This window comes from Oreochromis aureus, linkage group 6 (assembly GCF_013358895.1).
Source record: "Oreochromis aureus strain Israel breed Guangdong linkage group 6, ZZ_aureus, whole genome shotgun sequence".
NCBI classification, from domain to species: domain Eukaryota; kingdom Metazoa; phylum Chordata; class Actinopteri; order Cichliformes; family Cichlidae; genus Oreochromis; species Oreochromis aureus.
The window spans coordinates 31,469,575-31,613,753 of record NC_052947.1 but is presented as its reverse complement, the minus strand read 5'-3'; the positions used below and the strand labels follow the sequence as shown (position 1 = coordinate 31,613,753).

Below are 144,179 nucleotides of genomic sequence, written 5' to 3'. Positions count from 1 at the left end.
GGCAGTGCGGGAACCAGATTGGAGCCAAGGTGAGATAAACAAACAGATCCCTGTTGGCATGTCGTCTACCTGTTAACTGTAGTCGGTTTTATGTAACGAAACACAGGTTTATCCTTGCTGCTGCTGACGTGTATCCAAGCAAGAGGTCATGCTGCTCACAGGAAATACTAAATAGGTCAGCATGGTGGGATGGAAAGTCTTGAATAAGCGTACAAAAGCATCCTTCAGGATGGGCGGTGGCAAGTCGAGACGTCCCCATTATTGTCACTTGATGCACTTTTAAATTAACGACAGCACATAAACGGGGACCACGGGGTCTTGTCGGTGTGACACAGCATGCTGGATGAAGCTTATCTGCGTGTAAGAATATATTGATTTAGGCTGACAAATCATTATTATGGAATTTAATGAATGAACTGACAGCAATCCTGTGTGTGTATCTGTATGTGTGTGGGGGCCACACTGAGAGGGGTGTGGCTCAGACAGCGAATTCACTGGAACACCGGCAGGCGTGCAGCCATGCAATTTTTTTTTCCACATATGCAATCATATTTAATTATAATAATAATAAGTAGAGCTTTAGGCTGATATTTTATTACCCATCTCTTAAACCTATCCTTTAAAGGTCTCTGTGACCTAAAGACGTAACATGGCTTGAGAAATGTATTACACAAGCTTCTGAGGTTGGATTGATGATAATAATACTAACAAGAATAATGATTTAAATTCAGAATTTTTTTTTCTAATTTTTCAATTCATTATTCCCACATACCATCAGAACAGAGCAAAAGCAGCATGCGTCACACCTTAGGAAATATTTACTTGTATATTATTGCCCTTTGATTAAATTTGTTGTCAATCATCTAAGCGATTAATCACTTGGTTGAGCTTCTGTGGTTTAACAAGTACAGCAGGATATAAATAGCGTTGAATTTAGCTGTCGGCATTTGAATGTCTCGACACTGCCACAGCACGCATTTAACTGCTCTCTGGCATGTCTGTCTCTAATCGACCTGTCTGCAGTTCTGGGAGGTGATCAGTGATGAGCACGGCATCGACCCAACAGGAACCTACCACGGAGACAGTGACCTGCAGCTGGATAGAATCAACGTCTACTACAATGAAGCTTCAGGTTGGAACTTTTGAAAGTCTGCTAATCACTATATGTGTCGACCTTTGCTTTCGAATAGTCTGTATTTGACCATTTTTAACACTTGACTTTGTATTGCAGGTGGAAAATATGTGCCTAGGGCCATCTTAGTAGATCTGGAGCCAGGCACTATGGACTCTGTCCGCTCTGGGCCTTTCGGACAGATCTTCAGGCCAGACAACTTTGTCTTTGGTATGGGATCAACCACACAGACACACACACAAACACACATATTTACATGTCTTATTGATTATACAGAAGATAATGAAAGCTGAAGTACTGGCTTTGACAGGTAACCCGTTTAAATAACAAACTTTGACATTTTGATAACTGAATATACTTCTAGACAAACAAACCCTAGCTCAGCCAATCACAATGAACTCGTTCCTTCCAGGTCAGAGTGGAGCGGGTAATAACTGGGCGAAGGGCCACTACACGGAGGGAGCCGAGCTGGTGGACTCTGTTCTGGATGTGGTGAGAAAGGAGGCTGAGAGCTGCGACTGCCTTCAGGGCTTCCAGCTCACACACTCTCTGGGTGGCGGTACTGGCTCTGGTATGGGAACTCTGCTAATCAGCAAGATCCGTGAGGAGTATCCAGATCGTATCATGAACACCTTCAGTGTGGTGCCCTCTCCTAAGGTAGAGTGATTATGCAAACCATCTTTGTTGGTGTCCATTTGTCTCCCTTTGGTTTTCCTGATCTTTGCCTTTTCTGTCTCCAGGTGTCAGACACAGTGGTGGAGCCCTACAACGCCACACTGTCTGTCCACCAGCTGGTTGAAAACACAGATGAGACTTACTGCATTGACAACGAGGCCCTGTATGACATCTGCTTCCGCACCCTCAAGCTCACCACTCCCACTTACGGAGACCTCAACCACCTGGTCTCCGCCACCATGAGTGGGGTCACGACTTGCCTCCGTTTCCCCGGTCAGCTCAATGCTGACCTCCGCAAGCTGGCTGTCAACATGGTTCCCTTCCCTCGTCTGCACTTCTTCATGCCCGGCTTTGCTCCACTCACCAGCAGGGGTAGCCAGCAGTACAGAGCCCTCTCTGTGCCCGAACTCACTCAGCAGATGTTCGATGCCAAGAACATGATGGCCGCCTGCGACCCACGCCACGGCCGCTACCTCACCGTGGCCGCTGTGTTCCGTGGGCGCATGTCCATGAAGGAGGTGGATGAGCAGATGCTGAATGTGCAGAATAAAAACAGCAGCTACTTCGTGGAGTGGATCCCCAACAACGTCAAGACAGCCGTGTGCGACATCCCACCCCGTGGCCTCAAGATGGCTGCGACCTTTATCGGCAACAGCACTGCTATCCAGGAGCTGTTCAAACGCATCTCTGAGCAGTTCACGGCCATGTTCCGCCGCAAGGCCTTCCTCCACTGGTACACCGGCGAGGGTATGGATGAGATGGAGTTCACTGAAGCGGAGAGCAACATGAACGACTTGGTGTCCGAGTACCAGCAGTACCAGGATGCTACAGCCGAGGAGGGAGAGTTTGAGGAGGAGGGAGAGGAGGAGGTGGCCTAAGGCTGAAGTCACTCATTGTTTCTCATCTGCACTCATCATGACTCCATCCAACCATCCATCCACTCATTCCGGTCCTACTCTGCTCTCTTTTTCTTTTCTTAGAGCACTGTCCCTTCCCAGTTTTCTTGTTCCTGTATTTTCTTAGTTCTTCCCTTTTCTGTCTGCCTCTTCTTTTCTCCTCATATCTCTTGACCCCCCTGACCCCCTTTGCTGCCAGAGTAGGACTCACACTTCAGACATGTAAACACAGTGCTCGTTTAGAGGTAGCTAACACACATGTGTGCTTGTGGGTTATTTGTCAAATAATTTTTATTTTTGGGGGGGTTGTTTTGCTTAGTGTTTGTTAATTATCATCGGTTAAACAATTGCATACCTGGAACACATTCACTTCATTCAAATATTATGACTTGTGTAATTTGGCATCGATTAAAATACATTTGTTGGAAAAACATCCATTTGTGTATTTACTTTTTTTCCCCTCACATTTGAAGTTCGCTCTGATACACTTTTATTAAAATAACACTTCAGTCTGGAAGAGAAAGAACTTGACTTTAACTTTCAGCCTCGATGTCACAGGAAGTAAATCAAAATGGAGACCTATAACAGATTTAGGCAGTGTGGCTTCATCACCACAAGGAGGCAGTATGACATTTGTGAGTGTGGTTCTTGTTTGAGCAGGATGTGCATATGAAATTGTTGTTTTGCTACTTCAGTATTTTGTTATGGTGTACAGTTCTAATTCCTGGTTATGTGAGCAGTATCAAGAAACACATTTAGCTTTCTATGTAGGCTATATGATTTATACCAAAGTGAAACCAGCACCTTTCAGTTCCTCAGTAAAGGCTGCCATTACGTTGGCACTCGGGGAAAAGTTTAATACAGAGTGAAACCCACTTGTGTTTATCAACAGGTTCCTGGCAACTGTTCTATTGTTAAAGTAGAGACTTGTCCATTTCAAAAACTTAGATATGCAAATCTCCCATAGGTTTTTGTTACTTCTTCAATTTTGCAGCTGCATATGTGAATATGTGGTTTTTGTTAAAAGTCAAATTTACATTTAAAATGCGTGAAGAACAAAAAACATTAAAAGATAAAGGAATTATAAGCCAAGTGTCTATAAATGGCCTGAATAGGTGGTCTTATAGCAGACGTCATTCACACACGAAAACCACACATACTGACATAGATCAGGAAGTGTTCTGTCATTCCAGTGCTGATTGAGCAGGCTGCTGTTACTGTTGCAGTCTCTGTCACTGTTACATCAGAGGTATGGTTGTCAACTAGTACACCTGCTGAAGATCTCTCTCCTCTTGGATGCCACACATGGACACAGTCGCATTTGGACAGTATGGGCTCCAGACTGAAGTAAGTAATTATGTCATTTTTGTGTGTCGACTTCCATCACCATCAGTATGCCCGTCAGTCTGTTCTTGCGGTTTCTATTACTTCCTCTCGCAACTGCACAGGAAGTTTCCTGTAGCAGTTCTGTCGCCTTCTATCTGTTGCCATATGCTTCACGGTACATTTGTTCTTGTTCACAGCAAAGAAAAAAGTTCCTCTTTCGTTCACACATATAACTAGTTTGTATTACTTGGCTGTTGATTTGTTCTCAACATTACACCTGGTTTATTTTTGTTTATGCTCAGAATCTTCGTTTTGAGAAAATTGATGCTAGACATGGTGTCAATTTGAAGCACTGTCTCAACATGTATATGACTATATTTGGTGGGTAACGGGTTTTAAGAATAAATTTGTGTCATGGCTCTAAATCTCTTTCCTATCAGACAAAACCCTGAGCGAACCTTCTACTGGTTCTTTGAAGCAACTTGCCCTGTAGCCAGAGACAAAGGTGAGGCCTCTGTGGTTTATCATCTGTTGTAGAGCAACTTAGCTACGCAGAATGATTTGTCAGCACTGGACAAGTTGATTAAAATTGCTCTTCCATTATTTTCCGTAACTGTATCAACCTACTTTTTGTCATTTTCCTGCATGACACATAGCACTGATTTGAATTTCAAGCACTTGGCTTCAAAAATAAAAGATGATGTTTTTTATTTATGTATTATAAAATCAATAAAACGTCACCCCTAGTCTTTATGAAGCTGTTTCTGCTTGCACTGAGAATTGTTCATGCTTCCTGTCATGTGATCAAAAAACCCACACAGCCTGTGTAGTCAAACATGAACTACATAGAAAGATGGTGTAGTGATCCCTCTGACTGAGCAGCTGAGCATGTGCAGAAGACCTTAAATGCTAAATAATGTTTAAAAAGCATTATATTTATACATTTGGAACCATTTGCCACTACTTTTACCTCATTATTTTCTTTATTTTCATCATAGTTATTTTCTGAACTTTTAAAAGGCTGACTACAAAATAACTTCTTTCTAAATATGCTTTAGTTGTAGAATTAGCATTAGTATTTGTCCACTCACTTATTTTAATGTTACAGATCCTGGAGTGCTGTTTCAGTTTCCAGAAGACTTCAGTGATGAGGTAGCTTCTTGTGTTTTCCTGCCCTTGTGAACAAACGTAATAATATTTATGGATATGCTTTAAAATAAAAAAATAGACTTTTTTTGTTTGTTTGTTTTTTACACACAGTGAGAACCAATGTTTTAATTTGCTCAATATGAAGCTTTACTTCTTGTTTCAGTTAGATTACTGCAACATCAGCTTACTGACATTCTCACCTACAATAGGGGAACACCTTAAAATCATACCATAAGATAACATTGTGTGTGCTTGTTAACTTACTGGTTCTCTAAACCTCGATGGCATGCCCCCCTCCCCCACTCAGGCCTGAAAACAAGCACAAAAAAGGTTCATGCCCCACAATTTTTTCGTATCTTTACAACAACAAAAGCGCTTCCAAGTTGAAATTTAAGGAATTAAGTGCTCCACTTGTGTGGCCCATGCTGTTGTTAGGTTACTTTTTGCTTTGCACCCTGACAGAGTTCATAGTATGCATCTAGATTATTTGTCCTGTTAGGTTTTCAAAATTGTTTCCCACTTTCTAGGAGTCCTATCAAACATTGCCCAGGTTCTGCTTCCCGTATGATATACAAAGGTGAGTAGAATAAACTTGATGGTTTACTTCAGGCTGTGTTTCTGTATCATTTGTGTTTCATATGTTGTCTTCTCTCTACATTTGTCTGCTCAGAGTGAGAGATGGGGTGGCTGTGCAGCACTTTACTTTTGTTCTAACTGACCTTGAGGGATGCCAACGCTTTGGCTTTTGCCGTCTCACCAACAGCACACATACCTGCCTTTGTATTCTAAGGTACACTTCAACATGTGTGAAAAATATTCTAACACCAATTCTATTTGCATTACTTTCGTTTTCAGGATACCGTTTTTGAAAATCGTTGTGGTTGTGTTATTTTTATCAATGTTATTACAGCTATCTTCCATGGTTTGAAGTGTTTTACAAACTACTCAACAACTTGGCTGACTATCTCTCAAAAGGGCAGGTAAGATTCTCATGTGTAATATTTATCTTCTCCCACTTGTCTCTTATCTGCAGATAAACTGTTAAAAGATGGACATTGCATTTATTGGTTTGTGAGATCCTATATTGAGACTAATAGCTGAGCGATTTGTCGATTTCCATTTTCCTGCACAAGGTTGGATTTGACTGAGAAACCAAGGACAGTGAACACTGTAACTTGTCAACTACAACATAGTTATACATAGCAGATATACTTGCTGTATTGTATTCAACTCTTACAGGATCTTTGAATAATTCTGTATCAAATAAAAGAATGCAGGTTTAAAGCAGTTCTACATTAGCTTCACATTTCCAAGCAAGAGGCTTTGTCCATCTGTGTCCATGCAGCATCTGTTTCAGTATGCTTAACATGACCACTTCATCTCTTCAACAGACCAGTGAAATGAAAGTGCTTTTGGCATCACTCTACAACCAGCCCCTTCCACTGGCTGCTGGTTCCGTCACCCTGCAGATGGTAAGTCTCTAATTAGCCAACGAGAACTTGGAGTCACTCAAAACTTTACTGCTGTTTCTGTCGGTGGTTAGTGTGTTGTTGTTTTTTTCTGAGGGAGAGCAGGTTTTGGTCAGCACAGAAGTGTCCCATCCTGTTGGACACTCAGAGGGACAAAAGGGGGTGAGTCCCACAGGAGTTCATGTGGTCTGGAATCACAGCCTTGTAGATACAGACTAACTCCTGCTGGAAAACTACAGTTGTCTGTGCTTGGTGGCTAAAGCTGCAGACTAAAACCTTGTGTTTAAACCAAAGCATGCACATCATGCACTAATATCTGGCATTCCTTATAGCCTTTGGAGCAATTTGTTTATGTATCCAAAAGCCATAAACATGCCATTATGTTACTGACCCCAACCACTGTTTTGTCTTATAAGAAATGCCTCTGTGTGGCCGAAAGCTGTAACAGGTTTTATTTTATGAATGTTTGTGCTTTTTTAGTTTCATTCCAAAATAAGAAATTGGTTACCTGAAAAACACATTTAGTCACCTTGTGCAATTGTTTTGCGTTAAAATGGAGAATATATTTAGAAAGTTTCAGTCCTGGTTGATGAGGAAACTTTTATGATTACAATGGAAACAGCAGGTGTTAAATTAGTAACATTTTTTAATATAGTTGTAAATGTTAGTTGAGTTAAGTCAATTTAAAGGCAGAGAGGATTAGTTTTACATAAATATATTAAATTTTTTTTTGCAGAAAAATGCTAATCTTAAAGAGCAACAAAATTTAGTTTAAATTTCATGAAGGATTTCAAGAGTTGAGATTTGAGTTGAGTCAGAGACTGTATATAAAGGATGGACAAAAACAATGTGCTGTCGCAAACCAACAAACCATTGGTTTGTTGACTTCTGTTGTGAAACCAGGCTAATCATTTTTCATCAGTGTCCCAGTTTTTCAACTACACCCTATGAGCCAAATGTCAAACCATATGCTGATTATTTTTATTTTATTTTATTTTATTTTATTTTATTTTATTTTATTTTATTTTATTTTATTTTATTTTATTTTATTACATTGGATTCCTAGGTGACTTTAGGATTTTTATTTGATTATGATACTTTGTATCAGCCTCAGATAAGTATTTGCATTTATATGCTTAATTATTCCTGTATGTGCCTGCTTTATGGGTGGTTGGGTTGGGGGTGGAGAGTTTTAAGGCTTGCTGTGTATACTTGATTATATTGCTTGTATCGTGCATCTCAGACATATACTTGTATCTTATAGCCTGTTGAATATTGTTTACTTGCCTAGGGACTGCAAGTGGAACGTAGGTCGTAGCTAAATATGGTAATGGCATGTGAGGTCAGTAAGTTTGTGCAAGGTTCCTGACAAATACGAAATGCAACTAAACCTAAAACTACTAAAGATGATGTGAAACTGGTGATTGTGGCCACAAACCTATTAGAAACATGTTCTCTGAGGTCATGCATTGAGTAAGTAACAGAATGACTTTCAAAAAGAATCCTACATAAATGATTTCATTTTGCAGCCAGATGAGCCATTGTCCGCTGTCCCCACCCTCCCCCCACTGGCTTCATTTTTAAGACCATGAAGCTACATCCATCTTTTATATACAGTCAGTGATTATTTTTTAGCTCACATAACTGTGTGTGCATGTGTAATTGATTGCTGTAGAGGGAATTTTGGAATGAAATACTAAATTATATGTCTATAACCTTTGATGTGTGCATATATGATGTGGAAGATACTAATCAGCATACTAAACCATGTTACTGAATGCAAAAACACTTCCAAAAAAATTCAGAGACATTGTTTCCTTAATATTATCTCAAGGATTATTGATAGTGTTGGTAAAGTATGAACAATGTTTTATTTCATATGTTTTGGCAGGTTCCGTACTTCATCGCTCCAGACCCCAGAAGTCTTCCTTCCATACCTGAAAATGTAAGCATGGTTAGGTTAAAAATTTAAGGCTAAATTTTAAATTCAACAAACAGCGATGTATTATGTAAACACGCTTTTCCCCACTTCAAGCTAATATTTCTATCTGTTTGTTGTTTCATACACCAGAGGAACTTGACCGAGTTGATTGTGGCAGTAGACGTGGGGAACCTGCTTCAGCTGTATGCCAGTATGCTGTTTGAGAGACGCATCCTCATCTTTGCCAGCAAACTCAGCACTGTAAATTACACAATTCTATTTTATCCATTGTTTTACTTTAAATTTATTTACATCAACTTTGTGGTATAAAAGAGAACTTCCACCCCCCCTAACCCATCCATCACATTTGGTACATGACTAACATAAATTAATTTTCACACATCAAACATAATGAAAAGTAACTAGGCCTTATCAGGTCTTAAAATGATATAATTGCCAGCTCAGATGAACAAAAACACATGCCATATCTTCCTGAGAACCGAGGAAACAAAAGTATCTTTCAGTTTAACTGTTTTTGTCCACTACAGAGGACATGATGAATAGGCCGGATTTCAAGAGGATATTAAATGCCAAAATGCAGAAGCAGTGTGTGTGAAAAACTAACTATACTCAGTGATTCGATAGATTGTTTAACCACTTTTGTCAGCAATAACTTGAAGGAATTATTTTCTGTATGACTTTGTCAGTCTCTCACATGATTGTGGGGGAGTTTTGGCCCACATTTCTATACAACATTGCTTCAGTCAATTGAAATTTGTGCTGGAGTTTGATTGGGCCATGACAACACCTTGGTTCTTTTCTTTATTTTAGCTATTCTACTGTAGATTTACTGTTGTTCTGTTCCATAACCCAATTTTGGCTAATTTTGTCCTCTCAGTGGCTGCAAAGTTCCCATGTCCTGCAGCTGCAAAAAAGCCCCAATCATTACTTTTATCACTGTGCTTGACAGTTGGTATAGTGTGTTTGTGTTTGGGTTGATATGCAGTGTTGTGGCCAAACATCTCCAGTTTTGTCTCCTCTGTCCAAAGGAGATCGTTTCAGAGGTCTTGTGGTTTGTTTAGGTGCAGTTTTCCACCCATGCCGTCATGTTCTTTTTACAGAGGCGAGGCATTCTCCTGGCAACCCTTCCAAACAAGCCATACTTGTTCAGTCTTCTTCAAATTGCTCTGCCATGAACTTAACATAACATGGTACCTGAGGCGTGTAAAGTCTGAGATGTAGTTGTTGGGATTGTAGCATGGTTTTATCATGGAGTAAATTTGCTTTAACATCAACTCACAGGAAGACTGGTATTTGTCTTAACTATTTTCCACTTGTGAATAATATTTTTCATTTCTCGTGTCTCATTGTTGAGTAATGGATGTCAAATTGTTTGGAAATGACCACATTAGTCTCCCCAAGCTGATGGGCAGTAACGGCTGCCTCACTATGATCATTGCTGATGTCTTGTGTTTTTTGGCATTGTATTAATACACACTTAAATACTCCACTCCAGCAAACTGCCAGAGCTTCTGATTTTGTTGATGATGAAGCAACATCTGCAGGCTACTTAACCCTTAATTCAACAACATACATAGTTTTTCACACAATGCTTCTACATTTAAGCTTAGTTTGTCTTAAATGAATAATGGCAGGTCATGTTGCTTGTTGATGTTCATCAGGTTATGTTTAATGTTCTGATATGTTAAAGCTTAGAATGGAGACGGGCTGTGCTTTCCCTTTATGACTCTACAACTATGTTCGGTCAGCTGCCATTAAAGACAGTAGCAATGCTAGTCTCTGCTGAATCCATGTAACTGGAAGGCAGATGTACAGCAGCTAGAACATGTTTGAATCTACAGTTTTGTAGTCATACCTTGACCACTATTTTTGGCATGTGTCAAACCACACAGGAAGATTTGTGTGCTAAAGCTTTTCTCCATTTTGTGCGTTTAGCTGACATCCTGTGTGCATGCACTCAGCGCTGTGCTATACCCCATGTACTGGCAACACATCTTCATACCTGTCCTCCCACCACACTTACTGGATTATTGCTGGTGAGATTTGTCTGTTTACGTATTTAACTGCCTATCTATCTATCAACTGTTTAATTCATATTTGTTTTTTTATGGTCACAGTGCACCCATGCCTTACCTAATAGGGGTCCACACCAGTCTATCTGAGGTAAACTGCCGACCTCATACTTCAATATAAAGCCATTGTTAAACTCCAATCCTCCAAATCTGTCAGATTTGTCCCCAGATACTGAAGCCTAATCTGTCACTGTCTGTCTGACAGAGGGTGAGGAGTCGTGGGTTGGAGGAAGTTGTTATTCTGAATGTGGATACTAACACCCTGGAAACCCCTTTTGACGACCATAAGAGGATACCTTCAGATGTGGTAATAAATAGTCTTGGTTTGTGTGATGATGCATAAGCTGCTTCTTTTGTTTCCACACTTTGTTATTTTAGGAAGGAAAGTATGATTTCACTAACTATTTTCGCCCATGCACTGCAGCCCTACACGCTACTATGATCTTCAAACTTCATAATCTTCAACTGGACCCATGTGAGAATAGCTTAGATGACTGTCTGGTAAACTTGATTTGCCTCCTACATAGTCTAACAATGAAATCAAACAATGGACTATTTCAGGGGTGTCAAACCCATTTTACGTGGTGGGCTGCATACAGCCTAATTTGATCTTAAGCAAGCTGGATCAGTGAAACTCCCCTTTCTGTCACTGTACAGAAATTACATATTTAACCGTTTTTTTCCATGATGAAGAAAAAGCTGCTGTGACAAAAAATTAAAAAAAAGAAATCTGTCGGCACGACTCCTCAGACTTAAATTGAAAGGAATAAAATCACATTAAAAGTTCTGGTAGCTTATTGCCCAGACTTTTTTGTTTTAAACTGTAATCTTAAAAACTGAAATATCTATAGTAAAATCTGAAAAGGTGAAAAACAGAAACTTTTATGTTTTTCACAAAGTTGCAGAGGTTTTATTAGAGACATAGCATTCTGCAATTTAGCATAATTTTGTAAGTTGAAATTTCTTCAGTACTGAATAGCAGAAATTAGGCTTTCATGTCAGTGGTTATTTTGGGGGGGGGGACTGAGTGGCTGAGAACACTGCTCACAATGGTGAACTGTAATAAGCAAGCGAATAAAGCAGGAAATATCACTGTCAATTTTTTTACGGGAAGATGGTCTCGAAGCACAGTGAGAGATAGATATAATTGCACACGTTTGATACCCCATCCAACTATTTTCAATTCAATTCAATTCAATTCAGTTTTATTTATATAGCGCCAAATCACAACAGAAGTCACCTCAAGGCACTTTATATCGTACAGTAGATCGCACAATAATAAATACAGAGAAAAACCCAACAATCATATGACCCCCTATGAGCAAGCACTTTGGCAACAGTGGGAAGGAAAAACTCCCTTTTAACAGGAAGAAACCTCCAGCAGAACCAGGCTCAGGGAGGGGCGGCCATCTGCTGCGACCGGTTGGGGTGAAAGAAGGAAAACAGGATAAAGACATGCTGTGGAAGAGAGACAGAGATTAATAACAGATATGATTCGATGCAGAGAGGTCTGTTAACACATAGTGAGTGAGAAAGGTGACTGGAAGGAAAAACTCAATGCATCATGGGAATCCCCGGCAGCTCTACGTCTATTGCAGCATAACTAAGGGAGGATTCAGGGTCACCTGGTCCAGCCCTAACTATATGCTTTAGCAAAAAGGAAAGTTTTAAGCCTAATCTTGAAAGTAGAGATAGTGTCTGTCTCCCGAATCCAAACTGGAAGCTGGTTCCACAGAAGAGGGGCTCACATTATGTACTGAAAGTAAGGAAGGGCAAGTTTGGACAATTCCCCAGCATATTCTCCTGATATTCAGTCCCTTTTAGTGGTAAAAATGACTATAGAATATAATGATGCTAGGCCACAGGTGTTACGATGAAAACTAGGCTCAAAACCTAAAAAAAGGAAACGAGTCCTCTTAACACATTTGTAATAGTGTTTACACGTGAAGAACATGAGACAAATAAGACCACTAATAAACATAGTTTACTAGTTATGGTTTAAATACATTTAATTCACAGTACACATTAAAGTTGGACCAATCAGTGATTTTTAGACTGCTTTAGGTACTGACAAATCACAAAGTTTTATCTCTGAGGGACATACTGGGCCCAGAAACTGTGTAAAAAGAACTAAATTTACACCATGCAAGATTGTCGAGTTCCTCGAATATTTTTTAACCCCCTGTAAAAGTCAGCCTCAGTGGTATAAACTAGCTTCAGTGCAGGTTTCCTGACACAGAAGTACACATTCAGCAGTTAAAAAGGCACAAATTCTGAGCGCATATATTTTAATAAACATATTACAGATGTAAATACAGATGCTGTATGTGTCCAGATGTCCGGATTGAAGATGTGTTTGAAGCGCCAAGCGGTGTCACCTGGATGTGGTGTCTCTCAGGCCTTCCTGAAGGCTCAGGCTCTGCTCTTTGGAGGCTACAGGGATGCACTGCAGCCTAATGAGGTCTGTCATACATGAAATACATATCCATATTTACATATGTATTTATATCAGAAAATCAATTTACGCACTTTTATTTCTACATTTACCAAGACGTTTAATTTTAAGTTTCAGTATTCTGCAGCTCTGCACATCTGTTATATCAGTATTTATTTTTAGAAGTAATTCTTCTTCTTTTGTTGTTCATGACCATCTCTATGTGTTGCTTGTTGCAGGAAGGAGAAATATGTTTCTGCGAAAACCTGTTTTTAGATCACAAATCTCCGAGTATGAAGCAGTTCCTTCAGAGTGCTGTTCATTTGCAGTGCTTCAAACAGGTAAACACTGCCCTCTGCTGTACACTTAATGCAATTGTAATAGTAGCTTAGCTGTGGTTGGACAGAGATTTAGAAAATGTTGGAGCTGATTGTATAACAGCCATTGATAGAGATGTATAATTTGATGGGTTGTGTTATGCTAAACAGATTACTATTTTTTAAAATAATAATAATCTTTTTTTTTTTTACATAATTAACAAAAAAGATTTTGAATTTGGTGTGAAGTCAGGTGCACAGGCCAATCATCTTCATGTCACTAAATGAGGGAGCTGTTTTGCCGATGCTGATCAAACAATTTCATATTTGTTGTATATTTGTTTGTTTTTTTAGTTCATTGATGCTCGTTTGGATATTCTGAATAATAAAAATGAACCAGATGATCTCTTTGAGGAGGAGATTATAAAGTGTGAATCCACAGCAGGTGTGTATCTGTATCTTTACCTGTGTGGTTGTGCATGTGTATGTCAACTTTTTTCATTGCTTGATTATCTAATTATTTCTTTTTGTAGGAAGAAGTAAATCCTATCAACAGTTAGTTGGTAATTTAAAGGTAAGTTCACTTAGTCTTCACTGGAACACTAATGCATTTGGCATCATCTTGGCAAAAATTCTTGCTTTGTACTTTTGACAGAAAGGAGGAGGTGCTCTCATCCTCAACATGAAGTCCAAAGCAAACATGAGAGTGAGTACAGTGTTGAGGTGTTTTTTTATTATTATGAACTATGACTATGTTTATGTTGCTCTGCTGTAGGTCTGTTACTAATCTGTTTATCTGCTTATCTCTTCTAGGCCAAAGTTCTTGCCAAGTCAGGTCTGAAAAACCTGCTGATACATAAGGTGAGCTCATGTTCATGTGGGCAAATGCTGATGGATAAAAATGATGCTGTGGTTTTAACAAGTTTTTGTTTTGTGTTTGATGCAGGTTAACGATGAAGAGCACACCCTTCAGAGAGGTGGATCGGTATCACACCGCCGTGCCCAATCTGACTGCCTGCAGAACCGCCTACCAATCACACAGCACTTCGGGAGGGTGAGATACAACAATTTACTCTCATGCACCAAACCCACATCTAAAAAAAAAAAAAAAAAAAAATCACTTTTTTTTTTAATCTAGATATCTACACTCACTGGCTTTATTAGGTACACCTCATTGCATTTAGGCATGTAAAAGTGATCAAGATGACCAGCTGAAGTTTAAACCGAGGATGAGAACAGAAGAGGAAGATGGTTTAAGTGGCTTTATACATGGCGTGGATTGGTGTCAGATGGGCACCCCAGTGTTTCGGAAACCACACAACCCACACAGCTTTAATGGTTTGACAAAGAGTTTTAATGGTCTGACAAAGAGAAAATATTGAAAGAGTTGCAATGCTCCAAGTGAAAATCGCTTGTTGTTGTCAGAGAAGAATGGCCAGATTGCTTCAAGCTGAGAGGAGGGTAGCCATAACTCAAATAACCACTCATTACACCCAAGGTATGCAGAAAAGCATGTCTGAAATAACAATACATTAAACCTTAAAGCAGACACAAAAATCTTGCAGCAGCACATGACCACACGGTGTTATTCCTGTCAGCTAAGAACAGGAAACTGAGGCTACAATTTACACAGACTCACCAAAATTGTGAGAGAGATGATTGGAAAGGCGTTGCCTGGTCTGATGAGTCTTCATTTCTACTGCAACATTTGGATGGTGTTACACCCCAGCCCAGGGAAAACCGACGTGCAACATAAGGAAAATAAAAATAAGGAGAAATGCCCCACACTCCCTGCTCTCAAGGAAGACGAACCAAAAAAAAACCAGCTGCCACGGATTTCACAACAGCCAGTCAGTTTATTAAGTCCCAAAAGGTAGCGGGTGTCAGGGTGAGCGTGGCCAAAACAACAAACAAAAACTCTAGAAATGAAATGCAGCTGGCTTACCTTCACAGAAAAACCCCAAAAGAAAATTACAGGTGTCTTACCTGCCTCCCTAACCAAAAACAGGAGAAGGTATAATAAAAATATAACCTTGTGACCTCATTTGCTTCTGTATTGTCTTATATTATTCTTTTCACATTTGAATATTTTTCTTGTGGAAAAATTGTATTACCAAACCTTTGCTTTGTTGTTGCCTCATGTCAGTCACGTCCCCGTCGACCTGCTCAGAAGTCTAAGACTCATAGAGACAAGGACATCATGAAAGACAGTGAAGATGCATGGGATGGGTAAGCTGTGAGGAAATATATTCACTCATGTACAGAGTGTTTTAGTATACACTGAGGCACATACAGCTTAAGTACATATTGTATTAACTGCTTAGCTGTGTTAACTGTACCAATTCAGTTCAATTTCTGCAGCGCAAATTCACAACAGTTGCCTCTAGGCACTTCATATTGTAAGGTAAAGAACCTACAGTATTAATAAGAAACCCCAAAAATCACATAGCCCCTTGCCAGCTGGCAAGAGTGGGAAAGAAAAACTCCCTTTTAACAGCGAAAAATCTCCCAGGGAGTCAGGGAGGGGCAGCATAAAAGAAACACTATGAGAGAAAAAGAGAGTGTAATAATTACTAATGATTAAATACATTAGTCCTGTTTATACAGGGGTAATAAAAACAATGAGTAAAAAAGAAACGCTCAGTGTATCATAGGATCCCAGCAGCCCAAGCTTATTGAAGCATAACTGAGGTATGGTTCAGGGCCACCTGAGCAGCCCTAACTATAAGCTTTATAAAAAGAAGGTTTTAAGCCTAATCTTAAAAGTAGATAAATAATCTGTGTGCTGTCTCCAAACCGGGAGCTGGTTCTGTAGAAGAGTTTGTCAAACAGCATTTGTAAAGAAAACTGTGTAGAACTCCAAGAATATGTTAGAAGAGCATCAGGGACTAATTATCATTTGGATAATATACTGTATCTCTACAGTGGAGAATTTTTGTTCATACCATTTTGTTTATTGCTTTCATTTCAGAGCTATGTCTGGGTCCAGGACTGAGCCTGCCTCTGAGCTCCAGAAGGATGAAGAAGAAGAAGATGATGATGATGATGGTGAGGAGGACGATGCACTGCTGTGTGATGAAGAAGAGATGGATCTTCTTGGGGAGATCTTTGATACACTGAGCTCTCGTAGCTCCCATGACCGTGGCCTGCTGTACGGCACCCGCAGCCTGGATCTGTTTGGGCCAGACAGCCATGACTTCATCACACGGGTAAGAAAATGGCTAAAAGTTTCACTAACACACACAAGTAGATGCAATTTCTGATCTGTCTGTGTTTTCCAGCGTGTGCCAACCAATCCAAGCCAAGAGAGCCTGTCTCTGTCCATCAGTGGCAGTGGCAGTTTGCACAGCTGGAATCTGGAAACAACAGAGGAGTTATCAGACCTGACAGCGGACACCGACTTGCCATGCATGGACACTAGTGTACCAGAGGAGGAAGGGTTGGAGAATATGAATATGCAGTCAGAAAACAAAACAGAAGAGCCAAAAATTGGACACAGGCAGGACGGAAAAAAACAGGAAGAAGTGACAGGAGCAATAAATGGGAACCAAGCAGAGGAAACTGATGATCAAAATAAGTTTAAGGAAGTAAAGTTAGAGGAAAATATAGAGAAACAAGATCAGGGAGAGGGTGTAAGTTTAGGGGAGGACCCGGTTAATGAAATATCTGCCAAGAGCATTGAAGGCTTAAAAGAAAACAAAGAGGATGAGCAAAATAAGACAGAGGTAAATGCAGAACCTGAGATGGAAAGAGAAACACATGAAAGTCCAAAAGCAAGAGAAGAAGAAAAAGAGAGCCAACTGGAGAAAAATGAAGAGGTAAGAGGATCTTTAAGCAAACTTATAAACCCAAATCCTCAACATCCCAACTCTGTGGAAGAAGAGGAAAATCAAGGGAAGGAGGCCGTTCCAGATACTACAGTCCCTCCTGGGCCTCAGATTCCTGCTGTTGACCCTAACCCTACATCAGTTCAAGAAAAAAAGATTGAAATAGAAGCAAGAAAACTGGAGCAAGAGGTAAAGCAGACCCCCTCTCCTCCTAAAGTGCTATCTGCTGCAGCACGCTTTCAGTCTCAAGGATCCACCCAAAACTTCCAGGTAAAGTCCAAGGTTAAGGCCTTTACCGAACCTGGGAAACCTTGCACTGTGTTCAGAAACAGGGAGAATGCACAAATGCCATGTGACTCAAATACATCAGAAACAAACAACCGCACCGAGGAAGCTGAAGAGGAAGAACGACCTCCAGTCAAAGTGTCAGAACTGAAGAAGAGATTTGAAGCTTAAACGATGCTGGTTACATTCTAGTTTTTGTTACTTAAAATCCAATTAAATGGATACATTTGGTTTCTCTCTGTATTTCCCCTGCCTCTCCGTTACTCTTAATCCCAAGCCCATTTGGTTTTACTGAAAATATAAATTATGAAATAAAAGTCAACAATGTAGTTTTATTTAAAAGCTAACCACTGTGAATTGTAGCAGATGTTACTCAAGTGAGGGTGAATGTTGCACTTGGGGATAAGTTTCAGATGAACATTTTGTGCATTAGTATTTATGGATATAACAAGCTGCACTGTATACAAACACAAAGTAATGAAAAAAAAAACAATGTTCCCATTTTTTAAGTAGTTTTGGACTTTTTAAAGGCCGTCTCTTTACAATAACAAAAACAATACTGCCACACTCTCACAAACTGGCTGTTTTCTTAGTATGTAAACACATTTTATTGCTTGTATATTTTATACTTGGTGAAATGGTTAATTACTTAGAATTAAGACAGCATGGCTGAAATAAATAAGAAGAAAAAAAGAAAAGCAAGTAAGAAAAATGCATGAAAAACGTTTTTCCTGTGGCCTGCTGGGAGACCAATTTGTTACTGAAAGAAAAAACATTTTTCTTCAAATGTATGTTTGTGCAAAAGGCATGCTATCCATCAGATTCTTTAATAAAAACTGACGCATTCTGGGTATTTACATTTTGCGACCATTTCGCTTACTGAATAACCTGAACTTGAATAAAATAAATACTTTGAAAACTGCTCCTCAGCTTCAACGCTCCAAGATGATGGGCAACAAGCAGGAATATTTGGTGTGCACATTGCAGTTTATTTACATAACACCTTGTGAAACATGCATTTTGATTTGTTATAGATTAAGTTGAGCTTTTCCTAAGTTATATGAAAGTGCATCACAGTCAATCTTTTAAATCAATATTTCTTATAAATGCAAAAAACGTGTAAAAATATACATTTTTATATATAAATACACAGAACAAGCCGCACAGAAAAAATACTAACCTGCGTACAAATACAAAGTGTTATTTAACTCATGTTCCTTGCTCAGGTGGCGGAATAAAAGGGAGTGACTTGTTTACATTGCAATGTACAAACCTCTCTCTCTTCGTGCAGTGAAACAGATGATAGAATAAATTTAGAGGTCTGATCGGTCATTTGTTGTCACTGGCTATTAGAAGCTGCAGCATGAATAGTGTTTAGTGTACTTACAAACTGCTGCTGCAAAACATGATCTCTAAGGACAGGATCACAGGAATCCATCACTTATAAGTTCATAGCCTTACAAAGTGACAAAGTATGTGAGGACTCATTATATCAGACGTTCTTCTTTGGGCAATGGTAGGGGCAAGCCAGGTTTTTCACAACCCGCTGACCTTGACTGTTTCTTCTCCACCGCACTGGGCTTGTATGTTCCCTCCATGCTTCTCTTTTTCCTAATGACGCAAAGTAGCAACAGCGTAGTCAAGCTGAGCAGGGACAGCACGGTGGAGACAAACACTGACACCATGGGTGAGATCGACACCTCCATGGCCATGCTGAGGAGAGAAATCACAAACTTTTAAAGTCATCAATACGTAATTTATAACGTCAACATGACAGAAGTTGTTACAACCTCTAAGGGTCAGTTGTTCCAACAAGTGTTTCACATTTGCACACTAGAGGGCAGTTACCTCAGTTATTCAGGCACCCTAGTGGGGATGCACAACAGTTTTTTTTTGTTTTTTTTTGTTTCTTTAACCAGAAACAAACAAAAGTGACAATGTTACGCGGCTAGACGGTATGATTAATGATCAGCTGAGAGGACAACTACATGTTGGGTATGTTGAAAAATAAGTTCAGAGTGTTCAGACAGTGTTTAAAATGAGCTCACCTCCCTGTAGAGTAGAAAGGATCATTCAGGTCTGCAGGATCTGTTCTTACATCTGCACCAAGTGACTGTGGAGCATTAAAAAATATATATATGTCATTCAGCTGTAACATTAAAGACACCTCCTTAATACTGTGTCTTCTGGGTCAGGTGTCCTGCGGTGTTTTGCACCAGGACATTGGAGAGTGCTTGATCTGTGCCAATGTTTTGGTGGATGCTATAAGTAAACATAACATTCACATAAGTGCCAGGACCCAAGGCCTTCCCTGCTGTGCCCCACGCTGCAAAGACATTATTGTTATCCACTTTACACATCAGGACTTTTACTGTTGTGGCAGATCTGTATAGATTTAAAAAGTATTTGTAAAATAGAAGAGACTGTCATGTTTGTGATCACAAGTCATTACTTGCCTGAAAAACAAATTGTAAAAGGGGATTAAACTTTTTACAAAAAAAAAATCAGAAACTGCAGCATATCCACCCAACCTGCTGAATCCCTGAATCAAATTCAAGATAGCTGGAGGGCTGAAGTCTATCCTAGCTACCATAGGGTGAGAGGCAGAGTACACCCTGGACAGGTCACTAATCTGTTGCAGGGCTAACACAAGAAGACACAAAGCCATCCACACTCACACCTATGGGCAATGTAGAATCATCAATGGACCTAACTGCATGTCTTTAGATTGTGGGAGGAAGGTGGATTGCTCTGACAGAACCCTCTTAAACATGGAATTAGAAAGAGAGAGAGATACTTGGTGTCAAATGTACTTGAATTTAAAACACTGCAGCCAGAAAACCTGTGTGACATGACAGGCACATACCTTTGAAGGAAACTTGCCTCTTTCATTCCATAACCGCTTGGAATACCAAAAGAAAGAGCTTATCACAAAGTGTTGGATGATCTCATGTTTGCGATTATATTTTCATGGCAAGAATGGCATAATTTTAAAATACTAATAAACTAATCATACTGCAATCATCGGTGAGGAAAAAAAAACACACACCAAGGCATTATTGGTTAACCAATTTAGTCTAATACAAAAATACTTGAGAGACTTGAGGTATAATTATGACATACAGACACACACTAAAATGTGTGGTTTACAAGCAAAAACCCCCAAAACTTTGTGTTACAGGAATGCCATTGTACTGACTTCCATTACATTCCTCAGGGGTGTATTATTACCACAATGCAAACAAGGACCTCGGCCACTGAAAGTTAGCAGAAAGGGAAGCAATTTAGATTTGCTTTTTCTTCCCAGAAGACTGTGCAACCAGCTTGTTAACTTAGAGTGCGATTCTATTAACAATACTGTGTTAGTAGTGGCCAATATTAACAACAGGAACTGAATTTTTATTGCACTTTCATTGTTTCCAGCTCCAAATGTGAGGAATGTTTGCTTTCTTTTGTTTTGTTACGTGATAATAAACCTATTAATCGGAGGATAAAAACAGGTCAAATTGAGCCTGACCTAATCCTTACTCCCACTTTTAAGGCATCAATGCGCATATCCAGTCTTTGGACTTTGCCTTAATGGGATCTATGCCCCTCATAGAAAAACCCTTAATCATACCAGACTGGGACACTAGGCTACAAAAAACGATTCTAAAAAAAATCTGTGGAAGATTAAGCGTTTCACACTGAAAAGGTAGTTAGTAAATGTCCCGAACTCACCATAAATGTCCATACATATAGACAGGAGATGCCGAACAACTCCTGCTCTTAAAGTTCAGTCTGCAAAGTGTGAAAAGTCTGCCCCCCCCATAAACCACTTAGACCAACAGACACTGACACACCCACCAGAGTTTAACATTGCCACCGGCTGACGTATGTCTCTGCCCAGGGCGGGATGCCACAGATCCCGAAACACCTGTTTAACCGGTGTCTTTCCGGCTCAGGTGAGCCCGCTGTTGCTGTGAACTGTGACAGGTGAAACGGCTTACAGCCAAAGGAATGAAGGAGCGCGTGCAGCCTCACGAGGAAGCTCCGACCGTTGGGGTTACAGCTGCGTTCGTAGGCCAAGGATGAAATTTGGTAATTACCTGCCGGTTAATGGGTATCCAGGTGAGACGATCAACGTTTTAGTGGCACCCTGTTCAAAGTAACACGCTCCCGGAAACCGAGAATGCTCATAGTCTGAGAGACAGGTGTCGACGTGTTCGAAGCATACTGAAAGTATTCTGCCCCACTCACCTGTCGTATTCAAATGAGCCTGGTCACATGTCCTCTCTGCACCAATCAGAAACAACTTCACACAACTGCTTTCTCTCGTTTTTCAGTTTTTGTATATATAGGCCTATATTTTTTGTTTTGTTTTGTTTTAACACAAGTCACTAAGCTTACGACAAAAGTAGGTAATATTTGGTTTATTTGCTTTGACAAATACAAATAATCACTCAGTTGATGTATAGAGGGTTGGGTTTAATAATTAAATACAAAAGTCCTTGTGTGAGTTTACAAAGCTGCTGTTTGTCTGTGCGCAATCTACCCTGTGGCCTACTTTCGTTATTACTGAACAAACGAAACTCCGATTACCAGAAGTCCTGGTGTGCATAACAAAGACACGCTATGCCAGATAAATAGCCTAAAAGTTATGATAAAGGAAAATCTTAAAACTTTACTTTCTTCAGTTTGTTCATGTTTTTAATATTAACCAATATTAAGACTTCTTTAATCTTCAACAACATATAAAAGATTAAAGCACTGACTTAGTAAAGAAATAATAAAATGGCCTGTATTTGTATAGCGCTTTTCTAGTCCCTAAGGACCCCAAAGCGCTTTACACATCCAGTCATCCACCCATTCACACACACATTCACATAATAATTTATTTTTATTTATTTATTTTTACAATGCCTACATAAAAGCTGTGCAACTTCCTTTAAAACAACAACCTTTGATTTGCCTTTTCACACATAACATCTGTTGAATAAAAGCTGAACTTCTCATCAAGTCCTCCAAAAATTGCCCCCCAAACCGTAATCCTCTATGCACTGACTAACCCTTTATTAGATGTTATGTAGGGACAGTGGGACGTGGTCTCCTTTAAAAATCAATAGCTTTGGTTTTAGATACATTTACTGTGAGGAAAGACATGTCAGTTAGCAAATCTCCCATGGATAAAAATAATATGTTACTCCACCTCCTGCAGAAGACTCACAATTATACAATTATTAGGGCCAAATATTGATATCTGATTGATCCGACTCCTGTTAGACCATAAATCAAACAAAAAGTGGTGACCACACACAGCCCTTAGTTTCATTAACCAAGACTCTCTTGTATCTGTTTAAAAAATGCAGTGAGCCAACAGACTTTTGCTAAAAACCACATTAAAATTAGGTAGGAACTTGTGTACAAGACGTACCAGATATAATAGAGCAGCAGGAGTATACTTCACTCCCCTCTTTGCCCTTCAGGCAAACTGTAAGGGGTCCAACATGTTTGTATGTAAAATGTGCTCTATTTCATTATGTTCAATTGCACATCACAACATTAGTGTAAACAGCATACTTCAGACTGGAGGATACATATAACTGGACAAGTGAAAAAGAATGGATGGATGAATAGAATTGCAAAAACTAAAAAATATTGAAAAATATGCAGATGGGCAGAATTTACACATGGATTTAGAAAATGAAAACAAAAAAAACTGCTAAATTCAGGCTGCTTTTGGTTATATATTGGTATTAGGTTACATATTGGTATTAAGTTATCTTTTCCTTTTTTGTTTGTTTTTAGCATACTTTGAACCCCGTAGTATCAACTGACCATTATATTAATGCCACCGCCTTTAAATGATAAGCATTGTGGAGGATCATTAACAATGCTCTATGCCCTTGGTTAATGTGGCACAGAGAATTAAGTTTGTTCTGAGGGTAAATGCAGGATCCCTTTGCTTTCTTCTCTTTCCCTGTCACTGAAATCCTAAAACAGAGGATCTCATTTCCATTATATTAAATATGTCAGATTGTTATTGTAAAAAAAAAAAAATCCATGAAGCCCAGCCAAATACGTCATGTAAAGTTACTCAACACGTTTTGATCAGACCACTTGTCTGATTATTTTTACATACTGGTGGATATTTGGATTCAAAAGAGGAAGAACAATAATATGAGTTTTTAGAATAAAGAAAAGACAAAAGAGTATTTATTTGATTCTGTGAACGAATTACTAAACTGCATGGTAAGACATTATTTAAACATGTAAACCTTTATTGATTTTCTAGTGTTTACTTGTTTCTTTAAAGAAGAGATAATATTTATCTGTACTAAACTGTTTCTCAACCTGCTGCTGGGAAATTATGTGTACAAGTGATTGGAAAGAGGATGTATAGTCATTTTGTGCGAGTGCAGAAGGGGGGAGGTTAGTGAATAAAAGAAGGATCCTGCACAGCCACGGTTTACTTTAGCAGCAGAAAAGGTTCGGGATAATGAGGAGGACTCTGCTGCTGCTGGCCTCTCTGGCCTTTGCTTCTCTCACTTCTGTAGCTGATGGGGCTCCATTGTAAGTAGACCTGCTGTACTTTTACACATTCCCAGTAAGCTTGAATTAATCATTTCATGCATGAATTATGACAACCTCAATCGGATTTTTTCTTAATTATTTTTATTCATCTTTAGGCTTGAAAAGATGAATAAAAATACTTGAAAGGGTTAATTCATGCAAAACAAGCCTCTTTTTTTATTCCCAATGTCATAATCTTGGATGTGTGCAGAAGGTTTAATTTAATTTCTATTTTGCATGAAGATATTATTTAAGTAATGTCAAGAGGTTGTCTTAAACTTTGCACAGTGGTGCATTACGTCAGACAAAGCGAACAGATTCCAGAAGCATGATGAAAAGATTTATCGATTCAGTTTTGGTATTTAATCAAGATCAATAGATCACTGATTGTGTTTAAACTCCAGCCCATAGCTCATCACTAATCTGAATTTACCCCCAAAATGAACCTTTTCATGGGTTAAAACATCCAATGTTTATAATAACCTCTTTACGTTGTCACTGTGGCTCCTTTTCAAGCAAGAGTAATGTTTTAGGGGTAACAGAATTGTCATTATGATAAAGAAAGATGGAAGAGCATCTACAGTTCAATTACAATCAATTCAATTTTATTTATAAAAGCACTTTGTATTCCAAGCTAGACCCTACATAAAATAAATACCGAGAAACACCCAATAATCATATGACCCTCTACGAGCAAGCACTTTGGCAACAGTGGGAAGCAAAAACTCCCAGGACGAAACATCCAGCAGAAGCAGGCTCAGGGAGGGGCGGCCATCTGCCGCGACCGGTTGGGGTCAATGAAGGAAGACAGGACAAAAGACATGCCGCGGAAGAGAGACAGAGAGTAATAACAAGTATGATTCAATGCAGAGAGGTCAATGTTTTAATTAAACATTGTGAGAGGGTATATTCTAACACACGACATGATCTTCTCATGTTAAACAGACCTTAAATAAAACACAATGGATAACAAAATATAACAATAACTTTATAATATAAAATGGTTTATGTTGTCTATGAATAACACTAATGACCAGTCAACAAACTGGCATCTGGCTGCATTGCAACATTTACATATAAAGCATTTAAAAATAAGAGCTCTTTTTAAAATAATTTTAAGGGTCCCATAGGAAAACAGCTGGTAAATACTTTTTTGTTATAGTCTTCAGTCATAAAACCTTTATATAATAAAAACATGAATAAAAATGAAAACAAATAAAAATAATTATTTCAGCAATTATTAACATGTTTTTCATAGTGTCTAAAATGAACATATAACATAATAAATAAATAATTTATTCTTTAGTCAGTAACAGCATGTGTTTATCTACACAGAGACTAATATCATTAACATCTTTCTCTTTTATCGCTGCTCTGCAGGCAAGTGATGTCTGCCCCAAACTTGTTGCGGGTGGGAACAGCAGAAAACATCTTTGTGGAGTGTCAAGACTGCACTGGAGGAGACATTAGGGTTGAAATCAATGTGATGAACCATCCAACCAAAACAAAAAGGCTGGCAACAACATCTGTCACCCTCAACGATGCAAATAACTTTCAGCAGCTTGGGAAAGTAACGGTAAGTACAAATATTTGTTTACTCTATGATAATATTATTGTTATTTCTATTTCATTAAATATTCAATTATCATTGAATATGCCATCCAAGTCTTTATAGACTTTTCATACTGGTTTCAGATCCCTGCAGGAGACTTCAGTAAAGATCCCAACGCGAAGCAGTACGTATACCTACAGGCTCAGTTCCCCGACCGCCTCCTGGAGAAAGTCGTCATGGTTTCCTTCCAGTCTGGTTACATCTTCATTCAGACTGACAAGACCCTTTATACACCAAACACCAAAGGTGAGTCTACCGCTACCTCATGACTGAGAAACACAGCACACACAAGGGTAGTTCTGTGGTGACCCACTAGAGGGCTCCACTCACACCTAAGCTTAGAGGAGGGGTTTTTGTTTGTTTGGGTGCGATATGCTCAGTTGATGTATAGAGGTGAATAAAGTTAGAATGGAAAACTAGAGCTCCTGTGTCGTGTGTTCCATGCTTCCAAAATTCTACCTTTATTTTATTTACTACAGATTCGATTTTTTTTTTTCAGGGCCATTCAATAACGTTAATGAAACATGGACTTCTGGTTACACAAATTAGAAAGCTGTTTTGTGTAGTCCATGCAGTCCCTTTGAAAAAGGTTAGAACATCTGATAATTCTTTTCAGCGAAGATTTGAAAGGAAAAAAAATCACATATTTCCCTCAGTTTGACTAAGACATATTTTAAATGAATGACTGACCTTAAATGAAATTACTAAACTGAACTTCTTTATTAAATATTCCCCCCAACATCACTGGCCGAGCAGCAAAAATAACATTTTCTCTTCCCTTCAGTTCATTTCAGGATGTTTGCACTGACACCCCAGATGGAGCCTGTAGAGAGGGATGAAGCAGCCCAAACTGATGTTTCCATTGCCATTGAGTTTGTGGTATTGTGTTTTATTCTTCATGGGCTCAGAAGTGAAATTGACATTATGCAAGGAAAACAAATATTTTATTTGCAAATAAACAAAACAACCAAAATACATCAATTTTGTCTTGAATTTTTTTATATTGTCATTTACATATTAGTTTGGAAACTAATACACTGTCCAAAACTACCACTAGCAAGGTGCACTGTTAATAGTGGTTGATTTTTTTTTTTTTCCAGACACCTGAAGGCATTGTTTTACCACTTGATCCAGTCGCTCTAAAATCAGGTATTCATTCTGGAGATTTCCAGCTTGGTGAAATTGTTAGGTGAGTATTATTATTATTATTATGGTGATTATTATTATCATTATTGTGGCATGTGGGGAGTGGCTAGTTATCTCCCATCATGCCTTTGGAATATGTGTTGCTGTTTAAGATGCTTATTGTTTTTTGTTTAAGTTTATGTGACTCTTATCTGTTCGCTTAACTGTTCTTGTTGATGCTGCAGTATAAATTCACTGACAGTTATTGTTGATGGAAAGAATTTAGTACCATGACTGAGTTCAGGCATGTAGTTATTGACCCTCTGAAGCACAATGTAGTATAGCTGAAGTGTCCAATAAAGACCTCTCCCTATCTAATTTTTGTAGAACAGCAAGTTTAACTTTTGCATGGGTGCTTTGCTATTAAGAATACTCAGCTGGCCACATTATTATTACTATTATTATTATTATTATCATTTCTGTATTTATGAAGTGTAGTATGTGCTACATTGATTTTTTTTTTTTTACTATATAATCAATCTTGCATAACTTATACACTTCCATAGTTTGGCAATTGTAGTCTAATTAGATCCTGTGTGTAGAATATAGTCTGCAGTCTGATTAATGTGTTGCCTTCAGTTTTACAAATGCTTGAACTATTTGTTTGATTAATATCTCTCTCTCTCTCTCTCTCTGTGTGTGTATGTGTGTGCGTGTATGTGTGTGTGTGTGTGTATGTGTGTGCGTGTATGTGTGTGTGTGTGTGTGTGTGTGTGTGTGTAGTACTGGACTGTGGAAAGTGGTGGCAAAATTCCAGAGCAACCCACAGCAAATCTATTCTGCAGAATTTGAGGTCAAAGAGTATGGTGAGCATCCCATTATATGAACTACATTTCTTTACTGTTTTTAAATGTGCAATATAAATAGCAATTTGAACTTGACACAGACAATATTTTAATCTTGCAGTTCTTCCCAGTTTTGAGGTGAAACTGACACCATTAACACAGTTCTTCCACGTGAACAGCAGAGATTTCACCGTCAGAATCAAAGCTACGTATGTAATTGTTTTGTGGATTTAAGTAGTATGTATGTGATCCTTTATTACAGTTTGACCTGGATTCAAACTGGTTGTTCACAAGCACATCTTTATTCCATGGTTTAAGGTATCTGTTTGGTCAAGAGGTGGAAGGAACAGCCTATGTGGTATTTGGGGTCATCAAAAAGGACCAAAGTAAGCAGAGCTTTCCAGACTCTCTTCAGAGAGTGCCGGTAAGCCCATATTTATACTTAAGATTTAACATGTCCATATGAAGTGATGCTGACATAAGAGTTGAACTACCTCCTACTATTCAGTAACTGTATGCTATAACTGTGGAGCATATTTTTACATAAACATCTTCATGTTGCTGAATTAGATTGAAAATGGTGAAGGAGAGGTGACACTGAGGAGGGAAGACATAGTAAAAGTTGAGCGGGACATCAACAGCCTTGTAGGGGGCGCCATATTTGTATCTGTCAGTGTGCTGACAGAAAGTGGTAAGAAAGAAGCCTGTCTTTTTGAGCCTGTTCAGATTTTCTTGTATGTTACTTTCAATGGTTCACCAGCTTTAGAGATTAAAAGAAATCAATTTAAAAAAACAGAACATCTGTGTCAGAAATGAGAAATTAATGTTTTTTGTTTTATTTTTGGTGAAAACAAAGTGAGTAATAGAAAAACAAATGAATTCTGACAATTTTTTGTGTGTATAATTATTTTCTTGTACCCTGTCACAGGTAGTGAAATGGTGGAGGCCGAACTGAGAGGTATCCAGATTGTTACATCACCCTATACGATCCACTTTAAAAGAACTCCAAAATATTTCAAGCCAGGAATGTCCTTCGATGTTGCGGTAAAGCACTAATTTATGTTTACATAGTTTGACATAATATTACACGTTAAAATCATAATTTTGATATGTCAGTTGTGGTATTTGAAGAAATTATAATTCCTTTACAAAGTGTTATGATTCAGTTTCTTTTTTCTGATGTCAGGTTGAAGTTTTAAATCCTGATGAAACTCCAGCACAAAACGTTCCAGTAGTGATTAATCCTGGGCCAGTCAGGGGACTCACTGCAGCTAACGGCATGGCTCGGCTTACCATCAATACAGGAGGAAATGAAGCCGAGCTGAGAATCACTGTAAGTTTTTTTAAGTTTCCAAAATGCTTTTTTTTAAAAAAACAAAAATAACAGAGTTTTCAAAAAAAGAAAACAAACAAACAAACAAAACTTTGCACAAACATCAGAATTAGAATCAAAATTATATTTATTGCCAAGTTTGTTCACAAACAAGGAATTTGTCTCAGTGTCTTGCTGCAAGAAATATCATCTGACACCAATTATTACCATCAGTACGTTTTTAAAAAAACCCAAACATTTGTTATATATCTATTCATTATATGTTCATCATCCCCCTGTAGATGGATTGTTTTGCACGTCACATTCAGTGTACATTGCATGTGCATAACCTAACTGTCACACAAACGACCCATTTTGCTACTTCTACTACTATTACTATTACTTCTACCACTACTGGTTCTACGATGACAACAACTCAAACTACTACTACTACTACTAATAATAATAATTATAATAATGACAATGTTAAAAAAAACTTTTAATAATAATAATAGGGCAGCACAGTGGCTGCCAGAATGCTATTTTGGATTGTTCTGGCCCACTTTAACACTTGCTCACACAAATACTGCCCTCAAGTAATAAAGATTATCACTTACTCATCACTTAATTTAACTTGTTGCTCATTGGCTATGTATGCTTGCCTTTAATTACAGGTCCTGACTGATCCTTGTATACTTGCACATGAAAGCACATGAATGTTTTTCTTATGCTTAGTATGGCTTATGTGTGTGTGTCTTTAATTACAGGCAATGACCGATCACAACATTCTTACACCTGATAAACAAGCAAGAGCAGAGATGACAGCAAGACCATACCAGAGCAAGACCAGGACTTTTATCCACATAGGTGAGAAAAATCCTGAAGAAGCATTGCATCAAGTAAAAGTATAAAGATTGTTACTGTAGGTAGAAGTGGAAGTACACTGTGTGAAACAGGCACTAAAAGATGTGTTCAAACTATAACATTTATTGAAACATATTTGCAGGCGTGGATGCAGCTGAGCTGAAAATAGGAGACAATCTAAAAATCAACCTCAATCTCAACCAGCAGCAAAATCTAAATAATGATATCACATATCTGGTAAGAGACTTATTTATTTGTTTTTATATAGAGAGCTATTTTTTCTGTGATGCAACAACTGGTCATAGTACATACATGTGCACTTAAGGTGTTAGGTATTAATGTGTAAATGTGTTTCCCCAGATCCAGAGCAGAGGTCAGCTAGTGAAATATGGCCGTTACAAGACAAGAGGCCAAGTACTGATTTCCCTGATACAACCAATCACCAAAGAAATGCTGCCATCGTTCCGCATCATAGTCTACTACCATACAAGTTCAAATGAAGTGGTATCAGACTCTGTTTGGGTGGATGTAAAAGACACCTGCATGGGCACTGTAAGACACTCAAGAGCTGTGAAAGAGTGAATCTTTACAGCCAAAATGCACAAATGTTACTCATTTCTACAGTAGTACTCATTTTTTAACATAAACAAATTTGCATGTCACCCTCACTTAGCTGAAACTGGAATCCTCACGACCTGCTCCAGCCTATGAGCCTCGCAAGATGTTTAGTCTGAAAGTCACAGGAAATCCAGAGGCCACAGTGGGACTGGTTGCAGTTGACAAAGGTGTCTACGTCCTAAACAACAAGCACCGCCTGACACAGAAAAAGGTCATTTCTCAATTATTTTTTACTTTTTATATTTTGTAAATTGTTTAGCTACAGTAAGCAAATTGCACATATTGGATTTCATATTAATTTACGTATTGCATACATACCAAAAACGTCACCTCTCTGGTGGGGAAAGAGGCTGAGTTAGTGCGTGAGGTTGAGAGGTGCCGGCTAGATATAGTCGGGGTCACCGCAACACATGGCCTGGGCTCTGGAACCATTCTTCTGGAGAGGGGCTGGACTCTGTCTCAGTCTGGAGTTGGCCCTGGTGAGAGGCGTCCGGCTGGGGTGGTTATCTTGGTATCCCCTCGGCTTGCTGCTGGTATGTTGGGGTTTCTCCCAGTGGATGAGATGGTTTGTTCCCTTCGCCTTCGGGTCAGGGAATGGGTCCTGACTGTCGTCCGTGCTTGTGCGCCGAACGGCAATTCAGAGTACCCAACCTTCTTGGAGTCCCTGAGTGGGGCACTGGAGGATGCTCCACCTGGAGACTCTGTTGTCCTACTGGGCGACTTTAATGCTCATGTGGGCAACAACAGTGAGACCTGGAAGGGCGTGACTGGGAGGAACGGCCTCCCGGATCTGAACCCGAGTGGTGTTTTGTTATTGGACTTCTGTGCAAACCACTGTTTGGCCATAACGAACGCCATGTTCGAACATAAGAGTGTCCATAAGTGCACGTGGCACCAGGACACTCTAGGTCACAGGTTGATGATCGATCTTGTAATCGTATCACCAGACCTGAGGCCATATGTTCTGGACACTCGGGTAAAGAGAGGGGCTGAGCTGTCAACTGATCACCACCTGCTGGTGAGTTGGATCAGGTGGCGAGGGAGGACGCTGGACAGACCCGGCGCACCCAAACGTACAGTGAGGGTGTCCTGGGAACGTCTAGCAGAGGCCCTGGTCCACGAGATCTTCAACGCACACCTCCGGCAGAGCTTCAACAGCATTCCGAGGGAGACTGGGGACATTGAGTCCGTACTGGAAAGGAGAGTCCATCTGTTAGTCGAACCTCAGATACAGGAGGAACAATGCGGTTTTCGTCCTGGTCGCGGAACACTGGATCAGCTTTTTATCCTCTCGAGGATACTCGAGGGTGCATGGGAGTTTGCCCAACCACTCTACATGTGTTTTGTGGACTTGGAGAAGGCATTCGACCGTGTCCCTCGAGGGGTCCTGTGGGAGTTGCTCCGGGAGTATGGGGTATCTGGCCCATTGCTACGGGCCATTCAGTCCTTATACGACCATTGCAAGAGCTTGGTCCGCATAGCCGGCAATAAGTCGGACTCATTCCTGGTGGGTGATGGGCTCCGCCAGGGCTGCCCTTTGTCACCGATTCTGTTCATCATTTTTATGGACAGAATTTCTAGGTGTAGCCAAGTGGCAGAAGGCTTTCACTTTGGTGGTCTCAGGATTTGCTTTTCTCAGATAATGTTGTCCGGTGGGCTTCATCAGGTGATGGCCTCCAGCTTGCCTTGGAACGGCTCGCAGCCGAGTGTGAAGTGGTGGGAATGAGAATCAGCACCTCCTAATCTGAGGCCATGGTCCTCGGTCGGAAAACGGTGGAGTGCCCACTCCGGGTCAGGGACGAGACCCTGCCCCAAGTGGAGGAGTTTAAGTATCTTGGGGTCTTGTTCACGACTGATGGGAGAAGGGAGCCGGAGATCGACAGACGGATTGGTGCTGCCGCCGCAGTGATGCAGCCGCTGTACCGGTCTCTTGTGGTGAACAAACCACTTACCAATTAACCAGTCGATCTACGCCCCTGCCCTCACCTATGGTCACGAGCTGTGGGTAGTAACCGAAAGAACGAGATTGTGAATACAAATGGCGGAAATGGGTTTCCTCCGAAGGGTGGCTAGCCTCTCCCTTAGAGATAGGGTGGAGAGTTCAGCCATCCGGGAGGGGCTCAGAGCAGAGCCGCTGCTCCTTCACATCGAAAGGAGCCAGTTGAGGTGGTTCGGGCATCTGACAAGGATGCCTCCTGGGCGCCTCCTGGGCGAAGTTTTCCGGGCATGTCCCACCGTGAGGAGGCCCTGGGGCAGACCCAGGACACGCTGGAGAGATGATATCTCTCGTCTGGCCTGCCGAACACCTTGGTGTTCCCCCGGATAAGCTAGAGGAGGTGGCTGGGGAGAGGGAGGTCTGGGCTTCGCTGCTTGGGCTTCTGCCCCCGTGACCCGGACCCGGATAAGCGGAAGAAAATGGATGGATGGATGGATGGATGGATACATACGAAAAACCTGAAACTTATTATGTTGTTACAGCATGTTAACCTGTGCCTCAGAACAACTATGCATTAGCTGGGGCATACGCCAAATGGTCCGTAGGTCCCCAGTTTTATTTGTTGCTCTGAGGGTGTGTAGAGAGGAGGACAGATTGTGAGTCTAAAATTTAAAAAAAAAAACTAAAAATATGATGGTGAATTTAACGTAATAATGTACAATGTCAACAAGACATTTTTTATTTTTTAGCCCTTTTTTTCAGATTTTTGAGCCATATTAGAGTCCTCTTATTGTAAGTTTACTGTTCAATTTAGATTCTTGTATGTGTTTGTACTTTAACCTGTAGGTGTGGGACATAGTAGAGAAGTATGACACAGGCTGCACATCTGGTGGAGGAAAGGACAATATGGGTGTCTTCTTTGATGCTGGGCTATTGTTTGAGTCCAACACTGATGCAAAGACCACATATAGACAAGGTGACAATGCAACAGAGCATCCCACTCTTTTACTCTTGTCTAATACTTTTCTTTCGGCTTCACTGCTAAACCCTTGAAGAATGATGATTATTTCTGTCATGTTTGAACAGTCCAACAACAAAGGTTGTGTTATATTCTTCCTATTTTAGTAACACAAAAACCAAATTCAGTTTCAGGCTTGTTTCATATGGTATATTTTGTCTGTGTTGCATTTTACAGAAATTAAATGCCAGCCTGCGAACAGAAAGAAACGCAACGCCGCTGTAATGGATGTCAGAAGCAGCTTATGTAAGTATATACATGTAAATATATATTTACATAAATAACCACATATTAATTCATAATTTCACACATATCCCAGTTTTTACTTTTGACAGGCTATAGTCAACAGACAAAAAGAAAAAAAATGTTTTTTACGCTTTTGACTTCATTACAATATTTTCTGTTTACAAAAAGACATATATAAAAATATATGTTTTTAACTTTACAGTAAATCACAGTTCTTATACTTTCTTCTAAAACCGTCTCTGTTTTCAGTAAAAAATTATACAGACCCAATAGAATCTGAGTGTTGTCTGGATGGCATGAAGGAAACCCCCCTTTCATACACCTGTGAGGTCCGCAGCGAGTACATTATTGATGGTCAAGGCTGCCGTGATGCTTTCCTGCGCTGCTGCAAGGCAGTGGAAACCCTTCAAGCAGAGAAGAGGGAGGAAGACCTCAAACTGGCTCGCAGTAAGAGATGGAAACGAAATGGGAAGTGGCTATCTCATTCATACTATGTGTCATAAAATTCACAAAATTATATCATTCTTAATCAAAATCCAGGTGAAGGAGAAGACAACAGTTTCATGGACAGCAATGAAATTGTTACTCGCACCAACTTCCCAGAAAGTTGGCTCTGGTCTGATGTCAAATTGCCTCCTTGCCCTAGACACGCACCTAACTGGTGAGTCACCGTAAATCACAAACACATACAAATGAAGTGATAAGATAATTAATTATCTCAGTTACATCTTAAGCTATCACTCAGACTGTAAACATTTTTCTCTGTTTCAGTGACACCACATCATTTGTGAAAAATGTTCCTTTGCAAGATTCAATCACAACCTGGCAGTTCACCGGCATCAGTCTGTCAAGAACTCACGGTGAGGACTCGGTGACTAAAATATGGCTTTTTTTGGCCTTCCCTTTACTTTTTTAAACATTTCATTATTTTCTGCATATTTTCTTTAAGGAATCTGTGTGGGTGATTCATTTGAGGTCATTGTCAAGAAGGATTTCTTCATTGATCTCAGGCTGCCTTATTCTGCTGTCCGTGGAGAGCAGATAGAAATTAAAGCAATCCTCCACAACTACAGCCCTGATCGAATCACTGTAAGTACAGAACCACAGTAATCACTGGACTGAAACACTGTGACGTTCAAAAGTGTCATCTTGTGCAGTTTATCATGTGCATGTTCTTAAAATCATTTTCATTTTCATTTGCCGGGATGATTACATTTCCTTAGTTAAGGTTGGCTTATCATATTTGGTTTATCATCAACTAAAATTGGAGAGTACGATCCCTTTTTCATGTTGAGTTTATTAACTTAGTTTTATATAAATAAGGAGAAATGAAATTGCAGAAAGTTAAAGGAATGCTCAAAAAAATCTCTATATTTATTCATGATCTTTGTATTCTTCCAGTTCGAAATACCACGTTTCAATCTCTTCTCCAACTTTGTCATTGCTGTTTTTCTTTTATAAAGGTACGCATCGATTTGACTGAGGAGGAGCACGTGTGTAGTTCAGCTTCCAAACGTGGTCGATATCGCCAGGAGGTCACTGTTGGGCCCGAGACCACACGATCTGTACCTTTTGTCATTATTCCCATGAAGGAGGGAGAACGCCGCATTGAGGTTAAAGCAGCTGTTAAGGACTCATATCTCAATGATGGAGTCATGAAGACGTTGCGGGTGGTGGTAAGAAAACCAATGTTTGCTATTTGGATGCCCAAAAATATGTTCTTTATCAATTCCCTATTAAATAAAACAAAAATGTTTTTTCTTATCTGAATGTGAAAAAGCCATTTAAAATTGGTAGTAATAAAATAATTTGAAAGCTATTGTTTGTTGAGGTTTAGGCACAAAAAGGAACAGACAGAAACAATAACAGGAGTCTGGCTCAATCCCAGACCAAACGTCAGACTGATAATTTTGGAGACTAACAATATGTGTTGAACTTTTGTTCTAATCACTACATGATTATCACTGCCAAAAGAATTTCCCTTAATAATCTCAGAAATGATCAAAAATATTAACAATAATCATACTGGTCAAATGCATTTTTAGTTCATTGCTTGTTTTTGTGTCTATTTTGTAAAAAAGGATTTTATTTAAAATGTGAGTATAGGAAGCTGAAGAACCAGTACAGTACTCTAATCAGTACTGAACAGCAAACTGCCAAAGCCTAGCCAAAAGAAAAAATACGCAGTTATTTATGATAATGTAGGTCAGTTTTATCCATATTTCATTTCTAAAAATCATGGTTAACATCAATACTGACATCTATTACTAAAATGCGTTCACCGTGTTCATTTGGGAGAAATGTTACATTTACAGTCACATGTAAATGTTGTTTAGTAATTATGCATAATAAAAAATGGATAACAGTTTAGTTGAAATTTAAATAGAGCTGACAGTTCAAGCTAAGTCAGTATTTGTGGTTTATATATTGTGATTTTGTAAAGGGTTTTGGCTTCATATTAATATTGATAATGTTATATTTTATAAATGTAAAGGAAAAATACTTATCATATAATAATATGATAACATTGTAAACCACCACAGTCACTTAATTATTCTCAGCAGCACACTTTCAGTATCTATTGTAACTACAAAGTACGCATTTTATAGCTGCAATAGTAAGTTGACTACTAACATCATTCGCATTTTTGCTTCTGTGGCTACATCTCTCACATACCGAGAGTTTCACTTCACACAACAAGCCTGCAAAGTTAAACTGAGTTTAGTCTGAGTGTTGCAGTTAGGCTTAGAAGGACAAACTGTGGAGGACTTAATTTAATTATGGACTTATTTCTTGTTTTGTGCCTACTATACTTTTCTTTGCTAAAATAATAATGATTTCTAATGTTTGTCTGTTTTCCAGCCTGAGGGCGTACTGGTTAAACATCCAAAGATCGTAACTTTAGATCCTGTTAAGAAAGGAGAAAGTGAGTTTATCTATTAAAAAGCTACATTATAATTATTAAGTCACACGCTGATTTTCACCTTAATAAAACATTTTTTCCTTTGTTTAGATGGTGTACAGAACGAAGTTCTTAACAGTGGAATTCAAAGGAAAGATTTGGTTCCAAACACACCTACTAGCACACAGATCTCTGTGACAGGTGAGAAATATTTAATATTTTGGCAGTTTATGTGATTCAGTGGCTATATCACCTTGAACCTTCTATTGTACATTGTTATTGTTGACATTCGGGACTGACTACCTTAATGGTTGTTGTGAACCTTTTTTGTATGTGTATGCATGCAGGGAGAGAACAAGTATCTCAGCTGGTGGAGAATGCCATTAGCGGCAACTCAATGGGTACTCTAATCATACAACCCTCGGGCTGTGGAGAGCAGAACATGATGTCAATGACTCTGCCTCTTATTGCAACCTTGTATTTGGACAAAACCAACCAGTGGGAAACTGTCGGTTTTGCAAAACGTAATGAAGCCCTCCAACATATAAAAACTGGTAGGCTCTCACAGATGTACATAAATTCTTTGGTGACACAATAAACACACAGAGCTCCTTAAAATTGTTTCTAATTGATAAAAGTCAGATGCAAATTGAATAGCAGTTAAGTAAAATGATTATTTTATTTTTTTAATTGTTTCATCAAGGATACACAAACGAGTTGGTCTTCCGTAAAAATGATGGATCTTTTGCTGCATTTCCTGCTCGCCCAGCTAGCACCTGGTGAGGCGCCCACAAACATCCATGAGTTCATACATAATATTTTGCACGTGCTGCTTTAATTTCTGATTTTGCAAAGCCAATTTATAGTAAGGGCAAATAAAGTATATTAAGCTATTGTATCCCCTCTTCCTGTCTATAAGGCTGACTGCCTATGTTGCCAAGGTGTTTGCAATGGCCCATCATCTGGTTGCAATACAAGATAATGTGATCTGTGATGCTGTCAAGTATCTTATTCTCAAAGGACAACAACCTGATGGTGTTTTCAAAGAATTTGCACCTGTATTGCAGTCAACAATGAATGTGAGTGCACTGATTTTATTAACACCAGTTCTTCATCTATACTTAAAATACAAAAGAACTTATAACTAAATGAGAAACCAGTTATACAACTGCCAATCACCTTTCATAAATATTATAAACTGTTCTGTTAGAAATAATAATAATATGTTTGTGCTTCCTCTGTAGGGTGATGTGGCTGGATTAGATTCAGACGCCTCCATGACAGCTTTCTGCCTCATTGCAATGCAGGAGTCACGCTCAATATGTTCCGACACTGTCAATGTCAGTATTTCACCTGCAAACATTGTTGTTACAAAGTATCTAAAATGATCAAACGGTGATACTTTGTATTGCACTTGCATTGAAGATTTAAACCACAGACCAGCAAAAACACACAGAATTTAATTAATCTCACCAACATGTTCTGTACTCATGTCTATATGAAGATCTTGTAAATTATAGATTGATAAAAACATAAAGTATTCAGACTACACCTCTTTATGACTTGGATATACAAAAGCCTTAATTCTGGTGCATTGCTCATGTTATACTGAGTGGTCCAAATCCTAATTTTAACTTTCTCAATTAATGAGACTTGTGGGGCTCACAAAAGGATGAAGAACAAATGCTCCACATTCCAAGATAGTTAATGTTATATTTCTTTATGTTCTGTTTTCCTGTCATTCATTATCTTCCTTTCTTTTTTTCATCTGCCCAGAGTCTCCCAGGCAGTATAGACAAAGCAGTGGCCTACCTGGAGAGGCGCCTGCCCAGTGTCACCAACCCTTATGCTGTGGCCATGACATCATATGCACTGGCTAATGAAAACAAATTCAACAAAGAGATCCTATTCAAGTTTGTTTCCCCAGGTATGTTCACACACACACACACACACACAAACACACACACACACACAGTTGAGACTATATAAATGTTTACAAGATCAGTAAATGTAAACTATGATCGTTACTGTTTCAGTTAATTGCAAAGAATAGTTGTAAAAACTGTACTATAAAAATATGTTCTTGAGGATTTTTTTTCTAACTCTTAGTTAAATGAATGGTCTGGTATTTTCAGTGCTTTTAAATTGCTGTCCTGTCCTTCTCTAATACAGGTCACATAACCATAGGCTAAAATACAATAATTTTTTGGCGTTAATTGTTGTTAATGGTGCAAATGGACTCAAGAAGTGAGTTCATCTTGTGTCACATCAGTACAGGTCAAGTGATAGCGACAGTGAGTTTATTTACAGTAAAGTTACAAACAAAGATGACAACAAAAGGAATTGTGAGTTAGTGTGTCCAGGGTTGCAATATTTACAGATCCACAGAAACTCTCTTTACAGGGGAAAGTCTCTCTCTTAAAAACTCACTTAGGCGCAACCAGGCGCAGAGATTATATGTATATTCACATTTTTACTATATTCACGAATTTACTACTGAGGTAGATTTGTTCAAGATATATTATAGTAATATAAATGTACTTGTGTGATTGTGTCTGTCAGAGCTATCTCACTGGCCTGTACCTAGAGGGGGCATTTACACTTTGGAAACCACAGCTTATGCTCTTCTTGCTCTTGTCAAGACTCAGGTGAGCATGTCTAAATTATATCATCCATCCATTTGCTTCCACTTATCCTTTTCAGGGTCGCTGGAGCCTATCCCAGCTTAGGGCGAGATGCATACCATCGTACCCTTCAAGAGTACTTGAATTACCATTTATTTAATGTAAATTTCTCCATTTAGTTTTATGTTGTGTTATTATTGTGTGCAAATACAAATTAAAACAAATAAGACATTGCTTTGTACAGCTTCATTATGAACTATGAAAAACATTGCTGTTTTCTTCCATTAGGCAAGTTTCTGGACTGGATTTTAATTACACCTGAATAAAAAGCAAAAAGCAGATTAGAAAGCCTAAAACTCTGAAGTACCTTTGAAAAATGTTTTTCCATAATTTATTTAAAAACTCTACTCTTGTCTTGTGCTGTTTTAATAAAGAACTTTGAAGATGCCAGACCTGTTGTGAGATGGTTCAACACACAACAGAAGGTGGGCGGAGGCTATGGATCAACTCAGGTAACACAAAATTTCCTGTCAATCAATATGTTATACAGATATTTTATACATATTGTCTCATCTGATAACCTTTGCTTTTCTTTATCTCCCTCACTTTCTTCTCTCCAGGCTACTATAATGGTCTATCAAGCTGTAGCAGAGTACTGGATCAACGCTAACGAACCACAGTATGATCTGAATGTGGACATCAAGTTGCCAGGAAGGTCGGCACCTGAAAAGTACAATTTCAACCAGAACAACCACTATGCCACAAGAACGTCTAAGGTGAGAAGACACAGTTTCACAAACACAGTCACCATGTAGCACAATTTGTCAGTCTGAAAACATGTCCTGTAGCAGTAAATAAATCTCAGTACTGCTAGTGTTTCTGTCTTTTTGGCAATCCATCTCACCAGTCTGCAAGCTTTTTGGTCTTTTTTTTCCTAACAGACAGAATTCATGAGAGGATTCAATGCAATTTAAATTCAGTTGGTGGGAGCAAAGTGAGCTTATCTCTGTTTTTTTTTCTCATCTTTGTGTGTTTGTACATATTAATCCCAACAGATTAACGATATAAACCAGGACATCACAGTGACTGCTCGGGGAACAGGAGAAGCAACAGTGACAGTAAGTTATCTGTTAGTTGATCATTCAGAATCCTAGACAAGGCTTTTTAAACATTAAAAGAAGAGTATAACAAAGACTTGTTTATCACACAATATAAAAACACATTTTTTCTGATGCAACAGTTGGTATCACTGTATTACGCTAAACCCAAAGAACGGGAGAGTGACTGTCAGAATTTTACCCTCTCAGTGGATCTCATAGAAGGTACTTTGATGTCCTTTATCTCTTCTTTTTATTTTACTTATCTCATTAAATCTGTTTGCTTCAGTTTATGGCATTTTATTTGGTTGTGCTCATTTTTTCTTTTTCCTTATTCTTTCAGAAAAATCAAATGCAGATGAAAAGATATACAAGCTTAGGATAGAGGTCATGTAAGTACAATATTAACTACACTTTAGAAATAGCATTGACTTTAACTCTTTTTGTTCCCCTCCATTTAAATCTGCTGTCATTTGAATCATTCTTGTCATTCTCTCTACAGGTATAAGAACAGGGATCGTGATGCAGGCATGTCAATCTTGGATATTGGCTTACTAACTGGTTTTGCTGTTGATACAAAAGACCTGGATTTGGTAAGAAGAGATACTCACATTAAGTTATGTGGTTACAGTTAAAGAAAATAATAAGACCTCTTAATGTTTAAAAATTGGTCTTTATGTGTGTCTGTAGTTGTCTAAAGGACGTGGCCGCACCATATCAAAATATGAGATGAACAAAGTCCTGTCAGAAAGAGGCTCCCTCATCATTTATTTGGACAAGGTTGGAAATCACACCAATCTTTCTTCTTATCCCCCCTTTTTCCCTTTACCCTGGTGTTTATTTATGTTTTTCACTTTTGTGTGTGTCTGTATTTCAATTCCCAGGTTTCTCACACACGAACAGAGGAAATTGCTTTTAGGATCAAACAGGAAATGCCGGTGGGCGTCTTACAACCCGCAGCTGTATCTGTCTATGAATACTATGAACGTGAGTTTTATAAACATGTTACCTTTGTTACCTTCAGGTGTTCCAATAAGCACCTAGACATGCAAACTGCTGTCTGCCGAGCAGCTGTACTTTTCTGACTACATTGTGCCAATTTTAAAGTTTGGTTGTTTGTCAGGAGCCCGGCTTGGCCCCTTAGTTCCAGTTAAAAAAAGACAATTTCGCACTCCTAACTTTGTGGCAACAGTTTGGGGATGGGAATGTTTCAACACACCAGTTTTGCACACTAGTGCACAATGCAAGGTCCATCAAGACATGGTGTAACAGCAGTCTGGTGAGGAAGGAGCAGCTAGCAGGTCCAGTGGGCATACTGTGTGGAGGGTAGCCGGATAACTCGAAGCCAGTCAGTTAAATCAAACAACAGACCTTTATTTGACATTAGCAACATAAGACCACACAAGCCACACATGTGCGGGGATGGGTAGATACCAATGCCAGCCCGTTACAATGGTGAGGTATTTCTTGGAACAGACACACGAGCAGCATGTACTGGCCTGCACAGAGTCTTGACCTCAACTTGATAGAACAGGTTTGGGATGAATTAAAATGGAGATTGTAAGCTAGGCCTTTTCGTCTAACATCATCTGACCTCACAAATGCACTTTGGGAAGAATGATCGGAAATTCCTATAAACACACTCCTGAACCTTGTGGAAAGCATCCCATAAGAGTTGAAGCTGTTACAGCTGCAAAGGTTGGGTTGACATCATATTAAACTGTATGGATTAAGAATGGGATGTCACTCAAGTTCATTTGTGTGCGTGATTTGTCATTGCCATATACATTGTTATATCTACCATAGCAGTGACGAAATAATAGAGAAATACCTTCTTTTTTATTGCAGAAACACGCTGCGTGAAATTCTACCATCCACAGAGGGAAGCTGGAAAACTATTGCAGCTCTGTAGAGATAACATATGCACATGTGCTGAAGGTAAAGACAATCATATACATGTGATTAAAAAAGCTTATTTTACAACAGTAATTAAAATGTTTTCTTGCATTTTTCTATTAACTTTAAATGGTACAGAACACAGCATTAGAAGTGTGATTAAAGTAAAACTTTTATTTTAATAGTCAAATTTTGAGCAAACATGTTTTTTATGTAGTTTTGTTTGGGTGCAAGTTCTTCCTGACAATGAACTGGTTAAACCTGAGGGTGGGTGGAAGGCACCTGAGGCTGTGAATATGCTGATCCTGTGTCACAGTGCCTTTTTGGCATACAGTTATGAAAAATCAATCATGGACTCCTCTGTATCCCCAAGTATTCCTGAGTCGCATAGGAGGCTGTCTGACCAACAGCTAAATCATGGTGAAAACTGGTTCTTAACAAAAACACAAGCACACAGCAAATCTATAACAGGATAGCTGGGACTGATGTCCAGACCCTAACACCTTTGAAATGCTGTGGCAGGAATATTATAGACTTATACAGGGGCAAATCCCCACAAACCTAAAACTCCTCAAATGATGCGAGACACTGATTTCAGAGAAAACAATTACTTATTACTGCTATAAAGGTGATTCTGCAAGCTTTTGAATCATTGGGTATACTTTCACACTGCAGTATTCTGGCCTGTGAAAGCACATTTGTTCTTCATAACTAGCTATTGTGCTGTTAGTAACTTTAGATGTATGCACTAATCTACAATTATAAAAGATGCCTATTTTAGCAAATGAGATTTAAATAGTATATTCGACCTTCATATACCTGCAGTCACCTATCAACACACATGAATACATTAACTTGAATATAATAACTATTTTTACCCTGTCCCTATTGTGTACTTACAGAGAACTGCAGTATGCAGAAGAAGGAAAAAATCCCCAATGATGACCGCCAAGCTAAGATTTGTGAAAGTACAGAGACCAGCAAAGTAGACTTTGGTAAACAAACATGAATGGGTTACATTTAGGTTTATTTAGTAGGATATAGTAAAGCAAAAAGCTAAAAACTATACTTTGGCTGCCCACAGCTTACAAAGTACTGGTGGAAGAGGTTGTAGAAGAGTTATCCACAGACAGTCACAAAGTCAAAGTGCTGGACCCCATCAAAGAAGGCAAGTACTTACGTCCTTTAAACGTCTATTTTAAAAGAAATTAGTAGTTTGACAAATCACCCATTTTATAAAACTGCCGCTTGCTTTTGTACTGAGAGGTACATTTCGTGGTTGACACCATTTGCTAGCAGCAAGCCAGTGTAGCTGGTCTTGCTGATACCCATTTTGTCATTTAACATTTAATACTCAGCATAGGCATATTGCCAAAATACTAGTATTATCTATATAATACTGTATTATGATGATTCAACCAGGAATATATATTGTAACGATGGTTAAATGTTATTTTACAGTGACATGTTGGTTATCTCTGCACACTGTTGTTATTTCTTTAAGATACATGTTTGGTTGTGCTGCAGGAAAAAGGGAGTTAATGTGTGCAGGAAGGGGAGGGGGGTCCTTGTTGTTGGGTGTGACTGTGCGGGGCTGAAGTGAGTTGTTGTATGAGAGCACTCTCCCCGGAGTTAACGGCCCGTTGCCTATGTCACCGAATAAACGGACAAACTGAGACCAAAACGTCTGGTTCTTGAGAATGTTACAATATGGACACAGCAGCACTGTGTTTAACTATAATTTAGAATAGAATAGAATAGAATAGCTTTTTATTGTCACTGTTACAAGAACAATGAAAGGCAGTTTGGCATCTCTCCATGTGTGTGGAGTACACAATAGCGTAAGTATTTACACAATAACACACAAATTTACATTTACACAAGAAAGATATGTACAAGTTATACATACACCTGCAAACATACACGCACATACATACATATATGTATATATACATATATGCATCCATACATACACACACACTTACATCTATATGCATACACATACATGCCATCTAACTAGCAGGTGCATTGAGAGGTGCAGTGTGATCAGCGATATTGCACATTAAGTGTGTGGGGGGGATGATATTGCACATTGAGTGGGCGGGTGCTGTTGCAACTATACTAAATAAGGTTATAATAAATACAGTTTAAAGAGGTAGGAATGTTGGTTGCATTGAAGTATAAACAGAAATACGATTTATAAATAAGGTGTAATGTCCATGAGTGTTGGCAGTGCAGTTATCCTCCAATCAGGGTGGAGGTAGGGCATGTTTGACAGCCTGTGGGTAAAAACTTCTGTTGAGTCTGTTTGTCTTTGACCTGATGGACCTGTAGCGTTTACCAGAGGGAAGGGGGGGGTGAGTTTCCAGGGTGTGAGGGGTCTTTGATGATGATGCTAGCTTTCTGCTGAAGTCTGCCAGTATAAATGTCTCTGAGGGGGGTTAGTGAAGTGCCGATTGCCCGCTCTGCTGCCCTCACCACCCGCTGCAGTTTCCTCTTGTCCTCCGCAGTGCAACAGTTGAACCAGAGTGTGCAGCAGTAAGTCAGAAGGCTCTCGATGGTGGAGCGGTAGAAGTTTATTAGCAGACTTGAGCAACACATTCAGTCATTCATAAATCACTGCTCTCAACTGTCATATCTTAATTACAGGGAGTCTTGATGTTGGTCCACTGAATAAACAGCGCATATTTCTCAGTTATCAACACTGCAGAGAAGCTTTAAGTCTGGAACAAGGAAAAACCTACCTTATCATGGGCTCAGATAAAGATATTCACCGAGATGACAAAAAGAATACGTAAGTATATTGTTTGTCTGGCTGTGCTTGTGTGTGGTGTATATTTAAACTCATTTCAGAGTTCTATTCAGTAATCATACCTTCAATGAATAAATGTAATTATCTTGAACTCTGTATATTTATCACAGTTGTTCATTCCACATCTTGCTGATTGGTCAGACAAATACTATTTTTCTTTCAATTGTTCTCAGATTCGAGTACGTAATTGGTGAGAGAACCTGGGTTGAGTACTGGCCTACAGCAGAAGAGTGTCAGACTGACAAATACCGGGATACCTGTTTGGGCTTGGAGGAGATGGTCAATCAGTACTCACTCTTTAGATGCATCGGGTAGTAAAACAAAAAACATTTCAAATCTTGTTATTCGGCCGTTTTTACAATTTTCTGTAAAACAGAAACCGATATAACCACCATTGCACCATTTCATATTTCATCATTTCACTGCAGTGATTAAAATGTATAAAAATTTGGTACTGGCTCTGTGTGTCTTTTGTTAAGTTTATGGTGGTTAATAAATTTCTCGTATTTCTAATGCATTTAAAACTTTACTAAAACAAGACAAGCACAACAAAAAAAATAAAACATTTGAAATAAAACACCCAGCCCTCCATATAAACCTGATAAGTACAAGAAAAAAGATTGAATGTATAGAAATATTACTGAGTTAGTATTACTGCAGAAATAAGAAAATATGTTGGCATTTATTTTAATTTTCAGACAAATACACTGAAGAAACGACAGGAAAGCAGATGGAGAGCGAGGAAGACATGCGGCAAAATGCCACAGGTCAGACTCGAACCCATGGCCTTTTGACCTGGGCCGGCTGCTCTCAGCCATATGACATGTGGTTGTCTACTCAATTTTAAATAAATGTGAAATTAAACTATACTGAAACTAAAATACAGGGGTATTTAAAATTCAGTTGTGGCTAAATTTGCTAAGCAATAAAATGCTTCATGTGAATAACTATCTTATACTTAGATAAGAATCATGTCAGAGTGATAAAGTCATTCATTTGTTACTGGTATAAAATGTTAAGATTTTGATGTTTAGTTACTCCTCTGCCTCCTTGAGCAGTAATGATACTTGTAAAAAATATAGCCTGTTTGCAGCTCTGGAGGCCAGGATAACTGAATTAGAGACTTGGCTTCGGACCCTTGAAAAACCCCTAGCTAGCCAGGCCCATGTATCCGGTGTTGTGCCAAAAAACAATCGTCTGCCAAAAACTGATTTCTGGTATTTGACAAAAACTGATTGTTCTTATTTAAACTGCTATAAATAACTTGTGGTCTATAATATGTGAAACATGTGTTAAAAGTATCGCTCAGGAAGGATATCAAGTCATCTTGAGCCACAAACAACATTCCTGTCACAAGGAAGAAGCCGCAATCAGTTTTTGGCAGTGACTTTTATATATCCTTTATTTATCCAGTTAAAAGACATCTTGTTGACATTAAAAATGTCTTTTTTAAGAGTAATCTGGCTAAGATAACAGCAGAAATTGCGACACATATAACAATAGTTCTAATTGGTTTTAATTTAAGTGTGGCAGACCACCAGGGGACTCCACTCACACCCAGCGGTTGCGGCACTACTACCTCTCCGACATGGAACAGGCAGAGAAACTACTCTCTCTCTCTGGCTTAGGCGATGGTACCGCTCTCGAGCTTATGGAGAGCATGCCATCCTTGCTAGGAACGGATGACGGAGGATTCCTCTTCACTCACCTCTTCCTCCGACAGCTGCCGGCTTCTGTGCGGGCTGGCCTCGCCAACTTCCCGCTGCTGGCTGTGAGGGATTACCGCTCACTGACAGAAAAAGCAGACCGCATTCTCCTGGCTACTAGGAGCTTCGGCATCCAGGCAATGGTTTCCGACTCACCGACAGTGTCTGCCACACCCGCAGAGATGTGCACTGGTCCACTTAGACCCCGCCAAACTGTCGCTCAGGAAGACTTTGCAACTATGGATTGCCTTGGAATTGTGCAGCATTTGAAGAGTCCCTGGGCTTACCTATTACACATGGTGCCCAAATCTGACGGTCGGTGACAACCTTGTGGGGATTTTTGCTGTCTAAACAACGTCATGCAGAACGATTGCTATCCTATTCCCCACATCCAAGATTTTTCCACCCATCTAGCTGGGACCGCGATTTTTTCTAAGACTGATTTGGTACGGGGGTATCACCAGGTTTCCGTGTGCGCTGAGGATGTCCCCCCTCAAGTTTTTACACATGCCATTCAGCCTGAAGGGTGCCGCCCAAACTTTCCAGCGTTTGATGGCCTCGGTCTTGCGTGGGCTGCCTTTTGTTTTTGTATATCTAGATGATATACTGGTTGCCAGCAGCTCGGAGGGACAGCACATGTCCCACCTGCTTCAGGTTTTTCAGCGCTTGGCAGCACATGGCCTGATTATTAACCCCTCAAAATGCATAGTTTTGTTTGCCAGTCCTGGATTTCCTGCAACACCGTATTTTCGAGGAGGATGCGGTTCAGTTGCCAGACAAAGTCCAGACCGGACCAGATTTTCTGCGTCCCACATCCTTTAAGGCACATCAAGAATTTTTGGCAATGGTGAATTTTTACAACTGCTTTCTCCCCAGAGTAGCACACCTGCTGCAACCACTTTATGGTGCACTGAAAGGTAAAAACGCCAATGACCCTATTGACTGGGTCCCAGAACGGCTCCGGGCATTTTGTGAGGCTAAGTCCACATTGGCTAACGCTGCCCTGCTGACCCACCCGTCCCCTTCGGCAATTCACCGTATACGTTGACCACAAACCTTTGACGTTTGCCATGTCCAAAGTTTCATGTTCTCCTTAAATTGTTGTCTGTCTGAAAGATGTCCAAAAGACGGTGTGGGCTTTTTAGATAATAGGGAAACTTTCTGGAGGAAACCTGGTCTTGTTAGGAGAGACAGTACCCAGCTGCTCTCATTTCTAGAAATCTGGCTATTTTCACCAGCCTATTAATCAACCAAAGACCAAGACAGACTTTTAATTCATTTGAAAGCCTGATGCTTAGCCTTGTCCATCCCAGCTGCAAAACTCAAAAAACATTCTTCTTTGGCTCGGTCGCACTTTTCTCCTCTCCCTTACCCTTATCTTCCCTGCTTGGCTTCTTGTGTTCTTGTCTAGTCTCGTCTACTTTTCTACTCTTGCCCTGGAACACTCTCACAGTCTGTTCTCTAAAACCTAAAAGAGGAATTATGGATTTGATCATCTGGTCCCTGAATGCAATTGACACCCTCTTCTCAACGAGAAACCTGGGCTCGGGTGAGCCTGAGTGTCCTGGAGGGATGTTCCTTGCCGGATACACGATGGGCAGGTGGCATAACTGGAGGGTCGTGTGCCTGGCGGGACTGTCGATCGAGGACATTGAAGATATCTACCTTTTCAGAACCATGATAACAGGGTTCTTGCTGATCGGAGCTGGCTTGGCCCTGGCTTATCGAAGATTAAAGAAAGCGTAATTGGCTGTTCAAAACCCCACAAGGCTGCCCACTGTGATTGAAGCGATGGGACGAGTCGTGACTTCTCAAAATGGGCTCATTGAACGCAGCACGGATATTGGAGAAGCTTGAGGCTGCTGTGAACACTCAGACTAAGACCTCTGAGCGAAAATTGGATAACATCTTGGGGAAGCTCACAGCGGTTGTGAGTTCTCAGAATTTGCTCTTTGAGAGCAAGATTGATAACATCCCGGAGAAGCTCATGGCTCTCCAATGAGAGATTGAGAGACCAGTGTCGGAGTGCTAGAGCGGCTGTGAAATTCACATGCAGTTGTTCGCACTAAAGGAAAAACCACCATCATTTCATGCGGTCTATGGTGTATTGACAGACATGTGCTTTTTGTGCTGGGGTGGTTTTTTTTTCTGTTCTCAAACTGTTCTCCCATTAGGAGCTCAGCCTGAGTGGAGTTTTTTTCTCCTCCTCTCACCTCATGTTATGCATTTTCGTTGTTTTTTCCTATCAGCCTACCTCTCTGACATGTCTTCCCAATGTGATGTTTGTGTAAAGTTTGGTCAGAGGGTTCCTTTGTAAGTGCGCATGCGCCATTAGCGTGCTGCCTGCTGTAACCTATAATTTCCTTGGGGATTAAGTATTTCTGATTCTGATTATTTGTGATCATCTATCGTCCACCTGGGCCTTACACAGAGTTTCTGTCTGATTTCTCAGACTTTTTATCTGATTTAGTGCTCAGCTCAGATAAAATAATTATTGTGGGTGATTTTAACATCCATGTAGATGCCAAAAATGACAGCCTCAACACAGCATTTAATCTGTTATTTATGGACTCCCATTTTCGCTGCTAAAAAAAAAGTATCCATAACTCGTAATTTTGAGTTTCGACTTATTAACTGAAAATTTTCGAAATTAATAAATTTTGTTAACTTAAAATTAATTCAAAATTTTGAGAAAAGTAACTCGAAATTTCGAGTTAGCGCTGCCAATCAGTAATCTACGTGAATGATGTAATTTCCTTGTTACCCGGAAGCTGAAGCCCTCAGATACAAATGCTAAGCTACCAGTATTACAGCCAGTCATGAAGCCACAAATTGCTGAGTATTTTCAGCATGACTTCACCAATGATCAAATCCTTGTGTTATTAGCTGAATCACATGGCGTTGCTATCAGCAAACGTACTCTCGAAAGCCCCAGTTTGTTGCGATCCGGTTTTGAGTACGAATTCCTCTGCGGCATATCCTTCTGGGTAACAAGAAAATTACGTCATTCACGTAGATTACTGATTGGCAGAGCTAACTTGAAATTTCGGGTTACTTTTCTCAAAATGTCGAGTTAATGAGTCGAAATTTCAAGTTATGGATACTTTTTTTTTTTAGTGCCGGAAACGGGCTTCCGCAGTTGTTAGACTCAATTGGCTTTTCTCAAAATGTAAAAGAACCCACCCACCACTTTAATCACACTCTAGATCTTGTTTTAAAATATGGCATAGAAACTGAACATTTAACAGTGTTTCCTGAAAACCCTCTCTTGTCTGATCATTTCCTGATAGCATTTACATTTAGAATAATTGATTACATACAGACAATTTAATCTTGTCTGATTATTTTTACATACTGGTGAATATTTTGATTCAAATAAGACAGAACAATAATATGAGTTTTTAAAAAACAGAAAAGAAAAGAATATTCCACAGTATATACTCCATAGTATCAACTGACCATTATGCCACCGCCTTTAAATGATAAGCATTGTGGAGGATCATTAACAATGCTCTATGCCCTTGGTTAATGTGGTACAGAGAATTAAGTTTGTTCTGGGGGTAAAGGCAGGATCCCTTTTGCTTTCTTTTCTTTCCCTGTCGATGAAATCCTAAAATAGAGGATCTCATATATTGGCGTCAGGATTTTACTGTAAAAAAATCCCTGCTGCCGAAACTTCAAAAATCCCAGCCAAATACGTCATGTAAAGTTACTCAATATGTTTTGATCAGACCACTTGTCTGATAATTTTTACATACTGGTCGATATGTGGATTCAAAAGAGGCAGTACAATAATATGAGCAATAACATGAGATTTTATAAAACACAAAAGAAAAGAATATTTATTAGATCCCGTGAACTAATTACTAAACTGCATGGTAAGACATTATTTAAACATGTAAACCTTCATTGATTTTCCAGTGTTTACTTGTTTCTTTAGAGAAGAGATAATATTTATCAGGACTAAACAGTTTCCCAACCTGCTGCTGGGAAATTATGTGTACATGTGTTTGGAAAGAGGATGAATAGTCATTTTGTGGGAGTGCAGGAGGAGGGAGGTTAGTGAATAAAAGAAGGATGCTGCACGGCCACAGTTTACTTTAGCAGCAGGAAAGGACCGGGATAATGAGGAGGACTCTGCTGCTGCTGGCCTCTCTGGCCTTTGCTTCTCTCACTTGTGTAGCTGATGGAGCTCCATTGTAAGTACACCTGCTGTACTTTTACACATTCCCAGTGAGGTTGAATTAATTCATGCAAAACAAAGCCAATGTCATTATCTTGGATGTGTGCAGAAGGTTGAATTGAATTGAATTGAATTGAATTGAATTTTTGCATGAATATATTATTTTATTTTGCATGTTTGGTTTCACATTGTTTTTTAAGGAAGAAGGCATGGGTGGTATTTGAAGGAAAGGGAATGAGGAAAAACTTATGGAAAAACATATTATTAATGAAACCAGAGTCCAACTAACTTTATTGCTAACTTCATTTTATTTGTTTTTTTGTGTAATGAGTAGCTGCAGCCAGGTCTGCAGCTTATGTAACATAAGTCAAGGCAATCTGGTATTTAAAGTGATGCCAAGAAGTTGTCCTAAACTTTGTCCAGAGTTTGCACAGTGGTGCATTACGCCAGACAAAGCAAATAGACTCCAGAAGCATGATGAAAAGATTTATTGATTTAGTTTTGGACTTCATTCAAGATAATCAATAGATCACTGATTGTGTTTAAAGTCCAGCACATAGCTCATAACCAATCGGAATTTACCCAAAAAATGAACCTTTCCATGGGTTAAAACATCTGATGTTTATAATGACAACCTCTTTATGTTGTCACTGTGGCTCCTTTTCAAGCAACCAGTCACATATTAGAGGGAACAGAACTGTCATTACGATAAAGAAAGAACAACATCAAAGAACAGCATTTAAAGTGTTTTAAACATTGTGAAAGGGTATATTCTAACATGTTAAACAGACCTTAAATAAAACACAGAGGATTACAAAATCTAACAATAACTTTATAATATAAAATGGTTTATATTGTCTATGAATAACACTAATGACAAATCAACAAATTGGCATCAGGCTGCGCTGCAATATTTAAATAGAGAGCATTCAAAAATGTGAGCTCAGACTTTAGCAAAGAAGCACAAAGATAGCATTTGTCAACCTGGGAATTAAGAATTCCTATGTAACACTCTTACTGAATACTGGCTATTTCCACTTCCTCAAAACCTTGAAAAATATTTTTTAAAAACCCACAAATTAAAAAAAGATAATTAAGGGTCACATGGGGAAACAGCCGGTAAATACTTTTTTTTAAAGTATTTGTTCATAAAACCTTTATACAATAAATAAACAGATAAAAATAATAATTCATCTTTAATTTTTAATTAAAAATAATTATTTCAGCAATTATTAACATGTTTTTCATAGTGTCTAAAATGAACATATAACATAATAAATAAATAATTTATTCTTTAGTCAGTAACAGCATGTGTTTATCTACACAGAGACTAATATCATTAACATCTTTCTCTTTTATCGCTGCTCTGCAGGCAAGTGATGTCTGCCCCAAACTTGTTGCGGGTGGGAACAGCAGAAAACATCTTTGTGGAGTGTCAAGACTGCACTGGAGGAGACGTTAGGGTTGAAATCAATGTGATGAACCATCCAACCAAAACGAAAAGGCTGGCAACAACATCTGTCACCCTCAACAGTGGAAATGACTTTCAGCAGCTTGGGAAAGTAACGGTAAGTTGAATTATTTGTTTACTGCATATGTGACTGTCATTGTTATTTCTATTTCATTAAATATTCAATTATCATTGAATATGGCATCCAAGTCTTCATAGGCTTTTCATAATGGTCTCAGATCCCTGCAGGAGACTTCAGTAAAGATCCCAACGCGAAGCAGTACGTATACCTACAGGCTCAGTTCCCCGACCGCCTCCTGGAGAAAGTCGTCATGGTGTCCTTCCAGTCTGGTTACATCTTCATTCAGACTGACAAGACCCTTTATACACCAAACACCAAAGGTGAGTCTACCGCTACCTCATGACTGAGAAACACAGCACACACAAGGGTAGTTGTGTGGCGACCCACTAGAGGGCTCCACTCACAGCCAAGCTTAGAGGAGGGGTTTTTGTTGTGTTTGGGTGCGATATGCTCAGTTGATGTATGGAGGTGAATAAAGTTGGAATGGAAAACTAGAGCTCCTGTGTCGTGTGTTCCATGCGTCCATAGTTCTATTTTTATTTTATTTAATACAGATTCGATATTTTTTCAGGGTCATTCAATAAACTTAAGGAAACATGGTGCTGCTCCAACAATTTAGTTTTAAATTTGTGACAAAAAACAGTTTGTTACAGTAATTATGTGACTATGGCATCACTTTTCACAAATTAGAAAGCTGTTTTGTGTAGTCCGTGCAGTCCCTTTGAAAAAGGTTAGAACATCTGATAATTTTTTTCAGTGAAGATTTGAAAGGAAAAAAAATCATGTATTTCCCTCAGTTTGACTAAGACATATTTTAAATGAATGATCTTAATTTAAATTAGTAAAATGAACTTCTTTATTAAATATTCCTCCCAACATGTATACATCATTGCCCGAGCAGCAAAAATAACATCTTCTCTTCTCTTCAGTTCTTTTCAGGATGTTTGCACTGACACCCCAGATGGAGCCTGTAGAGAGGGATGAAGCAGCTCAAACTGATGTTTCCATTGCCATTGAGTTTGTGGTATTGTGTTTTATTCTTCATTGGCTCAGAATTGAAAGTGACATTATGCAATCAGCCGTAGCTAAACAACGAAAACACATAAACTTTTTTTATTAGATTTTTTAATATTGTCGTTCATATATTAGTTTTGAAACTTTATTTTTTTCCACAGACACCTGAAGGCATTGTTTTACCACTTGACCCAGTCTCTCTAAAATCAGGTATTCATTCTGGAGATTTCCAGCTTGGTGAAATTGTTAGGTGAGTATTATTATTATTATTATTGTTATTATTATTATTATTGTTGTTGTTGTTGTTGTTATCATTGTTATTATTAATGTAGTGTAAGTGTATATTATGTAGTGTTGTATGTGTTAAATTGATTTTTTTTACTATACAATCAATCTTGCATATTTTAAACTTATACACTTCCATAATTCGGCAATTATAGTCTAATTAGATCCTGTGTGTAGAATATAGTCTGCAGTCTGATTAATGTGTTAGTTTCAGTTTTACGAATGCTTGAACTATTTGTTTGATTAATTTCTCTCTCTGTGTGTGTGTGTGTGTGTGTGTGTGTGTGTGTGTGTGTGTGTAGTACTGGACTGTGGAAAGTGGTGGCAAAATTCCAGAGCAACCCACAGCAAATCTATTCTGCAGAATTTGAGGTCAAAGAGTATGGTGAGCATCCCATTAGCTGTATAGTACTTGCACTATTTACTGTTTTTAAATGTGCAATGCAAATAGTAACTTCAACTTGACACAGAAAATGTTTTATTCATTTCATTTATTCATTCATTTATTATTTGCAGTTCTTCCCAGTTTTGAGGTGAAACTGACACCATTAACACAGTTCTTCCACGTGGACAGCAAAGATTTCACCGTCAGAATCAAAGCTACGTATGTAATTGTTTTGTGGATTTAAGTAGTATGTATGTGATCCTTTGTTGTTACAGTTTGACCTGGGTTCAAACTGGTTGTTCACAAGCACATCTTTATTCCATGGTTTAAGGTATCTGTTTGGTCAAGAGGTGGAAGGAACAGCCTATGTGGTATTTGGGGTCATCAAAAAGGACCAAAGCAAGCAGAGCTTTCCAGACTCTCTTCAGAGAGTGCCAGTGAGCCCATATTTATACTTAAGATTTAGCCTTTCCATGTAAAGTGATGCTGACATAAGAGTTTAAATACCTCCTACTCCTCACAAACTGTATTGTTGTGCTATAACTGTGGAACATATTTTTACATGAACATCTTTATGTTGCTGAATTAGATTGAAAATGGTGAAGGAGAGGTGATACTGAAGAGGGAGGACATAACAAAAGTTGAGCGGGACATCAACAGCCTTGTAGGGGGCGCCATATTTGTATCTGTCAGTGTGCTGACAGAAAGTGGTAAGAAAGAAGCCTGTCTTTTTAAGCCTGTTCAGTACACCCCCCCCGACACACACACACACACACACACACACACACTCACACATAAAAAATTTTTTTTAAAAAGAGCATCTGTGTCAGAAATGACAAATTACTGTTTGTTTGTTTTATTTTTGGTGAAAACAAAGTGAGTAATAGAAGAACAAATGAATTCTGACAATTTTTTGTGTGTATAATTATTTTCTTGTACCCTGTCACAGGTAGTGAAATGGTGGAGGCTGAACTGAGAGGTATCCAGATTGTTACATCACCCTATACGATCCACTTTAAAAGAACTCCAAAATATTTCAAGCCAGGAATGTCCTTCGATGTTGTGGTAAAGCACTAATTTAAATTTACATAGTCTGACATAATATTACACTTTGAAATAATAATTTTGATACGTCAGTTGTGGTATTTGAAGAAATTATAATTCCTTTACAAAGTGTTATGATTCAATTTCTTTTTTCTGATGTCAGGTTGAAGTTTTAAATCCTGATGAAACTCCAGCAGCAAACATTCCAGTAGTGATTAATCCTGGGCCAGTCAGGGGATTCACTGCAGCTAACGGCATGGCTCGGCTTACCATCAATACAGGAGGAAATGAAGCCGAGCTGAGAATCACTGTAAGTTTTAAGTTTTGAAAAAGCTTTACCCCCCCCCAAAATAACAGTCTTCAAAATAAGAAAACAAACAAACTAACAACAACAGCACCACCAATAATCTTACTACAATGATATATATATACACACACACAAAAACACCCAGCACGCCCCTGCGGGCCGTTTATCCTTCAAGCTCGGGTCCTCTACCAGAGGCCTGGGAGCTTGAGGGTCCTGCGCAGTATCTTAGCTGTTCCCAGGACTGCGCTCTTCTGGACAGAGATCTCCGATGTTGTTCCCGGGATCTGCTGGAGCCACTCACCTAGCTTGGGAGTCACTGCACCTAGTGCTCCGATTACCACGGGGACCACCGTTACCTTCACCCTCCACATCCTCTCGAGCTCTTCTATGAGCCCTTGGTATTTCTCCAGCTTCTCGTGTTCCTTCTTCCTGATATTGCTGTCATTCAGAACCGCTACATCGATCACTACGGCCGTCTTCTTCTGTTTGTCTACCACCACTATGTCCGGTTGGTTAGCCACCACCATTTTGTCCGTCTGTATCTGGAAGTCCCACAGGATCTTAGCTCGGTCATTCTCCACCACCCTTGGGGGCGTCTCCCATTTTGACCTCGGAACTTCCAGGCCATATTCGGCACAGATGTTTCTGTATACTATGCCGGCCACTTGGTTATGGCGTTCCATGTATGCCCTGCCTGCTAGCATCTTGCACCATGCTGTTATGTGCTGGATTGTCTCAGGGGCATCTTTACACAGCCTGCACCTGGGCCTTGCCTGGTGTGATAGACCCCAGCCTCTAGGGCTCTAGACTAACTTGTTGACATGGGCGCACCGGTACGCCTAACTTTAAAAATTTAGGCGTACCGGCACAAAAGTTAGGCACACTCAGATTTTTCAACCACATCGCTTAACACCGCAGTTTTACATGTGCACTTTCTTTGGGGGGAGGTCCATACAGACAATATTCATTTCTAAATTATTAACTAACAAACTTGTGCTTAAATTGCTTTGTCAATATTGTAGAAAATGTTAAACTTAATCATCATCTTGGCTCCTCTGACGACCTGTTTGCTGCTGCCTGCTGCTGAAACGCAGTGGGGAGAGGGGACACTTGGGCAGTGCATTTATTGCAGCATATAATGTGTTTTCTGGATACACTGCTGTTTTTTCAGCATTCAAAGACTGATGGCACCGTGTCAGAGCTGGCTATGAATTTCAAACGGATCAGTCCTTAACTTAACAAAAAAGTTATCAATGGTTCTTTTCATCTTTTCTTATTACCCACAGCTACATCCACTTCTGTCAGGCCTAGGCTGCTCACTAGGGCTGGGTATCATCACTGATTTCTATAATCCATTCGATTCCGGTTCTCAAAGTCCTGATTCGATTCAATTTAGCCTCAGACAGTCAGAAATATTATAATTCTGATCATTTATCAGTACTGATACACATGAGACTTCATCAGAATTGTGAACATCACAGCAGATGCCTTTGTGTGAAAGTAACTGAGAATAAAACACAGAAAAACATGAAGGAGATTTTCCTGGTCTGGCGTTTTATAGTAGTTAACCTCTTCAGCCCCAAGGGGGTTTCTGAGCTTCCTGCTCGAAAATGCAATGCCTAAATTAAATTGATTATTTCTCTGCAATTACAAACTCTGTCCTTACAATCTTGGTATCAAAATGAAGCTAACACTTGGGACATTTAATCAGAGGTGTAAATATTAAAGCAGATATTACTGTGTCAAAGTTACTGAGACTGGAACACAGAAAAAGTAAGTAGATTTTATTCTCGCCTAATTTTTTTTTTTTTTTGTAACCCTTTTTAGCATATAATCATATTTTTCCAGAAAAAATATAAGCTCAGATCATATTTGTGTTCCAGTAAAACAGTAACTGTAACATATAAGCATAATCTGCACACAATTGCAAAGATTTATTTGTTTCAGAAATTAAAAGTAAAACAGTGAAAAACTACATTTTGCCCTGTCAATACATGAATATCCAGGCGCTTCATTGGCCTCTGGCCCTTTAAATTTTGAAAACTTTGGGGTCTTTGTCCAATTTGCATTTTGACACACAATTGGACACCATGCCACCACGTGTGTCCAAATTTATAGAGATTGAAAATGTTTTTAGGTAGGTTAAAGAGCATTGAAAAATTAATAAATTTTATTAACAGGCCTAAAATGCTTTTTTTAAAATATATTTTTGAAGAATTAACCACACATTTACATGCTAGTGGCCCTTTTTCTGCCTAAAGGTCCTGTTACTAAGCGGCGCTCGCCCATTACGATTACATACAATATTATTATCACTGCTACATTTCTGTAATGCATACCATATATTCTTCTGCACTACTAATTAATTACCGTGAGCTAAAAGGTCCTATTTATAAGCGGAGCGTATTTTCATTGGCCTCTGGCCCTTTAAATTTTGAGGGCTGTAACTTTGGGGTCTTTTGGTGACCTGAATTTGCATGATTGACACCATGTAATTTAATCATTTTAGCAGTCAATAGATTGAAAGTAAGTCTGATGCCACGTTCTCACGTCATTTTTGGTGAGAAAAGAAAAAGCAACCAATCAGACGTTGTAATGCCAAATGCTTGCATGTGTCCAAATTTATTGCATGTGAAAGCGGCTGTCCAGTGGCGGCTGTCCAGTGTCGTGTCTGTAGGTGGGTCTAAAATGGAGGTTGTTGACGAAAACGGCTCTGATGCGGCTAGGTTGGCATGGTAATTACCGGCTATCACATGGCTACCGGCTACCGGCGAAAATAACGGAGGAAATCAGGACGGTAAGCCAATTTCTCTCTTAGCGCATTTGCGCTGCTGTGTGTTTTTGTGGTCTTCTTTTGCGGTTAATTCAGTGAATTTTGGTCTGATTGTGGTGAAACTTGCTGTGTGGAGTCAGTGATAGCTCTGGAAGCTAACCAGCCTATTTTTAACCGGTTACATGAAGTCTGAAGAATTTCTGGTTCGGCTTTGTGTGTTTAGCGGACTTCTGCGCATTTACATAACTGCTCGTTTAATCGCGGCTTGTTTTCGGTGTGTTTGGTGGTTGTAGAAATGGTTTATATGACATTTTAGCTGAGATTCTGAGGTTTCTGTGGATACCACACATGTCTGGATTTATATTTCTCAACCGGCGTTATAACCGATTAAACATGATCTCCTCCTTTTTGCCCCCAATGCCGGGGGCGTGGGGGAGAAGAGGATAACCTTAAAAATATTCTGCAATATTCTGCAATTTTGCATAATTTTAAGAAGTTTAAATTTCTTCAGTATTGAACAGCAGAAATTAGGCTTTCTTGTCCGAGGTCATTTAAGTGAAAAAAAGAAAAGAAAAAGACAGCAGCCGACAGCGCTGTAAACAACGGTAGACTGGTGGGTAATAAGCGAATGAATAATGCAGAAAACAGAGATTTGAGACGGGAAACTGTTCTTGAAGTACAGAGAGAGAGAGGGAGAGAGAGAGAGCTGTGCATGAAGTGTGATTTTTATCGTGGTGGAAGCAAAACAGCAAAAGTAAGAGGGAATTCATGATGACATTGATCAAATGTGAAGTGTAGTTTGCTGCTTCTTTTGCTGCTGGCTCGGCGAATTTTGGTTGGAGAGACAAAACCTGCAGCTCAGAATCAGCGCAAAAAAGACGGAAACACAGCGCGGACCCGACGCATCAGAATCGCTAAGCTCCGACAGCGTGTCCGTGTTCGGGCCGTGGGGTGAGAAATCCGAGAAAGACAAAGCTGATTCTGATGCGTCGGGTCCGCTCTGTGTTTACGTCTTTGTGTGGATCCGTTAATGAATTGATATCGCTTTATTCAAGCTACTCACCTCTCTCTTCCACCTGCACTTTCAACTGGACCACGGCCAATCAGAGAGGTCCCGCCCCTGACTATCTCTGATTGGTTTAGTCCACGATAGGGGCATACTGTGTGTCTGTTGTTGACCACACGGAGAGTTGCAGAGATTTTTTTTTTTTTTTTTTTTTTTGTTACCCGAAAATATTTGGTCGCACCGTGCGACTACTAGTACTATTACTTCAACTCAAACTACTACTACTAATAATAATAATTATAATAATGACAGTATTAAAAATAACTTTTAATAATAATAATAGGGCAGCACAGTGGCTGCCAGAATGCTATTTTGGAGTGTTCTGGCCAACTTTAATGCTTGCTCACACAAATACTGCCCTCAGGCAGTAAAGGTAATTTTCAACCCCTTTGTACAATAACATAGAAAGAGATTATCACTTACTTATCACTTAATTTAACTTTTTGCTCATTGGTTATGTATGCTGGGCTTTAATTACAGGTCCTGACTGATCCTTGTATAGTTACACATAAATGTTTTTCTTATGCTCATTATGGCTTATGTGTGTGTGTCTTTAATTACAGGCAATGACCGATCACAACATTCTTACAGCTGATAAACAAGCAAGAGCAGAGATGACAGCAAGACCATACCAGAGCAAGACCAGGACTTTTATCCACATAGGTGAGAAAAATCCTGATGAAGTATTGCATAAAGTAAAAGTATAAAGATTGTTACTGTAGGTAGAAGTGGAAGTATACTGTGTGAAACATGCACTAAAAGATGTGTTCAAACTATAACATTTATTGAAACATATTTGCAGGTGTGGATGCAGCTGAGCTGAAAATAGGAGACAATCTAAAAATCAACCTCAATCTCAACCAGCAGCCAAATCAAAATCATGATATCACATATCTGGTAAGAGACTTATTTATTTGTTTTTATAGAGAGAGCTATTTTTTCTGTGATGAAACAACTGGTCATAGTACATACATGTGTGCTTAAGCTATCAGGTATTAATGTGTAAATGTGTTTCCCCAGATCCAGAGCAGAGGTCAGCTAGTGAAATATGGCCGTTACAAGACAAGAGGCCAAGTACTGATTTCCCTGATACAACCAATCACCAAAGAAATGCTGCCATCGTTCCGCATCATAGCCTATTTCCATACAAGTTCAAATGAAGTGGTATCAGACTCTGTTTGGGTGGATGTAAAAGACACCTGCATGGGCACTGTAAGACACTCAAGAGCTATGAAAGAGTGAATCTTTACAGCCAAAATGCACAAATGTTGCTCATTTCTACAGTAGTACTTATTTTTTAACATATACAAATTTGCATGTCACACTCACTTAGCTGAAACTGGAATCCTCACGACCTGCTGCAGCCTATGAGCCTCGCAAGATGTTTGGTCTGAAAGTCACAGGAAATCCAGAGGCCACAGTGGGACTGGTGGCAGTTGACAAAGGTGTCTACGTCCTAAACAACAAGCACCGCCTGACACAGAAAAAGGTCATTTCTCAATTATTTTTTGCTTTTTATATTTTATAAATTGTTTAGCTTCAGTAAACAAATTGCACATATTGGATTTCATATTAATTTACATATTGCATACATACCAAAAACCTGAAACTTGTTATGTTGTTACAGCGTGTTAACCTGTGCCTCAGAACAACTATGCATTAGCTGTGGCACACGCCAGGTGGCCCGTAGGTCCCCAGTTAGATTTGTTGCTCTGAGTGTGTGTAGAGAGGAGGAAAGATTATTGTGAGTCTAAAATTAAAAAAATAAAAATGTGACGGTGAATTCAATATCATAATGTACAATGTCAATAAGATATTTTTTATGTTTTAGCCTATTTATTTTTAGATTTGTGAGCCATATTCAAGTCCCCCTACTGTAAGCTTACTGATACAAATGGTCTGGTTGATATACATTCTTGTATGTGTTTGTACTTTAACCTGTAGGTGTGGGACATAGTAGAGCAGTATGACACAGGCTGCACACCTGGTGGAGGAAAGGACAGTATGGGTGTCTTCTTTGATGCTGGGCTATTGTTTGAGTCCAACACTGATGCAAAGACCACATATAGACAAGGTGACAATGCAACAGAGCATCCCACTCTTTTACCGTTGTCTAATACTTTTCTCTCGGCTTCACTGCTAAACCCTTGAAGAATGATGATTATTTCTATCATGTTTGAACACTCCAACAACAAAGGTTGTGTTATATTCTTCCTATTTTAGTAACATAAAAACCAAATTCAGTTTCAGGCTTGTTTCATATGGTATATTTTGTATGTGTCGCATTTTACAGAGATTAAATGCCAGCCTGCGAACAGAAAGAAACGCAACGCTGCTGTAATGGATGTCAGAAGCAGCTTATGTAAGTATGTATATATATATATATATATATATATATATATATATATATATATATATATATATATATATATAAATATAAATATTTATATATATATAAATATTTATACATAAATATCCACATATTAATTCATAATTTCAAACATATCACTGTTATTATTTGACAGGCTATGCATTAGTCAACAGACAAAAAGAAATAAAAAAAACATTTGTTTTATGCTTTTGACTTCATTAAAATATTTTCTGTTTACAAAAAGACATATTTAAAAATATATGTTTGGAACTTTACAGTGAATCACAGTTCTCATGCTTTCTTCCACAACCGTCTCTGTTTTCAGTAAAAAATTATACAGACCCAATAGAATCTGAGTGTTGTCTGGATGGCATGAAGGAAACCCCCCTTTCATACACCTGTGAGGTCCGCAGCGAGTACATTGTTGATGGTCAAGGCTGCCGTGATGCTTTCCTGCGCTGCTGCAAGGCAGTGGAAACCCTTCGAGCAGAGAAGAGGGAGGAAGACCTCAAACTGGCTCGCAGTAAGAGATGGAAACGAAATGTGTGATGGTTATCTATAGTCATGCTATTTGTCATAAAATTCACAAAATGATATAATTTTTAATCAAAATCCAGGTGAAGGAGAAGACAACAGTTTCATGGACAGCAATGAAATTGTTACTCGCACCAAGTTCCCAGAAAGTTGGCTCTGGTCTGATATCAAATTGCCTCCTTGCCCTAGAAACACACACTGGTGAGTCATTGTAACACACAAACACATACAAATGAAAAGATAAGTTAATTAATTATCACAGTTACATCTTAAGCTATCTCTCAGACTGTTAACATTTTTCTCTGTTTCAGTGACACCACATCATTTGTGAAAAATGTTCCTTTGCAAGATTCAATCACAACCTGGCAGTTCACCGGCATCAGTCTGTCAAGAACTCATGGTGAGGACTCGGTGACTAAAATATGGCTTTTTTTGGCCTTCCCTTTACTTTTTTAAACATTTCATTATTTTCTGCATATTTTCTTTAAGGAATCTGTGTGGGTGATTCATTTGAGGTCATTGTCAAGAAGGATTTCTTCATTGATCTCAGGCTGCCTTATTCTGCTGTCCGTGGAGAGCAGATAGAAATTAAAGCAATCCTCCACAACTACAGCCCTGATCGAATCACTGTAAGTACAGAACCACAGTAATTACTGGACTGAAACACAGTGACGTTCAAAAGTGTCATCTTGTGCAGTTTATTATGGGCATTTTCATGTTGTGTTCTCAAAATCCCTTTAAAAAAAGAGAAGTGATTATTAAAGAGATTATTTTAACAAAGCTCAGAAATTTAGTGGGTGTTAACCATAGGCTGCTCATTTTATGTAAAAATGTAGTTTGTTGTTGTTTTGGTTCGTGAGCTTGAATTTTTTTTTATTTGTGTGTTATACATGAGTGTAGACTTGTATATAGTTAAACATGTATGGATTATATAATGTTAAATTTTGAATATTGATTTGTAAATAATAGAATTTCAATCAAGGGGGTAGGAACAGAAAAAGAGAAAGTTTCATCCTACTCCTTTTTGAGCATAAACATTGTGTAGACAGAGATATTCATGAAAAGTTGATGTTTTAAGTTTTTCTTTTCTCTTGTTATTTCAGTTAAACTTACATGTTCAAAGTAAAACTATTCTATCTGTCTATCTAGGCTTATCATATTTGGTTTATCATCAACTCAAATTGGAGAGTACAATCCCTTTTTCATGTTGAGTTTATTACCTTAGTTTTCTGTAAATAAGGAGTAGCTGAAATTGCCAAAAGTTAAAGGAATGCTCAAAAAACTCTCTGTATTTCATCAGGATCTTTGTATTCTTCCAGTTTGAAACACCACATGATCAGTCTCTTCTCCAACTTTGTCATTGCTGTTTTTCTTTTATAAAGGTACGCATCGATTTGACTGAGGAGGAGCACGTGTGCAGTTCAGCTTCCAAACGTGGTCGATATCGCCAGGAGGTCACTGTTGGGGCCGAGACCACACGATCTGTACCTTTTGTCATTATTCCCATGAAGGAGGGAGAACGGCGCATTGAGGTTAAAGCAGCTGTTAAGGACTCATATCTCAATGATGGAGTCATGAAGATGCTGCGGGTGGTGGTAAGAAAACCAGTGTTTGCTATTTGTATGCTCAAAAATGTGTTCAATATCACTTTCCTACTAAATAAAACAAAAATGTTTTTTCTTATCTGAATGTGAAAAGGCCTTTCAAAATTGGTAGTAATAAAATAATTTGAAAGCTATTGTTTGTTGAGGTTTAGGCACAAAAAGGAACAGACAGAAACAATAACAGGAGTCTGGCTCAATCCCAGACCAAACGTCAGACTGATAATTTTGGAGACTAACAATATGTGTTGAACTTTTGTTCTAATACTACATGATTATCACTGCCAAAAGAATTTCCCTTAATAATCTCAGAAATCATCAAAAATATAATAATCATACTGGTCAAATGCATTTTTAGTTCATTGCTTGTTTTTGTGTCTATTTTGTAAAAGGGATTTTATTTAAAATGTGAGTATAGGAAGATGAAGAACCAGTACAGTACTCTAATCAGTACTGAACAGCAAACTGCCAAAGCCTAGCCAAAAGAAAACCTAAACAGTTATTTATGATAATGTAGGTCAGTTTGATCCATATTTCATTTCTAAAAATCATGGTTATCATCAATACTGACGTATATTACTGAAATACGTTCACCGTGTTCATTTGGGAGAAATGTTTTCCAGGTAAAATGCAAAAACTGTTTGAAACCATAGACATACAGGCATGCTAAGGCATAGTTGATAATGAATTTGATGCCAAATGAGTTGCTTAGGCCAAGTTTGATTGATTGATTGATTTTTATTGATTAGCATACAGAATACAAAATAAAGATTACCAAAAGCAAAAAAATCATGAGACAAGGCTAATCAAAGGGTATTGGCTGAAGCATTTGCTTATTATGCCAACCCTTTTAACAAAAAATCTTTTGCATGCAGCTCCTGTACACAGGGCTCGAAGCAAAGAATAAAAGAAAGCAAAGCAAAAACAAACAAACAAACAAACAAAAAAAAATTTTCCACCTTAGATAATTACATCAAAGCAAAACAATCAAGAGTTTCAGAATTATTATTTTTGCTCTTTTCATTCTTGATTAATATATTTTTCTAATATTCTATTTTTAAACATGTTTTTAAACAAGGAAAATGAACTACACCTTTTTAAATCATTGTCATAACTATTCCACAGGTTAACTCCTCTAACAGAAACACATCTTTGCTTTATGTTTGTCCTTATCTTGTTTGTTTTAAAGACATCTGTTCCCCTTAAGTCATATTGACTCTCTCTGACTTTAAACAGCTTCTGAATACTGCAGCAAAGCAAGTTATTTTGTGCTTTATACATTATCTGTGCCATTTTATATTCGACTAAATCATAAAATTTTAGGGTATTCAGATTAATAAACAAAATGTTAGTTGGTTCTATATAGTTTGATTGATTTATAATTCTTATAGCTCTTTTTTGTAACTTGAAAATAGGAAGAGTATTTGTTTTATATGCATTACCCCATATCTCCAGACAATAAGTCATATATGGAAGCAACAGAGAACAATAAAGTGTGTATAATGATTTTTTGTTCAGGACATGCTTTGTTTTGTAGAGAATAGCAATGGTTTTTGACATTTTTGTTGTCACATGATTTATATGAGACTTCCAGCTCAGCTTATCATCAATTAGCACTCCAAGAAATTTATTTTCGAACACTCTTTCAATTTCAATTCCATTAACCCTGATTTTAGATACATTTTTCATTTGTCTAGTGCCAAAATAATCAGTTTTGTTTTCTTTATATTTAATGATAACTTATTTACATCAAACCAGTTTTTAATATATTTAACTCCTTTTCCACTGTAGTCAGAAGCTGTTCTAGGTCTTTACCTGAGCAATACAGAGTGGTATCATCAGCAAACAATACACATTTTAACAGTTTGGAAACACTACATATGTCATTTATATATAATATGAATAATTTAGGGCCCAGCACAGAGCCCTGAGGAACACCACAAGTTACCTTCAACTGATTAGATTTTACATTATTGATTTCAACATATTGATATCTGTCATCCAGGTAACTTTTCATCCACTTATATGCTATCCTCTTATGCCATATCTCTCTAGTTTATTCATTAATATAGAATGATCAATTGTATCAAACGCCTTTTTAAGTCTATAAAAACACCAACGGTATATTCCTTATTATCTATTGCATTAGATATCCCTTCTACAAGTTCCATCACTGCCATCGAAGTGGACCTTTTCACTCTAAAGCCATATTGGTTATCACTTAGGAGATTATGCTTCTCTATATATTTATCAAGTCTATTAACAAATAACTTTTCTAAAAATTTTGAGAACTGTGGGAGTAGTGATATTGGCCTGTAATTGGTAAACTGACATCTCTCTCCGTTTTTATGGATTGGAATAACTTTTGCTATTTTCATTTGTGAGGGAAACCCACCAGTTCGAAAGGACAGATTACAAATGTATGCGAAAGGTTGCACTATATATTCTATAATACTTTTAACTAACATCATGTCAATACCAAAACAGTCAGTGGACTTTTTATTTTGAATGTCTTCACAATGTTAATTATTTCTCTATGAGTTACAGCACCAATAAACATGGAGGACACATTCTGAGTAATATGTTTATTTAGGTCATTATTATTTCTTGACTCTGGAATTTCTTTTGCTAAATTAAAGCCAACATTTACAAAGAAATCATTAAATTCATTTACAATGTCTTTAGTTTTATCAAGCACAATATCTTTATCTTTTTAAAATAGTCTGGATAATTCTTATTTTTGAGCCCTTTTTGATTATGCTATTTAATATCCTCCATGTTTCTTGTGTGTTACTTCTATTTTGCTCCAATAATGTTTGGTAATATTCTTTCTTACTTGTTCTTATAATATTTACTAATCTATTTTTATATAACTTGTACTTTATTTCAGCATCTTTTGTCCTCAGTTTTATGAATCTCTTATATAGATTATTTTTCATTTTACATGCATCTTCTATCCCCTTTGTGATCCATGGCTTATTTGATCTGTGATGCTTTCTAGTGATTTTCATTAAAGGAGGAAAGTTAGAGAAACTATGTGGTTTTGATTCAAATAACAGGTTAATATGGTTAATGTTGCAGGAAGTCTGTCACCTTGGTTAAAGTTACACGCGAATAATATTAATTACGTATAGTTAAAAATGGATAAGAGTTTAGTTGAAAATTTAAATAGATCTGACAGTTCAAGCTAAGTCAGACGTCTAAAGCTTTACAGATGGCCAAAATGTTGCAGCCAGACAATTAAGTGAAGGATTTTCAAATCATCAACACTTAGTTAACAGTGTCGAGGATCCTGTCACTTAACCACATCATGCCAGATATCACAGAATGTCTTCTGAATTTTTTTAACATTCATAAAACGGCGCGTCAAAAATATTGTGGTTTTGAAAAGGGTTTTGGTTTCATACCAATGTTGATGTTGTATTTTATATTATGTTATATTTTATATATTGTAAGGAAAAATACTCTATGCATATGATAACACTGTAAACCACCACAGTCACTTAATTATTATCTGCCTCTCAGCAGTACACTTTCAGTATCTATTGCCACTACAAAGTACGCATTGTACAGCTGCAATAATAAGTTGACTACTAACATCATTTGCATTTTTGCTGCTGTGGCTACTTCTCTCACACACCGAGAGAGGTTCACATCACACAACAAGAATACAAAGTTAAACAGAGTTTAGTCACACAAATTGCAGTTAGGCTTAGAAGGACAAACTGTGGAGGACTTTATTTAATTATGGATTTATTTCCTGTTTTGTATCAACTACACTTTTGTTTGCTAAAATAATAATGACTTCCAATGTTTGTCTGTTTTCCAGCCTGAGGGCGTACTGGTTAAACATCCAAAGATCGTAACTTTAGATCCTATTAAGAAAGGAGAAAGTGAGTTTATCCATTAAAAAAATTCATTCTAATTATTAAGTCACACCCTGATTTTTCATTGATCTCAAACATTAACAAGGTTTTTCTCTGTTTAGATGGTGTACAGAACGAAGTTCTTAACAGTGGAATTCAAAGGAAAGATTTGGTTCCAAACACACCTACTAGCACACAGATCTCTGTGACAGGTGAGAAGTATTTGATATTTGGGCAGTTTATGTGATTCAGTGGCTATATCACCTTGAACCTTCTATTGTACATTGTTATTGTTGACATTCGGGACTGACTACCTTAATTGTTGTTGTGAACCTTTTTTGTATGTGTATGCATGCAGGGAGAGAACAAGTATCTCAGCTGGTGGAGAATGCCATTGACGGTAACTCAATGGGTACTCTAATCAGACAACCCTCGGGCTGTGGAGAGCAGAACATGATCTCAATGACTCTGCCTGTTATTGCAACTTTGTATTTGGACAAAACCAACCAGTGGGAAACTGTGGGATTTGACAAACGTAATGAAGCCCTCCAACATATAAAAACTGGTAGGCTCTCACAGATGTACATAAATTCTTTGGTGACACAATAAACACACAGAGCTCCTCAAAATTGTTTCCAATAGATAAGAGTCAGATGCAAGTTGAATAGCAGTGAAGTAAAAAGATTGTTTTATTTTTTTAATTGTTTCATCAAGGTTACACAAACGAGTTGGCCTACCGTAAAAATGATGGATCGTTTGCTGCATTTGTTGCTCGCCCAGCTAGCACCTGGTGAGGCGCCCACAAACATCCATGAATTCATACACAATATTTTGCACGTATTGCTTGAATTTCTGATTTTGTACTGGCAATATATTTTAAGGGCAAATTTAATGAAATTAAGCAATTGTATCCCCTTTTCCTCTCTATAAGGCTGACTGCCTATGTTGCCAAGGTGTTTGCAATGGCCCATCATCTGGTTGCAATACAAGATAATGTGATCTGTGATGCTGTCAAGTATCTTATTCTCAAAGGACAACAACCTGATGGTGTTTTCAAAGAATTTACAGCTGTAATCCACGGAGAGATGAATGTGAGTGCACTGATTCTATTAACACCAGTTCTTCATCTATACTTGAAATACAAAATGACTTATAACTAAATGAGAAGCCAGTTATACAACTGCCAATCACCTTTTATAAATAATATGTTTGTGCTTCCTCTATAGGGTGATGTGGCTGGATTAGATTCAGACGCCTCCATGACAGCTTTCTGCCTCATTGCAATGCAGGAGTCACGCTCAATATGTTCCGACACTGTCAATGTGAGTATTTCACCTGCAAACATTATCTCTTATGCAAACATTGTTGTTACAAAGTATCTGAAATAATCAAACAGTGATACTTTCTATTCCACTTGCATTGAAGATTTAAACCATAGACCAGCAAAAACAGACAAAATTTAATTAATCTCACCAACGTGTTCTGTAGGCTCACAAAAGGAAGAAGAACATTATGTTCTGTTCTCCTGTCACTCATTATCTTCCTTTCTTTTCCTTTTTTTCATCTGCCCAGAGTCTCCCAGGCAGTATAGACAAAGCAGTGGCCTACCTGGAGAGGCGCTTGCCCAGCCTCACCAACCCTTATGCTGTGGCCATGACATCATATGCACTGGCTAATGAAAACAAATTGAACAAAGCGATCCTATTCAAGTTTGTTTCCCCAGGTATGTTCACACAAACACACACACACACACACACACACACACACACACACACACACACACACACACACACCCGTACGCATTTACACGATCAGTGTAACTATGATTATTACAGTTTCAGTGAATTCCAAAAACCAGTAGGGAAAACTGTGAAAAAGAAAACTGTACTACAAAAATATATTCTTGACGATTTTTTCAGTGCTTTTCAGTTGCTACCCTGTCCTTCTCTCATACATACAGGACATAACCATAGGCTAAAATACAATAATTTTTTGTCATTAATGGTTGGTAATGGTGCAAATGGACTCAAGATGTGGAACTCAGAACAGGTCCAAAGAAAGCAATAGTGCTGATATTTACAGTAAAGTTACAAAAAAATGACAACAGAAGGAATTCTGAGCTAGTGTGTCAAGGTTTGCAATATTTACAGATCCACAGAAACCCTCTTTACAGGGAAAACTCTCTCTCTTAAAAACTCACTTAGACACAGCCAGGATTCCTGCGCAGAGACGAGAAAAATGTGAGGTGACGACAAAAGACAGAACATAAAAACTTCATATATGTGCCGACAACACTAACTCTTTGCAGTTCAACAATAAGGCCTGAAATATGGGTATTCCTCTAGCTTAAATTGCAGACAGAACAGCTGATTACCAACAGAAGAGTTTAGGAACTCCAGATTTGCTAGCACCAGAGGTGGGGAACTTTTTTGATTGATATCCGAGTCGAACATGTTTCGTAGATACCCTGCCAAACCCTCTGGCCTTCCAGATGCACTGAAAGTGGTGCAGATGATGCTGCACATGGACAGAACACTTACCTTTAATTGCCAGAAACAGGGGAGGTTGTTAGCCCAGCGACGCCTAAAAAGGTAGCCAAGTGGGAGCCTAGTAGCCAAAGACGTCATGGTGTTGTGGGCTTACTTGATTCAGGTTAGCTGCGTGCTCCACCTGGACTAATTTGTGCAGTGGAGAGCCGCTTCCAAATCCTGGTTGCCTTGTTTGGTCAGCACACTAGTCTGCAGAAAGAAGGAAGTCAGAGGGAAGACTAACCCAGGCACAAAACTCTCTCTAGACACAGGATGTTAAATTGGGCCCCTAATTATGTCTTGAGAGATCCCATGCAGACGAAACACATGATTCACCATATCTGGGATGTCTCTAACTAAAAGGGCAATTTTGAGAGAGCAGCAAAATGTACAGACCTTGAAAAAAGGGTCAAGGATGGTGAGAATGACAGTGTTACCTGCAGTTGAAGAGAGTCCAATGCAAAGTCAAATGCAATGTGTGACCAAGGGCATCCTGGTATTGTTAGTGGATGCAGCAGACTAACTTGAGGGGTGTGAGAGGTTTTCCTTTGAGCACAAGTGGAGAAAGCAGACACATGCTCCAAAACCCTTATTCAGACTTGGCCACCAAAAGAAACACTGGAGAAAGGTTATTGTTCAATAGTCAGTGTGGTGAAAGTAAAAGTAGATCTTTATGCAAAACTTCCGAAATTTTGTGATAAACCTGCAGAATAGAGGATAATTCAAGTGGTTCAGAGGATACAGAGATGTTAACTGGTTTTCTGGGAGATGTGGCTGATTTTAGACAGAGCTGATAGCCATTGTTTGCCACGAATGAGGGAATTCTAGCTTGAATAGAAAGCCGATCATCTGAAGACTACCACGAAGTGATTGTTTTAACTCTTGGTGTTCGGACATAAGATGCGGGAAATGGAGGAAGGACTTTCCCTTGGAACAGAAGGCATGGTTACAGGGACACACAGCAAACACACACACACTGACAGAGGGAGATGAGCGAGAGAATGAGAAGAGGAGAGACAGACAGAAGTGGGTGAAAAGCACTGAAGACTGGAAGACCATGACTTTTGTTATTCATGAATTTTAAAATTTACTTTTTTATAATATATCTGAAAAAATCTCATCAACTTTCTTGCGTTCCTGAAAATTTTACTTATTGAATATTATACTTGATTAATTTCTGACTTCTCATTAAAATCCAGTGTGCCTACTCAAATTTGGGTATATATTTATCAATTTACTTTTATCTAAGGAATACCAGTATTTTTTTAACTTGAAAAAAGTTTTTACATTTTTTCTAAAATAATTCTGTTTTATATTATAGTAATAAAAATGTACTTGTGTGATTGTGTCTGTCAGAGCTATCTCACTGGCCTGTACCTAGAGGGCGTATTTACACTTTGGAAGCCACAGCTTATGCTCTTCTTGCTCTTGTCAAGTCTCAGGTGAGCATGTCCAAATTATATAATCCATCTGTCATTCATGTGTCACTAAAATATTATAGGTTTTGGACACAAAATCATTGAAAATTTACTTAACGTGTCTGTTGTTTCCATCGCTAAGCTTGAAGGACCAATTTAAATGACAGGGGATTTCTAAAAATCACCCCGCAGTTCTTCAGCTGAGACACCTGAGTTAGAAAACACAAACACTGCAGTTGTCTTTACTCGCGAGGACGGTCATAGAGCGCTCGTACTCACAGACTCGCGCTGTATCACTGTCTGCGTTCTTTATTTATACAAGCCTGTGTGTGTACAAAGATAACAAAGTTATTGTAAGAACTCAGAGCTGAGGTTCCCCTTTTCTAAGTCTGTATGTTCCAGAAAAGAGGAAGCTGTTAGTTGGTAAATAAATTTAACACAAAAGTTATTAGGTGAAAAGTCAAGTAGTCATGTGGTTTGCTTAGTGATCCATAAAAGAGCACATTTCATGTAGCTGATCACATTATGTACAATTTTCTTTTAACAACAGTATTTAAATACCATTGCTGACCATTCCAGAGTACTTGAGTTACCATATATTTAACTGTGAAATTCCAGCTCAATGAAAATAATTTCTACATTTAGTTTTATGTCGTGTTATTATTGTGTGCAAATACAAATTAAAACAAATAAGACATTGCTTTGTACAGCTTCGTTATGAACTATGAAAAACATCGCATTTTCTTTCATTAGGCAAGTTTCTGGACTGGATTTTAATTACACCCAAATAAAAAGCAGATTAGAAAGCCTAAAACTCTGAAGTACCTTTGAAAATGTTTTTCTATAATTTATTTTAAAACTCTACTCTTGTCTTGTGCTGTTTTAATAAAGAACTTTGAAGATGCCAGACCTGTTGTGAGATGGTTCAACGCACAACAGAAGGTGGGCGGAGGCTATGGATCAACTCAGGTAACACAAAACTTCCTGTCAATCAAGATATCATAGGCAGATATCTTATACATATTGTCTAATCTTATAACCTTTGCTTTTCTTTATCTCCCTCACTTTCTTCTCTCCAGGCTACTATAATGGTCTATCAAGCTGTAGCAGAGTACTGGATCAACGCTAACGAACCACAGTATGATCTGAATGTGGACATCAAGTTGCCAGGAAGGTCGGCACCTGAAAAGTACAATTTCAATCAGAACAACCACTATGCCACAAGAACGTCTAAGGTGAGAAGACACAGTTTCACAAACACAGTCACCATGTAGCACAATTTGTCAGTCTGAAAACAACATCCTCTAGCAGTAAATAAATCTCAGTACTGCTAGTGTTTCTGTCTTTTCGGCAATCCATCTCAGCACTCTGCAAGCTCTTTGGTCTTTTTTTCCCTAACAGACAGAATTCATGAGAGGATTCAGTGCAATTTAAATTCAGTCGGTGGGTCAAAGTGAGCTTATCTCTGTGTTTTTTTCTCATCTTTGTGTGTTTGTACATATTAATCCCAACAGATTAATGACATAAACCAGGACATCACAGTGACTGCTAGGGGAACAGGAGAAGCAACAGTGACAGTAAGTTATCTGTTAGTTGATCATTTCAGAATCCTAGACAAGGCTTTTTAAACCTTTAAAGAAGAGTATAACAAAGACTTGTTTATCACACAATATAAAAACACATTTTTTCTGATGCAACAGTTGGTATCACTGTATTACGCTAAGCCCAAAGAACGGGAGAGTGACTGTCAGAATTTTACCCTCTCAGTGGATCTCATAGAAGGTACTTATCCCTTATCTCCTATTTTTATTGCACTTATCTGTATGTTTTCATTAAGTCTGTTTGCTTCAATTTATGGCATTTTATTTGTTTGTGCTCCTTTTTTCTTTTTCCTTATTCTTTCAGAAAAATCAAATGCAGATGAAAAGATATACAAGCTTAGGATAGAGGTCATGTAAGTACAATATAAACTACACTTTAGAAATAATATTGGCTTAATAGGAATTTTTTGTTCCCCTCCATTTAAATCTGCTGTCATTTGAATCATTCTTGTCATTCTCTCTACAGGTATAAGAACAGGGATCGTGATGCAGGCATGTCAATCTTGGATATTGGCTTACTAACTGGTTTTGCTGCTGAAACAAAAGACCTGGATTTGGTAAGAAGAGATACCCACATTAAGTTATGTGGTTACGGTTAACCAAAAATATAAGACCTCTTAATGTTTAAAAATTTGTCTTTATGTTTGTCTGTAGTTGTCTAAAGGACGTGGGCGCACCATATCAAAATATGAGATGAACAAAGTCCTGTCAGAAAGAGGCTCACTCATCATTTATTTGGACAAGGTTGGAAATCACATCAATCTTTCTCCTTATCCCCCTTTTTTCCACTTTGCCTTGGTTTTTATTTATGTTTTTCCCTGTCTATATTTCAAATCCCAGGTTTCTCACACACGACCAGAGGAAATTGTTTTTAGGATCAAACAGGAAATGCCGGTGGGCGTCTTACAACCCGCAGCTGTATCTGTCTATGAATACTATGAACGTGAGTCTCATAAACATGTTACCTTGTTACCTTCAGGTGTTCCAATCACTTCCACGGCTATATGTGTATAAAAAAGCGCCTAGACATGCAAACTGCTTCTGCAAAGATCTGTGAATGAATGGGTCGCTCTCAGGAGCTCAGTGAATTTCAGCCTCTTACTGAGATCGGATGACACCCGTGCAACAAGTTCACTCATGAGATTTCCTCAAATATGACTAAATATTCCACAATCCACTGTTAGTGCTATTATAACAAAGTGACAGTGATGAGGAACGAGTGCAACTCAGCCATCAAGTAGTAGGTCATATAAAATCACAGAGTGTGGTCAGCAGATGCTGCAGCACACAGAGGTTGCTAACTTTCTGCAGAGTCAATAGCTACAGACCTCCTAACTTCATGTGGCCCTCAGATTAGCTCAAGAACAGAGCATAGAGAGTTTCATGGAATGTCAGGAGCTCGGCTTGGCCCCTTATTTCCAGTTAAAGAAAATCTTAATGCTTCAGCATACCAAAATATTTGGACAATTTCACCATCCCAACTTCGTGGAAACAGTTTGGGGATGGTCTCTTCCTGTTCTAACATGATTGTGCACCAATGCACAAAGTGTGGTCCATAAAGACATAGATGAGCAAATTTGGTTAGGAAGAACTTTACTATCCTGCAACAGTCTTGACCTCAACCAAATGAATTAAAATTGGAGATTGTAAACTACGCATTTTTGCTTAATATTGGTGTCTGACCTCACAAATGCACTTTGGGAAGAATGATCAAAAAATCCTATAAACACACTCCTGAACCTTGTGGAAAGCATCCCAGAAGAGTTGAAGCTGTTATTGCTGCAAAGGTTGTGCTGACATCATATTAAACCCTATGGATTAAGGTCAAGTGAATTTCTGTGTGAAGGGAGAAGAGCAAAATACTTTTGGCAGTGTAGTGTAAATAGGCACACTATGCCATTTTATTTGATCATTTTGATATACATTGTTATATCTACCATAGCTGTCACAAAATAACAGTCAAATACTTGTTTTTTTCCTCAATGCAGAAACACGCTGCGTGAAATTCTACCATCCACAGAGGGAAGCTGGAAAACTACTGCAGCTCTGTAGAGATAACATATGCACATGTGCTGAAGGTAAACACAATCATATATATAATCATATACATCTGATTAAATAAGCTTATTTTAAAACTGTAATTAAAAGGTTTTCATATATTTTTATATTAACTTTAAATGGTACAGAAAACAGCAGTAGAAGTGTGATTAAAGTAAAGATTTTATTTTAAAAGTCAAATTTTGAGCAAAAATCAGAATCAGAATTGCGTTTATCAGCCATTTATATGCACAAATACATTAGGGCTGCCACAAATGATTATTCTGATAGTCAACTAGTCACAGATTATTTTTGCAATTAGTTGACTAATCAGATCATGCATGATGCAAGCATGATGAAAACTGATTCATGCAACTGGACAAAGAACACAAGCACACAGCAAATCTACAACAGGATAGTTTGAACCAATGTCCAGAACCCAACCCATTTGAAATGCTGCAGCAAGAATATGATAGAATTACACATGGGCAAACTTAAAATTCCTCAAACGAAGTGAGACACTGATTTAGAGAAAACAGTTACTTATTACTGCTAAAGGTGATTCTGCAAGCTTTTGAATCATTGGGTATACTTTCACACTGCAGTATTCTGGCCTGTGAAAGCACGTTTGTTTTTCATAACTAGCTAGGGTGCTGTTAGTAACTTTAGATATATGTACAAATCTACAATTAAAAAATCTAAAAGACGCCTATTTTGGCAAATCTGATTTAAAATTTGGTTTGCAGTAAATAATCAAAGGTTTATGTTAGAGACAGTAGTCACAACACTCAGAGCAGGAACAAAATGCTTACTGATATATTTGTTGTATATTCGACCTTCATTTACCTGCAGTCACCTATCAACACACATGTATACATCAGCTTTGTATTTTTACCCTGTCCCTATTGTGTACTTACAGAGAACTGCAGTATGCAGAAGAAGGACAAAATCCCCAATGATGACCGCCAAGCTAAGATTTGTGAGAGTACAGAGACCAGCAAAGTAGACTATGGTAAACAAACATGAATGGGTTACATTTAGGTTTATTTAATAGAATATAGTAAAGCAAAAAGCTAAAAACTATACTTTGGCTGCCCACAGCTTACAAAGTACTGGTGGAAGAGGTTGTAGAAGAGTTATCCACAGACAGTCACAAAGTCAAAGTGCTGGACCCCATCAAAGAAGGCAAGTACTTACGTCCTTTAAACGTCTATTTTAAAAGAAATTACTAGTTTGTTTTTGTGGCATTAAGATAGCAGTGACAGTTATTTTCTATGATAGCCACAAAAAAATGGGCAATTTGAAGGACAAATCATGCATTTTATAAAACTGCTGCTTGCTTTTGTACTGAGAGGTACATTTAGTGGTTGACACCATTTGCTATCAATAAGCCAGATTAGCTTGTCTTGCTGATACCCATTTTCTTATTTAACATTTAATACTCAGCATAAGCATATTGCCAAAACACTAATATTACACATACACTATATTATGATGATTCAACCAGGAATATATATGGACACAGCAGCACTGTGTTTAACTATAACTTGAGCAACACATTCAGTCATTCATAAATCACTGCTCTCAACTGTCATATCTTAATTACAGGGAGTCTTGATGTTGGTCCACTGAATAAACAGCGCATATTTCTCAGTTATCAACACTGCAGAGAAGCTTTAAGTTTGGAACGAGGAAAAACCTACCTTATCATGGGCTCAGATAAAGATATTCACCGAGATGACAAAAAGAATACGTAAGTATATTGTTTGTCTGGCTGTGCTTGTGTGTGGTGTATATTTAAACTAATTTCAGAGATCTATTCATTAATCATACCTTCAATTAATAAATGTAATTATCTTGAACTGTGTATATTTATCACAGTTGTTTTATTCCAAATTTTGCTGATTGGTCACACAAACACTATTTTTCTTTCAATTGTTCTTTTCAGATTCGAGTACGTAATTGGTGAGAGAACCTGGGTTGAGTACTGGCCTACAGCAGAAGAGTGTCAGACTGACAAATACCGGGATACCTGCTTGGGCTTGGAGGAGATGGTCAATCAGTACTCACTCTTTAGATGCATCGGGTAGTAAAACAAAAACCAAAAAAACATTTCAAATCTTGTTATTCTGCTGTTTTTACAATTTTCTGTAAAACAGAAACCGATATAACATAAGGGTTTCACCATTTCACTGCAGTGATTAAAATGTATTCAAATGGGGTACTGGCTCTGTGTGTCTTTTGTTAAGTTTATGGTGGTTGAAAAAATTCTCGCATTTCTAATGCATTTGAAACATAACAAGCACAACAAAGAATAAAACATTTGAAATAAAACATCTGGAAACCGGAAGCTCAGTTTTCAGATGTTTTATTTAATTTATATTGTGCCAAATCACAACCGTTCTCTCAAGGTGCATTACACTCTAAGGTAAAGACTATACATTAATATGTATGTCTATGAGAAAGCACTGGGCACCAGTAGGAAGGAAAATCTCCTTTTTAGCAGGAAGAAACCTCTGGCAGAACCAGGGTCAGGGATGACCAGTTGGGGGTGAGGGGAGAGGAACAGGACAAAAGAGACAATGTGGAATCAATGACAACTATTAACTAAATGCAAGGTATAAACACACAATGAGTGAAAAAAGTGTGAAGTAGAAACACTAAGTGCATCACGGGAAGCTCTTGGCAGCCTATAGGCCTGTTGCAGCATAATTAAGGTAGAAATCAGTCTCTGCAGCTGGTCCTAACTGTGCTTTATCAAAAAGGAAAGTTTTAAGCCTTATCTTAAAAGTGGGAGACAGTCTGTCTCCTACTGTCATGGCACGAAGTGTCAGGCGGAGTGTGCAGATTTAACACACAGGTACACGAGACGTGACATGAAAATAATTTATTTACAGCGGTGAGTAAACACAGGTGATGATACAAAGTGCAGGGAACTATTTACAAACATGGAAAACTTTGTAACTTAAAAGATCATGAACGTGAGCAAGGGTTAGAAATCAGTGGCTGTGAAACTCTGGGCACTTTAACCAGAATGGCGTGAACATGATTATGCAGCAGAGTCCTCGGGGGGAAGGTAACTCATGCCGTGGACATAATTAGACGGGGTACGGGCTGAAGGTCCAAAACTCTGTAACAGAGGGAAAAAAAGTCACTCTGGATCCAAGCGGAACTTGTCAACAAGTCCTGAGCGTAACATTTTCAGAGCCTGAAAGCTGCAGGCTCTGCTTTCCATTGTGCTTTTAAAGACCACAAGTAATCAAAGAGTCAGAGTTAACTGCTCATTGGGGTGAAATGGTACTGTGAGCGCCCAATTATAAAGACCTTATGAAGAGAAGAATTTCAAATTCAATCCTGGGACTCTGGAGCTAACGTAAGTCATTTTAAATGCTGAGTAAGTAATTGTAAATTGTGAATAACTTTATAACATCTCATATTTTAGAAATAGAAATAATTACACTGTAGTTACAGTTAAAGAGTGAATAAGTATTTCTAGTAGTACACAAATTATGCTGGATGTAATTTTGTAATTTTAGGCTATAAGCATAATTTCTTGGTAATTTTGTGGAAAAACAAACAATATTTCCCCATATTACATTTTAAGAACACTGTATTTAGGGTGCCTGTAACTCAGGATGTAGAGCAGGACATCCACTAACTGGAAGGTTGTTGGTTGTCTACGATGCATCCATGAGAGTATGAATATGTGTGGATGTTAAATAGAAAGGACTTAGGTGAAGGAAAAATGGGTGTGAATGACTGAATGAGGCATGCTGTTTAAAGCGCTTGCAGTATTCAGATTCATGTTCAGTAAATTTACTTTTTGGAGTATCGGCCATATTAATGAGTGGCTTAATCTTACCTATAACTTCCAGGAAGTGGCGTGCGATAAGGCAAGCAGAAATTATACCCACAAACAAAAACAATCATATACTCTCTACAAAGTGTGTGGATGAGCTAGTGAAAGAAATCAATCAGCTGTCTTATTGTGTCTTGTGATAGAACATACATCCTCTTTATTGCACGAGGGTGTAACCATCAATATTCTTGTATGTGTCTATTGCCAGCCGTTTCATTTTGCACAAATCCAGCCAATTCTTCCTTATTCTTAACACTGCACTGTGCTACGTGAGAAATAATTTCCTCTTGATTAATATTATTACTTTAATTATTGCTTTAATGAAATTTCATGGAATTGAAGTCTAAAGTAAAACAAAGCCAAGAGCAGACTGGGACCTAAAAAATATCTCCTCATTGAGGATATAGTAAGTCCTGAAACACGTTCAAAGTCCAAGAGTCTGCAATCAAAAGTGAATTGCACATTGCCTCTGGTCCTCTGGGACTCTCACCCTTTGGACATGGGTGCCCCACCTCGGGCCTCGCTTCTTCTCTTGCTGGATGCACAGTATACCACATATAATTTAAAACCAGAAATAACACAAATAAAAATGAATAAATAAACAGATAAAAGAAACACATGAACAAGAGTAGCCTATAGAGCTGATCATGGAAAAGCAAAATGGTTTTGGCACAACAGTACTTTCAGATCATAATACTATTTGAAAAAAGCTGCCAGACAGGACAGGATAAAAATTTTAAAAGCAATTCACCATGTTAGACAGAAATCAAAGAGATTTTGAGTAGGAAAAACTAAGTTTTAAATTTATAGACTGAAGACAACTTTTAGGGGAAAAATCTTATTCCAAATTTAACGCTTAATAATAGTAGAAATATTAAGGTGTTGAATTGCTTTGCTGCCTTAGGGACTGGGAAGCTTGTTGTTTCAACTATGGGTGTTGCATAGTTGTTGTTCTTGAAGATGTGATGTTATGATGATGTTCTGATAACTGTTGTATATTTTTTTTCTTTGACTTTAGCAACAGTAATAGTTTGCTATCCTGTTCTACTATTGTCAGTAAAGCCTTTTTTTAAAGGAATTGAACAAGTTTTACAACAATTAAATGGTAGGCTACTGCTGTTTTTAAATTTCTTCATGATGTTATAATGATATTTTTTTCAATTATATATATTTTTTTTAAAATATTTCTAATAAATGCAGTAAATAATTTAGACAAAATTTAAATTGTTTCTTACAATAACAGAGAGGAGATCTTTAAAAAAGGAATTTCAATATTTATTGGACAGTCCAAAAGAACTGTCAAACTGTTAATAAAGTAATGAATATAAAATCAAAAAAACATTAAAAATAACTGAATTGAAATCCACATCATTTATTCTGTTGAAAAACAAGTTTAAAATGTCATTTTTCATTGCAAATTGTAATTCAAATTCAAATTTAACTTATTCAAATTCAGTTTCTGATGGCACAGATTTCTGCCCATAGGGATACTAATTTGATGTGTGCATGACATCTGAAATATTCTTACTATACTATACTGCGGATATACTTCGGTAATTTCTTTTGGGAAGAAACTTGTTAATAACCACTGTTGTAGATGATAATATAGATTATAAAGAGTAAATATAGTAGAATATCTATTCAACTGCAACTCACCATAAATTGTTGTAATTCTTACTTGACTACATTCTTTTGAGAACTTTAGTACATTCACATCTTAAGATAATAAAAAATGTTATCAATACAAACTGTTTAAAATTGTTAAAGGACACGATGAGCAAATATACACTGTTATGTTTCTACTTAATTGGGTTTTTTTTTAGTATTTATGAACAAGTCAAACAATTACATTCAAATACTGTTTCAGTTGTGTATATGGGCGTAGTTTTAAGACAGTCACAAGTCACTGTGAAGCTATCCTATCACTGGAAGAGACGTAAGGTGCAGGAGGATCAAGCTATCCGTAAAAGCTTGTCTCAGATGGAGAGGCTGCACTCAGCAGATATGGGATCAGGCAGGAGGATGCATCGGAGCCAGCTGTTGCTCCTGGACTTTGTGTTTTTTTTCTGTTTCATTTCTCTGGCTAGTGGATCTCCAATGTAAGTATATGTGTCTTAACTTAACAGATTCTTCCAGAACTTGAACGCCTGTTCAAAATTAATTATTATGACCCCCCTTCAGTCTGACGACACTGTTAAAATGACACTAGCACTTTTTTCAGTTCTGACCATAATTCTCAGTACTTTAAGTTTAATATTCTGCATGTAAACTACAAATCCTTATTGTTATATTATATTTTATGTTAAACTGAATGATTTTAAAGTATAGAATAAACTCATATGTGACTGTCTCAAATTCTAAATGTCCAGTTTTAACTGTATTCTGAAACCAAATTAAAATGTGCACAACTAGCAATTTTCTGTGGTGGATAGGATACATAATGATTAATGAATATTTATCCAGTTCTGTCCAGTTTATTTGTATAAAGCAAGTCAAAGTACATCAGTCTTTCAAATGCTGGTAAATTACCACACACTAAGTGAGGACAGAGGTGAATTACAACACACACAGCAAACATTGCCCGGAACAAGGATGAAATGTTTTGTTTATCCAGCGCAAGGACATTATAATTAGACAAACAAACAAAGAACTAAACAAAGTGAAGCAGTTAACAGATTATTTTTGTGTGTAAATATATGTAATTTTTTACATATGGTTTTTACATATATATTTTTTATATGATGTCACATATGTAAATATAGTGACTTCATTTAAAATAAATGTGACTGTGAAGCCCTTAGGACCTATATATGTGCTATTGGTCATATAAAATTGAACTGGATTGAAAAGAAACCAAGTTTACGTTGAATTTATAATAATTTGCTTTGTGTTATGTTTTCTCTACAATTTTGACACATTTTGGTCATTTCTATAACTGATTCAATTCTGATTCACTGGGTCCTGATTCGATTTGATTCGATTTGATTCAATTCAATTTAATTTTGACTCAGACAATCAGAAATATTGTAATTATTTATCAGTACATATCGGTATTTTTATATCTAAGAAAAAAAAATGAATCTGACACTTGTGAGACTTCATCAGAGGTGTACGCATCACAACAGATGCCTTTGTGTCAAAGTAACTGAGAAGAAAATACAGAAAAACATGAAGGAGATTTTCCTGGCCTGGCTTTTTAGCATGTAACCCCCTTAAAATTACACTGAGAGATAGAGCTGTGCGGGAAATGCAATTTTATTGTGATGGAAGCAAAAAAAAAAGGGAATTCATGACAATATTTATCAAACATGAAGCGTAGTTTTGATCTTATATTGCTGCTGGTTCAGTTCATTTTGGTCAGAGAGTAACAAAACCTGCAGCATCGGAATCTGTGAGATTTCGTCTTTCAGCGCCTGAGGCATGACCGTGTACATGCCGTTGGGTCATGCTTTGTGTTTGCATCTTTTTTGCTGAATCAGCTTACCTGCTCTTTAATCGTTTCCTGTTTTAACTGTTTCGCAGTTGTTGACATAGTTTTGTGAGCTTTAAAATGAGATTCTGGCCTTTCTGGCAAAATACATTTCTATTTTAAAAATCAAGGAAAAAACAGGATTTAAGGAACTGACATCACATTATTCAAGGTAAAATTGATATGAATCAGAAAATCGATTTTTTTTAAAACGCACCCCTTTAGTCAAGGTCCAAAAGTAAGCAGCAAGTTGGCATGCTAGTGCTAGACATTAGCATCAACAGCCACTGTTTTTATGTGTTGCACAGGGCTAAAATATGACTGAAAACTCTTAGTTTTGGTAGAATTTATTTTCTCTATAAAAAGTGATGATTTATTTTACCAAATGAATGACTAATTGAATAAATCATGAAGTTTGTCATGTACAGAATCAGCTGGGCTACATTATCCAACACTGTCTTCTGTCTTCAGGGAGGTGATGTCTGCCCCCAATCTCCTGCGAGTAGGAACTGAAGAAAACATCTTTGTTGAAATTCAAGATAATGCTGGTGAAGACAATGTTAATGTCAATATCTTTGTGAGGAACTTTCCAAGAAAAGACTTGACGCTGGCATCAACAACTGTTACCCTTACTAAGCAAAACAAATTCCAGGGTATTGGAAAAATTATGGTAAGTATTGCTAAGTCTCGGATCTCAGAAACATCCTTATTACCATGCAGGTTTTCATAAACATTATCAGTTGGGACATCCAAATTCCCAAGTGCGTTAGTGTTTAACAACAATGTAATGCAATATGTTTTCTAAAATAATTTCATATTGTATTTAACTAACCAGGGAGCCTAAAATACTAAAAAAAAAAGAAAAAGAAAGAGAGACAAAACCTGTATTCTTTCAAATGAACAGCAATGGGCAACTCCTGGGGGTACAAAATTATTGTATATAGTATATAGTATACATGTTACTTGGTTCATGACTTCCGTAAATGTTTTACTTATGAGCTTGTGGTCTTAATCACTGGTGCCAATCTTAGACCCATGAGCCTTGGTTCATTTGTTATAAATTATAAGCGTATGTAAAGATGATCCAGAAAGTTAAAACATGAGATTTCTAACTAATGAGTAACTTATTAGAGGATCCAAGAAACTCGCATAATGTGAACTTGTTTATATTACAGTGAAATCTGTTACAGTGTTATTTAAATTTAACGAAAAGAGAAGTTTCCCAAATTAAGATATGGAATTCCTGCTGCCCTAGATCTACTATTATTAGTACTGACAATTTAGCGATAATTATGGCATTACAAATATTACATTAATCCGGGAAAGATCTCTGGGAAATGTTTGTCAGCTGTGCATTAGCTCTTCTGCTCACCAAATGTCTCAACTTTCAGCCCATCCCCAGTTTTTTATGTACATCTGTCACCTTTTTCTCAACAGTTTTCACTTTTCCAGAAATTGTATACCAGCTTTTCCAATTTTTGTGCTTTTCAACCTGGATTTTTCCTGCCAGATGTTTTTTGTTCTTTCTTGCTCTCTCTCTCTCGCTCTCTCTTTGTATGACACAGATATCTTGATTCATAAGTTTTTTAAAATGAATATTATATCTCCAGCTTTTTCCTTCACACTGTCTCTCTTTTCCCAGATCCCTGCTGAGCACTTCAGCAAGGATCCCAATATAAAACAGTATGTTCACCTACAAGGAGAGTTTGGTACCCAAACACTGGAGAAGACTGTGTTAATCTCCCTTCAATATGGGTACATCTTCATCCAGACTGACAAGACTATTTATACTCCCAGTACCACCGGTGAGTCCTTTACTCCATTACTGATGAGAAACACAAACCAACACCAGCACAAAATTATATGGTCATCATTACTGGACAGAACTTGATCATTAACCTTTTAGCAGTTTATGCAGTTCAGATCATAGGAGATGAAGCTTGTTAGAGATTTGATTCCATTTTCATCAGATGCATCAAGAATACATCTTTTCCTTGTGGCGGGGCTTGATCTGTGGCGCCACTGCGGGGAGGCTGACACACCATAGCTGCATCGGCTCATCACGCCTCCCCTGCATTAAAGCCTGTACTGGGTCCTGACTGAGTTGTTGTTGTTGGTGTGTGTGGCTTGCAACTGCAAAGCTGCAGCTGAGTACTGTTGTGAACAGCAACCGAAATAAAGTTAATGAGTGTTGAAATGTGGTCGGGTCCGACATTCGTCGTTTACATTTCTATGTCTTGGGTTGGCAGTAGGATCATTAATAGTGATTGTATAATTATATATTTTTTAAAATCACAGCAGGCAGCAGCAGAGTTGTCAGTTTCTCGGTTTAATGCCTATCATCCATTTATTGATGGTTCCATGGTTGTAGAATTAGTGTTTCTTCTTGTTAGAGGTCATGTGCTAACTAGTTGACAGGGGAATCTGAAATAAACACAGTAATTAAACAAAGTGTTTCTCTATTTGTCTCTCTGTCACAGTCCATTACAGGGTTTTTGCAATGAGGCCAAATATGGAGCCCACAGACAAGACCTATCAACCGGGAACTGATACTTCAGTTGTTGTTGATATTGTGGTATTGTTATCCTTCATTTAACTACATCATTACAAAATGTATCACTTAGAGTATAAAACATTTACAAAATAATGATCTCTAATAATGTCACTAAAACATGTAAAACATAAAGATTTCTCCAACACTTATGCAATTTGCCATGAAAACATAAACTGAAACCTTTAGATAAACCATACAGTTAATTACAAATTACCCATTTTTAGGAAGCTGTAGAAATGTTAAAAATTATAAAATATATTGAGTGTTTTATTGATGCTCTCACCTAATTTTAGGTTTAATTTTCTTATTTCTAGAACCCTGATGGAATTATTTTAGAATCAAAGCTTGTCCTTGTAGAGTCAGGAATCTACACTGGAAGTTATTTCCTCCCTGAAATTGTAAGGTAATTTTTCCCCAATGCTCCACACTGAGAGGGATCTCAAATTTATGTATCTTATAAACACATCAGCACTGAACTATCTGTTCTTTATGTACATCTATGTGTGTCTGTTTGTATATGTAGTACAGGAACATGGAAGGTGGTGTCAAAATTTAACACCAACTTAAAGCAAACCTTTGAGGCAGAATTTGAAGTGAAAGAATACGGTGAGTTTGTTTAAAAATAGCCAACAAAAATTTCCCTTTTCGCCTCACTGGACACTTAATGAGTATTATTTTGCAGTGCTTCCCACTTTTGAGGTTAAACTGACATCCGAGGTCCCCTTTTTCTATGTGGACAGTGATGAGCTCACCATCAACATCAAAGCGACGTATATGAAGGCTTTTGATTTGTGGACACAGTTTAATTTATAAAATCAAGGAAACAACATGTTTGAATTGTTGTTTTTTTGATTGCAAGTTAACGGTTTATTTGTGATTTTAGATATCTATTTGGTAAAAAGGTGGATGGCACAGCCTTTGTGGTGTTTGGAGTTATAGTTGGTAATACAAAAAACGGTATTCCAAGTTCTCTTCAAAGAGTGCAGGTGAGTAAACATTTATTCTTTTAATAATAAATAATAACAATAATGAATAACTGTCTATTTGACAAGTCTCTGTGTGTTTTATTTTTTATCTTTTGTGATTTCAATCAATGCCCAGTTTCCTAAAATAAGTCAAAGACTAGCACTAGAAATTGCATGAGAAATATTCAGTGCCAAACAAAAAAAACAAAACCAACAACTTTGACACATTGTGTTATTGTCCAGTTGTTATTTGACCCTAACTTTTAAATCCTTATAAATAATTCCATAAAAGGCTTTTCTCTTTGTGAAATAAGAATTATAAAAAAAAAGGTTGCCACTGAATGACCCATTTTTGTGTTATGCCATGCCAGATCGATGAAGGAGAAGGGACCGTTAAACTGAAAAAGGAACACATTGCACAGTCTTTTCCAAACATCAATGATTTGGAGGGAAACTTTATATTTGCTGCTGTCAGTGTGTTGACAGAGAGTGGTAAGAAAAAGACACTATTTAACTTATAAGTCGGGGGCTTAAAATATTAATTAGTTTGTTTGTTTACACATCATTTGAACTTCGTGTTCCCCAAGACTCATTTACTAGTATAGATAAATTAGCCTAATTAGCCTATTAGCCTATTATTAGCCTAATTTATGTTTTGTTTTTTGTTTTGTTTTTTGGGGGGGGATACAAACTATGTCTATTGCTTGATGAATAGTTATTAATTTTAAGAATATTAGCGATATTTGGCTGGTTTTCTAAATATTGAATATCCATGAACCATGTATTGCAACTGGCTCTTTAACCAGACTTACGTAGGTTATGGGCCAAAGTGAGTTTAAGTCCTTTGTGGCAGTGGTTAGAAGGATGGTAAATTTGAACTCATATTTAAAATCTATGAATATGTATGTTCACAAACAGGTAGTGAGATGGTGGAAGCAGAGCTGAGAGGCATCCAAATTGTCAAATCACCCTACACTATCAACTTCAAGAAAACACCCAAATATTTCAAACCAGGAATGTCGTTTGACGTAACAGTAAGCTGCTAATTTATAATTATTCTTTAAGTCATTCATTTTGCAAAACAACAAATGTGAATATCTTTAAATATATTACTGCTCAATAAAATTGAACATAGCTCAGGGACTTGAATTTGATGACAGCAATATGTCTGTCGTGGTCCTGAGTCATGTTGACCAAGTGTTCTTAGTTTTGTTGTGTTTTTGTATTTTGTTAGTTCATTATTTAGTCTATAGTTCGTAGGTTGTTCAGTTTCATTTATTGGATTCCCCCTTGTGTCTCTGCCCTCTGTGTCTCCCTATGTGTCTGTGTTTATATTGTGGTGTGAGTTCTTGTGCCATGTTTCCCTTCATGTTTTATTCTGTTATGTTTTCCATGTTTCCCCAGCGCGTCATGTCTGCCCTCGTCTGCCTCTCCTTCACTCCCACATCATGTTTCCTGTTTTATTGTGAAGGTCCCACGTTCGCATGTTCATTCTGCTCAGTCCAGCCTCCCCTGTCTCATTATGGTTATTCGTGTCAGCTGTGTTCCTCGTGTGTTCTCACTTCCTTGTTATCCCTCTGTGTATTTAGGTCAGCATCTCCCTCAGTCTTGTGTCACATCCTCCCTCATGCTGTGTGTTCCCTTGTGTCCCTCTCTGTGAAGTTTAGTTTAGATTTTCCCAGTCTAGTTTAGTTTTGTATCATTTCCTTGAGTCAGCAAGTAAAGCTGCATTTTGAGTTCATTCCGTGTGTTGTGAGTCCTGCATTTTGGGTCCAATCTCCTGCCACACAGCGATTCTTGATAATGTCTCAAAAAGGTTAGGACAGGGACAACAAAAGGCTGGAAAAGTAAGTGGTATTAAAAAGAAACAGTTCCTCAGAAGATGGACAGAGGTTTATTAATTTGCAAAAGAACTGCATCTCAAAATTGTGGGACTGTGTCAGAATCATTTTTCAATGTAAAATTCCTCAAATGCAAGTTAAAGCTCTATCATGCAAAGAAGAAGACATATTTTAAAATGATCCAGAAACAACCTTATCTTCTCCAGGCCGAAGCTCAGTTAAACTGGATTGATGCAAAGTGGAAAACATTTCAGTTTCAAATTTTTAATCAAACTTTTACGTTCTACAGACTAAAGAGAAGAGTGACCATTTGCCTTATTATCCGTTCAGAAGCATCTGCATTTCTGATGGTATGTGGGTGCATTACTGCTTTTGAAATTTGCAGTTTGCACAACTGGAAAGGCATCATCAGTGAGGGAAGGTCTAGAAAGGTTTTAGAGCAATATGTTCCCATCCAGGTGATGTCTTTTTCAGTGAAGGCCTTCGATATTTAAGCAAACCAATAGCAACTACTACAACATTATGGCTTTGAGGTAGAAAGTCCAAGTGCTCAGGTGCCTATCTGCAGTCTGGACCTTCCACCAACTGAAAACATTTGGAGCATCACAAAATGAAAAATACATCAAAAAATCAGCTTGGATGGTTGAGAAGCTAAAATCCTAACAGGCAAGAATGAGACAAGATTCCTCCAACTGTGCAACAACTGGTCTCCTCAGTTACTGCAGTATGCTACACAATGAGAAACATGGGTTATCCCAACTTTTTTGATTGTTGCTGTCATTAAATTCAAATTCATAGTTCTTAGTTTAAAATTGAAATTTTTTTGTCAGTTGTGTATTGCGGATAAAATATGGTTATGGTATAAAATTTTTAAATGATCACATTCTCCTTTTTATCATGGTAGCTGGGACTCATACCAAAGTTTTTGGGTTTTGGGAATGTTTACATTTTCTCTAGTCTTGTATTTTTTATTGCATTTGTATTATTATTCTGTATTCTCTACTGTTGATATTCATCTCAATTTCCTAGTGTTTGTGTGTCTTCACTATGTTCCCTACAATTTCCTTTTAGTGTTATTTCACATCTTCATTTTCTCACTTGCTTGACAACAGTTTTGTTAATCCCCTTTTGTATTGCTATTCTGTTCCTCTAATATTGTGTCTGTTTGTGTTTGTTTTCTGTTTCTGTGTCAAGTTTGTATCTCTTAAGGTCATTACACACTGAACTCAAAATTTAGAATTTTACGGTTCCAAACTTGCCGTGTAAACTACGTACACACTGTGCCATTGTGTTTTTGTGGAAAATTTGATGTCAAAAAATGGACTGTGGGGAAAAAGAAGTTTACGTAAAGCGATGGTGAACTGTTCTGGATGTTCCTAAACAAGAAAAACAAGAAACAGAGATTCTTGTTTATCCAGTTCTCAGGAGAAGGCAGAAGCAGGGAAAATTTGATCCAGGAGTTGAAGCTGTGTCACGGTTCATATATATGAAAAGATGTCACTGGGAAGGTCAAACCCTTGTTAGCAGAAGGATCAGATTGGAGGAGGCAGAGAAATCATTTCAAAGCATGACACAGCAGTGTTTAGTTGTGTATTGTTAAAATTTATTTTTTATCTTTAAACCAAATATTTAAAATTAGAATCTCACATTTCTTTAATCATTTACTGCACACAGATATATAATGTAGAATAATCTTGGATTTACTCAGACACTATCAGACATTACAAGTAGAGGCGCTTTCTCTGAGGAATTTGGGGGGATGGTCTGCCTACACTAGAGATGGCACCAGAAGGTGCAAAACCTTTAGGCTGACTCTGCTAGAGAAAAAACAGGGTATAAATCAGTTGTTAGGAAATGGAATACACTCCTCCCCCTTCTCTAACTCTACAGGCCTGACCAGAGGACAAGAGATAGTTGCCACAGTAATGGGAGTGTTGCCTGCAAAAGGGTCCCCGGAAGTCCCTGGTGCCATAGTAATTTGAAATTCTAATAATTCTAATAATAAATTGCAAAAAAACCCAAAACAATCCCCAATTTCACTGTATATGAAGTACCGCGATTTGAGCTATGAGCATGCTTGTTGCCAAATGCAGTGATCTCATTAGTCAGATCTGTTTAATTGGATCTGAAAAATTAGTGTTGGTTCCAAAAAATAAATGACACAAATACGTACAGTGAAAATATGCAGTCTGTGCACACTGTGAAAAAAAGCTGACATCAAGTGATGATGAGCTGATCCTGATTTTACTAAACCAAAAATGAAACCGAGACTTTGTTCTGTGACACAACAATCAAATGTTTATTGAAGGCTTTGAGTTTGTCACCACTAGTTGTGATTAGGCAGATGTGCTTATAATTATAATGTATAATTATGTATAATGTGTATGTGATGTATAATTGTTAACTGAACATATTTAATTGAGATGAAAATTATTTTTTTCTGTTATTGTTGTTTTATTTTTAGCTATTTTGATGCTTTTGATATTTTTTTTTTTTTTTTCAGAAACTAACATGCACCTAATATCAAATAAACTATGCTGCTCTTTGTTTTCCTTTGTTGTAATGGCAGATTGAAGTTTTGAACCCTGATAACACTCCAGCAAAACATATTCCTGTTGTGGTGAATCCTGGTGAAGTGACAGGGCACACTGCAGACAATGGCATGGCAAAGCTAAGCATCAATACAGTGGCAAACAGCGGAGACCTCATTATTACTGTATGTTTAATTGTCAATTTGATATTTTGCAATGTTGTTTATTTCCAAGTTATTGCCAACTATGCACTCGTCAGTCTGTTTATTTCACTGTATGTCAGAAAGAACACTGCTTTAAAAATGTTATATAACTTTTCTTACATGGTTGGAAATAGCCAGTAGTTTGTATGTCAGCTCGCAGTTTATTATTGAGTACCCTTTGTTGCACCCTGACAGCTGTAAGATAGCTAAAAATAGGCTAAATACTTTTAATCTAGTACAAAATTAGTGTCATTGTATTGTTTGTTTATAATTGTATTATTTTTATATTAGTTGTGTATAATGTATTGTATGCCTTTAATTACAGGCAAGGACTGCTGTTGAGAACATTTTACCTGCAAGGCAAAGATCAGCTAACATGATAGTTACCCCTCACACAAGCAGAAATTACATTCATATTGGTGAGGAAATTTGTAAACTGACATCAGAAGATAGTCAGCAGAAATCGTGCTGATAATCCTCTCTATAGCTCTGAGAGCCAACAAAGTGTCTAGTACTGATTGTAAAAAGTTGTTGTTGCAGGCCTGGAAACAGCTGAGGTGAAATTAGGACAAAGCCTCAAATTCAGCCTAAACCTTAACAGGAACGAAAAATATGATATCACATATCTGGTAAGAGACCTTTTACACCTGTCTGTATGTGTTTGAAAATATGAATGACTGGGTTGTAATTACTTACAGCAGGTTATGTAACAGGCTGGATAAGTAAATTGTATGAATTTGTCCTCAGATCCTGAGCAGAGGTCAGCTGGTAAAACATGACCGATTCCAGGCAGAACGTCAAATTCTGATTTCCCACAATGTTCTTATTACCAAAGAGATGTTGCCGTCATTCCGCATCATAGCGTACTACCATGTAGATACTGAAGTGGTATCAGACTCTGTTCAAGTGGATATACAGCACTCCTGCGTAGGAGATGTGAGACACAACACTGACACACAGTTTAACTATTCGATAACTAAGTAAAAAAAGATGCCCAGGCAAAACATCTACTCTTCCTTTTTCCTTTTCCTTTAGCTGAAGCTGGAAGAAAAGAAACATAATATCTATAAGCCTCGTGGGAAGTTTGGTCTGAAGGTCACAGGAGATCCAGGAGCCACAGTGGGATTAGTGGCAGTTGACAAAGGCGTCTACGTCATAAACAACAAACACCGCCTCACCCAGAAAAAGGCAATGTCTTTTAACAACTCCAAAAAGCTGACTGTTCATCTGGACATTGTGTTTATCCAAGTGACTTTTCCAGTCTTAGCTGATTCCAGGTTTCCCCAACCTTATAAAGAGTACATTTGCATAATGACTGAAACTAGCACCACTGGCGAACAATGGGTTTTGGGTCAATTTCTTGATTATTAATAAGCAAATTGTCATGGCCATTGGTCAAAAACCACTGATCAAAAGCCACTGATCAATGGCCATGAGATGGTGAAAGATGTACCCTTCTTCAATTCAGAGATGGTCTTTCCCTTTTCATGTAAATGGCCACCTTGAGTCCCTGCTTAATCCAGCATTCCTCCCTGTCCAGGATGTGTACATCTTCATCACTGAAAGAGTGCGGAGCCGAGTTAGGTCTTCTGTGTTTTGCCATCCACTTAGCTAGAGGTTGTTTGTATAAATCATTGCAATCTTCCTGCCACTTAACAGCGTGCACTATATTACTCTGTTTGTGGCAAGGGACGGGATCTTTGGGGTGGACCACTTTTAGAGAAAATGTGTCTCAACTGTTTTGATACTCCTGTCCTATGGGCCAGGAGTCCGCAGGCTATTCACACCTACAGGCCCGTGAGCAGTCTTTCAGTGATGAGGATGTACACATCCTGGACAGAGAGGAACACTGGTTTGAGCGGGAAGTCAAGGAGGCCATAGTACGTGAAAAAGAGAAGGCCATCTCGGAATTGAGGAGACGGCCTAAGGGTTAATCTTTGTTGGGATTGCAGCCATTACGCAACTCTCTGTGAATGGTACTCATGGTCATTGATCAGTGGTTGTTGATAATGGTCACGACAATTTGCATATTAATAATCACAAAACTGACCTCACAACCCATTGCTCGCCAGTGGTGCTAGTTTCAGTCATTATGCAAATGTACTCTTTATAAGGTTAGGGAAACCTGCAGTCAGCTGATACTGGAAAAGTCACTTGGATGAGTGACAAAACATTTCTCCCACTGAAAATGCAAGGTCGAGATAAACAGAATCAACTTTTCTGAGTTTTTTTTATCTAATATTTTAGTGGTTCAAAGGTTAGAGACATGCATGTCACCGATGTTGTCTATGGAAATGGTAGTCTCATAAAATAAATTCCTAACCCTAATTTATAATGTCTACTTTTACTATCTAAGATTCGCATGGTTCATTTGAATTGCTTCCACTCTGCGCAGATTTGGGAAATAATAGCGAAGTATGACACAGGCTGCACACCGGGTGGAGGAAAGGACAGCATGAATGTTTTCTATGATGCTGGACTGTTGTTTGTGGCCAGCACTACTTCTGGAACACCACATAGAACAGGTTACCCTACTTCACTCATCACACTGACTTTGTCAAAGTAATGTAACAGTGACTAACTGAGAACCACACAAACTAATTTCCTTTTCTCCTATAAAACAAGGAAACCAGTGATGGTCCTTTTTAGGTTGCCACTGGCCATGCAAGCCCACTACCTCTTTATTTTCTGTTGCTTGTAGGTCATATTAAAAAAATTACTATATAGAAACAGTAGAATGAAGGGACATAACATAGTTAGCTTCTGTTGGTGCACCCTGCCTTGTCAAAATTTGTTCATTTACTACTGTAGAAATATACCTTCTTCTCAAAGCATTAATCTCCCAAAGTAAAGGCATACTTTCAAAATCAACTTAGAAAGAATAATTTGATTGCCTTAAAGCGTTAACTATAACCTTTAAGTTCCTACTTCTGTGTTTTAGTGGCTTCTAACATAAACTATTAGGAGAAAATAAAGAATATGATATAATCTCTTATTCTTGGAATTCAGGTGTTTTCAGTCTCTAGCCATGCAGTCTGCCTTTTCAAACATTTGTGAAAGAATGGGTACATCTAAAGAGATCACTGAATTTGCCACCACTGTAACAAGTCAGTTTGTTAAATTTCTTCCCTCATAGATATCCCATGATCAGCTGTAAGTAGTGTTATATGAAAGTGAGATTAAGCCATTTCTAGCGACTGTGTTTTAAACTGTAATTGATATCTTAGGATTGCTATCCAAAAGAGGGTGCTTTTTTCTGTTTTGAAAAATCAGATTTGAAGTGTCCTGCCACCAGCAGAAGGAAACGATCTACCACTTTGATTGACCTCAGAACCAGCTTGAGTGAGTATCCTAAACTACCAAAGATAGACATTGCTATTTCTATTCTGTCTTTGATAGCATGAACTGTCTATCACACTTACTTTACTAGTTTCTTTAAGCTTGCTGCTTTGCTGAAACCACTTCCTAGAAGCATGTTGTTGTGATGAGAACCTTTGTGCTGATTGACCCCATGCAGGAAAGTGTCATGGTGGTTTATATTTGACTGCAAAGTTCACAGACAGTTGGCAGGTAAAAACAAAGTGCACAGTCAATAGAAGAAAAACGAGAAAAAAAGAAAGAAAAAAAACAACAATAACAAATGGTTTGTCCAAAAACAGTCTGGCAATTGTAGCATGTTCTTTTTATCTAGGATAAAAGAGGGTTTCAGACCCAATCCAAGCTTTCACTTATTTATTGCCTCAAGCAGTTCAAAAATAATTCAAGTACTTGAATGTCTCTCCAGTTAGAAAACCATAGTCTGCAGCCGTTTCTGGGGAGAGATAGCCCTAACTTAGCGGTACACAAATTCATAAAAGAGAATGTGCTTCCATCTGATTGGTCAGAAAACCATTGGAGGCTTGGACCAGCTTGAGTGCTGTATTTAAGGCATTGCATGGGTTAGCACCCTCATAGCTTTCTGATCTTTCAAATTGGTACACTCCTGCAAGATCACTGAGGTCTGCGGATCAAATGCTCCTAGCTGTCCCGAGGTCCAGAATAAAGCACAGAGGAGATCGGGCCTTTCCTGTGACTGCTCCTCAACTGTGGAACAAACTCCCCCTTCATATCAGAACCTCCCCAACATTGGACACTTTTAAAACCCGCCTGAAAACCCACTTTTATTCCTCAGCTTTTATATCAGAATGAGTTTGTACTACTTTTATTTATCTTATTTCTTACTCAAATCTTCTCATTTTATGATTCTTTTTCTTAACTTTTGTCATGTCTTCCTATGTTTTTATCTCTTTTGATTATCTTAAATGTATAACACCGTCAACAGTTGTCGTTTCAAATGTGCTATATAAATAAATTTGACTTGACTTGACTAGACTTCATGCGTCTGTGGCAGCATCTATCTGTGAGAGCTATTGTTTCTTGACCTTGCTCTGGTTCACTCCCGCATATCTACATCAAGCATTTGTCTTGTGAGAAAATTTCGTTAAACAAGTTTATACTGGTTTAACTAATTTCCAGTAAGAGTGTCATGATAACTGTGTGCAGTGATTATAACATTGGTCTTAAGAGCTGTCTTATAGAAGACTACCATGACCTGGATAACTGAGAACCTACAGAGACATGTTACTTACAAATGAAATATCAGACAGAAAATACATAATCAGACTATATCCACCCATTTGCACAAACTCTACATAAACCTTGCACTGTGCACTCCACCACACTTTCCCATCGAGTGAAGCACATTCAAGCTTTTCACCATTACTCAAAGTCTCTTTTTGTAAACTGGAAAATAAAACTACAAATCACTGTCACAGCCACTTTATTTGTTAAATTGTCATGTTAAAATATTTACAGACAAAAATGTCATCGTCCCTTTGTAGATGATCATTCTTAATGAACTTTAAACGCTGTAATCTAAAGGTTTTTCTCTGTGGTTTCCTTTTTTTCAGTATCTAAATACCAGGACAAAGAACAAATTGAGTGCTGTTTAGATGGCATGAAGGATATTCCTGTTCCATACACTTGTGAGAGGCGACGCGACTATGTTGTGGGTGGTCCAGGCTGTGCCGAGGCTTTCCTTCACTGCTGCAAGGAGATGGAAAAAGTGCATGTTGACAGGAAAGAGGAAGCCCTCAAACTGGCTCGCAGTAAGAGATGGGGACTGGGGATGAGAAAACTGTTTTTGGGTAGATCACGGTAGTGGTAGTTTATATATTTAGTTGTATACTAGTTTTTAAAAACTCATTCTCATCACATAAAAAGTATAACAGTACTTTTTGATCACATCTTTTAGGTGAGTGGGATGATGAATACATAGACAGCTATGACATCTCTGTTCGGACAAGTTTCCCCGAAAGCTGGCTTTGGATTAACGTCACACTACCAAACTGCACTCACAACCTCAAAAACTGGTAAGTACAGCCAATAAAAAGCAATGCACAAAAACTCATGCCACTTCTCTAAGGAATCCTTTTTGCCACTGAAACTGATGGGACTTTTCTATTTCAGCCGCACAACATTTGAGAAAGATGATATAACTTTACCAGACTCAATTACAGCCTGGCACTTTACTGGCATTAGTATGTCAAGAACTCATGGTGAGAATTGTTTCTGTGCACAAATTTTTTATATGTACATTTCCTTTCTTGAAATTGTTACACCAACCTTAGCTTTAAAAAAAAATATATATTGATCTATCAGTTCAACAGAAAGCTGAAACTATATGTAAACATTTTTATACAATATGTACATATGGCCAAAGAAAGATGAAAAAATTTGGTTTGGTGTCAAGGGTATCACGCACAGGTAGGAGAGCTCCCCAGATTGGACAACTCACAACATAAAACTGATGAGTCAAAGTAGTCCGTTGGCTAAAGTTGTTACAGTTGTTGGCTAAAGTGAAGAAGTACAACTCATGTTATTGTTTTAGATTTAACATAAATGGTATTTTATATTTCCATTCACAAATGTCTTGCTCTTTCTTTTGCTTTTGTTTTACGTTTATTTGTCTCTCATTTGAAGGGATCTGTGTGAGTGATGATTTAGAGATCTTAGTAAAGAAGGATTTCTTCATTGATCTCAGACTGCCATACTCTGCAGTCCGTGGAGAGCAGCTGGAAATTAAAGCAATCCTCCACAACTATGAAGAAGACCCTATCAGAGTGAGTCTGTGCTATTAAACCCCAATGTGCAGAATTAGTTAGAACTGCTGGAAATACCATGTCAAGATGCCAAGAGGAGGATTGATGAGACTGATGTTTAAAAAATATGATTTAGTGTCAAGGGTAACAAGTAGGTTTCTGCAAAATCTCTCCTAATGGAATTAAAATTATTAAAACAAGTCAACCAGCATCTTTTAATCTCTACACTTAAAATTTTAATGATGGTAGTGGGCCAACAACATGTGACTTTCACAGTCATGGAATTATTCAGTGATCCCATATTCCATACAAAGCATCTGCATTGTATGTTTTCCACCTATTTAGGTTTTTGTTGTGGCTTTTAAAAAAAGATCTACCCTCCATCTTTACCCATTTCAAGGTGCGTGTGGATCTGAAAGAAGAAACCAACTTGTGCAGTGCAGCTCATAAGCGTGGGACGTATCGTCAGGAGGTCACCGTTGGGAGTGAAACAACACGGGCTGTAGCATTTACCATTATCCCCATGAAGGAAGGACTTTTTCCTATTGAGATTAAAGCAGCTGTTAGAGGTGGCAACAGTGATGGTATCAGGAAGATGCTGCGGGTAGTGGTAAGGAAGATTTGTTGCAGCGCTCGATATATCATATGAGAATGGTTTAAACCTCTCATTTCTGTCTCAGAGCAATTTACTCAGTCAGTGTTTACTCCTTATCTTAAAACTACTGTTTTTCCAGCCTCCAGGTGTACTAACAAATAATACAAAGACTCTACTATTAGACCCTGCTAGGAAAGGAAGAGGTAACTTTACTTTTTAAATAGCTGCAATGTGCGAAATATATATAACTTATATTTAACAAAATATATTTATTTATTATTTATTTGTTTATTTTATATACAATCATTTCAGAATCCACTAAATTCTCATCTGTCTCTTCGATTAGATGGCAAACAAGTGGAAATCATCAAGAGTGCCATTCCTGAAACAGATATGGTTCCAGATACAGCTGCAAGCACACAAATCTTTCTAAGTGGTAAGACTAAGAACCTTATTTTCCCAAAGCTAACACTTCTTCCATAAAGTATACACAAGAAAATCATATGCTAAGCGATTTTGAAGAAACAGTGGTAGCTACCCGACAATGATCATTACATCTATGCCACAGTGTGCGCCTATCTGAGTTCGCACTGAAAATATTGAAACAGTTACAGATTGGTTTATTTAAAAACCCATGCAAGTCCATTGCAAACTAATATTACTCATAATTCAAAAAGTTGATGTGACTGTAAAAAAAACAAAACAATTGAAAGCAGATTTGGAATCATCCTTAAAAACTGCTTTAGAAAAGTGTGTTGTGGTTTCTGATGATTACAAAAAGATTTTTTTTGTTGACCTTTGTAATCAATCGATTAGCCCCATTTCCAACTCAGTAACTGTGGGTTTTCTTATGTCTATACAGGAAGAGAGCAAATGAGCACACTATTGGAGAATGCCATTAGTGGTAAATCTATGGGCACACTAATCCAACAGCCCGGTGGCTGTGGAGAACAGAACATGGCTGGCATGACCTTGCCTGTTATTGCAACCATGTATTTGGACAAAACAAATCAGTGGGAATTTGTGGGCTTTGAGAAGCGTAACGAAGCTCTTCAGCACATAAAAACAGGTAGCTTGACACACAGAGGCATGCAGACAAGATCTCGAAAATAGTATCAAATCAGCAAATTTCAGTCAACTGCTGACAGGTAATTAACGAAATGTTTTGCCTTTGGTTTTGTCCAGGTTATGCAACTGAACTTACTTATCGAAAGCAAGATGGCTCTTTTGCAGTGTTCCCAAATCAAGATGGCAGCACCTGGTGAGTCACCAAAACTCCAAAATGATTGTTAGATAATGGATGTATTGTTTTAGGGAAAAATAAATAATCCAGAGGTGCTCATGTTCTCTCTTCTGTAAGGTTGACTGCCTACGTTGCCAAGGTTTTTGCAATGGCTTATGACCTGATCGGAGTGGATAAAAATGTGATCTGTGATGCCATCAAGTTTCTCATCCTGCTCACACAGCAACCTGATGGCATGTTTAAAGAAATTGGATATGTGTACAGTCAATCAATGCGTGTGAGTTTCCTAATTTTAATAAAATCATTTATTAAATTTGGTTGTATACAAAAATGAAATGTTTACCTTTTTATGTGTGTATGTGTAGAGCGATCTGTTAGGAACAGATTCAGATGCCTCCATGACAGCCTTCTGCCTGATTGCTATGCAGGAGTCTCGTGAAATTTGCAGGTCCTCTGTTAATGTGAGTATATACCTACATAAACTGTTCATCCACTAGATAAAAAGAAATACATCGTGTGAATAAAAAATTAAACTGACTGTTCTATATAATTTACAAATAAATTGGAGAACAGCATAACAGAACTGGCATTAGGAAAGTTACATCAAAGACCATATACTATATCTGGATGTGATATTTGCATCTATGTCTCATTGAGCTTCTGGATTTATCTTATATATTTCATTTGGTGTCTATGCTTCATGCGCAGAGTTTACAAAACAGTATTAATAAAGCAGTGGCCTACCTGGAGAAGCGTCTACCCAGCCTCACTAACCCGTATTCTGTCGCAATGACATCATATGCCCTGGCTAATGAAAACAAACTGAACAAGGAGATCCTCTTCAAGTTCATCAGTGCAGGTGGTTTCACACAGTTGTCCTAAACATAAGATTAAATTAGTGTATTAATGCTTTTGGGATCCAGATATGTTTGAGGACTACTTTGTCGAGTCAGTTGAGTTCATCCCAAACAAGGTATACAAATGTGATCAAAAAGTTCCAAATTCCGCAGATAAAAATCAGAAACCTTGTTTTTAATTAAAAAAAATATCCTTACCAAAGATATTTAGAAGTACACGGGTACTTCTGCACTGCCCTGAACATGGCTCTATTTTAACAGTATTTTAACAGATACTGACCACATTCACAGTGTAAAAACCTGTGAATGTGGGCAAAAAATGCTAATTATGACTGAGCTCATCTGAGGTGTCAACTATGAGATGATCCCCAGTATGACTCTTGAGTAAGTTTGAGATAGAGCTGATATTTACTCTCTGTTTAAGTTTGAGGTCTGTGTAAAAACTGCAAGTGCAAGCAATCTTTGGTTTACAAAGATTACAAATTTTAATTTTATTTATTCTTATTATATATATATAGCATTATGTAGCGACAGAACAGTTGAGTCAAACTCATATCAAAGGGAATTCGCAGCTCTCACTTGCCTATTTGTTAAATGAAAATGCCTCCTGGTCAATTCCATCTACTAGTTAAAATCACACAACTAAAAACAGAGGCTCTTGGGAGACAGCTCTCAAAAATGAAAGAAATGTGGAATCCTTCTACTTAGTGCCTTTGTGTGCTTCAAGATTTTGTTAACACAACAACAACTAACAATAATAATAGTAATAATAAAACGAAATATATGTATTTGTAAAACTTCTTTGTAATTGTATGTATGGATCCTCCACAGACAGAACCCACTGGCAAGTACGTGATGAATTTTATTACACACTGGAGGCCACAGCTTATGCTCTGCTCGCACTTATCACGGCTGAGGTGAGCAAATCCCACTTACACTGAAAATACAACAGAGGTGTAATTCAACTCAAACCCCTCAAAACAAACTGGGACCATGACATAAACAAGTAAAGTTGATAAAGGCCAATACTAATGTTAGCTAACATGTAACACTTTTCAGTCTTGAATGGCTTAAATGACTTTGTGATTTTTATTTTTTTACGTTGTCTTGAAAAATAGTTGGCTTAGTTTTCTGAAGGTCTTTCAAAGCTGTTTTTTTTTAAATTTATTTTAGCTTTTTTATTCACATAGGTTAATAATCAGCATGTAATAGGCTCATGGTAACATGCAAACTGAAATTTCTTCAATATTTGAGATTTCTGCATTGATTGAGTTTTTATTGGGGAGGTTAAATTTTCTGACTAACAATGGCACAAGACGAAAAGTCAGCAGAGAGACTAAACATAGTCCTGTTATCAGGGACAAGAATTTGTTGTTCCGGAGCCGCATGAGTGAGGGAGATGATTGTTTGGGTTAGTGCGAAGAACTGCACCAACTTCGCAGTTGTTCTTAATGTCCATCACTGGTCATCTATTTATGTGCTATCTATTTATTTATGTTCCCAGAAAATTGAAGCCTCTTCTATCATAGTGTGTTGATGACATCAGCCTCATGTATATGTGGTTTTATTCCCAGTCCCTTCAGTTCTCCTTGCATTCTGCATGTGCAACTGCTCTTACTTCTGTTATTAAACATGGCCATGAATTCTACTGTTTGTTTGTTTAATGATTCAGACAAACATTTTTTCCATGACTGCGGGATATGTCTTCTGACTTAGTTGTTTATGTTCTGTTATTAAAGGCCTATGAGGAAGCCACACCTATTGTGAGATGGCTTGGCCAATACCAACAGGGAGATGGAGGTTATGGGTCAACTCAGGTAAAACAAAAGTCCCTCTGACAATTTATTATGTGTCTGTGAAGCAAAACCTTGCCTATTTTTTTTGTCAGTATAGAAAGACTCAGTCTTGTGTGTATATTCTTCTTCAGGCTACCATAATGGTGTACCAGGCAAGTTCAGAGTACTGGATCAATGCTAAAGAACCAGAGTATAATGTGAATGTAGACATCCTGCTACCCGGCAGAACAAACACTGACAAGTACAGCTTCAACAAGGAAAATCATTTTACCACGAGAACATCAAAGGTGAGCAGCCGGGCATCTTGTGCAAACAAGTAAGTGTGGTGGTGAGTTTGGGATTTGGGAATGGGGAAGAGAAAACTTCAGCTCTCGTTTCACCAAAAGAATTGCTGGAGAAAAATGAAATTGAGGTTAAATGGGACATGAAGCAAAAACTAGTCCTGAACTTGCATGAGCCAGTTAGAGGTAACAACAATTTGGCAGCGAGTGAAGGTACAAGTCCTGCATGTTGATGAGGATACTGGAACCAGGTGTGAGAGCTGAAGCCCAGAAAAATCCAAAGCGCCACTGGAAGGTGGGCCCAGTAAGAACACTTGACTCATATTTCCAGCTTGACTGCACAGATCATGACAGTACAGCCTACAAAGACAATGTTACAAATCTTGGCCAGTTTGCTGCAGTAACTAAAGTTATTTTAATATCTGTTAGCTGGAGCTGAGCTTAGTGTCCCTATCACTCATGTTGAGCTGTTTTTGCATCAGTGAAACCAAATGTATAGCTAAACTTCAGGCTTATCGTTAATTCATAATCATTTACTTATACATTTATTTATTTACATTTGCAGACCTATAAACCTGAGTGTTTAGTTGTAAGTTTTAGATGTTATTGGTGTTTTTCCACAATCCATCCCACTCTGTATCCCACACACTGAACTCCCTCTGCCAGTGGAAAGCCAAAGTTTTTAGTGGGCAGTTAGTTTTTAGTGGGCAATGTTTATCAAATCAACCTGCTAGGAGGATCGTTGGGAACAAGAATTTTCATAAATAAAATAAAATACAAATAAAATACAAAAATTAATAAAATTCTGATTTTCATTGAAAAATGAATTTAAAAAAGATTAAAAAGGAGAAAGGATAATGTGGCATAACATGATTATGTCATTTAAGCTTATTTATATTTCTATTAATTTTTTTCTCAATATTTTTTACCATTTTTAATATTTTGAATCTCAACAGTTCCCTGCTATAAACAAGGATATACAAGTGAATGCCACAGGAAAAGGAGAAGCAGTTTTAAAGGTAAATATGGCACTCATTCATGTAATTACATGTGCTGCGTACATTTGCAACAGCTTTGTAGATGTTTAGCTTTAGTATTACGATTTACAATTTAAAAAAGGGGTCCTTGTTAAAAGAAATGTATAGTTGTTGTTGTTTTTTTTAATAAATGCATATCTAAAGAAAGGTTAACTAATTTTTAGTTTAAAATGAAGAATTCAGGGTTGTTGACGGGTATGTAAGGTTCATTAGTAAACATTAGTACTGCTCTTTATCAACTCTCTACTTATTACCAACTACAGTTTGCTAAAAATGTATCTTTGAATGAGAAAAATGCTGAACAACTGAAATACTATAAAAAGAGACTGAGATCAGCGAAACACTTGCTCCTTTAAGTGTTAAAGGATGAAGCTTTCATTAGAAATCTATTTCTACACTCAAGTGAGCTCAGATTAATAACTTATTCCTCAAAGCACATTACCACCTCAGTCCAATACAAGTAAGATCTTTCTCCCATTTTCAGATCATGTCGCTGTATTACGCTCTGCCTAAGGTATTAGAGAAGGACTGTGAGTTGTTCAGCTTGTCTGTGCAGATTGTCCCAGGTAAATTTCAATCTCCATCTCTCGCTGTTGTTGTTGGTATATATGAGTGTCTGTCTGTCTTTTTTGTATTTTGCTCATCAAATGCATTGCTTTTGCAGAGAAACTAGATGACAATGAGAAGATATACAAGCTGACAATAGAGGTTTTGTAAGTACTACCAAATTGGACTGTCTTGAACAGCACATTCAAATAAATTTCTATGCTTGTGTTTTTGTTTTAACCAATCTATTTGTTGCCTATGCAGGTTTAAAGAGGAGCGCAATGCATCCATGTCAATTATAGATGTTGGTTTGCCAACTGGATTCACATTTGACAAAAATGACTTGGATGCTGTAAGAGCTTAAAAGGACACAAGTATACGAAGCAAGAATGCACAATAACTAATTATTTGTACTAACCAGTTACTTTTAAATTCTGTGTGTGCAGTTGTCTAAAAGCCACTCCAGGATCATTTCAAGATATGAAAGCAATACGGATCTTTCAGAAAGGGGCTCGCTCATCATTTACCTGAATAAGGTAAGATCGTCTGTATGGCTTCTTTCTGAAATTCAGATGACTTATGTTTGTGTTTCTTTTGTGACTGATAAGTTGCCTTTTATTTATATAATCATAGACATACTTCACTACTAAATATGTTCGATATAATAGCTACTTGATATACTTCAAAGAGCTACTGTGTTGATTTCTCCTCAAATTTAGGTAATTTTAACCCCATTTTCTCAAGTATGCCACTGTTAAAGGGTCATCCCTGCCTAATTACAAAGTCTGCTGTTCAGCATGTGTGTTTCAGTTGTGTTTTGCACTACCTACACATATTTTACCTTTGTGGGACACCTCTCCACAGATTAGTAGTGTACAGCCAGAGATAATCACTTTCAGGATCCATTCAACTATGGAAGCAAGCTTCTTGCAGCCAACTGCAGTGTCCGTCTATGAATACAATAACAGTGAGTCTCTAAAATCTCAGACAAATATAACAAATGTCAGTTCCCAAAAACACGATGGGAATTTTATGGTTTTCTTGGTCAAGAAAGACTGTAATATATCCAAGATATATATATATATATATATATATATATATATATATATATATATATATATATATATATATATATATATATATATATATATATATATATATATATATATATATATATATATATATATATATATATATATATATATATATATATATATATATATATATATATATATATATTTATATTGGCTGGTGGGACATCCCATGAGTGAAAACAAAGTATTTTTCAACATCTTCTTTTCTTGCAGAGAAACCTTGTGTGAAATTCTATCACCCTGAACGGAAAAATGCAGAACTAATGAGGCTGTGTAGAGGAAGAAGGGAATGTGTATGTGCAGAGGGTAAATACTATTACCACACTATCTACTTATATATTTATTCTGTTTGAAACTTAAAGAAACAGTCAGTGACAAAAAACATTAACACTTACCTTGAAAGATGCAACCTTGATTGAAGGTTTGTGTGTTAGCAGAGCATCACATGCTGCAGACAACAGAATAGTAGCTACTAATTTCTTTTAGTCCTTTGTCAATCACAACAAATTGGAGGGCATGTGGACAACCATACAGTCTCACATCCCCCTCTGGTTACAAACTATACAATATTTTATCGTAATCAGAGCTTTGAATACTCATTTAGAAAGTAGCATGCTTGCATAATATTTTTGTGCTCTCAAGTATTTCTTAAATTACATGTATCTTATATGTATGTATATATATATCTTTTACAGTCAAATCCACCAGTTGTAGGACAGTTACACGTTTTTTCAAATTTTGTCTTTGTACATCACCACAGTGGATTTCATATCAAACAATTACGATGTGACTAAAGTGCAGATTTTCAGCTTTAATTCAAGAAGTTTAACAGAAGTATTGTAACAACTTTTGCAGTGTTTAAGAATTAAAGACATTTTTATATCTTATCCCCATTTTAAGAGGCTCAAAAGTAATTAGACAACTGGATTCTTTCCATGGTTAAAAAAAACTCCTTCACATTATGGCACTCATATCATTGTCTAGTCTACTATCAAGAGATCCCCCTGAGTAAAAACATATGAAAACCTCTGGTTACACTCAAATTAGACTTTGACAGAAAACCTCTAAAACAGCCTGCACAGTTCTGAAAAAAAAAATTGGAAAGATGAAACCAAGCTCATGATTAGAAGCATTCCAGATCATCTCTCAAACATTAACCAAATGTTATGGCATTAGCATGTATGGCTGGCAGTGGATTCTGGTCACTAATATTTATTGATACGTGATTATATAAGTAGTAGGATGAATTCCGAATTGTACGAGGCTACACTATCTGTTCTAATTCAGCCAAATTCTTTAAAAATGCTTGAACAGTAGGGCTGGGTATCCTCACTAATTTTTATAACTGATTCTATTCAGATTCACTAGGTTCCAATTCGGTTTGATCCCTGATTCGATTTGATTCCATTTCATTGTGACTCTTTCAGTCAGAAATATTATACTTCTGATCATTTATCAGTACATATCCATATTTTTATATCAATGTATAAAAACAAAGTTGACACTTGTGGGACTTCAACAGAGGTGTAAGCATCACAGCAGATACCTTTGTGTCAAAGTAACTGAGGATAAAACACAGAAACACAGGAAAGGAGATTTTCCTGGCCTGGCCTGGCTTTTTTTTAGCGGATAACCTGTCTTGAAAATATTCTGCAGTCAATCAAAAATTGAAGAAAACCATGAATCAAGTTACAGAGGGTTTTTTTTTTTTTTTTTTTTTTTTTTTTTATTACAAAAATTAGTTTTCCAATTTGGCATAATCTGTGAAAGTTTAAATTTCTTTGGTATCCGTTTGATCAGAGGTGGCAACAAGCTGTAAATGTCCAGAACTTCAGGGAACTGTCTAACAAAATAGTTGTGTCCATTGCATGTAGACAATAAGAATGGGCTACATGCATCACATTAGAATGATAAGAAATATTTAACCTGTCAGAGAGGATTAGAAGTGATGATTATTAAATGTCCAACTCTTCTACATATGTCACAGTAACTTCTGAATAAATAACGAGTCATAAACAAATGAGTGAACAGTGAAACAAAATACAGAAAAAGTTATAACTTTTATATTTTATAAGTTTCAACGACAACAAAAACAATAATAATGATATTGATAACAACAATAATGATATTAATGATAATGATAATATTAATGATACAATTTGTTGGTGCCTTTCACAGCACTCATCTTACACCACACAATTACAATGTTGAAAGAAAATCAACATCTAGGAATAATATGAACAGCTGAACGCATTCACATCTGCTCAGTCATTCGAGTCATCGCTTGTGAATTTACTTTGGACCAATGCTGTATTTCCAGAGAATTGCAGTTCTCAGAGAAAGAATGAAATCAGCAATGAAGATCGCATTACAAAGGCCTGTGAAGTTGCACATGATGGCAGTATAGATTTTGGTAAGAGAGATTTGTTAATGAAAAAGTGAGAAAACAAGCAAATGGTTTAACGATCTACAACTTGTTTCTTCTCAGTTTACAAAGTGAGAGTGGAAGAGTTGGAACCCTACTGGTCCACTGACTTTTACAGAGTGCAAATTCTTGAAGTCATCAAGGAAGGTGGGTGTTAATTTCCTTTTTCTTTAATGATTTTCTATTAAGCTATGTGGTTCATAGGTAGACATAAAGCTTATATATATACATATGTATATATATGTATATATATGTAAATTCCACAGATCGCATTTCTTCTCAGTAAAAGAAATTTCAGGAAAGTCAAAGGAGTTTGCAAAGAAAAGCGTCTGGACTTCTTTAAGTTGCTTGAAGACGTTTCACCTCTCATCCGAGAAGCTTCTTCAGTTCTAAGGTCAAATGGCCGAGAGTCCCAGATTTAAACCCAGTGGGAGTATCCCCCAAGGAGGGACAAAGGACCCCTGGTGATCCTCTAATCACATGCGCCAAGGTGTGAAAGCGGGTGTGGGACCTAATCAGCCAGGGTTTCGGGTGAGCCCATTGTGAAACCTGGCCCCACATTGTCATGTGAATTCCTGAGGTCAGATGGCCCAGGATGTGAGTGGGCGTTAAGGCATCTGGGGAGGGAACTCAAAACTGGATTATAGATGGCAGACAGTTGGTGTCGTAAACCACCGCCTCTGTTCAAAGGGGGGTCCTTTGTCCCTCCTTGGGGGGATACTCCCACTGGGTTTAAATCTGGGACTCTCGGCCATTTGACCTTAGAACTGAAGAAGCTTCTCGGATGAGAGGTAAAACGTCTTCAAGCAACTTAAAGAAGTCCAGACGCTTTTCTTTGCAAACTCCTTTGACTACGATGACCTGGATGACTGAGAACCTTCACAGACAAATTTCAGGAAAAAAAATCTTTTTTTCTTCTACTTTGTCTTCTAACTGCAGGAAATACCGATGTTGGTCCAGAAGGTCAACCACGCACATTCCTTAGCTCTCAGCACTGCAGAGAGCCTCAGGGTCTAACAGCAAGTAAAACCTACCTTATCATGGGCACATCCAAAGACATTTACAAAGATGATGAAAAAAGAATGTGAGTTTTTATATGTGTGCATGTGTGTGGATCTTGTGCATTTCTTCTTCTTTTTTTTTAACTCTTTTACTGAGAAAGTACATTAGACAATAGCATTAGTTTAACTTTCTATATTGCTTTTGCTTTCACATTTTTTAACTTTTAGTTATAAGAACAGAAGAAAAACAAATCAAAAACAAAACAAACAAACAAAAGCCTGTTGGAACTTGGGTGAGGGGTAGCAGGGTAGCCAAGTTACCATCACAGTATTAGCATGAGTATTTGAATCAGTGCAGGAGCATAAAAAGTGGCAAGGTTCATAGAAAAATCACACCTCACAGGCTCAACATATTCTGTCCACTTAGACCAGGGGTGTCCAACTCCAGGCCTCAAGGGCTGGTGTCCTGAAAGTTTTAGAAGTGTCCTTGATCCAACACAGCTGATTTAAATGGCTAAATTATCTCCTTAACATGTCTCAAAATTCTTCAGATGCCTGGTAATGAACTAATCATTTGATTCAGGTGTGTTGACCCAGGGTTATATCTAAAACCTGCAGGACACCAGCCATTGAGAGCTGGAGTTGGACACCCCTGACTTAGACCATATTCTGTAGAAGGTATCCCTCTGCACTTTGAAAAAGAAGGACAGTTTTTCCATTGTATAGGTCTCTTGTGTAGAATATATCCAGTCTTCAGTTATTGGTGGTTCAGGCTTGAGCCATCCACTTGTGAGGGCCTTTTGTACTCACTGCCAGTAGCATATACAAAGGTTTTCTATCATTAGAATTCAGTTTATTCACTGGTATGTTACACAGAAATATGGTTTCAAAGGTTAAAGGAAAACTGAACGGCTGAACGTCTACCCTGAGGTACCCCTGAGCAAGGTACCGTCCCTACACACTGCTCCCTGGGCGCCCAATGGCTGCCCACTGCTCCACTGAGTGAATGGGTTAAATGCAGAGAGGAACTTCCCCACGGGGATCAATAAAGTATATATTATTATTATATTTTTTTGTATTGCATTTGATAGATTGTTGTTAACAAAAAGTTGCCAAAAACGCCCAATGTTAATTTTAGACAAAGAAAGAGTTTCGTCCATAACATTTTGAAATTATGGCAAGTATTGATCATGTTTATGAGATCGAGGTCTCCAAACTCTTGTATCAAATATGATACAAAAGGATATTATAGAAAGACTTTTTTTCTTATGTCCATTGCATATATATCATCTGTTTCTTTTTTTAATTTTATTATATCTGATTTAATATCAGCATTCAGCATCACAGAATGTAGATGTTGCAGATCTAACAATTTCTCTTCCAAGTGAAATTTTTCCCAACTTGATTTTTTCAGGTAGGAGGATATACTATTTATTTTCCCTCTAATCAGTGCCTTCAGTGTGCAACATAATATTCCCCGTGACACCACCTCATTCTCGTTATGATCTAGATAAATCTCTATTTCTTTTTTCAAACTCTCTTTAACATATGGGTAATTTAGAATGTTTGTGTTCAACCTCCATAAGGTAGATCCATTTATCCTGTTCAGGCAGATATCAACATAAATCGGATTATGATCTGAAATGGTACAGGGACCTATTTCACATCTTTTAATTCTAAATAGATCATTCTTAGAAAAAAAAAAAAATATTGAAAGTCACCACCACATATAAAAGTTCCCAACAAGGTGACTCCTTGTTGTTGCTAAGATCTGCCTATACAAGGACCAGTCGCTGCCCATGGGTATATACACGTTTAAGAGACTGGTCATAGTACCCTCAGTCATTTTATGTCTACTTTCCTTGTCTTTATACTCCAATATATCTTCATAATTCAGACCTCCAGACAACAAGATTGCCACCCCCCCTTCACCTCCCAGAACTGTGAGAAGAATAAAAGACATGTTTAAAACCTAGCTTGTTCGGTTTTGCCTGATCTGCATCAGCTAGATGTGTTTCCTGCATCAAAACAATTTGGGCTTTGTCTCTTTTAAACTTTGAGGGCTTTCCACCTTTTCAGTGGATTATTTAGGCCATTGATGTTGATTGACACCAGTTTCATTAACCTGCTACTTATCTAAGTTGCAGCCCCTACAGTTATTATACACAGTTTGATGGGCTCCCCGCTCACCCTTGTAAACACTGAGCATAAAACACATAAAAAAGTTAACATCAAAGAGGAACAAAAATCAAACTGAGGTCCTAACTTCCAAGGTAAAGGTCCCTGAGATGGACCCTGCTTCACCTCCAAAGGCAGCATCTTCATCGGTCTGTGAAGGAGGTCCTTGATGGCTAAGGTCTCACCATAGAAACTAACTCTGAGAAAAATTTATTTATTATGCACCATAAACCAAATATAATAGTCTTAAGTATTGAAAACAGAGTGGGTAAACCTCAATTTCCTGAGGATGAAGGCGCTCTCCACCTGAAGGCTCTGAGTTTTTCTTTGTAGCCAGGGTCCCACTTCTTGTTTGCCATGCCGCTCCCTGGTTCTTTGCCCACCAAATTGAATTAAACTAAAACCAATTTGCACTAATCCTTTCCTGTATTGTATGAAATAAATCCCAAACAAACAAGCAAGGTAGATTTAAGGTTCAATCAAATGTTATCATGTTGCTGCTCATAGTGTTACAATACATATGATATTTCTGACTTTTTAAACTTGCCTGTGTGAAGACCCAATGTTTTTGGTTTTTTCCTCTCACTTTGCTTTGCTCAGATACCAGTATGTGCTTGGCGAGAGAACTTGGATTGAGTACTGGCCCACACCTGCCGAGTGCCAGACTAGGGAATATCGTTCTACCTGTTTGGGAATAGAGGACCTGGTCCAGGTATACAAAATCCATGGATGTCCAAGGAAGTGAACCTGAGAACTACATAGAATTCTACTTTTTGTTTTGAATTTGCAAAATTTACAATTATGATATGGGATGCAAAAGTCATAATATTGCATCAGAACTGTTAATTAAAATGTCCGTATGTGTGCTAATTGAAAGTGGAATTTAAGTTAAATACAGGTCAGTGTGGATTAAAGTCTTTCATGCAATAAACACGATAAACTGAAAAAACAAACCTTACCTAATAATATCATCTTCAGCTCTTTAGATGCTAGTGTAATAAGTAGTTCTACTAGCACGTGCTACCTTTGTTAACAATACTGAATTTTGCTTCTTTATTTTCTCTCAAGCAATTAATAAACATAAAGCTTGATATGAAATGATGTTCATTGTTTGAGTTAACAATGTGCTACCTATTGATTTTACACATTTCCTGTTCATGCAGATCTTGCATTCTTGCAATGAGTTGTGCCCCTACCCTTACAAAATAACACATTCAAAACATTGTCTGATTTTTATTACATCGGGAATAGGCTCATCACATTATAATGATATAATGATAATAACCTGATATTTAAATAAAAGTTAAATGTTACTGGTACAAAGAGCACCATTTAAAAAACAATCAGATCTAACACAGAAAATGTAAAAAATAAAATATAATAAACAAGAGCAAAACTGAGATAATGAAAATAAAATATTTAAGGTAAACAGAAGACCATATGGCGGCAGTTTACATTATTTACATAAGTGTAATGAGTTAAAGCAGTTTAGCAGACTTTTTACCGCTGTCCGCTGTCTAGCGCTGTTTAGTGCTGTTTAGCCGCTGTCCGACCAAAGTGTGCATTTTTGCACAGTTGTCATGCTGCTTTGTCATTTTTGAATCAGTTATATCAAATGGCAGTGGAGTGCCAAGATGCAGTGGAACAATGTAAAAGAGGGTCTTTCCAGCACTTCAGACACTACAAATGAATCTGCCTGTATAACCATCAACAGGCAAAATCACAACCACTTTTCTTTTACATTGACCACCTACTATATAGAGAGAGCAATAGACAAGAGTTATTTTTCATGTTTCAGCACCATCAAAACAGAAGTTATGTATTTAAAATGGCATGATATGGACCTGTAGCCTGGAGAAAAGCCACGTCCACCCCTTCCACTTTTGGATATTCTACAATGATAATTTTATTTATTTAAAATAATCAAATGTAAGGGAAAACAGTGTTTAAACAGAGTATTTAAATCACATTAAAGTACTACATTATTTTAATATTAATTACCATAATTTAATGCATTTATACTATAATTATCTGATAAATTATTACTTTCTTACCATTATATGATTCATATCTGTCAAGGTGAGGGACCTCTTTCTCAAACCTGCATGACTCAGGTCAAGCTCTTCAGTTGCAAGGGGGTAAAAGCTTTGTTTTTCCTTTTTGTTTGGCAAAGAAACCTGAAAATGACTTGCATGTGAGAGGTAAACATCATGTATGGACTTTATAGCATACTATTCTATAAAACAGGTAATTAATATGTAACAATAAATACCAAACTGTGACGCCTCCTCTAGAACTGATGATTTAATGTCTGTGCTTGTACATTTCTGTGTTCATTAATGGGAACTGAAGTTTGTTAGACTTGTTTGACTGTTGAATACTTTGTTTTAGGACATTTATCAGATCTTGAGCAGTAGCCTTCACACTGATCACACAAAGTTTTGAGGGGTGGTGGTGTTAGGGAGGGGGAAGCATCACAAGACAGAGGGCTGGCTCACACAAACTGGCCTACAATAACTTAGTCCTTTTTAAAACTGGCATGCAAGAGTCATGCAGAGTCACTGGAAAAGACGTACGTGCAATTTAATAGTTCCACCTGAATTTGAGACAGCATTGCATAGATTTAGCTCACAGAAGCTTGGGATGGATCTGACAAACCATGCTGAATTCAAATTATATGGAAAATTACATAGGATTTGCTGTCCTTCTATTACACCCACCAAAAAACACACAAAAACACACACAAAAAAAACGCTGTGTAAAAAAAAAGAATGCGTTAGAAAAAACAAACTTCTTTGCTTGAAGCTATAATTTTTAATTTCTGAATGTTATCTTGTGAGGGGTGGGGGATAGTATCAAAAAACTTTTGTTACTTCCTGTATCCAAGTTTCATTTTTCAGTTTCAGTTTTTATCTTTCAGTGTCATTTTTTCCAATACCAAAATCAAATTCTGGTCCATACTATTCCAGGCAAGTAGGGAAGTAAGGGTTCTGGGTAACGCAGCCTAGCCTAGCCTAGCCTCAGCCTCTCAATAAATGAGAAACAGTTGGATTTATTACCTGATGATGAGTAACTACGTTTTTAAAATAACCATAAAAAAAGCAAAATAGTCTTTCAAGGTCTGTATGCAAGGCAGTTATTTTGGTTTATATTTTGTATTGCTACATATCTATGCATTTTATACCAATAACAAATTAATCACTTTATCACTTAAATTTTTCTGGCATGTTTGTTATGCAAGTGTCAAATATTTCTTAACAGGAACTTGTTGCTTAGTAAATTTTAGCCATCACAGTATTTTAAATACCACAGTATTTTTAGTAAGTATATGTTACGGTCCTGGGCCAATGGCCCAGTGTCTTGATTTTGTATTGTTTATTAGTCTGTTTTCCTTTTGGTTCATGGTTTATGACTACTGGTGTTTTGGTTTCTGTTCTGTGTTTCTTAGCTTGTGTATTCCCTTGCCTCTCATGTCACTCTGGTCCCTATACTCTGTGTTCCCTCCGTTCATCGTCAGTGTTGTCTCAGAGTTCAGTCTGTGGATTTCCTGTTTTTTCGCTTCCTCTGTCTTGTTAGGTCTAATTTCTCCTGGCTGTGTTCCCACCTGTTCCTCGTTCCCTTATGTGTATATATAGTGTGTGTCCCCCAGTGTTCAGCGTTGCACCGTACCCTCAACTTGTTGTGTGTTTTTTTCCCATGCTCCCAGTCTCTCGTCTTTAGGTTTTACTAGTGTTTTGTTATTAGCTTTGTGTTTTCAGTTTAGGTCTGTTCTATTTTAAGGGTTTATATTTAGAGTTTCTGCCACAGTGCAATAAAGTTGCCTCTTTTAGATCACTGTGAGTCCAGCGTTTGGGACCTCTTCTCCTGCCTGCACACAGCACACCATGACAGTATAGTTTCTTTCTTTTTTTTAAAATAAATGCAAAATGTTTGGGGTTTTTTTTTTTTGCTACAGTTATACTAAATGCCCTTATTCATTATAACTTAACACAAATGTCAAATTTCCCATTATTTCTTGTTGTGCTTGTCATGCTTTAATAAAATTGATTAGTACAGTAACTACACAGTTACTACAGTAACCATGTCAACAAAAGACACACACAGTCATTATCATAAATTTCAATTATCACAGAGTAATGATGTAACAGTTTTGTAATATCACTCTCAGTTTTACAGAAAAATGTAATGAAACATATTTTCATAATTTGAAAATGTTTTATTTTCTTTAGTTTTACTCTTCAATGCATCCAAAGACTGAGTATTGATTGACCATCAACTCCAAGCCCAAGCAGCGAGCCCAGTATTTATCAGTCTGACATTCTTCTGCTGTAGGCCAGTATTCAACCCAGGTTCTCTCATCAATCATGTACTTAAACCTGAGAAGAAGAATTGAAAAAGAAATAGTTAGCCTTTATGTGACCAACCATCTGCAAATTTGGAATGAACAACTGTGACACACATACAGAGTACACACAGATCTCTGAAAAGACATGTTCAAACATCCACCATTCATATGCAAACAATATACTTACGTCATCTTGTCATCTCGGTAAATAGCTTTATCTGAGCCCATGATAAGGTAAGTTTTGTCTTTTTCCAGACCTAAAGCTTCTCTGCAGTGTTGATAACTGAGAAATATGCGATGTTTATTCACTGGATTAGCATCAAGATTACCTGTAATGAAGATATGGACAGTTGAGAGCAGTGATTTATGAACGATTAAATGTGTTGCTCAAGCTGCAGTTAAAGACAGCACTGCTAATTTCTTAAATATTCCTGGTTGAATAATCATTATATCATATCAAAATTTGGCAACACTAGCTCCACTGCTAGCAGCATAAATGCAAGTAGTAGTTTTCTAAAATGCCTGATTTATTCTTAAAATCACCAAAATTTGGCAACTATCAAAGAAAGAGCAATGAAAAAAATGTAAAATACAAAATAAAAAAATGTCACTTCCACCCTTTGCCATAGAAACAAATTTGAAATTTAAAAAAGGTGAATACTCGCCTTCTTTGATGGTGTCCAGAACTTGGACTTTGTGACTGTCTGTGGATACCTCTTCTATTAACTCTGCCACGTGCACTTTGTATGCTATGGACAGACAAGGTTTAGATTTCAGCTATCTGTTTTACTATATCCTGTTAAATAAATGTTAATGCAGCCATATATGTTTGTTTTTCTGTTTGTTTGGGGGCGTTGTTTACCAAAGTCTACTTTGTGGGTCTCTGTACTCTCACAAATCTTAGCTTGGCGTTGATCATTGGTGATGTTTTCCTTCTGCATACTGCAGTTCTCTGGAAGTACACAATCGGGACAGGTTAAAAATATAAAGCTGTTGAGTACATGTTTTGATCTGTGGATGCAGCTATGTCAAAAACTCAATGTAATAAATATATCATTAATAATTTACTTTAAGCTCTGACTGTAGTCCTGATCCCATGGGGTCCTGCAGGTGAGTGCTGTCTCTCACGTAAACTTTTGATGATTTAGTGTATATCCAAATTTAAAGCAATTTGTTTGCAAAAATATGTGTCATTTAGATTTTAGAAATGTAGATTTGTGCATACATCTAAAGCCACAGACAACATAGTTAATCATGAAAAATAATGTTTTCACATGAGCCTTTACCAAAACTAAGTAAACTCCATGATTGAAAAGTTTAGAGAAGGATACTGTTTGTAGCGTCCAAAACAGCAGCGCTATTCCTTTAATCGCCATTTAAACCTTGACTGGGAAAAAGCTGGGAAAAATGTAGAGTACGGTCCTTCATCAAACCACCTGATCAACAAACTCATGAGACATGAAGAGAGAACTTTGTAGCAGCTCCATCCTCCATCCAAATCTACTAGAAGATGTGAATTTAGCATTGAGGACCATCTCTACTGTGATCATCACTGAAACAAACTGGCTGATTTATACCACGGCAACAATGATTGCTGAGATGCTTGACTACAAGATAAACAGCGACAAGGAGTAGTTTCATTCATGAAGGAGACTAGAGGCCAAGATCAAAAAGCAAGGTGGGAAGTTAGCCAACTATCAGAACTGCAGAGAGGTGTGATGAATAAAGGGGAGCCTAAAAAGTCTAAAAAAAAATCCCTGAGGCCTTAGAAACCTCCAAGCAAAGACTCTGCCATGGCTAGTCGTCTTTAGAGGTTTACCAGAGATATATAATCCAGGAACTCTGTTAACACTGACAAAGGCTAAGGAATAACATAAATTGAAAATTTATATAATCAAATAATATATTGGCTACAATACAATATAAATTTTATTTTATAAAAGCATCTGGCCCGCCCAGTGTCTGCTGAGAAAATCTGGCACTTGGAAAAATGTAGTTTATTACCCCGTGTGTACTCTCAGTGACGGGGAATAATATGAGAACAGCCTGAAAGAACATATTAAAAAAACTACCAACCCATAACAACAATGCTCAGTGGCTAACGGATCTAACATCAGACAAAAGCAGGCCCTCAGAACAGGATCCAGTAACCATCACAGTGGAAGACATCCAAGAGTCTCAAGCGATAAGAATTAAACAGCACCTGTAAATGCAAAGTTACAGAGAGGTATGATTCACACCTCTTTAAAGACACTAACTGCACTCCATGAGGATCTGGCATAACAAATGCACCAGCTGAGACTCACCCAGAATTAAGGTAAGACAGTCCTTGTCACTTGTGGCTATAAGACCACACTGACCAACCTGTGCACCACCTGGTTTGGACAATCCAGTCAATCATATGACTATGATCTTTTTGTTTTGCTAAGTTAGTCAGTTAATCAGTCAGTTGGTAGTTTTTTGTGTTGGCCTTGGCGGTCCCTGAAGTCCCAGCCAAACAGCCTTCTTATATTACTCCCCTCGTCCCATAGACCTTCTTGTGGTTGTAACATAACTGGGGGCTCATGTTCGGGATTTCTCAATCCAGCCCTAGATGGTGAAAGTTTGATGGCTTTTTGTTTTTGGTGACTGTTAACGGGGATGAGTGTCATGGCTGTGTGCAGGCAGGCAGGGAGAGAGGACCCAAAGTGCAGGACTCACAAATGCAGAAACAAAAGAGTGAACTTTAAGCAGCTTATTGCTGTGCACAAACTGAACTGAACTGGGAATACAAAACTAAACTAGCAAGCAAGCAGGTAGGCAAACTGAACACACAGGGGAGGTATGAGGGTACAACATGACACTCACACAAAGAAACACTGGGCTTAAATACACTGAGGAAGTCATCAAGGAATTAGAGACAGAAGGGGAAGACAGCTGGGAGGAATGAGACCTAACGAGACAGGGGGGAGCAAAGCTAGAAACACTGACATCAGACATGAACATGAACCTTCAAAGTAAAACAGGAAACAAGACACACTTTACTAAGACACAGACTCGACAGAGTGAGACAGACTAGACACTGAACTAAACCTGCAATAATAACAAAATACAACCAGAACATTAATCATAATACAGAAACATACCAGAATAACTGAAACATAGATTTATCACAAAAATCAACAAAGCACCAGAGAAACAGAAAACAATCCATCATCCAAAAATAAACCAAAACATAAGAAACTCAAAATGCTGGGTCAAAATGACCCAGAACCGTGACAATGAGTATGGCAGCTTTTACTTTTGACTTAAGTTTCTGAAAGAACCATCTTGGGAGGAATTACATTTGTGCAGAAAATATTATTTATTATTCATAGCAGCATGCTTTGAATTAAATGTGGGTAAGAAAATGCTAAAGAAAGAGAAATCTGAGACAAACAGGTGGAGGAGGGGTTTCTTAGTGTGCTTAGTTTGCTTTGTCCTTCTGTTAGGACTTAAAAATCTGGGACTCTCCACCAGTTGCTCTTAGAACAGAAGAAACTTCTTGGATGAGAGGTGAAATGTCTTCAAGAAACTTACAGACGTCCAGACACTTTACTTTCCAAGCTCCTTAGATAACGGCTGAGTGAAGATCCTGTGGGACTTCCAGATACAGACGGACAAACTGGTGATGGCTAGCCAACCGGTCATAGTAGTGGTGGACAAGCAGAGGAAGAGGGCCGTAGTGCCAGATGTTAGCTATACTGAGTGATGGCAACATCAGGAACAAGGAACATGAGCTAGAGAAGTACCAAGGGCTGAGAAAAGAACTCAAGAAGATGTGAAGGGTGAAGGCAACAGTGGTCCCAGTCGTAATCAGAGGACTTGGTGCAGTGACCCCCAAGCTGGGGAAGCGGCTACAGCAGATCCCAGAAACAAGAGTTGACATCTCTGTCCAGAAGAGAGCAGTCTTAGGTACCACAAAGATACAAAGCAGGACACTCAAACTCCCAGGTCTCTGGTAGAGGACCCAAGCTTAAAGGATAAAGTTAGCCAAAAATAAATTCATATATATGTGTGTGTGTGTGTGTGTGTGTGTGTGTGTGTGTGTGTGTGTGTGTGTGTGTGTGTGTGTGTGTGTTTACCTCTAAGGCATGTGTAAGAAAAGTGCTGTAGTTTTCCAGCTCCCATCTGTGCATTGTAATATTTCACACAACGTGTTTCTACAATGGAAAACAAAAGGTATTTGAAAATTACTTTGTGCCAACTAGAGTAGACATAAAAATGCAGATTAAATCAATCAAATTCATTTCATAGGGTATGCTTTGTTATCAACTCAGATTCACTGGGAACAACCAAGAAAATCTTAACTCTGACAAAGGCAGCATTTTTCTGAGACTCACGTTCATAATATTCATAGACAGATACAGCTGTGGGTTGTAAGACGCCCACCCGCATTTCCTGTTTGATCCTAAAAGCAATTTCCTCTGGTCGTGTGTGAGAAACCTGTGAAGTGAGATACAAAGAAGAAAAAAAAGTGAGAAAAACAGAAACAAAAAGGGGAAAAAGGGGATAAGAAGAAAAATCAGTGTGAGTCACCAACCTTGTCCAAGTAAATGATGAGTGAGCCTCTTTCTGACAGGGCTTTATACATCTCATATTTTGCTATGGTGCGGCCACGTCCTGTAGACAACTAAAGACACACATAAAGTCAAGATTTTAAACATTAACAGGTCTTGTTTTTCTTAATTGCATAGCTCTGCTTAATATGGGTATCACTTTTTACCAAATCCAAGTCTCTTGTTTCAACAGCAAAGCCAAACGGTAAGCCAATATCCAAGATTGACATGCCTGCATCACGATCCCTGTTCTTATACCTTTAGAGAAGAACACTTTTTAAAAAAATTAAACCAAAAGACAAAACAAAACGAACATAAATACATTAAGTCAGTACTATTTTTACACTGGCAGGAGTGTAGTGTATATGGTACTTACATAACCTCTATTCTGAGCCTGTATGTGTCATTTGTATTCGTTTCCTCTGGAACAAAAAAGAAAAAGAAAAAAAACGAGTACATAAACAAATAAATGAAACTGATGCAAACAGGCTTAATAAAAAAAAAAAAAAAGATAAATAAAAACAAAGCAATGAAGGACATCAAATTACCTGGGATGAGTTCTACTGAGAGGGTAAAATCCTGACAGTCACTCTTCTGTTCTTTGGGCTTAGCGTAATACCTTGATACCAACTGTTGCATAGAAAAAAAAGTGTAATTTTATATTGTGTGAGAAACAAATGATTTGGTAAAACTGCTCTTTTAAAAGCCTTGATATAGGAATCTAAAAATAATATTAAAATCACAGTCATATTACTTTGTTAAACTTTATTAAATTATGTTGCAGCACCCAGAAAGTTGATTCTGTTCATCTGCACTTAGCATTTTCAATGGGAGAAACATTTAGTCACTTATCCAAGTGACTTCTTCAGTCTCAGCTGACTGGAGGTTTCCCAAACTTATAAACAGTGCATTTGCATAATGACTTAAACTAGCACCGCTGACTAACAATTGGCCCAGACGTCAGTTTCATGACCAATAATATGCAAACTGTCATGACCATTGATCAATGACCATTTGTGCCATTCACAGAGAGTTGTGGAATAGCTGCAATCACAGCATTGTGAGATAGTGAAAGATGTACCCTTAGCCCCCTCCTGGATTCAGAGATCTTTTCTTTTTCACGTAAATGTAACTTAGTGTTAGGGGCATGCAGGTGCGAGCAAAGTGTGGAAGTTGTGGTCACAGCATAATGCAGCTGTTTCTTTCCTGGATACAGTTTGCACTTTACCATTGCACTCTCATGCTTTTGTGCCAAAAAAAAAGTTATGTTGATATCCACGCTGTAAACTGCCCTACTGTCTTCCTCCTCAGACAACTGAAATCAGCTGATTGTAGCACAAGTGCGAGAATCGATAAGCAGGATCAATAGGCAACTGGACTAACAATACCAAGGAATTTGACTACTAGGAACCAGTTCATGTAGAGAATAGTTTCTCGATTGCTATCCCTATGTAGAATGCAGACAGAGTTCCAAGAGCAAACACACTTGGTCAGTGCTGAGAGAGCAAAAACACTTACTAACTAAACTAAACTAAAGTAAACTAAACTAAGCTAAACTAAATAATAAAATATTTCAAATTTACAAAACATGACAAAATAACTCTAGTAAATACAAATAGCGCTGATATATATAAATATTGCAGCATATTACACAGAATTATACTGAATTAAATATAGTATTAATAATAACACATGACTTACTGTCACCGTTGCTTCTCCTGTTCCTCTAGCAGTCACTGTGACATTCTGGTTTATATCATTAACCTGTTGGGATTAATATGCACAAACACACACAAATGAGAAAAGGATTATAAAACAGAGATAAGCTCATCTGGGTCCAACCCAATCTGTAGGCGAAAAATATTCATGCCTCACCACTAAACTTATATTGAATTTTATCTCATCAATTCGATCTGTTAGGAAAAATCTGAAAGAGGCCTAAGTGCTTCTGTGTGGTGACATGAATTTATAAAGGATACTGAACACAAAACAAATGAGGTGGATAGAGTGACACATTAGCAGGACTGGGATTCCCATAAAACAAATCAAATAACTAAATATCTTGTAACAGTTGACAAATTAGTTTTAACTGCTGTGTTATTGGAGTCCAAAAATATATTTTATTTATCACACAAAGGCCTCTAATGCCATAAGTCATGAATATGCGATGACAGAAAAGAATTATGAAGAACACGTACTGTAAACAAACTGCGACAATCAGAAGTGACAACAAAACTGGAGAACATGCCAAAAAGGTGTATGGTAAGGGTGTGTGGCATCACCTGACCTGTTTTCTCTGTACAGTGAGTACATCATGACAGTACATCAGATTAAAAGAATGCTACGCATTGTTGTTGATGGGCATATAAATAACCATAAATAACATAAATAACCTGAAGTAGACAGATGACACTGTAATCATCATTATACATGGTGACTTTGCTTTTCTGAAAGAGTGTGTTCTCACTTTAAAAGTTCTTGTGGCATAGTAGTTGTCCCGGTTGAAATAGTACTTATTAGGTGATGGCATTCCTGAAAACTGGATGTCCACATTCAGATCATACTGTGGTTCTTTAGTATTGTTCCAGTACTCTGCTACAGCCTGATAGACCATTATAGTAGCCTGGAGTCAAACAAGTGAGGAAGATAAGGAAAGACAAAGGTTATAAGATAATATTTATAAAATATATACATAAGATATCTTGATTGATGGGAAGTTTTGTGTTACCTGAGTTGATCCATAGCCTCCGCCCACCTTCTGCTGCTGGCTGAACCATCTCACAACAGGTCTGGCATCTTCAAAGTTCTTTAAAAAAAAAAAGGAAAAGACAATGGTAGAGTTTAAGAATAAATTACAGAAAAGTTCATAAGATTTCTTGTTATGGTTAAAAGTTTTCAAAGGGGCCTTAGAGCTTTAGGACTTGCAATCAATCAGGTATAATTAAAATGCAGAAAACACTTGCATTAGATATTGCAAGAAAATGCAAGAAAACTGTCACAAACAAGAGCCCTCAGAACACACAACTGCCCCGAAGAGTAAGGCCTATACTGAAACTTTTATGGTGTTTTTATTACAAGATGCTGATATCAGCCTGGTTTTATAACAACATGCTGATGTCTGACCTTTGACCTTGAAGCATTACATACTAAAACTGTGTATTTTAGTATCCTTAGCCATATCATTAGAGCAGAACTGGTTGAAATCTTTAGCTTCTATAAACTATAAAAATTTGAGATTTTAAGATATATTTATGTAGTGTGTGATTTTGCTAAAGTCATTGTGGAGTAATATAGCATTGTATTAAAAAAATAAAAAGCGTATTTTATAGCTTTTTCTATGTACTTTCTTATGATATTATACAATATATTTTTTTCCAAGGTCAACTCTGATCTTGGGTGCTAACAATTAACGTCAAGATCAAATGCTAAGCCAACCTAGGTACTCGTGTTCCCAAGGCCTAGTATATTTGTTGTGAAGTTTGAAGATGACTGATAAATAAAAACTGTGGGGAACATAGTGATTTTACAGACTTTTACATTTGGCGTAATCTTTACCTTGGCCCAGTTTCCAAAATTAAATCAGCTTGAATTATTATTGGCATTTACTGTCATACAAAATTTGAAAATGTTATCTTAAAGATAGACACTGGACTGCTAAAACAAGCAGACAAATAGACAAACAAACCGAACAGATTACAAGCATTGTCCTTTTACGGGGAGGAAAAAAAATTACATCTACCTAAAATGTCAAAAATCTTGTTCATACTGTATGAAGAGGCTGTGTAAATCTCAGATTTGGTCTAATTTGTATCTGCATGTTATTAACACAAAATATTAACACAAAACTAAACATAGAAATGTTTTTCAATGTGCTGGAATTTCATAGTTAAATAAACATTCATTGAAGTCCTCAGAATTGCTCTGAAAAGTGATCAGTTATGGTATTTCAATACTATAAAGCTAATTTTCAATGATTTTTGTTCCCCAAACCTATAATCTTTTAGTAATGCATGAATGACAGATGCTTCATTGCCTGTATAAAATTTGGACATCCTCACCTGGGTCTTGACAAGAGCAAGAAGGGCATAAGCTGTGGCCTCCAGGGTGTAAACCGATCCCTTGTGCACAGGCCAGTGCGATAGCTCTGAAAGACACAAATACACCAATATATATTTTGTTATTTTTGGTATTATAATATATCTTGACTAAGCCTTGTTGTGGAGGTCAACACACAAGACCCTGAGAGTAAGAAAGCTTGTTACTAGAGACATTTCTTGATAAATTTATTAGACCACCTGTCACAAAAATTAAAAAAACACAAATATTTTAAAATCTCTTAAAACTCTTTAAAAGCTAAAACAATATATTGGTATTGATTGAGCCAAAGGTAAATTGAATTCACATTTTTGACAAAAATTTTAAATTTGAAAAATTCATGGACTATTAAAATTATCATATTTTAACCTTACAAAAAAGACTTTCCATAAAAGTGCTTGCACATATCTGTGGATGAACCATTAAAGTAACATAAAAAATGTCTTGATGCATGCTCAATCATCCAGGTAAGTAAATCTCCAAAAGTTGATTCTGTTCATCTGGATGTAGCGTTTTCAGTGGGAGAAACTGAAGGAACAATGGCACTGACCTCCCAGCCCATTGTTCCTTCAGTGGGCTGGTTTCAGTCATTATGCAAATTTACTGTTTATAAGACTGTGGAAACCTGCAGTCAGCTGAGACTGAAGAAGTCACTTGGATGAGTGATGAAACGTTTCTCCCACTGAAAACGCTACGTCCAGATGAACAGAATCAACGTTTGGAGAATAACATAAAAAATGATTATGGTAACTAACAACGCTGTTAACACTGTTAGTGTGACTGTGGTATAAACCTTACATTGGCTGGTTGTCTAAATGATTTGTTAAGCACTATATGTTTATGTGTCTTGTATGCAGAAGGTGGGAGGCAGAGTACAATGAGGTACTTTGTTAGTGTACATAAGTAGAATTTTCAGGTACTTGAGTATTTATTTTTATGCTTTTATTTATTTTATTTTTTTTTACTTTTATTCCCTATATTTTTACACAAATATCTGTACTTTAGGTTCAATGGTATCATTACAAGGCATTTATACTCCGGTGTTAAAATGGGCTGGAACTAGTGCGGGTGTCCAAAAGTTGTGGTTGTGGTACAACATCTAGCTAGTGCTACTTAAAAAGAGCATAAACAGAGTAAATTTTTTTACTAACAACGTTGTGTTAAGTGGCATGTCATTTTAAATTCAATGTTTATATCAGCTCAACAAACATCAGCAAACACATAAACTGTTTGAGTGCAGTTAACTTAGTCAGAGATCGAGACAGGTTATGCTTCAAGGTAAGGACTGCTCAGCCACACTTGATAAACTACAAAGTTAGAGCTTGCATATAATGTTCTCATTTGTGATCACAAATTGGATCTCTATATGAGGTGTTTTAATAACTTCTGTATTTTCAGAATTTATATTTCAGATTTAAGTAACACCAAGTCTAACAATCATAGTTACATGAATTTGAAAAAAATTATATAGTTGCTATTGGTCTAAAGCTATATGTTGTGTGTGAACAAACCTGGAGAAACAAACTTGTAAAGGATCTTTTTGTTCAGTTTGTTTTCATTAGCCAGTGCATATGATGTCATGGCCACCGCATAAGGGTTGGTGAGGCTGGGCAGGCGGTTCTCCAGGTAGGCCACTGCTTTGTCTATGCCACCTGGCAACATCTGGGTTTATTAAAAAGGAAGAAAAAAAAGGAAAGATTATGAGTGATTGAACGTAATATTTTGAAAAAACATAAGATTAACTCCTGTTGAAGTATTGGTTCATTTTCTTCTTCTAAGCTTCACGAGCCTCGTTAATTAAGTAAGCTGAAAATGAGAAATTCCTTCAATGCACTATAAACAAAGATTTGTTATATCAAAGTAACAGAGAGATGTAGTCTGAATATTTTATATCCTTCTCAATCTGTAAAGTACAACGCCCTAATCCAGAGATGACTACAGAACAGTAAAATGTTGGTGAGATAAAATAAATTCTTTGCTTTAGCTGATCTGTGGTTTAATTCTTCCATGCAAGTGCAATATAAAGTGTTACCTTTTGATTATGTCAGACACTTTGAAACAACAATGTCTGCACAAGAATGTTTGAGAAAACCCCCACCACAGTTGTAAACGTCTCCTGATAACTAGCTTTCTGCCTATAGGAGTACCCAGCTGTTGCTATGACGACTGAAATAGGTAATCCTCAAAAAAGCCTTTAATGTAGATAATAGCACAAGCAAATAATGTGTATAGTACTATATTACTGTGTAATATTGGCAGGCTCTATAAAACTTACATATCCATTCAGCTGTTTATTGTGGAGCTTTAATGAACTTTACTAAAAATAGTGCAGATTCCTCATTTTATTGGGTAGTTGTATTCTAAGAGCAAGAGAAATAGAAATTTAAAAAAATCCTAACCTACTCACTGAAAATACAGTTAAGTGATCAGGTCAAATTATTGAAGATCCTAGATTTGCCTGTTTAATACTCTTGCTAGAAAGACTAACTAGCTCTACACCATAATACAATTGCAAGTAAAGTAAAAGAATAAAAATAAAAGTGGTGAAGTAAAAAGAGCAAACACTGCATGCAGGTGAGATACTCACAGTGACTGTACCAGAACATACTGAGCGTGACTCCTGCATTGCAATGAGGCAGAAGGCTGTCATAGAGGCATCTGAATCTAATCCAGCCACATCACCCTACAGGTGAAGTACCACATGTTATTTTTTCTATCAACTTAAGTTTATAATATTTATGAAAGACGATAGACAGCTGTATAACTGGTTTCTCATTTAGTATTTAAAGCACAGAATAACTGGTGTTGATGAAATCAGTGCACTCACTGTCATCTCTTGATGGATTACAGGTGCAAATTCTTTAAAAACACCATCAGGTTGTTGTCTTGTGAGAATTAGAAACTTGACAGCTTCACAGATCACATGATTTTGTATTTCAACCAGATGATGTGTCATTACAAATACTTTGGCAACATAGGCAGTCAGCCTTATAGAGAGGAAGAGGGGATACAGCTTAGTTTCATGTATTTGCCCATAAAATATATCGCCAGTGCAAAATCAGAAATTCAAGCTGCATGTGCAAAATACTGTGTATGAATTCATGGATGTTTGTGGGCGCCTCACCAGGTGCTACTTGGGAAAGAAGTAAATGCAGCAAAAGACCCATCATTTTTACGGTAGGCCAACTCGTTTGTGTAACCTTGATGAAGCAATAAAAAAATAAATAAAACGATCTTTTAATTACTGCTAGTCAACTTGTCTCTGACTCTTATCTATTAGAAGCAAATTTGAGGAGCTCTGTGTGTTTATTGAAAGAATTTATGTACATCTGTGAGAGCCTACCGGTTTTTATATACTGGAGGGCTTCCTTACGTTTCTCAAAGCCAACAGTTTCCCACTGGTTGGTTTTGTCCAAATACAAGGTTGCAATAACAGGCAGGGTCATTGACATAATGTTTAACTCTCCAGAGCCTGAAGGTTGTATGATTAGAGTACCCATTGAGTTGCCGCCAATGGCATTCTCCACCAGCTTAGATACTTGTTCTCTCCCTGCATGCATAGATTAAAAATATGAGTTAAACAAACATGCAAAGGTTCACAACAACCATTAAGGTAGTCAGCTCCCAACGAAAACAATAATGTATATCAGTGGAAGGTTTCGGGGTGATAGAGTTAGTGAATGACATAAACTGAACATATATAAAATATTTCTCACCTGTCACAAAGATCTGTGTGCTAGTAGCTGTGTTTGGAACCAAAATGTTCCTAGGGATACCACTGCTGATAACTTCATTCTGTACACCATCTAAAGAGAAAAAAATGTCAATGTTGGGAGATCAGTTATTAAGTGAAAAATCAGGGACTGACTTAATAATCAAAAAGCTCACTTTGTAGCTTTTTAATGGATAAACTCACTTTCTCCTTTCTTAGCAGGATCTAAAGTTATAATCTGTGGATGTTTAACCAGCACACCTTCAGGCTGGAAAATAGACACACATTAGAAGTCATCATTTGTCATAGTCCTGAGTCTGTGGACTCAGTGGTTTTGGTTTTGATTATTATCTTATGTTTTAGGTTCATTCTTTTTGGGAAATTCTTGTTCTCAGGTTTTGTTTCTGTCTTGTATTTCGAGCTCCTTTTGCTCTGTGTCTCTGTGCCTGCCTTGGTCCCACGTCTTTGTGTTCCCTCCCTGTTGCCATGTCTTGTGTTAAGTTCGTGTCTGTGCAAACCTGTTGTATTTCCAGTTTTACTTTGAAAGTCCTTGTCTTATGTCAGTGCGTTCAATTTACATTTCCCCTGTCTCATCAGCTCTGATTTCTCCCAGCTGTTTTGCCCTCCTGTATCCCATTCCCTGATTTCCCCGGTGAGTATATAAGCCCTGTGTTTTCTCCTGCTTATTGCTGGTCTGTCTGTGTTGTTTCCCCATGGCTCCATGTGTTTCTGCCATATGTAGGTTTCAGGTCAGTTTTGTTAGTTTTCTCAGTTTAGGTTTCTCTTAGTTTCTCTGTATGCGATTCTCCATTTCCCCTGTATCCTGTTCACCTCACTAAATTAAGCTCACTCTCTGCATCTATGTCAGTGCCTGCATTTGGGTCCTTACCACAACCCCACACGTCTGCCGCCACAGCCGTGACAATTATTATTTTAAATAGTTTAATACGCCCATAAGCCCAGTTTGCATGTCTTTTGTATGGAAGGTTACCCCTATAACAGATGGTTACTATAAAATTATGCAATGTGAACCAGACAGCTGTAGAGTAAGGGGCTACAATCAAATAAGTAAACACCATTAGCAGAATGTAATTATACCAACAAAGTTATGGGTGTTTGCAACCCATATGCACAGAATAACTAATACAGCCATCATCAATATTGGTATGAAGCCAAAGCCCTTTTCAAAACGACAGTATTTTTGACCTGCCATTTTATGAACTTTAGAAGGCTTCAGAGGAGGATGCGACTATGCCTTAGCATGCTCGTATATCTGTTGTCTTAAATAGCCTCCAGTTGCTGCATTTGTAAATTGGAAAACTTTTCTCCCAAATGAACATAGTGGGAAAAATTCTGATGATATACCAGGAATGATGATAACCATTTTGTTTAGAAATGAAATATAGCTAAAGTGTATTTTATATTTTGCCTCAGTTTTTACACTTTGGCACACTCTCCATTTCCCCGTACTCATATTTTGAATAAATTCCATTTTCCAAAATGGACACAAATTTTTTTTAATGTTTTTGACTAATACCATTATTGTTTATACGGTTCATAATTTCTTCACAAAATATCACTATAATCATTACAGTAATATTCTTTTGGCACTTATAATGATGTAGTGACAGCACTAATCAACACAGAAGGTTAACCTACAAAATTATCAGTCTGATGTTTGGTCTGGGATTGAGCCCATTCCCATTCATCCCACACATCAACAAACAATAACCTTCAAATTGTTATTTTAACAGTTTTGGGAGACCTGCTCACATTCATATAACAAAAAATATATTGGTTTTATTAACAGAGAATTGATAGCGAACATATTTTGTGACTAATAGCAAACATTGGTTCTCTTACCACCACCCGCAGCATCTTCATGACTCCATCATTGAGATATGAACCCTTAACAGCTGCTTTAACCTCAATGCGGCGTTCTCCCTCCTTCATGGGAATAATGACGAAGGGGACAGATCGTGTGGTCTCGGGCCCAACAGTGACCTCCTGGTGATACCGACCACGTTTGGAAGCTGAACTGCACACGTGCTCCTCCTCAGTCAAATCGACGCGTACCTTTAAAAAACAACAACAGAGATGGAAAAGAGACCAAGACAAATTCAAATTTTAAGGACATATTGATCCTATGAAGTTCTCAGATGCTGATGATTTGTTAAGCATTCCTTTCACTTTTGTCATTTCAGTTACCGCTTATTTATAGAAAACTAAGGTAATAGACTCAACATAAAAAGGATCGTGCTCTTCAATTTTAGTTGATGATAACCCAAATATAAAAATCCAACCTTATTTGAGAAAATACAATGATCCCAGCAAATAAAAAGGATTTTAAGGACAACATGAAAAAACAAATAATAAACTGCACAAGATGACACGTATGAATGTCACTGTGTTTAAGTTCAGTAATTACTGTGGTTCTGTACTTACAGTGATTCGATCAGGGCTGTAGTTGTGGAGGATTGCTTTAATTTCTATCTGCTCTCCACGGACAGCAGAATAAGGCAGCCTGAGATCAATGAAGAAATCCTTCTTAACAATGACCTCAAATGGATCACCGACACAGATTCCTTAAACAAAATGTGTAGAAAATAATGAAACCCCAAAAAAAGAAAAAAGTAAAGGGAACAGAAGGCAAAAAAAAAAGCCATATTTTCGCCACCGATTCCTCACCGTTAGTTCTTGACAGACTGATGCCAATGAACTGCCAGGTTGTGATTGAATCACTGAAGTAAAAATATTTCACAAATGATGTGGTGTCACTGAAACACAGAAAAGTGTTAGCTTAAGACTAACTTATCAGTTCATTTGCATGTGTTTGAGAGTTACATATGACTGACCAGTTAGGTGTGTTTCTAGGGCAAGCAGGGAATTTGATATCATGCCACAGCCAACTTTCTGGGAATATGGTGCGAGTAACAATTTCATTGCTGTCTATGAAACTAGTATCTTCTTCCTCACCTGGATTTTGAAAAAAAACTGATAAATATTATATGACTTTGTGAATTTTATGACAAATAGCATGACTATAGATAACCACCTACCATTTCGTTTCCATCTCTTACTGTGAGCAAGTTTGAGGTCTTCCTCCCTCTTCTCTGCTCGAAGGGTTTCCACTGCCTTGCAGCAGTGCAGGAAAGCATCACGGCAGCCTTGAGAATTGACGATGTCATCACTGCATGCCTCACAGGTGTATGAAAGGGGGGCTTCCTTCATGCCATCCAGACAACACTCAGATTCTACTGGGTCTGTATAATTTTTTACTGAAAACAGAGACGGTTGTGGAAGAAAGCATACGAACTGAGATTCACTGTAAAGTTACAAATATTTAAAAAATACATGTTTATAAAAAAAATTATTGTAATGAAGTCAGAAGCATTATATAAAGATTTTTTTTGCTTTGTCTTTTTACTAATCCATAGTCTGGCAAAGGTAAAAAAAAAAATATGTGTGCGAAATTATGAATTAATATGTGGTTATTTGTGTAGGGCTGGGATACTTACATAAGCTGCTTCTGACATCCATTATAGCAGCATTGCGTTTCTTCCTGTTAACAGTGTGGCATTTAAGTTCTGTAAAATGCAACACAGGTGACATCTACCATAACAAGAATTTTGTCACAAAACAGAGTAAAAAAAAAAGTGATATTTAAATATTTATCAACAGCAATAGACTCAAGAGTAAAATGTAACATGTCTAAGGAGCTTGGAAAGAAAAGCGTCTGGACTTCTCACCTCTCATCTGAGAAGCTTCTTCAGTTCTAGAGTCAAACGGTGGAGAGTCTCAGATTTAAGCCTTGGGCCCCTCTACCCAATCACATGAGCCGAGGTGTGAAAACAGGTGTAGGTCACAATCAGCCAAGGTTTCGGGTGAGCTCATTGTGAAACCTAGCCCCACCCTGTCATGTGATTTCCTGAGGCCAAATGGCCCAGGATGTGAGTGTGCGTTAAGTCCAGACACTTTTCTTTCGATGCTCCTTCGACTACGATGACCTGGATGACTAAGAACCTTCACGGACAATGTTTTAACATGTTTCAACTAATGATATATTTGTGATGATTAGGAAACACTATCATCATTATTGGGTACAGCATTGAAACAAAAGAAAAGTTTATTTATAAAGGAAAAGTACACTTGCAACCCCATTAAACAATAAGAAAAGAGTGGGGTATTCTATTGAATGAAATATTGTCACCTTGCCTGTATGCAGTCCCAGAACCAGCGCTAGTCTCAAACAATAGCCCAGCATCAAAGAAGACACCCATACTGTCCTTTCCTCCACCAGGTGTGCAGCCTGTGTCAGATTCTTCTACTATCTCCCACAGCTGCAGGTTAGAAATACAAATGTATATTTTGTACCAATAGGACTTGGAGGACTTGGATACATCCAAAACATCCCAAATCAAATAGGTGTTGTCCTTTCCCACTGTCGCCAAAGCATTAGCTCATAGGGATTCATATGATTGTTGGGGCTTTCTCTGTTTTTTGTATTATTGTAGAGTCTTTACCTTGCAAATTAAAGCACCTTGAGACAATCTGTTGTTTTTACTGGGGAGAGAAACTCTTCTGCAGCTCAGAGGCAGACAACCACTTTGGATAATGAATGAATGAATCATCCTGGCATTGGAGCGGATGATGCCGTCATTCACCTCCTGCATCGTTCCCTCGCTCACCTGGAGACCGCTGGGAGCACTGTGAGAATCATGTTCTTTGATTTCTCCAGTGCCTTCAACACTATTCTTCCCTCGGTTCTGAAGGACAAGCTGGAGAACTCTGGAGTGGACCATCACCTCACTACCTGGATCCTGGACTACCTCACCAACCGACCACAGTATGTGAGGACTCAGGGCTGTGTGTCAGACAGGGTCGTCTGCAGTACGGGGGGCCCCACAGGGAACAGTTCTGGCTCCGTTCCTCTTCACCATCTACACTGCAGACTTCTCCCACAACTCCACCCAGTGCTTCCTGCAGAAGTTCTCTGATGACTCTGCTATAGTCGGCCTCATCACTGATGGGGACGACAAGGAGTACAGAGGACTGACTCAAGACTTTGTGGACTGGTGCCAGCTGAACTACCTCCAGATCAATGCCAGTAAAACCAAGGAGCTGGTGGTAGACTTCCGCAGGCACAAACATCCTCCACTGCAACCACTGAACATCCAAGGTATGGACGTTGAGGCTGTGGACAGCTACAGGTACCTTGGTGTTCATCTGAACAACAAACTGGACTGGACTCATAATTCAGACGCCCTCTACAGGAAAGGGCAGAGCAGACTGTACCTGCTGCGGAGACTCAGGTCGTTTGGAGTGGAGGGCCCACTCCTGAAGACCTTCTATGACTCTGTGGTGGCCTCAGCCATCTTTTATGGTGTGGTCTGCTGGGGCGGCAGCATCTCTGCTGGGGACAGGAAGAGACTGAACAAGCTGATCAGAAGGGCCAGCTCTGTTCTAGGATGCCCTCTGGACCCAGTGAAGGTGGTGAGTGACGGGATAATGGTGGCTAAGCTGTCATCCCTGTTGGACAACATCTCTCACCCCATGCAGGAGACTCTGACAGCACTGAGCAGCTCCTTCAGTGGGAGACTGCGGCACCCACGATGTGGGGCGGAGAAATTTCGCAGGTCTTTCCTCCCCACTGCTGAAGGATAACCTATTGAATCTCCATGTCATATTTGCAATACATAAATCAATATGAAATCCAATCTGCAATCTGTTTACTGTAGCTTTTAAAATTATAAAAATATAAAAAGCAAAAAAAAAATTAAAATAAATATGAATAATCGAGAAATGACCTTTTTCTGTGTCAGGCGGTGCTTGTTGTTTACCTTTGTCAACTACAATGAGTCCCACTGTGGCCTCTGGACTTGCTGTGACTTTTAAACGAAACGTCCTGCGAGGCTCATAGGCTGGAGAAGGTTGTGTGAATTCAAGTTTCAGCTAAGTGAGGGTGACATACAGATTTGTATATGTTAAAAAAATAAGTACTACTGTAGAAATGAGTAACATTTGTGCATATTATATGTCCACATTCACTCTTTCATAGCTCTTGAGTGTCTTACAGTGCCCATGCAGGTGTCTTTTACATCCACCCAAACAGAGTCTGACACCACTTCATTTGAACTTGTATGGTAGTAGGCTATGATGCGGAACGATGGCAGCATTTCTTTGGTGATTGGTTGTATCAGGGAAATCGGTACTTGGCCTCTTGTCTCATAACGGCCATATTTCACTAGCTGACCTCTGCTTTGGATCTGAGGAAACAGATTTACACATTAATACCTAACACCTTAAGCACAAATGTATGTGATGACCAGCTGTTGGACCAAAACATAAATAGCTACACATGTGCAAAAATAAATAAATGAATCTCTTACCAGATATGTGATATCATGATTTTGATTTGGCTGCTTGTTGAGAAAGAGGTAGATTCTTAAGTTGTCTCCTAATTCCTTCTCAGGTGCATCCACACCTGCAAATTATTTTTATTAGAGATAAATTAGTGCTCCAATTTGAAAACATCTTTTGGTGCATGTTTCAAACAGTACATTCTTACTTCGATCTACAACTACCATCTTTATTCTTTAACTTTACACAGTGTTTCTTCAGGATTTTCCTCACCTATGTGGATAAAAGTTCCAGTCTTGCTGCTGTATGGTCTAGCTATCATCTCTGCTCTTGCTTGTCGATCAGGTGAAACCATAGGATTATCCGTCATTGCCTGTAATTAAAGGCACACACATATAACCCATGCTAAGAAAAAAGAGGAAGTAAATGATAATTAAATAATTTCATCCAATGTTATTGTAACAAGTGGTGCAAAAAAATCTTCATCACTTGAGGTCAGTATATGTGTGAGCAAGGGTTAAGGTTATAATGAGCGATTAAATCTGATACGCACTTTAATGAAAAGCAAGTTTCATGTGAAACAGTTTGAAGATCCTTCCAGCTGATGCCACAGAAACAGCTGAGTTACTTCATCTTCCTGTTTAAATTGATCTTTTTCACTTTTTCCTCCCTTTTGTGTGTCCATGCATTCAGATGAGCGTGAAATTGCTGGTGCACTACTCAGTATGTAGCGTCATGGGTTGTCAGTGTTCGCCGGTCGACCTGCTTTTTTTTTGTTATGTCTTGTGTGGTTTGCTGTTTCGCTCTATGTGTGTGTGTGTGTGTGGCCAATGTGCCGGTTCTCAGGGAACACCAGGCCTGTGGAGTTCCCGGGCTGAGACCAGCCACACCTGATTGCAATCACCATTCACCTGCTGACGATGACCTTCGTCGGCAGTCTGCTATTTAACAGTGTGGCTGGACTTCGATCAACACTGGATCGTTGAGTGACTCAGTTAGGACAACCCCGGCTCGTGGAAACTGAACTGTCTCAGTCCAGAAAACGTTTACTAAATCGCTATGTCTTGTTTTTTCAGGTTACCACAGGAGGAGTATTGGAGGGAGTGAACACTGCTGTAAATAACTTTTTGGATTATTCTTGCACCATGGGTTGGGAGGAGAGTACTGCATGGTATTTGGGAGTTTTAGCACAGAGGAAATTGCACTGTTTGGAACAGTATTTGCTTCACGCTGTTTATTCTAACAATGTAAATAAATTCACTGCTGCTAACCAGGAAAGTATTGCGTTTGGGTCCTTTTCCTGACTAAAAATTACATGAAGTTACCAGTCATGAAGAGGAGCAAATGCTTTTTTAATAGACAGTATACAAGGAGAAGCGTTTCTCAACAAATATTAGCATCGCAAATCATTATAAAGGTTTAAGGGCTGTATTTTCCATGGAGAAAAAATGTTGTGTAATAAGTTCACTATGAGAAATTGAGAAACATGTCAATAATAGAGGACAGGTGAAAACGAAAAGTAAATAACATGTATTAATTTAAAGCTTACTTTTACTTAAATGCAACATCAAACAGCTTCACTCAGTTTTAAATAATTTCCTAATTTTGATTTTTCCAACCTTCCCTTTTTTGTGATAACTGTGATTATACTGAATCACCATCTGAAAATGAAATGACATTACTACCATGTGACTTTGTATATTTATCGACATTCATGCAAAGTTTCATTAAGACTGTTAAGGTGAAGATACAGTGTACATACAGACATACATACATACATAAGCTATGATAATTATAGTAAGATTATTATTGTTGCTGTGTTTTCTTTTCTTTTCTTTTTAAATTCTAAACCTTTGATACTTACAGTGATTCTCAGCTCGGCTTCATTTCCCCCTGTATTGATTGTAAGCCAGGCCATGCCATTAGCAGCTGTGAGTCCCCTGACTGCACCAGGATTAATCACTACTGGAATGTTTGCTGCTGGAGTTTCATCAGGATTTAAAACTTCAACCTGACATCAAAAAAAGAAATTAAATCAAAACACTTGGTGAGGGAATAATAATTTCTGGAAACAGCGCAAAGTGTATACTGCAAATTCTGATTTGGATTCTATGATGCATCAACATTTTGTTTTTAAAGAGTGATATGATGTCAAGCTATGTAAATTTAAATTAGTGCTTTACCCTAACATCAAAGGACATTCCTGGCTTGAAATATTTTGGAGTTCTTTTAAAGTTAATCGTATAGGGCGATGTGACAATCTGGATACCTCTCAGTTCAGCCTCCACCATTTCACTCCCTGTTACAAGATGCAAGAAGATAATTATATGCACAGATAAACTGATTACCAGAATACATATATATTTCAACTACATGTTTTTCACAACACAAAGGTAAAAATCTAATACAAGAACAAAACCCAAAAAAGACATATGAAACATTCTGAACAGGCTTAAAAAGACAGGCTTTCTTTCTTACCACTTTCTGTCAGCACACTGACAGATACAAATATGGCGCCCCCTACAAGGCTGTTGATGTCATTCTCAACTTTTGTTATGTCCTCCCTCCTCAGTGTCACCTCTCCTTCACCACTTCTAATCTAATTCAGCAACACAAAGAGGTGTGTGTAAAAATATGTCATACAGTTATAGCACAATAATACAGTTTGTGAGTAGTAGAAGGTAGTTAAACTCTTATGTCAGGATCACTTTACATGCTACATCTTTAATATAAATATAGGCTCACCGGGACTTTTTGAAGAGAGTCTGGAAAGCTCTGCTTTCTTTGTCCTTTTCTAACCCCAAATACCACATAGGCTGTTCCATCCACCTCTTGACCAAACAGATAGCTTAAACCACAGAATAAAGACTTCAGATGGAGAATTCACAAGCCGTATCAACAAAGGATCACATAATTTTTACTTAAGCCTTTAAATCCACAAAACAATTACATACGTAGCTTTGATTCTGACAGTGAAATCTCTGCTGTTCACGTAAAAGAATTGTGTTAATGGTGTCAGTTTCACCTCAAAACTGGGAAGAACTGCAAGATTAAAATATTTTTTGTGTCAAGTTCAAATTGCTATTTGTATTGCACATTTAAAAACAGTAAAGAAATTTCATGCAGGTACTGTACAGGTAACAGGATGCTCACCATACTCTTTAACCTCAAATTCTGCAGAATACTTTTGCTGTGGGTTGCTGTGGAATTTTGCCACCACTTTCCACAGTCCAGTACTAGACATATAAATGCACAGACATTTTAATAATCAATAGTTCAAGTATTCATAAAACAGAAGGTAAAAAAGGAATAAGACTGCAGACCATAATCTACAAAAAAGAGCTAATGTGTATTACTTTACAGAAAGAAACATCTACAAAGATTTCTATGTTTTTTAGGAAAATTTTCTTTTATATTTGTATTTCACATCCCTGCCTTGCTATATCTATTGATTAGAGTTTGTTTAGATTCTCATATAAATCCAGACTACAAGGAAAATAACCCTTGTATGTTTTCATAAAAAAAAAAATAAACTGCACTGTTGTACCTTTGATTTCTGTTAATATAACTTAACATTTTAATAACCTCATTAAAATAAAATACTCACCTAACAGTTTCATCAAGATGGAAACTTCCAGAGTAGAGACCTGAACGTAAAAAGACTTGACGAAGTAGTAAAATTATGCCTTCAGGTGTCTGGAAATAATGAAAAAAACATTCAAGATTTCCTTGTTATGGCTAATTGCATAATATTACTTCCAATTCTGAGCTTAAAAAGAATAAAACACTTACCACAAACTGAATGATAATGGAAGTATCAGTTTGGATTTCTTCATCCCTCTCTAGAGGCTCCATCTGAGGTGTCAGTCCAAACACCCTGAATAAAACTGATGGGAAGGCTTTGTTGCTCAAGGCGTTACACATTTACCTGATTATGTAGGTGATTTACATACATATACATTTTGGGAGGAATAATTATTAAAGAAGTTAATTTTACAAACACACTGTGTTTTACAAACACAGTGTGTGTGTGTGTGTGTGTGTGTGTGTGTGTGTGTCAGTGTGTTGCTGTTTTGTTTCTCTAGTCGACAAGACATAATCACTTTCTAATTTGTGAGATGTAGTGATAGAATTTCTTCAAGACTAAATTGCGCTAACATCATCAGTAAATCCGTGAATCGCTACCTTATCGTGGTGGAGGGGTTTGTGTGTCACAGGGATCCCAGGGGCTATGTTGTCTGGGGGCTTTTGCCCCCTGGTAGGGTCTCCCATGGCAAATTGGTCCTGGGTGAGGGACCAGACAAAGAGCGATTCAGAAGACCCGTATGAAAAGAACATCGAGGGAACAGTTTACTCTGCCGGGATAGGGTTACGGGGCCCCGCCCTGGAGCCAGGCCCGGGAGGGTGCCCGAGGGCGGCGTCTGGTGGCGGGCCTTAGTCCATGGGGCCCGGCCGGGCACAGCCCGAAGAGGAGACATGGGCCCATCCTCCCGCAGGCCCACCACCCGCAGGAGGCGCCACAGGGGTCGGGTGCAATGTGTGTCGGGCGGCGGCCAGGAGCGGAGGCCCTGGCGGACCGATCCCGGCTGCCAAGACTGGCAATAGGGACATGGAATGTCACCTCTCTGGTGGGGAAGGAGCCTGAGTTAGTGCGTGAGGTTGAGAAGTACCGGCTAGATATAGTCGGGCTCACCTCACGCATGGCTTGGGCTCTGGAACTAGTCTCCTGGAGAGGGGCTGGACTCTGTCTCAGTCTGGAGTTGCCCCTGGTGAGAGGCGGCGGGCTGGGGTGGGTATTCTAATATCCCCCGGCTTGCTGCCGCACGTTGGGGTTTTTCCGGTGGATGAGAGGGTTTGTTCCCTGCGCCTCAGGGTCGGGGAGCGGGTCCTGACTGTCATCTGCGCTTATGCGCCGAGTGGCAGTTCAGAGTACCCAGCCTTCTTAGAGTCCCTGGGGGTGCTGGAAGGTGCCCCACCTGGAGACTCTGTTGTCCTACTGGGAGACTTCAATGCTCACGTGGGTAACGACAGCGAGACCTGGAGGGGCGTGATTGGGAGGAACGGCCTCCTGATCTGAACCCCAGTGGTGTTTTGTTATTGGACTTCTGTGCAAATCACAGTTTGGCCATAACGAACACCTTGTTCGAACATAAGAGTGTCCATAAGTGCACGTGGCACCAGGATGCTCTAGGCCGCAGGTCGATGATCGATTTTGTAATCGTATCACCAGACCTGCGACCATATGTTCTGGACACTCGGGTAAAGAGAGGGGCTGAGCTGTCAACTGATCACCACCTGGTGGTGAGTTGGATCAGGTGGCGGGGAGGGACGCTGGACAGACCCGGTGCACCTAAAGCGGCGTAGTGAGGGTGTGCTGGGGCGTCTAGCAGAGGCCCCAGTCCGCGAGATCTTCAACGCACACCTCCGGCAGAGCTTCAACAGCATTCCGAGGGAGACTGGGGACATTGAGTCCGAATGGACCATGTTCAGCGTCTCCATTGCGAAGCTGCTGCATTGAGCTGCGGCCGCAAGGTGGTTGGTGCCTGCCGTGGTGGTAATCCCGAACCAAATGGTGGACACCAGAGGTGAAGGGAGCCACCAGGCTGAAGAAGGAGTCCTATCGGGCTTGGTTAGCCTGTGGGACTCCAGAGGCAGCTGACAGGTATCGACAGGCCAAAGCGGAATGCGGCTCGGGCAGTGGCTGAAGCAAAAACTCGGGTGTGGGAGGAGTTCGGAGGCCATGGAAAAAGACTTTTGGACTGCCTCGAAGAGATTCTGGCAAACCGTCAGGCGTCTCAGGAGGGGAAAGCGGTGCTCTACCTGCACTGTGTATAGTGCTGGCGGTGCGCTGCTGGCGTCGACTGAGAAAATTGTCAGACGGTGGAAGGAATACTGAGGACCTCCTTAATCCCACTGACACGTCTTCCGAGGAGGAAGCAGAGTCTGGGATGAGGGAATGACCCGCCAATTTCTGGGGTCGAGGTCACTGAGGCAGTTAAACAACTCCTCGGTGGCAGAGCCCCTGGTGTTGATGAGGTCCGCCCCGAGTTCCTGAAGGCTCTGGACATTGTAGGGCTGTCCTGGTTGACACGCCTCTACAATGTTGCGTGGAGATCAGGGCAGTACCCTGGACTGGCAGACCGGGGTGGTGGTCCCCATCTTTAAGAAGGGAGACCGGAGGGTGTGTTCCAACTACAGGGGATCACACTCCTCAGCCTCCCTGGGAAAGTCTATGCCAGGGTGCTGGAAAGGAGAGTTCGTCCGTTAGTCGAACCTCGGATACAGGAGGAACAATGCGGTTTTCGCCCTGGTCGCGGAACACTGGACCAGCTCTTTATCCTCTCGAGGATACTTGAGGGTGCATGGGAGTTTGCCCAACCAGTCTACATGAGTTTTGTGGACTTGGAGAAGGCATTCGACCGTGTCCCTCGGGTGTCCTGTGGGAGGTGTTGCGGGGAGTATGGGGTGTCTGGCCCACTGCTACGGGCCATTCGATCCCTATACAACCGTTGTAAGAGTTTGGTTCGCATTGCCGGCAATAAGTCGGACTCGTTTCCGGTGGGTGATGGGCTCCGCCAGGGCTGCCCTTTATCACCGATTCTGTTCATAATTTTATGGACAGGATTTCTAGGCGCAGCCAAGTGGCGGAGGGCTTTCACCGGTGGCCTCAGAATCTCATCCCTGCTTTTTGCGGATGATGTGGTTCTGATGGCTTCATCGGTGGGGGCCTCCAGCTCGCACTGGAACAGTTCGCAGCCGAGTGTGAAGCAGCGGGAATGAGGATCAGCACCTCCAAATCTGAGGCCATGGTTCTCAGCCGGAAAAAGGGTGGAATGCCCACTCCGGGTCGGGGATGAGTTCCTGCCCCAAGTGGAGGAGTTTAAGTATCTCGGGGTCTTGTTCGCGAGTGATGGGAGAAGGGAGCCGGAGATCGACAGGCGGATTGGTGCTGCGGCTGCAGTGATGCGGACGCTGCACCGGTCCGTCGTGGTGAAGAGGGAGCTGAGTGTAAAAGCGAAGCTCTCAATTTACCGGTCGATCTCGTCCCGACCCTCACCTATGGCCACAAGCTGTGGGTAGTGACCGAAAGAACGAGATCGCGGATACAAGCGGCAGAAATGAGCTTCCTCCGAAGGGTGGCTGGCCTCTCCCTTAGAGATAGGGTGAGAAGTTCGGCCATCCGGGAGGGGCTCAGAGTAGAGCCGCTGCTCCTCCACATCGAAAGGAGCCAGTTGAGGTGGTTCGGGCATCTGGCAAGGATGCCCCTGGGCGCCTCCTGGGTGAGGTGTTCGGGCATGTCCCACCGGGAGGAGGCCCAGGGCAGACCCAGGACGCCGCTGGAGAGATTATATCTCTCGGCTGGCCTGGGAACGCCTTGGTGTTCCCCCGGATGAGCTGGAGGAGGTGGCTGGGGAGAGGGAGGTCTGGGCTTCTCTGCTTAGGCTGCTGCCCCCGCGACCCGACTTCGGATAAAGCGGATGAGGATGGATGGATGGATGGATCATCAGTAAAACACTGATTGAATTTCGCCTGATGTTCATTGAATGCTTAAGTAAAAATCTACTGTGTTCATAATATTTTCAGACGGTAGAATTACAATGAAGACATGGTGGGTGTTGTGTTTCTCAGTCATGAGGTAGCAGTGGACTTACCTCTGCTGTTGGGTGTATAAAGGGTCTTGTCAGTCTGAATGAAGATGTAACCAGACTGGAAGGAAACCATGACGACTTTCTCCAGCAGACAGTCAGGGAACTGAGCTTGTAGATATACATACTGCTTCACACTGGGATCTTTATTGAAGTCTCCTGCAGGGATCTGAAACCATTATGAAGAGACGTGTCTGAAGACTTACATGGCATCTTCAGTGATGAAGAGACTGAACTCAAGATGTATTGTTTAAGGTTATTGTTGAGTTAAAGTCAGTGATGTAGATAAATGGAAAAGTTTGTTCTACTGATGTATAGACAGGAAGAAATTATTTTAGGACTCTAATAAGTTCTATACTGTTTTATAGCCCCCTCTGCTGTAGACTTAAAAGGGTATGAGGCATAGTTACACTAACCCTATAGTGTTGCCCTAGTGTTAGCCTCCTGACTGATACTAACAAATGCTAAATTTAGCCTCTGATTTGGGCTGCTACAGTAAAGACATATAGCTAGCTGACCAGCATAGGCTAATTTGCTGGTTAACAGACTACAGTGGTTTTACGTCACCATATTTATTATTATTTCCATTTTGAAGCACATAGAAACATTTAGTTAATGTTTGCAGACAGACACATATTCAGTGTAACTATGTTTTTGCACTAACATTTGTTGAAAATGTGATTTATGTGATGCTGAGCAGGCCATTTCATATTTTTGTGACACTGTTGAGCTAATGTGACTAAATCATAACTATATCTTCATTAAAGTATAATATAAGCACAGTACTGGTGTGCAGGGCTGTTAAATTCCTTATGGGGATGCTGCTGACATATTATAAATTGTTATGTCTATATCAAGCTTTTAGCCTAATAATAAGCAGAAATATTTGTGTGTCTTTCTTCAAAATTCATAGATTATGTGAAAAGTCGATCAACAGCTATCACTAAACGAAGCACTTGAAACCCTGCACTGGAAAAATATCCCTTATTTCACCTGTGATCACATACTTTTGCTTTCCAGAGTTTAATGTTAAGACTGATTTTTTTTTCAAGGTATGTAGGCTATGTTACTTTAATTGTAATCTCCTTATAATGAAACTAAATGCTATTATGTAAATGCAACTCTATATGTATTATGGGAAAATTAATAATGACAATCCACAGCAGATCTGACCAAAACAAAAACTCTATTCTTTTTTCATTTTTGTTCATTTTATTTTTAGCTTTAAAAAAAACTTTAGAACTTTGGAACGGTTCGCAGCCGAGTATGAAGCAGTGGGAATGAGAATTAGCACCTCCAAATCTGAGGCCATGGTCCTCAGCCCAACAACGGTAGAGTGCCCACTCCAGGTCAGGGACGAGTTCGTGCCCCAAGTGGAAGAGTTTAAGTATCTCGGGGTCTTGTTCACAAGTGATGGGAGAAGGGAGCGAGAGATCGACAGACGGATTGGTGCTGGGGGGTTTATCCCAACAGGTACTTCAGAAACTGGATTTTAGATTCAGTGGTGAGGAGACTCACCTGGCTCTAACTGCTTTTTCCTAGATGTTAATCCTGTTACTCTCTGATGAAACACTTCCCCGAGTAGCCTTGCAGGTCATAAGCCAGGTGATCTCTCTCTCTTTGACACAGTACACATTCCACATTTAAAGTAAGCAAGTATTTTCTTACCTTTATTTTCCCGAACTGCTGGAAGTTATTTACTCTGCTCAGGGTCACAATTGTTTTTGCCAGCAATTTGATTTTGGTTGGATGGTTCATCACATTGATATCAACTCTAATATCTCCTCCAGTGCAGTCTTGACACTCCACAAAGATGTTTTCTGCGGCTCCCACCCGGAAAACGTTGGGAGCAGACATCACTTTCCTGCAGAGCAGTGGTAATAGAGAAAGATGTTTAAAGTAGTAGTATCTTTTAAGTGTGTGTGTGTATGTGATGTATGAAGGCTTTAAGTACTTGTTAAGTATTTCACAGCTGTTTTCCCTATGAGCCTTTAAACCACTAAATCTGTGATTTTTATGGTCCTGATGAAGTGGAAACAGCTAGTATACAGTAATAAAATAAAATAAAGGAAACTACTTGTCTTTAATCATCTTGTAACATATTTGTGTTTTAGATGGGAATTTTCCTTCATAAGGTTGACAAGCACTGTCTTAATGCTTTTTTGCTAAAACTTACATTTAAAAAATAGTTTATATTTAAATGTTGCATCTTGAAATCAGTTTTTCAATTAACTCTTTGAATACCACCAATGACCACACTAGCCACTTATATATTACAGTGTTGTATTATTTCGTTTTCGTTTTTCTAATCCATTGTGGTTTAGTTAAGGTCTAGTTAATACGGCTTTGAAGATACACTTTTACAATGTTTGCACATCTCCTCTTTCATTTTGTTCTTTACGATAATGAAAGTTCTGTTCCCTCCAGTTTATAACTGTTTGCTTTACAAAAAGCAGCAGTGACAGCATAGAGCTGACCTATTTAAACTAAAAATCTGTCCTGTAATTTTACTGGTAATTTCAGACTGGTTGTGAACATTGTGCTGGACTTCAAATACAATGAGCGATGAATTGATTATCTTGATTAAGCTCCAGAACTGGGTCAGTTAATCTTTTCACCATGCCTCTGGAGTTTGTTTGTCTTGTCTGAGGTAATGTGCCGTTATGCAAACTGAACAAAGTTTAGTAAACTTCTTGGCACCATTTTAAATACAGGTTACATTGACTTATGTTACATTGGCTGCAGCTTTTCATTACACAAGATACAAATAAAATATAGTTAGCAATAAAAGTAGATTGACCAAGGTTTCATTAATATGTCCAATTTTTTCTTCATTCACAAACCTTCAAATACCAACTATGAGCCCCTAAAGAATGTGAATCTATACATGCAATAATATATAAATGCAAAAAGAAAATATAATCCAACATTTTGCATGGATCCACAATAATCACACTGACCAAAACTGCTTTATTTTTCATTAATTAATTCAAACTTACTGGGAATGTGTAAAATTACAGCAGGTCTACTTACAACGGCGCTCCATCAGCCACAGAAGTCAGAGAAGCAAAGGCCAGAGAGGCCAGCAGCAGCATAGTCCTCCTCATTATCCTGATCCTTTTCTGCTACTAAAGTAAACTGTGGCCCTGCAGCAGTCTCCTCTAATCCACTAACATCCCTCCTTCTGCACTCTTACACACTTTTGTCCATCATATGCTCAAACACAAACGCAGACAGGATTTCCCAGCGGCAGTTGAGAAACAGTTTAGCCCTGATAATGATCTCTTCCCTGAAGAAACAGGTGAACTGTCACGGCCATCAAAACGGGTAGGACTCAAACACAGGACTCAAGTTAATTTACACAACAAAGTTCACAAGGGCTAAGGCAAAGGTTTCCTATCAGTGAAGTCCAGGCTCTAAACGGACAGGAAATTCCACAGTTTCTCACCTTCATAGAGTCTTTCACAGAAACCATGATCTCTCTATCTCTCTCTCCAGTCTCCAGGCTTTTTCTGCAGGACAGGTAAGTAAGTCACAGGATGAAGGCAGAATCAAAACAAACAAGGGAGACAGCTTCACTAACTGTTGTCAGTTC

The 144,179-nt window shown here is 38.2% G+C and overlaps 6 protein-coding genes and 1 long non-coding RNA gene across 8 annotated transcripts in view; 5 read left to right on the top strand and 2 right to left on the bottom strand.

The window, feature by feature from the left end:
- Positions 1–3,136, top strand: part of LOC116317083 (tubulin beta-4B chain-like) — a 3,354-nt gene extending 218 nt beyond the window's left edge. The window contains exons 1-5 of the mRNA XM_031735747.2: positions 1–29; positions 1,024–1,132; positions 1,232–1,342; positions 1,545–1,789; positions 1,873–3,136. The exon at positions 1–29 is cut by the window's left edge and continues 218 nt beyond it. Coding sequence (XP_031591607.1) covers positions 1–29; positions 1,024–1,132; positions 1,232–1,342; positions 1,545–1,789; positions 1,873–2,685 — 1,307 coding nt within the window. The 3' untranslated portion in view covers positions 2,686–3,136. The remainder of the gene's footprint in view (positions 30–1,023; positions 1,133–1,231; positions 1,343–1,544; positions 1,790–1,872) is intronic.
- Positions 3,137–3,905: 769 nt separating this feature from the next.
- dennd1c (DENN domain containing 1C) lies at positions 3,906–18,381 on the top strand. Of its 2 annotated transcripts, XM_031735745.2 has the most exons (23): positions 3,906–4,050; positions 4,470–4,534; positions 5,138–5,181; positions 5,706–5,755; positions 5,849–5,968; positions 6,089–6,158; positions 6,570–6,650; positions 6,744–6,809; positions 8,539–8,592; positions 8,719–8,829; positions 10,525–10,625; positions 10,707–10,752; positions 10,867–10,968; positions 12,997–13,122; positions 13,335–13,436; positions 13,767–13,857; positions 13,946–13,986; positions 14,068–14,118; positions 14,226–14,273; positions 14,359–14,466; positions 15,559–15,641; positions 16,384–16,621; positions 16,694–18,381. In XM_031735745.2, exons 1-23 carry the CDS (start codon positions 4,034–4,036, stop codon positions 17,693–17,695), a joined length of 2,817 nt encoding a protein of 938 aa, XP_031591605.1. In that variant the 5' UTR covers positions 3,906–4,033; the 3' UTR covers positions 17,696–18,381. The 2 variants fall into 2 exon arrangements, with proteins under 2 accessions (XP_031591605.1, XP_031591606.1); XM_031735746.2 differs by lacking the exon at positions 6,744–6,809.
- On the bottom strand, positions 14,744–15,562 carry LOC116317082. Its single transcript, XR_004199226.2, has 2 exons — positions 15,052–15,562; positions 14,744–14,928 (listed from the first exon to the last, which is right to left on the bottom strand). It is a non-coding gene; the product is annotated as an uncharacterized LOC116317082 (long non-coding RNA).
- A 5,577-nt stretch (positions 18,382–23,958) lies between the features above and the next one.
- On the top strand, positions 23,959–45,434 carry LOC116317080 (complement C3-like). The gene is made up of 43 exons (XM_039613734.1): positions 23,959–24,076; positions 25,457–25,652; positions 25,772–25,934; positions 26,473–26,567; positions 26,789–26,877; positions 27,597–27,679; positions 27,780–27,867; positions 27,977–28,082; positions 28,229–28,349; positions 28,587–28,702; positions 28,845–28,991; positions 29,738–29,837; positions 29,977–30,071; positions 30,195–30,386; positions 30,508–30,663; positions 33,235–33,364; positions 33,584–33,652; positions 33,902–34,099; positions 34,193–34,313; positions 34,424–34,512; positions 34,602–34,741; positions 35,116–35,328; positions 36,515–36,578; positions 36,666–36,755; positions 36,902–37,108; positions 37,258–37,333; positions 37,474–37,633; positions 37,799–37,894; positions 38,331–38,481; positions 39,117–39,202; positions 39,613–39,690; positions 39,799–39,954; positions 40,234–40,296; positions 40,419–40,500; positions 40,619–40,667; positions 40,778–40,868; positions 40,966–41,055; positions 41,160–41,262; positions 42,124–42,213; positions 43,074–43,166; positions 43,256–43,339; positions 44,821–44,965; positions 45,157–45,434. Exons 1-43 carry the CDS (start codon positions 24,003–24,005, stop codon positions 45,296–45,298), a joined length of 4,977 nt encoding a protein of 1,658 aa, XP_039469668.1. The 5' UTR covers positions 23,959–24,002; the 3' UTR covers positions 45,299–45,434.
- Positions 45,435–50,744: 5,310 nt separating this feature from the next.
- Positions 50,745–77,455, top strand: LOC116310586 (complement C3-like). Its single transcript, XM_039613735.1, has 43 exons — positions 50,745–50,888; positions 52,245–52,440; positions 52,562–52,724; positions 53,334–53,428; positions 53,580–53,668; positions 54,006–54,088; positions 54,220–54,307; positions 54,420–54,525; positions 54,678–54,798; positions 55,038–55,153; positions 55,296–55,442; positions 59,842–59,941; positions 60,081–60,175; positions 60,299–60,490; positions 60,612–60,767; positions 61,223–61,352; positions 61,572–61,640; positions 61,975–62,172; positions 62,267–62,384; positions 62,495–62,583; positions 62,673–62,812; positions 63,566–63,778; positions 67,614–67,677; positions 67,773–67,862; positions 68,009–68,215; positions 68,365–68,440; positions 68,582–68,741; positions 68,877–68,972; positions 69,223–69,373; positions 71,535–71,620; positions 72,488–72,565; positions 72,676–72,831; positions 73,111–73,173; positions 73,297–73,378; positions 73,502–73,550; positions 73,664–73,754; positions 73,852–73,941; positions 74,038–74,140; positions 75,186–75,275; positions 76,154–76,246; positions 76,336–76,419; positions 76,843–76,987; positions 77,183–77,455. The coding sequence occupies exons 1-43, from the start codon at positions 50,815–50,817 to the stop codon at positions 77,322–77,324; spliced, it is 4,974 nt and encodes a 1,657-aa protein (XP_039469669.1). The 5' UTR covers positions 50,745–50,814; the 3' UTR covers positions 77,325–77,455.
- A 3,498-nt stretch (positions 77,456–80,953) lies between these two features.
- On the top strand, positions 80,954–110,950 carry LOC116310625 (complement C3-like). Its single transcript, XM_031727495.2, has 43 exons — positions 80,954–81,192; positions 83,034–83,232; positions 84,205–84,367; positions 85,043–85,137; positions 85,431–85,519; positions 85,640–85,722; positions 85,799–85,886; positions 86,000–86,102; positions 86,453–86,573; positions 87,000–87,115; positions 90,492–90,638; positions 90,982–91,075; positions 91,197–91,285; positions 91,404–91,592; positions 91,692–91,844; positions 93,052–93,181; positions 93,930–93,998; positions 95,606–95,803; positions 95,950–96,067; positions 96,165–96,253; positions 96,678–96,817; positions 97,197–97,406; positions 97,531–97,594; positions 97,738–97,827; positions 98,254–98,460; positions 98,577–98,652; positions 98,752–98,911; positions 99,000–99,095; positions 99,343–99,493; positions 100,323–100,408; positions 101,231–101,308; positions 101,419–101,574; positions 102,525–102,587; positions 103,090–103,171; positions 103,270–103,318; positions 103,416–103,503; positions 103,598–103,687; positions 104,016–104,118; positions 104,459–104,551; positions 106,566–106,658; positions 106,734–106,817; positions 107,610–107,754; positions 110,450–110,950. Exons 1-43 carry the CDS (start codon positions 80,969–80,971, stop codon positions 110,592–110,594), a joined length of 5,106 nt encoding a protein of 1,701 aa, XP_031583355.1. The 5' UTR covers positions 80,954–80,968; the 3' UTR covers positions 110,595–110,950.
- A 2,835-nt stretch (positions 110,951–113,785) lies between these two features.
- On the bottom strand, positions 113,786–143,798 carry LOC116310627 (complement C3-like). Its single transcript, XM_031727497.2, is given in 44 exon segments — positions 113,786–114,225; positions 114,382–114,523; positions 114,860–114,943; positions 115,057–115,146; positions 118,298–118,375; positions 118,556–118,658; positions 118,756–118,845; positions 118,939–119,029; positions 119,148–119,193; positions 119,320–119,401; positions 120,473–120,535; positions 121,239–121,394; positions 121,500–121,577; positions 122,830–122,915; positions 124,378–124,528; positions 125,454–125,549; positions 125,694–125,853; positions 125,991–126,066; positions 126,210–126,416; positions 126,583–126,672; positions 126,783–126,846; positions 128,442–128,654; positions 129,024–129,163; positions 129,267–129,355; positions 129,434–129,554; positions 129,638–129,856; positions 130,097–130,165; positions 130,789–130,918; positions 132,386–132,413; positions 132,415–132,530; positions 132,653–132,844; positions 132,968–133,062; positions 133,212–133,311; positions 134,803–134,949; positions 135,122–135,237; positions 135,417–135,537; positions 135,684–135,786; positions 135,893–135,980; positions 136,092–136,174; positions 136,546–136,634; positions 136,731–136,825; positions 140,591–140,753; positions 142,253–142,448; positions 143,618–143,798. Coding segments are annotated over 44 exon segments (4,965 nt in total). The 5' UTR covers positions 143,692–143,798; the 3' UTR covers positions 113,786–114,080.
- Positions 143,799–144,179: the final 381 nt, after the last annotated feature.

Coding starts and splice junctions, on each gene's coding strand:
- LOC116317080 (XM_039613734.1), top strand. CDS start 24,003: ATGAGGAGGACTCTGCTGCTGCTGGCCTCTCTGGCCTTTGCTTCTCTC. Junction 30,664..33,234: donor ACCGCCTGACACAGAAAAAG/GTCATTTCTCAA, acceptor TTTAACCTGTAG/GTGTGGGACATAGTAGAGAA. Junction 39,955..40,233: donor ATGCCACAAGAACGTCTAAG/GTGAGAAGACAC, acceptor TAATCCCAACAG/ATTAACGATATAAACCAGGA.
- LOC116310586 (XM_039613735.1), top strand. CDS start 50,815: ATGAGGAGGACTCTGCTGCTGCTGGCCTCTCTGGCCTTTGCTTCTCTC. Junction 62,584..62,672: donor CAGTCTGTCAAGAACTCATG/GTGAGGACTCGG, acceptor ATTTTCTTTAAG/GAATCTGTGTGGGTGATTCA. Junction 74,141..75,185: donor TGTCTATGAATACTATGAAC/GTGAGTCTCATA, acceptor TCCTCAATGCAG/AAACACGCTGCGTGAAATTC.
- dennd1c (XM_031735745.2), top strand. Junction 10,753..10,866: donor TCCACACCAGTCTATCTGAG/GTAAACTGCCGA, acceptor TCTGTCTGACAG/AGGGTGAGGAGTCGTGGGTT. Junction 13,123..13,334: donor ATGCACTGCAGCCTAATGAG/GTCTGTCATACA, acceptor TGCTTGTTGCAG/GAAGGAGAAATATGTTTCTG.
- LOC116310625 (XM_031727495.2), top strand. CDS start 80,969: ATGGGCGTAGTTTTAAGACAGTCACAAGTCACTGTGAAGCTATCCTAT. Junction 98,461..98,576: donor TCTTCAGCACATAAAAACAG/GTAGCTTGACAC, acceptor GGTTTTGTCCAG/GTTATGCAACTGAACTTACT. Junction 100,409..101,230: donor TCGCACTTATCACGGCTGAG/GTGAGCAAATCC, acceptor CTGTTATTAAAG/GCCTATGAGGAAGCCACACC.